Source organism: Haliotis asinina, chromosome 7 (genome assembly GCF_037392515.1).
Source record: "Haliotis asinina isolate JCU_RB_2024 chromosome 7, JCU_Hal_asi_v2, whole genome shotgun sequence".
Taxonomy (NCBI): domain Eukaryota; kingdom Metazoa; phylum Mollusca; class Gastropoda; order Lepetellida; family Haliotidae; genus Haliotis; species Haliotis asinina.
Genome location: NC_090286.1, coordinates 57,866,763 through 58,010,941, shown reverse-complemented (window position 1 = coordinate 58,010,941; position 144,179 = coordinate 57,866,763). Strand labels below are relative to the sequence as shown.

The 144,179-nt window shown below is 41.9% G+C and overlaps 1 protein-coding gene across 1 annotated transcript; it reads left to right on the top strand.

Moving 5' to 3' along the window:
- Positions 1-22,767: 22,767 nt before the first annotated feature.
- Positions 22,768-139,152, top strand: LOC137290798 (glutamate receptor ionotropic, NMDA 3A-like). The gene is made up of 9 exons (XM_067821928.1): positions 22,768-23,769; positions 87,468-88,066; positions 100,834-101,875; positions 122,474-122,607; positions 123,166-123,316; positions 123,857-124,147; positions 129,912-130,031; positions 134,594-134,670; positions 138,242-139,152. The coding sequence occupies exons 1-9, from the start codon at positions 23,398-23,400 to the stop codon at positions 139,074-139,076; spliced, it is 3,621 nt and encodes a 1,206-aa protein (XP_067678029.1). The 5' UTR covers positions 22,768-23,397; the 3' UTR covers positions 139,077-139,152.
- The last annotated feature ends 5,027 nt before the right edge of the window (positions 139,153-144,179 follow it).

The window sequence follows — 144,179 nt, the reverse complement described above, 5'->3', positions numbered from 1 at the left end:
ACCTGAAAGGGTTTGTGTAGATGGGACGAGGGATATGTATGTTCATACCTGAATGGGTGTGTGGAGATGGCATGAGGGATGTGTATGTACATACCTAAATGGGTGTGTGTAGATGGCATGAGGGATGTGCATGTACATACCTGAATGGGTGTGTGTAGATTGGACGAGGGATATGTATGTTCATACCTGAATGGGTGTGTGTAGATGGCATGAGGGATGTGTATGTACATACCTAAATGGGTGTGTGTAGATGGCACGAGGGATATGTATGTTCATACCTGAATGGGTGTGTGTAGATGGCATGAGGGATGTGTATGTACATACCTGAATGGGTATGTGTAGAAGGCATGAGGGATGTGTATGTACATACCTGAAAGGGTGTGTGTAGATGGGACGAGGGATATGTATGTTCATACCTGAATGGGTGTGTGGAGATGGCATGAGGGATGTGTATGTACATACCTGAATGGGTGTGTGTAGATGGCACGAGGGATGTGTATGTACATACCTGAATGTGTGTGTAGATGGCATGAGGGATGTGTATGTTCATACCTGAATGGGTGTGTGTAGATGGCACGAGGGATGTGTATGTACATACCTGGATGGGTGTGTGTAGATGGGACGAGGGATATGTATGTTCATACCTGGATGTGTGTGTGTAGATGGCATGAGGGATGTGTATGTACATACCTGAATGGGTGTGTGTAGATGGGACGAGGGATGTGTATGCACATTGCTGAAAGGGTGTGTGTAGATGGCACGAGGGATGTGTATGTACATGGTTGAATGTGTGTGTAGATGGCATGAGGGATGTGTATGTACATACCTGAATGGGTGTGTGTAGATGGCACGAGGGATGTGTATGTACATGGCTGAATGGGTGTGTGTAGATGGCATGAGGGATGTGTATGTACATACCTGAAAGGGTGTGTGTAGATGGCATGAGGGATGTGTATGTACCTGGCTGAATGGGTGTGTGTAGATGGGACGAGGGATGTGTATGTACATGCCTGAATGTGTGTGTAGATGGCTTGAGGGATGTGTATGTACATACCTGAATGGGTGTGTGTAGATGGGACGAGGGATGTGTATGTACCTGGCTGAATGGGTGTGTGTAGATGGGACGAGGGATGTGTATGTACATACCTGAATGGGTGTATGTAGATGGGACGAGGGATGTGCATGTACATACCTGAAAGGGTGTGTGTAGATGGGACGAGGGATATGTATGTACATGCCTGAATGGGTGTGCGTAGATGGCACGAGGGATGTGTATGTACCTGGCTGAATGGGTGTGTGTAGATGGCATGAGGGATGTGTATGTTCATACCTGAATGGGTGTGTGTAGATGGGACGAGGGATGTGTATGTACCTGGCTGAATGGGTGTGTGTAGATGGCATGAGGGATGTGTATGTACATACCGGAATGGGTGTGTGTAGATGGCATGAGGAATGTGTATGTACATACCTGAATGGGTGTGTGTAGATGGGACGAGGGATATGTATGTTCATACCTAAATGGGTGTGTGTAGATGGCATGAGGGATGTGTATGTACATACCTGAATGGGTGTGTGTAGATTGGACGAGGGATATGTATGTTCATACCTGAATGGGTGTGTGTAGATGGCATGAGGGATGTGTATGTACATACCTGAATGGGTGTGTGTAGATGGCACGAGGGATATGTATGTTCATACCTGAATGGGTGTGTGTAGATGGCATGAGGGATGTGTATGTACATACCTGAATGGGTGTGTGTAGAAGGCATGAGGGATGTGTATGTACATACCTGAAAGGGTGTGTGTAGATGGGACGAGGGATATGTATGTTCATACCTGAATGGGTGTGTGGAGATGGCATGAGGGATGTGTATGTACATACCTGAATGGGTGTGTGTAGATGGCACGAGGGATGTGTATGTACATACCTGAATGTGTGTGTAGATGGCACGAGGGATATGTATGTTCATTCCTGAATGGGTGTGTGTAGATGGCACGAGGGATGTGTATGTACATACCTGAATGGGTGTGTGTAGATGGGACGAGGGATGTGTATGTTCATACCTAAATGGGTGTGTGTAGATGGCATGACGGATGTGTATGTACATACCTGAATGGGTGTGTGTAGATGGGACGAGGGATGTGTATGCACATTGCTGAAAGGGTGTGTGTAGATGGCACGAGGGATGTGTATGTACATGGTTGAATGTGTGTGTAGATGGCATGAGGGATGTGTATGTACATACCTGAATGGGTGTGTGTAGATGGCACGAGGGATGTGTATGTACATGGCTGAATGGGTGTGTGTAGATGGCATGAGGGATGTGTATGTACATACCTGAAAGGGTGTGTGTAGATGGGACGAGGGATGTGTATGTACCTGGCTGAATGGGTGTGTGTAGATGGGACGAGGGATGTGTATGTACATACCTGAATGTGTGTGTAGATGGCTTGAGGGATGTGTATGTACATACCTGAATGGGTGTGTGTAGATGGGACGAGGGATGTGTATGTACATGCCTGAATGGGTGTGTGTAGATGGGACGAGGGATGTGTATGTACATACCTGAATGGGTGTGTGTAGATGGCCTGAGGGATGTGTATGTACATACCTGAATGGGTGTGTGTAGATGGGACGAGGGATGTGTATGTACCTGGCTGAATGGGTGTGTGTAGATGGGACGAGGGATGTGTATGTACATACCTGAATGGGTGTGTGTAGATGGGACGAGGGATGTGCATGTACATACCTGAAAGGGTGTGTGTAGATGGGACGAGGGATATGTATGTACATGCCTGAATGGGTGTGCGTAGATGGCACGAGGGATGTGTATGTACCTGGCTGAATGGGTGTGTGTAGATGGCATGAGGGATGTGTATGTTCATACCTGAATGGGTGTGTGTAGATGGGACGAGGGATGTGTATGTACCTGGCTGAATGGGTGTGTGTAGATGGCATGAGGGATGTGTATGTACATACCGGAATGGGTGTGTGTAGATGGCATGAGGAATGTGTATGTACATACCTGAATGGGTGTGTGTAGATGGGACGAGGGATATGTATGTTCATACCTAAATGGGTGTGTGTAGATGGCATGAGGGATGTGTTTGTACATACCTGAATGGGTGTGTGTAGATTGGACGAGGGATATGTATGTTCATACCTGAATGGGTGTGTGTAGATGGCATGAGGGATGTGTATGTACATACCTGAATGGGTGTGTGTAGATGGCACGAGGGATATGTATGTTCATACCTGAATGGGTGTGTGTAGATGGCATGAGGGATGTGTATGTACATACCTGAATGTGTGTGTAGATGGCTTGAGGGATGTGTATGTACATACCTGAATGGGTGTGTGTAGATGGGACGAGGGATGTGTATGTACCTGGCTGAATGGGTGTGTGTAGATGGGACGAGGGATGTGTATGTACATACCTGAATGGGTGTGTGTAGATGGCACGAGGGATGTGTATGTACATACCTGAATGTGTGTGTAGATGGCATGAGGGATGTGTATGTTCATACCTGAATGGGTGTGTGTAGATGGCACGAGGGATGTGTATGTACATACCTGAATGGGTGTGTGTAGATGGGACGAGGGATATGTATGTTCACACCTAAATGGCTGTGTGTAGATGGCATGAGGGATGTGTATGTACATACCTGAATGGGTGTGTGTAGATGGGACGAGGGATGTGTATGCACATTGCTGAAAGGGTGTGTGTAGATGGCACGAGGGATGTGTATGTACATGGTTGAATGTGTGTGTAGATGGCATGAAGGATGTGTATGTACATACCTGAAAGGGTGTGTGTAGATGGCACGAGGGATGTGTATGTACATACCTGGATGGGTGTGTGTAGATGGCATGAGGGATGTGTATGTACATACCTGAAAGGGTGTGTGTAGATGGGACGAGGGATGTGTATGTACCTGGCTGAATGGGTGTGTGTAGATGGGACGAGGGATGTGTATGTACATACCTGAATGTGTGTGTAGATGGCATGAGGGATGTGTATGTACATACCTGAATGGGTGTGTGTAGATGGGACGAGGGATGTGTATGTACATGCCTGAGTGGGTGTGTGTAGATGGGACGAGGGATGTGTATGTACATACCTGAATGGGTGTGTGTAGATGGGACGAGGGATGTGTATGCACATTGCTGAAAGGGTGTGTGTAGATGGCACGAGGGATGTGTATGTACATGGTTGAATGTGTGTGTAGATGGCATGAGGGATGTGTATGTACATACCTGAAAGGGTTGTGTGTAGATGGGACGAGGGATGTGCATCTACATACCTGAATGGGTGTGTGTAGATGGGACGAGGGATATGTATGTACATGCCTGAATGGGTGTGCTTAGATGGCACGAGGGATGTGTATGTACCTGGCTGAATGGGTGTGTGTAGATGGCATGAGGGATGTGTATGTACATACCTGAATGGGTGTGTGTAGATGGGACGAGGGATGTGTATGTACATACCTGAATGGGTGTGCGTAGATGGCACGAGGGATGTGTATGTACATACCTGAATGGGTGTGTGTAGATGGGACGAGGGATATGTATGTACATGCCTGAATGGGTGTGCGTAGATGGGACGAGGGATATGTATGTTCATACCTAAATGGGTGTGTGTAGATGGCATGAGGGATGTGTATGTACATACCTGAATGGGTGTGTGTAGATTGGACGAGGGATATGTATGTTCATACCTGAATGGGTGTGTGTAGATGGCATGAGGGATGTGTATGTACATACCTGAATGGGTGTGTGTAGATGGCACGAGGGACATGTATGTTCATACCTGAATGGGTGTGTGTAGATGGCATGAGGGATGTGTATGTACATACCTGAATGGGTGTGTGTAGAAGGCATGAGGGATGTATATGTACATACCTGAAAGGGTGTGTGTATTTGGGACGAGGGATATGTATGTTCATACCTGAATGGGTGTGTGGAGATGGCATGAGGGATGTGTATGTACATACCTGAATGGGTGTGTGTAGATGGCACGAGGGATGTGTATGTACATACCTGAATGTGTGTGTAGATGGCATGAGGGATGTGTATGTTCATACCTGAATGGGTGTGTGTAGATGGCATGAGGGATGTGTATGTACATACCTGAATGGGTGTGTGTAGATGGGACGAGGGATATGTATGTTCATACCTAAATGGGTGTGTGTAGATGGCATGAGGGATGTGTATGTACATACCTGAATGGGTGTGTGTAGATGGGACGAGGGATGTGTATGCACATTGCTGAAAGGGTGTGTGTAGATGGCACGAGGGATGTGTATGTACATGGTTGAATGTGTGTGTAGATGGCATGAGGGATGTGTATGTACATACCTGAATGGGTGTGTGTAGATGGCACGAGGGATGTGTATGTACATGGCTGAATGGGTGTGTGTAGATGGCATGAGGGATGTGTATGTACATACCTGAATGGGTGTGTGTAGATGGGACGAGGGATGTGTATGTACCTGGCTGAATGGGTGTGTGTAGATGGGACGAGGGATGTGTATGTACATACCTGAATGTGTGTGTAGATGGCTTGAGGGATGTGTATGTACATACCTGAATGGGTGTGTGTAGATGGCACGAGGGATGTGTATGTACATTCCTGAATGGGTGTGTGTAGATGGGACGAGGGATGTGTATGTACATACCTGAATGGGTGTGTGTAGATGGGACGAGGGGTGTGTATGCACATTGCTGAAAGGGTGTGTGTAGATGGCACGAGGGATGTGTATGTACATGGTTGAATGTGTGTGTAGATGGCATGAGGGATGTGTATGTACATACCTGAATGGGTGTGTGTAGATGGGACGAGGGATGTGTATGTACATGGCTGAATGGGTGTGTGTAGATGGCATGAGGGATGTGTATGTACATACCTGAAAGGGTGTGTGTAGATGGGACGAGGGATGTGTATGTATATACCTGAATGGGTGTGTGTAGATGGGACGAGGGATGTGTATGTACATGCCTGAATGGGTGTGTGTAGATGGCACGAGGGATGTGTATGTACATACCTGAATGGGTGTGTGTAGATGGGACGAGGGGTGTGTATGCACATTGCTGAAAGGGTGTGTGTAGATGGCACGAGGGATGTGTATGTACATGGTTGAATGTGTGTGTAGATGGCATGAGGGATGTGTATGTACATACCTGAAAGTGTTGTGTGTAGATGGGACGAGGGATGTGCATGTACATACCTGAATGGGTGTGTGTAGATGGGACGAGGGATATGTATGTACATGCCTGAATGGGTGTGCTTAGATGGGACGAGGGATGTGTATGTACCTGGCTGAGTGGGTGTGTGTAGATGGCATGAGGGATGTGTATGTACATACCTGAATGGGTGTGTGTAGATGGGACGAGGGATGTGTATGTACATACCTGAATGGGTGTGCGTAGATGGCACGAGGGATGTGTATGTACATACCTGAATGGGTGTGTGTAGATGGGACGAGGGATATGTATGTACATGCCTGAATGGGTGTGCGTAGATGGGACGAGGGATATGTATGTTCATACCTAAATGGGTGTGTGTAGATGGCATGAGGGATGTGTATGTACATACCTGAATGGGTGTGTGTAGATTGTACGAGGGATATGTATGTTCATACCTGAATGGGTGTGTGTAGATGGCATGAGGGATGTGTATGTACATACCTGAATGGGTGTGTGTAGATGGCACGAGGGATATGTATGTTCATACTTGAATGGGTGTGTGTAGATGGCATGAGGGATGTGTATGTACATACCTGAATGGGTGTGTGTAGATGGCACGAGGGATGTGTATGTACATACCTGAATGTGTGTGTAGATGGCATGAGGGATGTGTATGTTCATACCTGAATGGGTGTGTGTAGATGGCACGAGGGATGTGTATGTACATACCTGAATGGGTGTGTGTAGATGGGACGAGGGATATGTATGTTCATACCTAAATGGGTGTGTGTAGATAGCATGAGGGATGTGTATGTACATACCTGAATGGGTGTGTGTAGATGGGACGAGGGATGTGTATGCACATTGCTGAAAGGGTGTGTGTAGATGGCACGAGGGATGTGTATGTACATGGTTGAATGTATGTGTAGATGGCATGAGGAATGTTTATGTACATACCTGAATGGGTGTGTGTAGATGGCACGAGGGATGTGTATGTACATGGCTGAATGGGTGTGTGTAGATGGCATGAGGGATGTGTATGTACATACCTGAATGGGTGTGTGTAGATGGGACGAGGGATGTGTATGTACCTGGCTGAATGGGTGTGTGTAGATGGGACGAGGGATGTGTATGTACATACCTGAATGTGTGTGTAGATGGCTTGAGGGATGTGTATGTACATACCTGAATGGGTGTGTGTAGATGGCACGAGGGATGTGTATGTACATTCCTGAATGGGTGTGTGTAGATGGGACGAGGGATGTGTATGTACATACCTGAAAGGGTGTGTGTAGATGGGACGAGGGGTGTGTATGCACATTGCTGAAAGGGTGTGTGTAGATGGCACGAGGGATGTGTATGTACATGGTTGAATGTGTGTGTAGATGGCATGAGGGATGTGTATGTACATACCTGAATGGGTGTGTGTAGATGGGACGAGGGATGTGTATGTACATGGCTGAATGGGTGTGTGTAGATGGCATGAGGGATGTGTATGTACATACCTGAAAGGGTGTGTGTAGATGGGACGAGGGATGTGTATGTACATACCTGAATGGGTGTGTGTAGATGGGACGAGGGATGTGTATGTACATGCCTGAATGGGTGTGTGTAGATGGGACGAGGGATGTGTATGTACATACCTGAATGGGTGTGTGTAGATGGGACGAGGGGTGTGTATGCACATTGCTGAAAGGGTGTGTGTAGATGGCACGAGGGATGTGTATGTACATGGTTGAATGTGTGTGTAGATGGCATGAGGGATGTGTATGTACATACCTGAAAGTGTTGTGTGTAGATGGGACGAGGGATGTGCATCTACATACCTGAATGGGTGTGTGTAGATGGGATGAGGGATATGTATGTACATGCCTGAATGGGTGTGCTTAGATGGCACGAGGGATGTGTATGTACCTGGCTGAATGGGTGTGTGTAGATGGCATGAGGGATGTGTATGTACATACCTGAATGGGTGTGTGTAGATGGGACGAGGGATGTGTATGTACATACCTGAATGAGTGTGCGTAGATGGCACGAGGGATGTGTATGTACATACCTGAATGGGTGTGTGTAGATTGGACGAGGGATATGTATGTTCATACCTGAATGGGTGTGTGTAGATGGCATGAGGGATGTGTATGTACATACCTGAATGGGTGTGTGTAGATGGCACGAGGGATATGTATGTTCATACTTGAATGGGTGTGTGTAGATGGCATGAGGGATGTGTATGTACATACCTGAATGGGTGTGTGTAGAAGACATGAGGGATGTATATGTACATACCTGAAAGGGTGTGTGTAGTTGGGACGAGGGATATGTATGTTCATACCTGAATGGGTGTGTGGAGATGGCATGAGGGATGTGTATGTACATACCTGAATGGGTGTGTGTAGATGGCACGAGGGATGTGTATGTACATACCTGAATGTGTGTGTAGATGGCATGAGGGATGTGTATGTTCATACCTGAATGGGTGTGTGTAGATGGCACGAGGGATGTGTATGTACATACCTGAATGGGTGTGTGTAGATGGGACGAGGGATATGTATGTTCATACCTAAATGGGTGTGTGTAGATGGCATGAGGGATGTGTATGTACATACCTGAATGGGTGTGTGTAGATGGCATGAGGGATGTGTATGCACATTGCTGAAAGGGTGTGTGTAGATGGCACGAGGGATGTGTATGTACATGGTTGAATGTGTGTGTAGATGGCATGAGGGATGTGTATGTACATACCTGAATGGGTGTGTGTAGATGGCACGAGGGATGTGTATGTACATGGCTGAATGGGTGTGTGTAGATGGCATGAGGGATGTGTATGTACATACCTGAATGGGTGTGTGTAGATGGGACGAGGGATGTGTATGTACCTGGCTGAATGGGTGTGTGTAGATGGGACGAGGGATGTGTATGTACATACCTGAATGTGTGTGTAGATGGCTTGAGGGATGTGTATGTACATACCTGAATGGGTGTGTGTAGATGGCACGAGTGATGTGTATGTACATTCCTGAATGGGTGTGTGTAGATGGGACGAGGGATGTGTATGTACATACCTGAATGGGTGTGTGTAGATGGGACGAGGGGTGTGTATGCACATTGCTGAAAGGGTGTGTGTAGATGGCACGAGGGATGTGTATGTACATGGTTGAATGTGTGTGTAGATGGCATGAGGGATGTGTATGTACATACCTGAATGGGTGTGTGTAGATGGGACGAGGGATGTGTATGTACATGGCTGAATGGGTGTGTGTAGATGGCATGAGGGATGTGTATGTACATACCTGAAAGGGTGTGTGTAGATGGGACGAGGGATGTGTATGTACCTGGCTGAATGGGTGTGTGTAGATGGCATGAGGGATGTGTATGTACATACCTGAATGGGTGTGTGTAGATGGGACGAGGGATGTGCATGTACATACCTGAATGGGTGTGTGTAGATGGCACGAGGGATGTGTATGTACATGCCTGAATGGGTGTGCGTAGATGGCACGAGGGATGTGTATGTACCTGGCTGAATGGGTGTGTGTAGATGGCATGAGGGATGTGTATGTACATACCTGAATGGGTGTGTGTAGATGGGACGAGGGATGTGTATGTACCTGGCTGAATGGGTGTGTGTAGATGGCATGAGGGATGTGTATGTACATACCTGAAAGGGTGTGTGTAGATGGCATGAGGGATGTGTATGTACCTGGCTGAATGGGTGTGTGTAGATGGGACGAGGGATGTGTATGTACATACCTGAATGTGTGTGTAGATGGCTTGAGGGATGTGTATGTACATACCTGAATGGGTGTGTGTAGATGGGACGAGGGATGTGTATGTACCTGGCTGAATGGGTGTGTGTAGATGGGACGAGGGTTGTGTATGTACATACCTGAATGGGTGTGTGTAGATGGCATGAGGGATGTGTATGTACATACCTGAATGGGTGTGTGTAGATTGGACGAGGGATATGTATGTTCATACCTGAATGGGTGTGTGTAGATGGCATGAGGGATGTGTATGTACATACCTGAATGGGTGTGTGTAGATGGCACGAGGGATATGTATGTTCATACCTGAATGGGTGTGTGTAGATGGCATGAGGGATGTGTATGTACATACCTGAATGGGTGTGTGTAGAAGGCATGAGGGATGTGTATGTACATACCTGAAAGGGTGTGTGTAGATGGGACGAGGGATATGTATGTTCATACCTGAATGGGTGTGTGGAGATGGCATGAGGGATGTGTATGTACATACCTGAATGGGTGTGTGTAGATGGCACGAGGGATGTGTATGTACATACCTGAATGTGTGTGTAGATGGCATGAGGGATGTGTATGTTCATACCTGAATGGGTGTGTGTAGATGGCACGAGGGATGTGTATGTACATACCTGAATGGGTGTGTGTAGATGGGACGAGGGATATGTATGTTCATACCTAAATGGGTGTGTGTAGATGGCATGAGGGATGTGTATGTACATACCTGAATGGGTGTGTGTAGATGGGACGAGGGATGTGTATGCACATTGCTGAAAGGGTGTGTGTAGATGGCACGAGGGATGTGTATGTACATGGTTGAATGTGTGTGTAGATGGCATGAGGGATGTGTATGTACATACCTGAATGGGTGTGTGTAGATGGCACGAGGGATGTGTATGTACATGGCTGAATGGGTGTGTGTAGATGGCATGAGGGATGTGTATGTACATACCTGAAAGGGTGTGTGTAGATGGGATGAGGGATGTGTATGTACCTGGCTGAATGGGTGTGTGTAGATGGGACGAGGGATGTGTATGTACATACCTGAATGTGTGTGTAGATGGCTTGAGGGATGTGTATGTACATACCTGAATGGGTGTGTGTAGATGGCACGAGGGATGTGTATGTACCTGGCTGAATGGGTGTGTGTAGATGGCACGAGGGATGTGTATGTACATTGTTGAATGGGTGTGTGTTGATGGCATGAGGGATGTGTATGTACCTGGCTGAAAGGGTGTGTGTAGATGGCATGAGGGATGTGTATGTACCTGGCTGAAAGGGTGTGTGCACATGGCATGAGGGATGTGTATGTACCTGGCTGAAAGGGTGTGTGTACATGGCATGAGGGATGTGTATGTATATGTCTGATGGAGTGTGTTGTTGAATGTACCTGTACCCGTTCGAATAAATTGTTGGATTGATGTGAGCCTGTGAATGTTCATAGCTAAGGGTGTCTTATCAAAGCCACCTCATTGACTGAGTGGTTAACATGGGTTTAACGCCCCCTTCACTCTCAACTTGTATTGGTGAACAGTCAGATCTTGTGTAATTACCTCCTGTGGTCGTCACTGGGTAACGAGTGTCACCTAAAATAAAGGTTAAATACACATGCTGTTCCTTTAACACGTCCTATGTCATGAAACCGGTTTCGTGTTGAACCTACGTATTCATCGAAGACTGTAGGCTGTAAGTTCATGCGATGAAAAATAACGTTAACGTGAAAAGGGTCATAGATAGTCAGAAATACCACAATGGTCATGCATTTACGTTTGAAATCAACATATATGCCATGATTTTCATTGACTAGTGTACACTGACGGACAAACACACGCATTCCTAGCACAAATTGATACATAGTGTTTTGGCTCAGTTCAGCTTTTAATCATTATATTATTTGAGTTTGTGTCGTGTCTGTCCCGGAATCAGATTTAACTATACCGGACAGACCCAGTCATGGGCCTTAATCAATCACCAATTACTGTAAATAATAGAACACGGTTATGAGATATTGACATTCAGTTCAGTTTTTCGTGTTCACGGCCTCGAGTCCTTATACAAATCAACATAATGACGTACATATAGACATTGGTAATAGAAATGTAACACATGTGACATTAATGGTTTACATTTCGTCTTCCAATTTTTCGTGTATTATAGACATGGCGTGTTACAAAAGTTTGCACAAATTTCACACAATTTTGTTATTAGTCAGATATAAAAATACCAAACATTTCGCAACTACAATTCGAATATGTTTCTATGGAATATATTGTTGCCTAATTGTTTCACACAATATTCATTTTGATATAACATGGAAGTCATCTTCTGTAGTATCTAAGTTGCACAGTTTACAAATACTACCTAATTCGGCATAGTATTTCTACGTCTATAGGTAACTGAACGCCTCCAGAGCTATGTATCGTCTAAATTTTGTTGAAAGTTGAAATTTTGTTACACATATTCTTCTGGACAACTATTGTATTTATTATATAAAGAATTGTTGTCGTATCTGGTACTGGTTGTTGTTTATGGGCACAAGGCACAACAGTGAAGGGCACCGGGAACAGTTGAGATATAGGGCCAAGAGTACATATATAGGACACCAGGAACAGTCCCTGTGTATGTCATCGGGTACAGTTGAGATATAGTGCCAAGAGTACATATATAGGACACCAGGAACAGTTCCTGTGTATGTCATCTCGTACAGTTGAGATATAGGGCCAAGAGTACATATATAGGACACCAGGAACAGTCCCTGTGTATGTCATCGGGTACAGTTGAGATATAGGACAGAGAGTACATATATAGGACACCAGGAACAGTCCGTGTGTATGTCATCGGGTACGGTTGGCGTAGTAGGGCACCGGGAACAATTGACGTGTTGGGCATCGGGAATATCTGGCGTGTAGGGCACAGGGAACAGTTGGGAACAATTGGCGTGTAGGGCATCAGGAATTATTGGAGTTTGGGGCACAGTACCTGTATATAATCGCTAACAGTAAATTTAGTTTATAGTTTATATAGACTAATGGTATATGTTCAATTATTCACGATAGCTACTCAGCTAGTGTGGATTCACGGGTACTAAATGCAGTTATAATCAACAAGGCAAACACACATATTGAGAGATAAACAAATTTCAGCTCTCTTTTGTAATCGTTTCATATTTAATTACCTGAAAAAATCAGCATGGTGAGAGCGAATTCTCTCACAGTTCTAATGAGTAACCGTGTCACTATTTACAATCACAATTATGCTTTCAGTTGCCATAGTGACGTCGGCACATAGTCAATATATATACAAGAACTGACTTCTCTTTAACAGCTGACATTGGTATGTTGTCTGAAGTTGCTTTTTATCTTGTAAATGATGTGAAATAATTCATGTGTGGTTGTTGCGCGTCAACACAGATATGACAAAGACAACCGACTGGCATTGTCTCTACTGCTAATAGTCATAGTACAAACATATGGGTAGTGCTTAGACGCTCATCAAACGAAAATGCATTTCATAATTGCCTAACTACCTTTGAAGTGAAATTGGTACACACGGAAGACGCCCACAGATAATTATGAAACACAAGGATGTGGATGGGTGAGTTCATTCGTCAGGATCAGAAGACAGTGGGTTCGAATCTCATATTGGTCCGGATTACGGTTGTGTTCCTAACCTTCTACCAGCTGCACTGCATCGTTCCGCCACCTCGCATGCTGACTCATTGTGACAGGTGTACAAAATTCCAAATAATTCTTGCATAATCCATGGAAAGAGACCAAAAAGTTGTTCTGTAAACCTCAGGAGATGATGTCCCAACGAGGACGATGTAACGTACCTGGTGTCATCGAAGATAGCTGCGTGAACATCAATGCTATTTAGATTATCGTAACACAAAAATATTGTTTGAAAGCTATATGTAGCAAACAACGAAACGAGCACTGACACTGATCTGATATGCTATGACTACCACAGCATAACGTTCCGAAAACAAACATATGAATGCTTCATATGGAAGTAAGTGAGTAAGTATGGCTTTATGCCGCATTCCAGAAATATCACGGAGGGGACACCAGAAATGTGCTTCATACATTGTACTTATGTTGGGAATCGAACCCAAACATTAGGATTAGCGATTCAATGTTTAACCACAGAGCTATCCCAGCGTACCACTACCTATAGAAACATCCACCATTTGAATTATTCTTCCGCGAGAATTTGTAATGTGGCTGGTGCCTTGTGTTCAAAGATGGGTGAAAAGGAATCAGGAATCTTACATTCATGGCACGTAGAAAAGTTCACTTTGTTGGGAATAAACCCCAGGATGTCTGTGCGATGAACAAACCTGACGAACGTCTCATTTCCCAATGGGCATAGTTACTACATCAGGAGCAAATCATGTAGAGTCTCACTGACTAAATGCATGTCACAACACCCTTGCACTGGGAGTGTTCTTCGCACTACACACGTGTCGTCGGGTCGTCCTCAACACAGTCCACTATTCCGTCGATGTCGCCCTACTTTATAAGTAAACGCTGTGTACAACATCACCTGGCCATTATCGTGTCTAGTCTCAGTGTCAGGCAAAATAAAACCAAACATCACTGTATAGATCATTAATGGTCTGCCATAACGCCAGCGGTGCATTAAACCGATATCACCACTGCGGTTTGCAGTTGTTCAGTCTCATGTCTTGTTTCATGGACAGAATGTTTCAAATGGTTGGACGTCATCTCTAACAATGGTTGCAGACGCGGCACGTTCAGGGAGTCGGATGCTCTTGTCACTTCTCCAGATTGCCCATTGTCTGAAATAATGGCTCCAGACACTGCATGTCAACTGGAGGCTCCTCTAATTCATAATCCAGATTGTCTATTATCTGGAATAATGGCTCCAGACACTGCATGTGCATGGAGTTTGAACCTCCTAATCTTCTTCCACATTGTCCGTCATGTGGAATAATGGCTCCAGACACTGCATGTGCATGGAGTTTGAACCTCCTAATCTTCTTCCACATTGTCCGCCATGTGGAATAATGGCTCCAGACACTGCATGTGCATGGAGTTTGAACCTCCTAATCTTCTTCCACATTGTCCGTCATGTGGAATAATGGCTCCAGACACTGCATGTGCATGGAGTTTGAACCTCCTAATCTTCTTCCACATTGTCCGCCATGTGGAATAATGGCTCCAGACACTGCATGTGCATGGAGTTTGAACCTCCTAATCTTCTTCCACATTGTCCGCCATGTGTGGAATAATGGCTCCAGACACTGCATGTGCATGGAGTTTGAACCTCCTAATCTTCTTCCACATTGTCCGTCATGTGGAATAATGGCTCCAGACACTGCATGTGCATGGAGTTTGAACCTCCTAATCTTCTTCCACATTGTCCGCCATGTGGAATAATGGCTCCAGACACTGCATGTGCATGGAGTTTGAACCTCCTAATCTTCTTCCACATTGTCCGCCATGTGGAATAATGGCTCCAGACACTGCATGTGCATGGAGTTTGAACCTCCTAATCTTCTTCCACATTGTCCGTCATGTGGAATAATGGCTCCAGACACAGACTGTTAAAAGACCCTCTATGCCTGGAGACATTTGCACCTGGACTCACGGTGCCGGGAAGGACTTTCGCCTGGATCCTCGGCTGTCCAGAAACATACAATTTCGACTCCCGGAAGTCTGTGTCCATTCCAGTGTACACACCTGAATCCAATCGACATATGAATTACTGTCCTTGCAAGACATTGGTTTAAACAACAGAGACAAAGGGTAAACAGTCCAGACATTCCCACTGGCGTTTCTTATTATATACAGGCTTTTTAAAATGAAACAACAGATACTCTTGCTACATAGAAATTGCTAAAAGACGAGGGTGATAATTTCAGGCCTTGGTAAAGAAATTTTAACGTGATATTGTGTGGTCGGTCTCAACTAAATGGCATCACGTGTGGGATGTGGAATCAACTGTGAGACACACTGGCAGACACTTCAGAAGAGCAAAATTGTAGGATTTATCGTCGTAAGAGAAGTGATGAAGTTGATTTAATTAGTCTTGTACACTGTACACTAAATGCTTACACTGTACTGACAACACGCTTGAAACAGTTAAACTATATCACGAATATATGACACGTTTTATAGATAACAGCTTCTTAGTATTCTTAACATGACGCTTCAGAGCTAGGTCTTGCTCCGTCATCAAGTGAATGCTGAGTCAGATCAGTTCGAGTGTCCTCGTTGTGTTACACAAGGCGGCCTTAGAAGTGACCTGCTCGAGAAAGACATTACCTTTTCCCCTGCTGCTATATTGAGACCCAACATCCGACACCTTGCAGATCAGGGTGCGATACTGAAGGACGTGGCTGCATCAGGATACAATCTACGTATGGTACGTCCATGAATCATTAAACGAAATATGTGTTGTCTTTAAATCGTTGAAATTAAATTTCTTTTCCTTTTCGATTTTCTGCTTTTTTCAACATCACTTAATGTGTTGGTCGCAAATACACTGATTTTCTGGTCCAGTGTAAGTCAGGTCTAATCTGTTTAATCATTTTGATTTGCGTGATAGCCATGTTGCATATTCAACGTAAGGTTTAGTGAAGCTTCTCGTCAAGAGCATGTTCGGGAGGGTTTACGAAATAATATTCAGATAAGTGGGTTTGGCGTGACTTAACTTGCATTTCTGGTGTAAGTAGAGTGACCCAGGTCCTAGATTTTCGAAGCAATCTTAGCGCTAAGATAGTCGTAAAGTACCGCCAGGGAAACTCTAACAGATTGTTGTAGATTATTCCTCGTACCTTACATCAGCATTAACTTACGACTGTCTTAGCGCTAAGGGAGCTTCGAAAATCCAGGCCCTAGTAGCTACATCGTGATGGATTTCGGCAGCGTTATATCACTGTAACTAAGGGATTACAAGATCAAGAGTAAAAAGTGTTTTCAATCAGTTTTACAGCAAGGAAGATAAAGGTCTAGTTCGACCATACGTGCACGTACTCACTGATGAAGGACGTGTCGAAACCTGCCTGATCAGTGTGCATGGTTTAGTTGTGCATGTGCGTATATGGTGCACATGCTGATACTGTGGTCAAATGTTTGATGCTTTTGATCTGCTCCTTGATGCATGGTTCATTAAGGGGTATATATTTTATTTGTTTTCCTTGACAGGATTTGTACATGAAATAATATGTGACACTTCTTATCGTGTCTGAATGACTACTGTTGTGATTTAGAATTATGCCTGACTCACTCACACTTATTGCTGTATTGCTCGAACATAAATCATCGGGATGTGCACGCGTTTACGATTATATGGCCGCTTCGAATATCCCTTGGAGCCGCCGAGAGGATATTTCATTCGAAGGGCTGTGCACAATCCCAGTATTAAACATCACTGGAATGGAGTTCAAATAGCTCATCTCAGAGGTGATTTTCTGAGTGAAAAAGTAGTTTAGGAGCTGGTGAGCAAATCGCATAAACCAGCCCATTACGAACGTCTGAAGGTAAAGCTACTTAACCGTGGAGGGAGCCTTCTCCGAAATAGTCTCTTTGTCATATTATTTGACTGAAAGAAAACTGACGACGCCAGCTGATGAGTTATTGCCATAGTGCTGAATGATCTGGTCCCCACATCTCTGTGTAGTATTTCAATATGCCTCCATACGACTGGAGAGAGAGTCTTCAATTCTCTGGGTCGATAGGAATTAACGCTGTGGAGGGTGTTACTTAAAGGTTTGATTTCCTTGATAATTACACATTATATTTGTTCAAATTGGTGCTTTTTGAGGTCACTTACAGATCGATTATCCCGGTAATATTGCCGGGAATATGAGACTTGCCTGTTTCGAGGATTACTTTGGAATGTATGTGTGAAATTGTAAGTGAGTGGGTATGATGTAATGCTGCTGTGAACAGTCACTTTGCGACGTGGACATATTTAAACCTGTTCTATAGTCAAGGAACCTGTGGCACTTGAACCTGTTAAACTGTACAAACACATTGATACCTAAATTTTGAACCGGTTAAACTAAACATAAAGACTGATACCTAAATAGATAAAAAGACACTGATACTTAATCAGGTCTACTGTTAATCGACAGATGCCTGTAGATTAGTATCTAAACAGGTTCAAATTAAAGAAATCCTGTACTTTAAAAAGGCCCACTGTACACACATCTGACAAACACACACACACGAAAACCCCAAACATGTCCACTGCAGATATTATTTATTCTAAAGCATGCCCACGACTGAAATAATTGATATTACTAAAACATGTTCACTGTTGATATTACTTATTCGTAAATATACCCACGACTAAAATGTTGACTAAAATGATATTTCTAAAATATGTACACTGTTGAAATTAATTATTCCAAAGCATGCAGAAATAGGTACTAAATATGTTCACTGTTGCTATTATGTATTCGTAAACATACCCATGGGTGAAACAATTGATACTACTAAACTATGTCCACTGTTGAAATTATTCATTCCTAAATTTGCCCACCACAGAAATAATTGATGTTAGTAAAATATGTACATTGTTGAAGCCATTGATACTTGGAACTGTGCTGAAGTAATTGAAGGTGAAAAGTCTCACTTTACTCTTCATACCAACAGGTGCTTCCCTGTGACAACTCGGTCCTCGCACTCTCTGATCGCGCTCTGTGATCGCACTCTGTGATCTCTGGTGGAGCTTGCTTGAAGCAGGCTCATGCTTCTAATGAGGTAGATGTAACGTAATTAAAGTGAAGTTGCAGGGCTGTTGCACATACCCACTGATGCATTCGGGTTGCATTGATTAATGGAAATTGGATATTGTGGTATATACATGCATGATGCCATAAAAGAACTGAATAGTGTTCAGTATGCAGGGATTGTGCAAGAGCATGTTCTTTTTGTAAATTGCTTAACGTTTTAAAATTCTTGAATTTTCGAGCGAATAAAACCAATTTTGCAATCTTTTTGAGGCCTCCATAAAAACATGAACTTATAAGATTCGAAGTTTTAGTACCAACATTTGATTAGTTGCATTGGCAATGCTCAGCTTTGACAACTTATATATTCAAGCGACAAAACCATTAAATTCTTCAAAGGCATGTAGAAGTTGGCGAAGTAATGCAAGGCAAATATATTGATCTTCAGGTAGGCACGGGCTGGTCCAGGATAGTCGTTTGAAACAAACAAAGAAGTTGTTTTCTATACATATGACCAAATCATGTCCGTACAAACTCCCTGCTAACGTCCATTGTACTAGTCTTATTGTGTCACTGGCATAGAGTTTTAACATTTTCACAATCACTATCAAATAGCGATTACATCAGGTGTACAATAAGGTTACATGCAAAACAGGGTGTTTACCATCTTGGATTACCTGCACAGCTGTGGTGAAGACATAGGCGTTCATGTCATAAAAAGATACACATACAAACAAAATGCTTTTTATGTCATGCTTGAATATATCTGTCAATCACTAACAAAACTGTGGTGTGGGTATGTTAGTAATGCTATTAATGCTATTAAGCCTTAGGAAAGCTTTCAAACGTTTGAGATATGTGGAAGACATTTCCTAATGTGACACATCAATGCCACAACTGATGTTTGATGCGTTTACCTACATGACATTATGGAGAGGCCCAGTATCTCTGCGCTGTTGGCCTGTCAATACGACCGACAGATACCAACCGCGGTCATTTCGAACGGTCAGTTTCACTAATGCTGTGTAATGGAATACCCTCCAGATAACAGCTAAACATCCAATGCTAATGTCCACTATAGAACGTAATTAAGTCGCGTCAAGCACCAACCTCTGTCAGTCAGATTGAATATCACTCTGACCACCCTAGTGTATGCATCAATTTCCACTGTTATAGTTTCATTACAAACGGCATATATGTCACTTAGGCGTGATGTGTCTCAGCTTCGCTATGGAATGTCGGCATCATACACGTGTGCGGCTACAAGAGCATTCATATCACAAGTAATCAGACTCGTCAATGACCCTGCGGCTACTGAGGTGATACCTGTTCCAACACTGTGCTTATCTTTTACCTGTCATATACATGAGTGTAAAGTTCACGAGTGTGGGCACAGGCCTCGGAACAACACTGCGCAGTTCTCAAAGAGTACGTCACTTCTTTTACTGAATTAATAGAATAGAATAATTTACTCTGGAACACATTTATCTCAGTTCGAAAATCGTTTGCAAGATATTTAAATATTTTTCTCTGCTAATATGCACTGTTCGGAGATGCATCTCGAGGTGACATAACGCGCAGGCCAGTTTGTTAAGTGTTTACCATTTGTGCGGCAAATCTGAGTAGCTTGCCTAGGTCTGCCATACAGGTACTTTGAGTTTTTTATTCACCAAGGTTCTAATTATTCTCCCAGAACAGGAAAGTTCCATGGTGTAATATATATGAAATGGATATGGAATCGTTTCGTCGCTTATATACTCATGGACACTTTCGTGTGTTCCTTTGTGAGTTTCACGAGGATATTTATTGCATATGTTATCTGGTTGCATTACTGAGGTACATTAGGACGGGTGATGTATCAGATGTTTAACCTGGAAGTGTTGTGAGCTTCATTCTGCTGACACGTTCGATGTTGAAAGCGATGTGTCGTGCATCTACCGATGCAGCAGTTGGTCTAACTCTTAAAAATAATCCCCAATTTCGTTACTCAGTCTTGATAAGTGCATTCAAGCATTCAAGGTGTCTCAAACCTAGCATGGAAACATTTAGACGTGTAACGTGATTATTTTTTATAAATCCCATTTCATCCAGTGGGGCAAAATGGAGAAGCGTGGAGCAAGGGCTGTAACTCTGATAAAGAGGATTTGAGACTTCATTTAAGTTAGTGACCCTTAGCATGTGTGTCTGTGCATTCACTTTGTTCACTTTGTACACTTTTTTATGATATTTGTTCACAACCGTACGATGGACCAACACCATTCTAAAATCTACGAGGCGCATTGTAATAGGTAAACTTAATGTGTGATATTAATTGTTCACCTGACACTCGCAATCTACTTTCTGAGACAGTCTGGGTTAACTCAATAAACTGGCCCATATTTCGCTTGTGCACAATGCATGGGGCATTCATGTGAATCGCATCCACACAGACCAACCAGTCAGTCGTTGCCCAGCTCAAGGCGGGGTACCTACAAGTGCCATCTTGTTTGGGAGTTACATGGTCTGGAGTTTCATCTCACGCGCTTCATTTCATCATAGTATATAGGCCAATACAATGAACACATCCGTTACAAGCACTTAAAGCATAAATCCTTGTATTCACCGATTATCCATTGTGTCAACCAACCGAGAGGGTTCTGTACATGGAACCTATACCCGTTTAATAGTTTGTACAATCGAGAGTGTTCTGTACATGGAGCTATACGGAATCAATAGGTTGTATAACTTGCACTAGGATAACATATATTAAATTTCACGATCTGTTACAGAAATACATGCTTATGTCATTACACATGCCGCAGGCCATCACTATTGTTAATGTATCATAATCACCCATACATCAAAGCTATTCTAGGCAAGCATATGCATCAATGTTTATGATACACCATAGGTTCGACGGGGCTGGCAATATTCAAATCGATAACATGGGAGGTAGCCAGGCGTGACCCGCGAGTGAATCAACAACACCAAGCAATACAGCAGATGTATACCGCACAGTTCCACAGAATACTAACTGTTTGAACGGTGGAGACGAGATGGAATTGAATATTCTACAGCTGATTGAGTTGCTCCATCACTGGCAGCCTCAACCATTAAGGATGTGTACATGATGTGTAGCCCTGTCAGTGCAAGTACACGTGTTTTATGTGCGATGGTTGACGAGCTCGACAAATGCAACATTGCAGATGAAAAATACTATGTAAGATAAAACATATTGTGAATTGTATCCACCTTATGCGTGACATATTGGTATAATCTGATATGGTGGTGAGTGCAAATGATCAGTAAATCTGATGAATGGGTTCACCAATCACAATGCGCTTACCATGTTTTACGTTTTTAACTATGCATATAGCAAGGTCATTAGAGGGTGGCAAGAGCACACCTGTCGCTGGACCACGTGCTGCCTGCTCCACTGGATCCGCTATCTGGTCACGACTGACATTAGTCCCTTTAAAGTGATTACCCATGATACCTTGCGCGGTCCCTTTTGCAGTGGATGGCGGGAGATTAATGGCGACAGACGAAACACTAAATGTTTAAATAGTTCCCGCTACATTCTCGTATCTGCGGATGAACTTACCATGAAGCGCGGCAGATTTGGGCGGACGTCATTGTGAGACGTTTTGAGATTATCTCCCAACTCAGGCTGTGGAGTAAAGCATTGATTTGCCATCTAGCAAGGAGAACGGCGGTCGCTGATCGGGGAGTTCTCGCTAGTGTTGCTCCGTTGTCGGCGCTAGATGGAGCCACTGCTGCAACCAGTCAGACGGAGGGACGGCGGGTAATAGATTGCCGTTTCCGTTGTGAGAGCCACCGATACCACTGGACATCTTAAATTAACTCCAACACACATCGGATCAGCTATGAAACCAGAGATGCCATCGTACCACCAATAGATGCGGGAAATGACAAAAAAGATCGGAATAGTCACACATCGCAATTAGAGCCAATGGAAAAACTAGCTTAACGTGTGGATTTGTTCACAAGATCAGTTGTGAACGTGCGGGGGAGCGATTTTATTGGCTGCTTGATGGGGGTAAACTGAAGAGCGTGTGATGGAAGTTTTACCTCTGTGTGGTTACTGTAGCTAAGTGTTCCAATAATGCATTCCGTTGTATACAGGAGAGGCAGTGCGACTCGGTGGGGAACCGTTGGTCAGACGGCAGCCACAGTGATGACGTAGAAAGCCCGGGGGAGTAGAGGGACAAGACGAACCTCCAGGGAAACAACCTGTACCTAGGGAGCGTGTCACAACATCTCAGCACACTCTAGGATGGAATGATGGGGCCTAGATTTCCTGAAGGATATTGCCTCCTCTCTTTCTGGATATGGGAACGCTGAAGGCTGTCTTGCTAGTCTTGACATTTCTCAAGCAACGATACCACTGTCCACGCGATAGTGCGGAGAGGTCTTTGCAATTTGCCACTATCAGCTACATGTGTATGAAATGGCAAGTGGACGCGAGAAGTTACAATGGATAGATGTATCTACGGATTATCAGCTTTTTACCTCCTGTTTTGTGTATTGTGAGCTATCGTGATGTGATTGCCACCGCTCCGAATCACCGAATATGCATGCCCTATCGAGGCAGCAGCCCTTCTCATGAATAGACGGTGCAGTTGTACAATGAAGTAGTTGCATGTCGTCCACCCGGTTGTAGACATCAGGGGGCACGCCGTGGGGTGTAAGAGGAACGTGCAATCAAGACAAGCTATGCTTACGTGTTTCCATCAGTTTGGAGGACAATGCATTGGATCATAGTGTGCAGCATCTGGTCGGTCACCTCAGCGTTCAGTGGGCCACAGTTACCAGTCATCAACATAGGTGCCGTCTTCGATACGGTTGAGTACGACAACTTCAAGAAGGTGTTTTATTCAGCCGTCGACGACTTCAATAACTCCAGTAAAAAGATCCACATATTCGGTGACGCTGTGACCGCCCAGATGGGTCTGCGTGACACCATTAGTCTGACCTGCAGTATGCTGGAACAGAAAAGCATCCATTTGTTCTTGGTGTTTGGCAATGCGAGTACAATTCACTCCATTAATAACATCGCCGAGTACCTGGGGATACCCGTCATGGGATACATGACGGACATGCGGGAGAAACACGTGAAGGTAAGACCAATGTTTCATATTTCATCCTGTGCACTGGTCGGGTTCGAATCTTGATCGATGGTATCCTTTCACATGTTGATCTGACGGCTTGAAATCAACTGATATTTTGTTTAAACATCCTTGATCGTCCACACTGGATTTTTGTTTGACTTATTTTTGACAGATCGTTTCACTAAGGTTTGAAATTGTTGAACGTATGTTGAACTGATGTTGGTCAAACTGATAAAGCCATGATTTGATGACTGACAGATGTTGTAAGATGACAGCGTGATGTTTGTCTCATGCATATTTTTCTGATGTGAACCGGATACTGGATGTTGGTTCATATGTGTGTGATGTTTGATGCTTGTCTGATGTTAACAGATGTTGAAGTGCTGTTGAATTGATATTGAATGAGTGCTGACCTGCTGTGTGTCTGATGTTGGCTGGCGTTACATGTGTCTGATGTTGGCTGGTGTCACATGTATCTGATGTTGGCTGGCGTTACATGTGTCTGATGCTGGCTGGCGGTGTGTGTACTAGGTGTTGGTTGTCGTTATGTGTGTCTGATGTTGGTTGGCCTTATGTGTGTCTCTGATGTCGACTGGTTTTATGTGTGTTTGATGTTGGCTGGCCATATGTGTGTCTGACGTTAGCCGACCTTAGGTATATCTGATGTTGGCTGTCCTTATATGTGTGCGCGTCTCTCTCTCTCCCTCTCTCTTCCCCCCTCCTCTCTCTTTCTCTGTGTGAGTGTGATACTGGCTGGCCATATGTGTGCCTAATGTTGGCTGACCGTACGTGTGGATGTATGATGTTGGTTGGCCTTGTGTGTCTTATGTTGGCTGGCCTTATGTGTGTCTGAAGTTGGCTGGCCGTGTGTGTGATGTTGGTTAGCCTAATGTGTGTCTGATGTTGGCTGGCCACATGTGTGTATGTTGCCTGGTCGTGTGTCTGTCTCTACGTCGCTGGCTTTGTGGGTGTCTGATTTTGGCTGGCTTTGTGGGTGTCTGATATTGACTGACTTTGTGGGTGACTGATGCTGGTTGGCCTTAGGTGTGCTCGATGTTGGCAGGTATATGTGTGTATGATGTTTGATGGCCTTGTGGATGTCTGATATTGACTGACTTTGTGGGTGACTGATGCTGGTTGGCCTTAGGTGTGCTCGATGTTGGCAGGTATATGTGTGTATGATGTTTGATGGTCTTGTGGATGTCTGATGTTGGCTGGCTTTGTGGGCGTCTAATGTTTGCTGGCTTTGGGGGTTTCTAATGTCGACCTTTTGTGTGTTTGATGTTGCCTTGCCATTTATGTGTCTGATGATTGCCGTTGATGTTATGTATATCAAATATTTCTATGATGTTTCTGTTGTGTTTTGTCTGATATTGACCTGATGTTTATATCGTGATGTGCGTCTGGCGTGTGTCCGATGGCTTGCTATCTGTGGCCATGGTCATCATCACTTTAAATCGTTATAACTCTATTTCGTTCTGATGTGAGACATCTTGACTGCCCTGTGTGTCCTACCTGCTGAGACAATGATATTAGGTTTGTGCACTTCATGCAAACTATTTATATGTAATGTAATGAAATGTTCGTGAATGAAGGACAAGGACTGGTGTCACCTATATTAACTGAAACAGCGACATTTATGTAATGTGAATTAGATGGAAACGTCAGCACTGACTATCATGGACTGTTCAAGGCCACGGTCAAGGTCAGACCCATGTCCAACGAATACTGTAAACAACAGTCAGTTGTATGTCACAAACGGTGGGTTTCAACCCTTCACAGTCAGACTATTGAACATGCCGATTTGACATCATAGCTATCACCATACCATGTTGCATACTGACAAGTAGACAACATTTTACCTCATAATCATATAGTTTTTCAAAACAAAACCTCACCAAACACTGTAGCACTTAATGAAAATATGATTAGGAATATATACACTGGCAACTAGACAATACATGAACACTGTGTTGTATCAGTAACATGTATTGTAAAACAACTCGATTCAACGTTGTGCCTGAACATATACAACCTCATCGAAATATCTACACCTTAAACAGCGCAATATGAAAGCAAAACCCTAGAACATGTATACCTTAAACCATGCAATATAAAACAACACTCTAGAACATGCACACCTTAAATCATGAAATGTAAAACACCACCCTGGAACATCTGTACTATAAACCATGCAATATACAACAACACCACAGGACATGTATACCTTAAACCATGCAATATAAAACAACACCCTAGAACATGTACACTTTAAACTGCACAATATAAAACAACACCCTAGAACATGTGCATCTTAAACCATGCAATATAAAACAACACCCTAGAACATGTACACCTTAAACAGCGCAATATAAAACAACACCCTAGAACATGTACACTTTAAACTGCACAATATAAAACAACACCCTAGAACATGTGCATCTTAAACAGCGCAATATAAAACAACACCCTAGAACATGTACACTTTAAACTGCACAATATAAAACAACACCCTAGAACATGTACACCTTAAACAGCGCAATATAAAACAACACCCTAGAACATGTGCATCTTAAACCATGCAATATAAAACAACACCCTAGAACATGTACACTTTAAACTGCACAATATAAAACAACACCCTAGAACATGTGCATCTTAAACCATGCAATATAAAACAACACCCTAGAACATGTACACTTTAAACTGCACAATATATAAAAAAAACACCCTAGAACATGTACATCATAAACCATGCAATATTAAACAACACCCTAGAACATGTACACTTTAAACTGCACAATATAAAACAACACCCTAGAACATGTGCATCTTAAACAGCGCAATATAAAACAACACCCTAGAACATGTACACTTTAAACTGCACAATATAAAACAACACCCTAGAACATGTACACCTTAAACAGCGCAATATAAAACAACACCCTAGAACATGTGCATCTTAAACCATGCAATATAAAACAACACCCTAGAACATGTACACTTTAAACTGCACAATATAAAACAACACCCTAGAACATGTGCATCTTAAACCATGCAATATAAAACAACACCCTAGAACATGTACACTTTAAACTGCACAATATATAAAAAAAACACCCTAGAACATGTACATCATAAACCATGCAATATTAAACAACACCCTAGAACATGTACACTTTAAACTGCACAATATAAAACAACACCTTAGAACATGTGCATCATAAACCATGCAATATTAAACAACACCATAGGACATGTACACTTTAAACAGCGCAATATAAAACAACACCTTAGAACATGTGCATCTTAAACCATGCAATATAAAACAACACCCTAGAACATGTACACTTTAAACTGCACAATATAAAACAACACCCTAGAACATGTGCATCTTAAACCATGCAATATAAAACAACACCCTAGAACATGTACACTTTAAACTGCACAATATATAAAAAAAACACCCTAGAACATGTACATCATAAACCATGCAATATTAAACAACACCCTAGAACATGTACACTTTAAACTGCACAATATAAAACAACACCCTAGAACATGTGCATCTTAAACAGCGCAATATAAAACAACACCCTAGAACATGTACACTTTAAACTGCACAATATAAAACAACACCCTAGAACATGTACACCTTAAACAGCGCAATATAAAACAACACCCTAGAACATGTGCATCTTAAACCATGCAATATAAAACAACACCCTAGAACATGTACACTTTAAACTGCACAATATAAAACAACACCCTAGAACATGTGCATCTTAAACCATGCAATATAAAACAACACCCTAGAACATGTACACTTTAAACTGCACAATATATAAAAAAAACACCCTAGAACATGTACATCATAAACCATGCAATATTAAACAACACCCTAGAACATGTACACTTTAAACTGCACAATATAAAACAACACCTTAGAACATGTGCATCATAAACCATGCAATATTAAACAACACCATAGGACATGTACACTTTAAACAGCGCAATATAAAACAACACCCTAGAACATGTGCATCATAAACCATGCAATATTAAACAACACCATAGGACATGTACACTTTAAACAGCGCAATATAAAACAACACCTTAGAACATGTACATCATAAACCATGCAATATTAAACAACACCCTAGAACATGTACACTTTAAACTGCACAATATAAAACAACACCTTAGAACATGTGCATCATAAACCATGCAATATAAAACAACACCCTAGAACATGTACACCTTAAACAGCGCAATATAAAACAACACCTTAGAACATGTAAACCTTAAAGAACACAATATAAAACAACACCCTAGAACATGTACACCGTAAATACCAGAATGTTAAACAACACCCTAGAACATGTACACCTTAAGGAACACAATGTAAAACAACACCCTAGAACATGTACACCTTAAACAGCGCAATATAAAACAACACCCTAGACAATGTACAACTTAAAGAACACAATATTAAACAACACCATAGACCATGTACACTATACATACCACAATGTTAAAGAACACCCTAGAACATGTACACCTTAAACAGCGCAATATAAAACAACACCCTAGAACATGTACACCTTAAAGAACACAATATAAACCAACACCCTAGAACATGTTCACCATAAATACCACAATATTAAACAACACCCTAGACCATGTACACCGTAAATACCAGAATGTTAAACAACACCCTAGAACATGTACATCTTAAAGAACACAATATAAAAGAACACCCTAGAACATGTACACCTTAATGAACACAATATAAAACAACACCCTAAAACATGTACACCATAAATACCACAATATCAAGCAACACCCTAGAACATGTACACATTAAACAGCGCAATATAAAACAACACCCTAGAACATGTGCATCTTAAACCATGCAATATAAAACAACACCTTAGGACATGTACACCATAAACCATGCAATATAGAACAACACCCTAGGACATGTACACCGTAAACCATGCAATATAAAACAACACCCTAGGACATGTACACCGTAAACCATGCAATATAGAACAACACCCTAGGACATGTACACCGTAAACCATGCAATATAAAACAACACCCTAGGACATGTACACCGTAAACCATCTAGGATAAAGCAAAACTCAGCAGCACATACACCCTATATCAAACGGCGTAATATAACATATATTCAGAATATTACCTCAAAACCAAACACTGTGCACGAATGCACTATATGACAAAACTCTGACACATCTAAACATAACGTTATGAAATAGCATCTTCCATTGCGTAAATCCTGAATAACTGACCATCACTCTTGAATACATATACAATTCATAGTAAAACATTGCTGTACAAACATGTAAGCAATAAACCGATTCGTACGAAATTAAATCAACACTCCTGAAATAGACTCTACGCCATAGTAAAACATGCGCTCTTAAACTTGCCACATTAAAACTGGACACAATACAGCATCAGGCAGCCCCCCCCCAAAAAAAAAACAAAAAAACAAACAAACCCAAACAAACAAACAAACAAAAAAAAAACAAAAAAAACAAACAAAACAAACAAAAACAAAACAACAAACAAACAAACAAAAAAAACCCAACAAAAAACATTTAAAAAAATACAACAATAACACACACACACACACACACACACACACACACACACACACACACACACACACACACACACACACACACACACACACACAAGATTTGAAACTTAAACCATTCATAAACCTGGAACCTATAACCCCATAACCACGCATGTCACAACATCCGGGAACGTATACACCTAAAACAATGCATAAGTGATCAATACTCTGGAAAGCATAAATCGTAAAACATCCACTATCACAAGGCATGCTACATTTTAAACCATGCATGATAAAATATGAAAATAAACTTTGAGATAAAATACTTTCTATCAAATAATCCTCATCTTTCAATAGTGAAATATCCAATAAATAATTCGCAGTGTAACGGCTTGTAAACCAAAAGCACAAATAATGCCACCACGCTCTGGAAAAGACAAAACTTGAAAACATTCATAATAAAAGCATCAGGCTTTAGCATATATCCTAAAGTATGAATAAACAATAATGGCAAACTTCCTAAACGGTTACTCTGTGGTACATATAGCCTAACTCCTGGATATTAAACGGCCAGTTTTCGCATAACCCGAGCATATGAATAATGCACTTTCTTAGGATATTCTTTAATAAACCAGATATATAAAACAGACATATCCTCAGAATATTGCACAATAAATCTATCAAGGGAAACCACACACGGTGTTGCACAACAATGAAATAACAACACTGCTTATCATTAGCCTGGGGCGATACTAATACCGTTATTTGAAGTAAACATGAAAACATCATCCATATTTGGTTCATGCTTACATCAAGGATGCTAATATTGCAGAAGTGAAACCTGTCCGTGTTTACAGTGTCTCTATCATATCGTTCAAATAGATTTCCTATACCACAATATCACCATAACAGTATACCCTAAGAAAGAGGATACGGCCAAGATGAACTTCAGTCGGACTGAGTATGTGAATAGCAACTGTCATTAAAGCCTTGGTGAATGAAGATGTACGTACATAGCGGTGTATTCTAGTTTCTGGTCTTCAGTTCCGACAGAAAATAAATCATGGTTGCACACAAACCCATGTAAGGTGTCATCGACACCCCATGTCTGTGGTGGAATCTTAAACAGACGGAACAATGGTGACATTGTACTCAGAGAGAGAGTCAGTATGCTAGTTTACTGCCATACCCAAATATGGCCTAAATCCACATGGTTTTTAGGTGACGTGGATACCAGCAGGCAGAGCACTGTATTTTACTCATACATATATGGTGGAATCAGTTCAGGGAAATGAAGAAATATCAGTGATCAGCACATGATACAAATGCTTCTTGTTGACTTCATTAACACATGAAGCATATTGTTTCTAAAGGGTGTTTCAAGCACATGAAATATGTTGTTTTTCTTGGCTGTGTGTGGCACATGAAGCATATTGTTTCTAAACGGGTGTTTCCAGTACATGAAGCATATTGTTTCTAAAGGGTGTTCATGAACATAAGACATATTGTATCTGAAGGGTGTCTCGAGCACATGAAGCCATAGAGTATTTCTAGAACATGAAGCATATGGGATGTGAAAAATAATTCCAATACCTTAAATCATATGATGAATATTTCTTGCACGTGAAACATATGGCCAGTAAAGAGTATCTGTGGCACATATATCAACTTGAGTCCTCTTGATGAGTGCTTTCAGCGTCATGTTCAGAATTATATAACGACGAATTGCCGTGTGTGTGTGTGTGTGTGTGTGTGTGTGTGTGTATGTGTGTGTGTGTGTGTGTGTAGTTCTGACCGATTCTGGTTTCATACTGCTTAACCTACTGAAAGATTGTGCAGCAGTGCACCATGGGCATCTAAATCAAACACAGAGTGCTTAATCCTAACCGACTTTCCCTTATTACCGAGAACCAGACAGGGAAACATGAAGCGTCATTTTCCAATGCTTTTTGTTATGACACGATCGGGAATGGAACTATCGACCTATATCCACCAGATCACCCAATGAAGTCGTTAACGCACAGGACAATATAAGATATAATACATAAAATTACGTGTTCCAGTTCACAAAATTTTCTTAGCTCATGATAAAAAGATGAATGCCCATATTCATCTGAACCGCTGAAGAGCTAATGAGTGTTTTTTTGCGCCCAAATATGTCACAAATTACACAAGTATCTACATCTTAAGTGTCCCGAGCCTGAAATCGCCATTTGCGAAAATACATACTGTAGATGCATTAGATTCCTGATACATTATACCGGTGAACTGGATACTTTTTGTACCAGACCATAGGGGAAACAGATGGAAAACGATGATTCGACGCAAAGAGGTTCATATTTGTGCATAGCAACAGCAAGGAGATACACTACTGTGTGATCCAAGGAAAACCTCATTGTTATTCTCTGATTCATTTTAACGAGACACTTAGTCATTTAACGCTGTCCAAATGTATCGCCTACTGTTGACCTACCATGCTGCATCATGAACCATCCATTACATTAAGCCAAACCTTTGGCACCAAGGTTATATTACTTTTATGAATGTTCTGCAAAAGCTAGTTACAAACACCATATAAGACAATTAAAGTCCTTTTCAATTTTATGATATCTTTCACCGAAGGCAGATATGAATCACGTCACATCACAAGGTGGGCAGTGACGTTTACCATATTCACACAGAGCTTTGAAACTTCTACTATTTGACAAATGATTATTCTTGATGATATACAGAACGAAATGTCAGGAGTCAGATGAGAATCTTGGCCGAGGTTTGGACATTAGCAGAGCGCAGGAGGGGGTGTTGCTTAGGAGGCCGAGGGTTTATTTGAGGGGGTTAAGTGGTGATCGAGTGGGTGAGGTACTGTACGGGTGGGTGAGGTAGTATATGAGGGACTGTAGTGGTATGGTATGTGAGTGAGTGAGTGAGTGAGTGTGTGTGTGTGTGTGTGTGTGTGTGTGTGTGTGTGTGTGTGTGTGTGTGTGTGTGTGAGGGGGTGCGGGGGGGGGGGGAGGGTAGTACATGAGTGTTGGTGGGTAGTGGTGACGGTGGTGGCTGTAGGGTATATGAGGTGAGGTGGTTTATGAGTCAGTAGGGTAGTATAAGAATAGGTGAGGTGGTATATGAGTGGGTGAAGTAGTAATTAAGTGGGTGAGGTAGCGCATGATTAGGTAAGATGGTATATGAGGAGGTGATGCGGTACATAAGGGTCGAGGTGCTATATGAGGGAATGAAATGGTATGTGATTTGATGAAGTAGAAGGGAATGGATCATGACTGGGTGAGGTAGTATATTTGCAGAGAATAATGTACACGAGTAAGATCTGTTCAGGATCTGATGAGTACAACATGAATGGGTGAGATGGTATACATTTGGGTGAGATGGTATATATTTAAGGGTGATGGTATATATTTAAATGAAATGGTATATATGGAATGAGATGGTATATATTTGGAGGAGATGGTATATGGGTGGAATATATATATATATATATATATATGACTTAGCACATGATGAAATGGTGTGGCACAAGAATTGCTAATATCATATATAGGTGGTTAAAGTGGTGTATGAATGGGCAGGTTTTTATGTATGGGGAAGTAGACAAAGACTAGTAATTGTTCTATGTCCTGTATATGCCATGTTAAACTCTATACCAAGTAAATATAAACCATCAATGCCACCCTTGATTATCAGAGGAGAAGACATTACGAAAACCTGAATTCATCCCCGTCTTCCAGACAGCCCAGCAAGATAAACCCAAATTACATTTGAAACTGACATAGGAGGACTATTTGCTGGAGATGCGTACAACGCACTCGGTATGAATACTGTCTCAAGACGGGACCAACTGCTTCTATGAATGCCGGCTCTCCCAATGACACACATCTGCTCAAGCAACAAGAAGCTTTCACTGTCGCCCACATCGGTCACGTGGACTATCAACAAGATACTCTTACAATTTATTCGCCCTTTTCGTGGCATATTTTGATATTTGAATGCACATTATGCAAAAACAGCACTGGAAAGGTCATGAGTGAGTGCAGAACAAGGGGCAAAGATACCCGAAGACAATCGAGACACGGCTCAAGACGCATCTGCTGTTGTAAACCAGGCCTCATAGCTAATGTGAAATCCTGCCTTGACAGTATTCTGATAGTTACTCTCACTGCTCGGAACACTCTGCTCACGGAGTTGATTTGCTTATATGGATGTTCTCGGGAGCTGGTCAGCGTGTCATCGCCATTGTTGTCACGTGACCTGTTACAGTCAGCTGATGTGCACAGAAAGGCGAGCCTGTCAGTCCGTATACTGCACTTGCTCTCTCTCTCACCATCATGGCGGCGTCAGCTGCCTCCCTGCCTGGGAAGCAGACTGCTGACAATGTACATGCGTAGATTTAGATTATAATTAACAATGCCGTGCTTTCAGGAGATGTCAGTGTTTGTTTAAATAAGTTTCTTTCAAAGCAGGGATGTTTGTTACAATTTGTGACTCTTCTCTGAGTTCAGTTCTTTAACGTATATACTATGATGTATGGCCAGTTGAAGTGAATGCATAAACATCAATAGGAAGTCTAATGTAGCGAGTCAGTGATTGGGTTAACGGATCTCAGTCAAAATAGGCTGTCCTACTGGGCTTGTGAAGGGGACATAACAACGTAAACAAGTACTTGATTTTCAGTTTGTTTACATGAACACATCCGATCAGGTTATAATTAAGAATTAATTATGAACTAAAAAAAATGTATTCTTTAATTTTCAATTTGGGTTATGTATACAAAATATACTTGTGAAATGATCGATAGTGAAAGTTGTAAAATACGTTCTATGTGTGTTGTTTTGCTTTTCGTAATTGTTTTGAAGAATGTTCAGTCCGTCAGTGTGTTATCGCAGGTACCAGGTAAGACTTAGTTTATATGTTAGTGTCTTATTTCACTCGTATTGACAGGTATAATGGAGGTAATATGCAGACAACAGCTCGTATTGATGTTTTCTTTATTACACACGAGCGCTGCAGTGCTTGCCCTCATTGTCTAAATTGTCAGTCTCACGTGAACAATGCCACCACGTGCGTCGCGATGTGGATTTATGCTGACTGGAATTGATTTGCGGTAATTAGGCTTTAGCTAATTTAACTTTCTCCAAGGTGGCTTCATTTTCCTGATGAAGATGTTTAGTATCCCGTCCTCCATACTTTGTAGCTCCACGGCCATGTTCTTAAATCAGCTGTATCGAGCCCTGCCTTCAAACACGAACAATTAATACACAAAGTAATTGCTCGGCCGACAACCAACCGAGAGAAGATTTTTTAGAATCTTTCAAAATCGAAGAGTCAATTTACTTCCAATGAACCATTATAAATGTAAACACAAGTATTTCATGTGGCGTGATGTATTTCTATATATCGTGATAAATATTTACTGTGTGATGTATCGACGCGGGCATTCCTTCATCGGAGCTCGCTTTGCTGCACATAGCATACCCCAGCTCGCACACGGAAAACAATCAACTGGGAAAATTCCAGTAGTATTCCCGACATATAATGAGGCTAAAATCAATTAAGTGTTTCTCGAGGGCCCTCACGGATCCGTGGTGCATGCCTTTGACGACAGATTACAAGCCCATTTTATTGCCTGGTATTTGGTTTTTATCAGCCAACTGAGCAATATCATCGACATATTTAAATTGGGAGTGTGAAAAGAATCCTAATGTCGAAGGATATTGTGACTTTGATGAAGTTAATCACTTAAGCCTGAGTAATTAGTAAATAAAGCCACAAGTACGTGTCTTGCAGAATTTCTGCTGAATGCTTCTGTGAAAATTAAACATAGTATAATAAAGAAGATGTTTAGTACAGATGTACTTTAGCCGATAATTCAATAGCTTGAGATTTGAATCACGTGAGATATTTCATTTTTATAGAAATAGGTGTGATTATTTAGTTGAAGGTTTGTACTTCTGTTTATATGATGTGTGCGTGTTTACGTGTATGTGTGTGTATGTGTATGTGTATGTATGTATGTATGCATGATGTGTGTGTGCGTGCATGTGTGTGTATGTATGTATGATGTATGTGTGTGAGCGTGCATGCAACTTGACACATATAGTTACTGAGGTGGAAAAATACAAAATTTGAAATTTTGTAGTCAGTGAACATTATCATTAAACATTCGATGCAACACAACCAAACCTCTTCACTAAATATCTTTATTTACGTGCACATTGAAAAACATGGAAAAACACAAACATTGTTGTTATCCCGGCAAATGTGCAAAAAGTCATGTGCGGCTGAAGGTGATTGTTTCATGCAGGAAAACACTTTAAAATTGGAATAAACTGAAACCTATTGAAATGCCAAGACTCAAATTAGAACCGGGAGCGCACCATTCATGTATGCCGGACAGTCTGTCACGGATGTTGCACGCGCCTTTTGGATGCAGTAGACAGACAATTCTTAACCTCCGGGCAATTCTAAACCTCCGGACACGCCTGCTCCAAACAGGATCAACAGCTGATCGCCAACGGCCAGGGGCTCCCCGTGTGACGTCACAATGAGATGACGTTGCTGCGTCATCTGCGTAATCGTTTTGTGACCGCTACTTCCACTAGTAGGGAAATGTTCAATAGTTGAGTGACACCACAGACAATACGCAATCGTTTACGACGTACATTCGTTAGAGCCCGCAGACTATACGCTGGACCCATTTTGACACCTGTCCATCGACGACAACGTCACAGACAATGATAATGGAACAGGGTAATCTTTAGTGACGAATCACGTTTCACATTACGTTTTGCCGACGGAAGGGTGAGGGTATGGCGTCGGATAGGGGAATGACATGATCGGTGCTGCGTCAGGGAAATTGATCGGTTCATGGGTGGAAGCATCATGGTGTGAGGTGCCTTCATGGCAAATGGACGTACTCAACTCATGATTGTTCAAGGCAACCTAACGGCCAGAGAATACAGTGATCAGATTCTCAGTCCCGTTCTTCTTCCTTTCTACACACTGCATGGCCCAGGTGTTACGTTTCAGCACGATAACGCTACATCTCACACCGCGTTTTTAACCAGAGCCTTTCTACAAGATGCTGGTGTTGACGTCATGGAGTGGCCATTTCGCTCACCTGACCTCAGCCCAGTCGAATACATCTGGAATGGACTGGGCACGCGATTACGCATGCAAAGGATTCATCGACAGACGTTCAAGTCGTTCAAGTCTTGAGGTCAATGAGGTGACGTTGTGCAGGGGTACTAGCGTCTAACGAGGATCACACACGATCCTGACTTACTTGGATTGCCTTTGATAACAATGTGATTCGCTTCCCTGACAGTCACAGTACATTTACACTTTTCATCGATTAAAATTGCTGTAGAGAACAATAGGGTGTGTCTTTTTCTGAGTAAATGTTGTTTTAAGCTCAATTTGGTGAAATTATCTATTTCTAGAAGGCGTGTTTATGGTGTCGATTTGTGCCCGTGTTATGTTTCTAATTGTGTTGAGTACATTTTGCTCACGCATAACAAAGATGGTCAACCATCAGAAGACGTGATCATCTCATAACGGATTTGAATGAAATTTTGTGAAAGCTTCATGTAACTAACAAAAACACATTGTGAATGTTATTTACAGAAATAACAATTCCCGCCCAGCCACGAATGACAACAAACACTTGAGAATAATGAGATAGGACAGCTACAGTTTATGTTTCATACTAGATGTGTTTAGAGATGTTGTATCATTCTACTGCAAAATAATCCTTTTGTTGAGATGGAAAGTCTTAAACATAATCTTGTGTGATGTACTGGTGTGATGAGTGCATGTGTATGTGTGTTCTCCCTACAAGCAGACCTCCGACGCAGAGGTCATTAGATTGCCTAAGAGTTGTTCTAAATTCCAAACGACCCTGTGTCGCATGCCTTTAGTGTAATGCATGGATATCCCTTTACATCTTAAAAGTATTTTTGTCCCTAAATGTGCATTTTTCTACGTACCATTTCCGCTGCTCAAGATGTAATTGAGTTAAGTAGTTTCATATTACGCCTTGCCTGCCTCTTTCAAATACTATTCTCGTTACTTCTTTATGCACTTAAATTCATCAATAGCAATGACAGAGAAATCAAATGTTCGCTTCACAAACACGGAACCTCTGCAGGGAGGCATGGACCTTTCGGAGGAGATATAAGCAGCCAGCTAACAATGTCTGCATGGGCGTCATGTTTCGATCACTGCAACTGATCTAGGTCCCCAAAAGATCTCATTTGTCCTTGAAAGAACCGGTCTCCAGTATATCATCCTTCTTGTCCCAGGACGGGTTCGCATACAATTTCGATTGTCCCGTGACAGAACATATCCACAGTACACCATGCTTGTCTGGGGACACAACAGGTCCCCAGTACATCATACCTGTCTTGGGACAGAACAGGTACCCAGTGCATCATACTTGTCTTGGGACAGAACAGGTAACTAGTACATCATGCTTGTCTTGGGGCAGAACAGGTCCTCAGTACATCAGGCTTGTCTTGGGACAGAACAGGTCCCCAGTGCATCATGTTCATCCACGGACAGAGTTGATCCCGGGTACAACGAGCTTAACACATCAGATCCAGAAACACGTCAGGTCGTCCCTGGTACGCCATCTTTGTCCGAAGACAGCAGTTCCCTCGAGCATAATGCCTCCCTCTCTCTTAACATTCAGTTGCCAAGACTGGGTCATCTCATCCGTAGCTGGTTTGCCCTATCTGCGTGACTAGTGGCCGTCTACAAACCTATTTGTTTGAAGCATTGTTACACAAGTTCAGGTTTACCGGAGTACTCCTTTTAAGTTACATTTCACTAGCTGTATTGATTGGTTCGTGTATAATTAAACACTTTAAGCAAAGAAAATCAGAATGCTGTTCCATGGAGCGCCATACAATGCAGGATATATCAATGTCCTCAAGATATTGAACTTGTAGATGTTTTATTAGCGTCCCTACATACAAGGCACTGAAGTGGGTCGTTTATACACGGTAACCACTTTTCCTTTTTTGACGTCTCTATGTCCTACGATATAGAGTTGCTTGCCGATCCCGTCTTTCCTGGTGTTCCGCATGAACGACACGTGTTGCGAGCAGTACATGACACACCAGGACGACTAGGACACAGGCCATGTCACAGGTTGTCAGTCTCGCGGCGTGTCACACAGATCAATATTGTGTATTTATGCAGGTTCACTAGAATAATTATCATTCGTATCTTGAATGTTAGACCCACTGGGTAAAATCGATCAATTATCTCGAAACAATTGCCATTGAATATATGTTTTACAACAACACAACGTCAATAATCCGGGACGTCGGTCGCGCTGGCACGCCATTGTTGGAGAAGAGACTTAAACTGTGAGTCTGATTGCACCACGGTCCGCATACACCCAGCAAGCCTGTATGTGTCATGTATATGGAAAACCTAGAGCGAGTTAATGTGTGAAAGAGCCTGAGTATGTGAGTTTGATGGGGGTCGGGATGAGGTGGGGCTGGAAAATCCAACAGTTGTGCATTTCTTAGACATTAAGAACTTCCACGGAGCAGGGGCGTTTCTTAAGCCTGACACGCCCAAAGCAAGGAAACATCGCCACATCTCGCTCGGTTATTTCATGAAAATAAATTCCAATATAGTAGCAACATGGTTTTGAAGCAGTCAGTCGCCAACCTCAAGACTCCTGTTTTCTCAAAATGAGCACATTTTGGAATGTCTCAAATGTTCGTTTTGGTGCAGGAGTCATTTATCCAAATACAAATGAACCTCGTTATACAAAATATGCTCGAACAGCACACAGCTGTTCAACGTAAAAGGTCACAAGAAAATGTGTTGAATGACTATGTAATGATGTTTACGTCATTGCCCCTGAGTCTTGTCTGTCTCTCTGTACACATCCTCATATACTTCATATATATTCTGGTTCATGTATATTCGATCCTCCTTGATACATCCCTGTGTTTGTTTACCGAATATATTCAGCTGCGTAGACACTCTTTTATCCATATTTGGAAAAATTACGAACTGGTTCAAAGATCAGTGAATGCTGCACATATTACTCTCCTAAACGAGTATACTTGTTACCTATTGCCATTAAAATCTGTTACGAGAGTAATTACAATGTTGTGCTGTTCGGCAATGTAACAGTTCTTATTTTTCCTTAATCGTGCTCCAGGTTGCAGCTGTTGTTGAGGTGACTGTTGTTGATGTCCGGATAAGTTCCTTCCGATGGTGATAACAACGTCTTCTTAGGCATCAGATGACGTGCACAATACCTTCAAAGGCAGATAATATCGTATCATCCAGCTTTATCGGTTCAAGAGGGGTTCACATTGAGTTGGTTGTCGACGAGGTTTTCATTGACGTAATCGGAACGTCAACAACGACATCTAGGTCTGTTGCAGTGGTACCTCCGGGGCACTCGGAATGAATTAGTGGGTTCGGTTATATATCGATGTGTATTATATGAACGACTGATATTTCATCCCCCTTCGAGGCAGTGTCCCCAGCAGCAACATCAATGCAAATGAGAGCATATTCGTGCAGTTGATTCTGCCTCAAACCATTGTGTTTTTCGCTGAGACCGTCATCAGAGGTGTGTGGTTTGTGTGTTTGTGGTTGTGTGATTGTGTGCTGTATGTGTGTATAGTGTGTGTGTGTGTGTGCGTGATTGTGATTGTGTGTGTGTGATAAGAATATGCATAAGGGAGGAATCTCTGCGCGTGTATAGATTGATGTGTGTGTGGTATGTATGTATTTGTGTGTGAGTGTGTGTGAGTGAGTGTGTGAGTGTGTGAGAGAGTGAATGAGTGTGTGTGTGTGTGTGAGAGAGAGAGAGAGAGAGAGAGAGAGAGAGAAAGAGAGATCGGTATGCACATGAGGGATGAGGGAGAGGAATGTGTGTGTATGTATGGCGGCGGACTGACAGGACTTTCAGGCCCTCAAGCGAAGCAGTTGGGAAGTGAAGGAACCCACCCCTACCCTACCCTCCACATCGCCATATCGGCGTGCTTTAGGCTGCGTTGTATCCTGTCAGAGTGCTATTCGCTCCATCATCTTGTCCTGCAAAACGCAGATAAAAATGCTTAATCGTACACAACAGCACGTGCCAACATTTGATAAAGTTTTAACATAGAGGCCAAGTGGTAAACCGAAGTGAGGTTTTGCTAATATATACCTATGGCAATCCTGTCCGTCAGTTCCTCAAGGAGCGGCCAACAAGAGCCACGATTTCTTCCTAACTTATATAATTTATTTCTACAATCGTCCACGGTGGCCTGTAAATGGCTACTGCGGTGAGATGGTCAGTGAGAGAACAGAATCAGGCGTAATGGGGATCTAATTTTCCACCAGGAGAATCAAGGACGCAAAAAGCATGAGAAACGGGTCTTTTCCTGCTTAATGGAATTCGTCCTTCAATTGGCGGTCGGTAATGGACTGGAGAAGAGCTCATGCAAATAAGATACAAGAAATTTCGATCGATACATGTAAATTGCATGCAGCTCCTGTCCCTGAGCAGTAGATCCCGTGCTGCTGATCCAGGGAGACAGACTCTGTTTCATGGACGGGGCTGGAATATACGCCCCTGTGACGTCGGGTAAGGAAGTGTTCACGAGAAGACGTGAGACCTGTTAACCTGAGATACTGACACGGCTACTGGCGGTTGACTTCTCAACACTGTCGGCGGGCGTGAAGAAACAGACGTACAGGAGGGTTAGGGTAGATGAAGACCATTCGGTCTTTGGACAGCAGTATCTGTGTTTGGGGTGGATATCGGGTGTCTTGGGGAGTGGGAGCGAGGTATGGTCCACACGAAGGGACGGCATTTCACCTTTTTGTAATTTGACTTGCATGGGATGGCGTGCGTAGTTACTGGAACACGTCTTCATTAGTATATAACAATTCTCTAAGTGATCGGAATGAACAGTCAGTACGTAGTAAATACTATGTCTAAATACATCCTGTAGGAATTTTGTCTGGTATTCAGGTTTTAGAGAATCGGTAATTTGAGTCCTGGAAAACGTTCTGTTGAGTGGAGTGTAATATTTCGTTACACGATTGTCAGCGAATAATTTCCAGTAATATTTCCCATATGTTAATATGCTCAAAAAGGTCGCTGAACTGAACTGAGAACAGCTGGTCGTGTTACCATGTATCCGGCCTCATTAGAAGGCACCGCGGTCCCAAGTGAGTTACCTCCCCCTAGGATATCAGGGAGTGTGTCTTACTCGAGGTTAATTCGACTCTGGTGATATAATCCTCCTGCTGGAAGGAGGTTGGGTGTCTGTAGAATCACAGGGGACCAGCAAATGACCCTTCACATATGTAGATAAGAAACACTTACGCTTCTGTACACATAAATAAAAGATGGCGCTCAGTATTAATTTCCTAGATGGCGTCTTCTGAGCAAGCAACGTTTAATGTTTGTTTCTTTGGTTTTTCATTTCGAGTGATTTTTCAGTTATATAGAATTTAATTTCAGGACATACCTGAATGTTGTCGCTACGCTTAAATTTGGCTTCCAATAGTTCCAAAAGTTTGAAACGTCGGTATTTGCTATGCATTGAACAGTAAGCTATTATTCACGATGACGTAGATTAAGAGAAACAATCCACCTTGTGTTGAGCTTTTCTATGATTATCTCATATGACGTTATTATGTAAGGTCATTTCTACTGTTAAAGTACATTTGAATAATATCGTGATCATTGATCATTGATTCCTAATAAGATACATCGTGTGTTGTTCTGGTAAATAAGTGACAGATGTGTAGGCACGTGATAACGTGATGGCCGTTGTCCAGCACCTCGGCATCTCTCTCTCTCTATACATATATGAAATGTCGCTAGTGATATAGTGTTAAATAATTTTCACTAATTAAATCCTTCAAATATATTACTGGAGAGGGAGTGTTGTCACGGTTCCCTGCTCACTGAAAATATCGCGACACTTCTCTCTGATTCTGATGGATATTTAGTGGGGCGTGGTAGTTATTTCTGACTTAATTAAAACAAGGAAACATTGGGTGAATTGTGTTTATTCACCCACCGCGAAAAATATTGATTTTGAAGTGTTATTTTTATTTGCACGGGTAAACTATCGAACAAAGCATGCAATTACACTGCTAAACCGTCCCACACATATAACCACGTTATATTCCATAGTTTTCTAAATGGCACAAAGTTACTCTTGATTGTACTGTTGACTTGAACTATTTAATCAAGATCCCGGTTACATTTTCATAGTCTAAATTACAAAAGATTTGCTCATCTTTATTTTATTTCGTCAATGTATTTTCACTTAATCTAATGTTTGACTGAATGGGGCAGTTACATGTATAACACCTGTTTCAAACTTGGGCGCCTTGGCATTTCAACAAAATGGCTTTAAGGAGAAATATTAACATTGATTTTATCTAATGCAACGAAGTTGGTTTCTATATCTGTTTATTCCTTGAAGCGACTCCTCGTCATCTTCCGCTGTAGTGGCTACAGAGTGTTTGATGTGGTCAACAAACAAGCACGTCAGAAGGGCAGGTACAGCCCGGCTTCCTTACCATGTACGCCAGTTTTAGATCAATGGCGATATATATACTTTGATGTAAGTTTGCTTTGTCTAATTATTACTTTAGATGTAGTTAGGCCGGATGACATTGGGACTATCATCCCCGTTAATTGAATGCCGCCCTTAGAGAGGGGTTTGATGGGTCCTCGTAGACAATCTGTTCTTTGAGCTACGATCCTTCATGCCACGACTTTAGGAGCTAGCTAAAGTGTCTTGATGACGATGTAGTAGCCGACGGTTCAGACGTCTTCGGACAGTAGTACCTACTGAGGCTCGTTTGGTGTTGAAACTCACTGAATCACGTGACTGCTTTGCCAGTAGTTCGTTGATCCATTTTTCATTATTCGCTGATAATTACTTGTATTCGCATTAATATTCATTTTATATTATGACCGTATTATTCAGACTGAAACCATGTGGTCATTTGCCAATATTTCATAATTACAATGTTCATGAGATTATTGTTGGAAGATCCATTATGCATGAATGAGAGAAAAGACAAAAACATGTGAAGATTATCACCCTCAGTGAAATCTCCACCTCACCCCGCCTCTAAGCTTCATCCTAAATCCCTCCCATGCAGACTGATTGTCGGTAGATGAGTGAGTGAGTTTAGCTTTACGCCGCACTCAGCAACACTCCAGCTATATGGCGAAGGTCTGTAAATAATCGAGACAATTCAGTGATCAACAGCATGAGCATCGATCTGCGCAACTGGGAACCGATGACCTGTGTCAGTGAGCCTGACCACCCGATCCTGTTAGTCGCCTCTTACGACAAGCATTGTCGCCTTTTGTGACAAGCATGGGATGCTGAAGGCCTCTTCCATCCCAGATCTTCACGAGACTGACGGCTGATGATGTTGTTGACAGCTGTTGTTGTGTTGAACCTTCGGGTGTGATCAGCTTCAGCCATATCGATGTGTAGATGTGTGCCAGATGTTGCATCGAAAGGTACAAGATAAACGATAATGCTCATTACATCAATAGATTATCAAAGTGTGTTAGCATCTTGATGATGCCATTGTAATACCCGAAGTTGTAATGATCCGTCTGATGTTATAGCTTCAAAACTTGTGACGGTCTCTGTGGTGTTATGGCCTGAACTTCTGCTGACCCCTATGGCATTATAACCTCTATTTATGATGTTCCCTCTGAGGTTATAACCTCTATTTATGATCATCCTTTTGATGTCATCACCTATATTTTTGATGACCCCTCTGATGTTATAACCCCCAGTTATGATGCTTCCTATGATCCTATGACCTTGAACTTGCGATGACCCCTCTGATGGTACAGATCCATTTATGATGATCCCTCTGATATTGTAGGTTGGCGTTATGATGATGTCCAGAATGTCCTAGAGGGGGTTTTGTTGATACTTTGTGATAACCCCTTTTCTCAGCACTGCATCGATGCCCATGATATTTTACCTTATTAATCCCTTTGACGTTATAACCTCCATTCATGACGATACCTCCGATGTTATAACCCCTAGCTATGATGCGCCATATGATGTTGTAACTAGTATTTATAATGATCCCTCTGATGTTATAACCCCTTTTTATGATGATCCCTCTGAGGTTATAATATCTGTTTATGATGATCCCTCTGGTGTTATAACATCTAGTTGTGATGATCCCTCAGATGTTATAACCTTTAGTTATGATGATCCCCCTGATGTTATTGGTTGGAGTTATAATGATGTCATTCCAAGTGGTTGTGCTGATCCATCAGGGTTATACTGGGATGTTTCCTTTGATCTCCGACCTCCATGTTTTACCTCGACTCGGATTGGTGACTGATTCGTCTGATGTTTTATCCTGGAGTTGTGATGATCCTTCTGATGTTACATCCACGAGTCTGAAACTAACTAACCACTATTGCACGGCGTGTGTTACAGACAAATTTGCTCAGAGCTTGTGAAGTGTGAAGTGAAATTGTGTAACTCCATAATACAAACACATATAGGCCTGCTAAAACATGACCCATAAACAGGCTTGAAAAGAACAAGGTGTCCTCTTAATTATATCAGCTTAGATAAAAATGCCAAGCTGTGTATTTTTATCAAATTTGGATCATTCTTGGTAAAGCTGATTGCTAGCAGACATTGTTGTTATCCGATTTTGCCCAATAACATTGTTAGATGAGGCAAGTAAGAACGAATAATTCCCATTAAGTCTTGCGGCCCTGTCCATCCTCGCTGACACTGTTATTGTTGGTGTACCGGTCAGAGCTCTTCTTTCTCGGCTGACATTGCTATTGTTGGTGCACAGTTCAGAGTTCGCCTCTCTCTGCTGACATTGTTATTATTGGTGTACCGGTTAGAGTTCGCCTCTCTCTGCTGCCACTGTCATTGTTGGTAGACTCTTCAGAGGTCGTCTTTCTCTGCTGACATTGTTATTGTTGGTGGACTGTTCAGAGTTCATCTTTCTCTGCTGACATTGTTATTGTTGGTGGACTGTTCAGAGTTCGTCTTTCTCTGCTGACATTGTTATTGTTGGTGGACTGTTCAGAGTTCGTCTTTCTCTGCTGACATTGTTATTGTTGGTAAATAGTTCAGAGTAAAATATAGTGACGTTTAAACTCCAACTGTATCATTTACCCATGTAACATGTCATCTACTTTATACCCCCACTAGAGCATACACTCATGTAACATGTTATCTACTTTATACCCCCACTGTAGCATACACTCATGTAACATGTCATCTACTTTATACCCCCACTGTAGCATACACTCTTGTAACATGTCATCTACTTTATACTCCCACTGTAGCATACACTCATGTAACATGTCATCTACTTTATACTCCCACTGTAGCATACACTCATGTAACATGTCATCTACTTTATACCCCCACTAGAGCATACACTCATGTAACATGTCATCTACTTTATACCCCCACTAGAGCATACACTCATGTAACATGTCATCTACCTTATACCCCCACTAGAGCATACACTCATGTAACATTTCATATACCTTATACCCCCACTAGAGCATACACTCTTGTAACATGTCATCTACTTTATACTCCCACTGTAGCATACACTCATGTAACATGTCATCTACTTTATACTCCCACTGTAGCATACACTCATGTAACATGTCATCTACTTTATACTCCCACTGTAGCATACACTCTTGTAACATGTCATCTACTTTATACTCCCACTGTAGCATACACTCATGTAACATGTCATCTACTTTATACTCCCACTGTAGCATACACTCATGTGACATGTTATCTACTTTATACTCCCACTAGAGCATACACTCATGTAACATGTCATCTACTTTATACTCCCACTGTAGCATACACTCTTGTAACATGTCATCTACTTTATACTCCCACTGTAGCATACACTCATGTAACATGTCATCTACTTTATACTCCCACTGTAGCATACACTCATGTGACATGTTATCTACTTTATACTCCCACTAGAGCATACACTCATGTAACATGTCATCTACTTTATACTCCCACTGTAGCATACACTCATGTGACATGTTATCTACTTTATACTCCCACTAGAGCATACACTCATGTAACATGTCATCTACTTTATACCCCCACTGTAGCATACACTCATGTAACATGTTATCTACTTTATACCCCCACTGTAGCATACACTCATGTAACATGTCATCTACTTTATACTCCCACTGTAGCATACACTCATGTAACATGTCATCTACCTTATACCCCCACTAGAGCATACACTCATGTAACATGTCATCTACTTTATACTCCCACTGTAGCATACACTCATGTAACATGTCATCTACTTTATACCCCCACTAGAGCTTACACTCATGTAACATGTCATCTACTTTATACTCCCACTGTAGCATACACTCATGTAACATGTCATCTACTTTATACTCCCACTGTAGCATACACTCATGTAACATATCATCTACTTTATACTCCCACTAGAGCATACACTCATGTAACATGTCATCTACCTTATACCCCCACTAGAGCATACACTCATGTAACATGTCATCTACTTTATACTCCCACTGTAGCATACACTCATGTAACATGTCATCTACTTTATACCCCCACTAGAGCTTACACTCATGTAACATGTCATCTACTTTATACTCCCACTGTAGCATACACTCATGTAACATGTCATCTACTTTATACTCCCACTGTAGCATACACTCATGTAACATGTCATCTACTTTATACTCCCACTGTAGCATACACTCATGTAACATATCATCTACTTTATACTCCCACTAGAGCATACACTCATGTAACATGTCATCTACCTTATACCCCCACTAGAGCATACACTCATGTAACATGTCATCTACTTTATACTCCCACTGTAGCATACACTCATGTAACATGTCATCTACTTTATACCCCCACTAGAGCATACACTCATGTAACATGTCATCTACTTTATACCCCCACTAGAGCATACACTCATCTAACATTTCATATACCTTATACCCCCACTGTAGCATACACTCATGTAACATATCATCTACTTTATACTCCCACTGTAGCATACACTCTTGTAACATGTCATCTACTTTATACTCCCACTGTAGCATACACTCATGTAACATGTCATCTACTTTATACCCCCACTAGAGCTTACACTCATGTAACATGTCATCTACTTTATACCCCCACTAGAGCATACACTCATGTAACATGTCATCTACTTTATACTCCCACTGTAGCATACACTCTTGTAACATGTCATCTACTTTATACTCCCACTGTAGCATACACTCATGTAACATGTCATCTACTTTATACTCCCACTGTAGCATACACTCATGTGACATGTCATCTACTTTATACTTCCACTAGAGCATACACTCATGTAACATGTCATCTACTTTATACTCCCACTGTAGCATACACTCATGTAACATGTCATCTACTTTATACTCCCACTGTAGCATACACTCATGTAACATGTTATCTACTTTATACTCCCACTAGAGCATACACTCATGTAACATGTCATCTACTTTATACTCTTACTGTAGCATACACTCCTGTAACATGTCATCTACTTTATACTCCCACTGTAGCATACACTCATGTAACATGTCATCTACTTTATACTCCCACTGTAGCATACACTCATGTAACATGTCATCTACTTTATACTCCCACTGTAGCATACACTCCTGTAACATGTCATCTACTTTATACCCCCACTAGAGCATACACTCATGTAACATGTCATCTACTTTATACTCCCACTGTAGCATACACTCATGTAACATGTCATCTACTTTATACTCCTACTGTAGCATACACTCATGTAACATGTCATCTACTTTATACTTCCACTGTAGCATACACTCATTCTAACATTATGTTCCATTCCTACTGTAGAATACACCCATGTAACATTATGTTACACTCGTAATGTAGCATACACTCAGTGTTTATAGAATATTGACGCTGTCAACTCTGCACATAGATTGTCAGGGAGCCTATTTGATTGTCATCGAGTTGCGTCTCAGAACACAATAATTATATGTTTGACATTTGAAGATGAGACTAAGTATATATGAGTTACCTTGCCGTGTGGAGGCGATGCTGGACGCCGTCATGTAAAGGCCGCTACATCATTGCTCGTCTCCAGCAAGAGATTGGAGATTTGCAAGATATGTTGAAATACGTGCAGTAGAAATGAAATACCTGACGACGTCTCATGATGGCTTTGTTTTAGGATCTGTGGTGTTCTAGTCGATGAAGGGAGTACAGTTTTAGGTGGAAAATTATGGCGTGTGTCGTTACAGAAATGAAAAACAAACAATTCGTTACGTCAGTGCGACGTGAGTGAGTGGTTTGAGTTTGATGCCCATTCTAACTTTGTATATGTGACATCTTTTGCTGTCCCTTAATTGTCGGATGTAAACATAATGACGCAAGTTGACATTTAAATCTTTAGTGAAATAACTAGTACAACAAACTTTATAACCATAGATAGCATTGGATGGGGGCGACCTCTGTGACAGAAGCTACAAGTGATAGCATTGGATGGGGGCGACCTCTGTGACAGAAGCTACAAGTGATAGCATTGGATGGGGGCGACCTCTGTGACAGAAGCTACAAGTGATAGCATTGGATGGGGGCGACCTCTGTGACAGAAGCTACAAGTGATAGCATTGGATGGGGGCGACCTCTGTGACAGAAGCTACAAGTGATAGCATTGGATGGGGGCGACCTCTGTGACAGAAGCTACAAGTGATAGCATTGGATGGGGGCGACCTCTGTGACAGAAGCTACAAGTGATAGCATTGGATGGGGGCGACCTCTGTGACAGAAGCTACAAGTGATAGCATTGGATGGGGGCGACCTCTGTGACAGAAGCTACAAGTGACGCTGCTTCCTCGAGTGAACTGTTGAGATTTCCTAACGTTCCAGGATCATATAAACCTTCATATCAAGTATGTGTAGTTATTTAACTGACATCTTGAGAGGTATATCTTTCTTTGTTCATACTGACAAAGTCTTGTTTGATTGTCACTAGCATCAGGATCCAGAGACCGACAGCGTATTTCAACATTCCAAATAACAGTGTAGCATTACATTATGTGTTCCACAAAGTGATAATGATATAAGAATTGTGAAAGCCGATTAATTTAGACATTAAGTCGCATTAAGTCTAGTGTGGATAATCTCCCCGAACCTAGTGTAATTGTCATTATTTTGGGAAAATGATGACCTGTCATTGACTCCAGTATAGATCTAACTAGTTATAATGCAGGGGCATTATCTGTCATGACCTTCATAGAACATACTACAGAGGATATAATTAAACAATACACTTTAACAAAGGGCGCTCGAGTACAGTTGCAAAGGTACACAAAAATTAAGTCTGAATTATGGAATGGTCAATAGGCAAAACCTAACCCGTACACTATGACTTTGAAAACTCCAACGCTACATTTAAAAAAATAGAATTTTCGGATAATCTAATCTATTCACAGCTACACAACAACAACAGCAGCAGCAGCAACAAGAAGAACAACTCCCCCCCCCCCCCCCCCCCAGAAAAAAAATCCAACGACCTCACAACAAACATACAACAACAGAATTAACAACAATAAAAAACAACACAAGAAACACTCCATTGTACACTGCATACGATTATTGATGAAATCTGCTCAGTCATATCTCTCATTATGGGATCCTTCTGGGGTCTGACTGTACATTCAGGTATTTGACTGTGGTAGGTAGATCACTTAGGTGTCTGACCGTGGTGGTGGTGGTGATGTGTGTGTGTGTGTGCGCGCGCGCGCGTGCGTGCGTGTGTGTGTATGTATGTGTGAGAGAGAAGGGGGGAATGCCTGTGGGGTCTATCTGACAAGGAGATCATTTTGGTGGTAGGTAGGTCTGGTAGTTAAACATAGTATTGTCACCGAGACAAATGTGACATTCCAGTTTAATAAGAATCATGTTGTTCAGCAGAGATTGTTCAGCGCGGATCGTTCAACACTCATTGCTAAATTCTTTCTAAAAGCATAGTTATTTGTACTGATGTCTCCATTTCCAATGTTCTCTGACATATCACCAACTATTAAATTTGATGAACAAAGCGCTCACCGTCTACTTTCGGCTGTTTTCCAAGAAATTCACTCCGTGTTTGAGAGACTCTTCCTGATATTTTCTGAACTATCTACTTGTGTTTACTGACAACCTTGCAATGTTTACTGAAATATTTCTAAATGTTTACACAGATCTGTCCTTATGTTTAACTGATTATCAACTTCATTTTTTTCTGCAGGCAGTATTGATTCACTGCCGTAATCTTACAAACATATTGACCTATGTTCACTTCAATATTTATTTATGCGGAGATATTTACGGCGACATGCTGTCATATTTGTGAACTGTTTCCTAGTGGTCGTGGATGTAGTGATCGAGGTCTACTGGGGTGTTGCTGACGAAGACGTTGAAGGAGATTCTGGAGATTAGTATGGGCTGTGTGTCATCAGCAATCTAATATGTTTGTAGTGCTGACAGAGACTGATATCTGGACGTTCCGGCATCAGTTTGCATAGCATATGTCTACGCATAACGCCACTGTACACCACTGTACTCTTCTGTACAGGACTTTTGCGACGGTACACCACCGTCCTCTACGACTAACAGACACACACACACACAGACACACAGATATATATATATATATATATATATATATATATATATATATATATATATATATATATATATATATATATATATATATATATATGGGTCATATGTCTATGAGGACGGGGGATACTGATGGAACTACTGCCTTCGTGGGGTATCAGCCCTGCCAACACCAATACCATCCTGTGATCATGTCTACCACATGAATACGGGGTCTAAACGCGAGGAAAATAGACTAGATATCGATCTCATTCCCCAGTTCCCCTCTCAGAGGCAAGACCGACGTATTTACACTGGTTGGGGGAGGTCACTCATCGGGGGAGGGAGGGGGAGCACGGCTAGGGGGAGGGGCTCCATCATCATCTGCTCTCCCCACGTCTCAACCTCATCCCATGCTTCTCCACCAGCGACTGTTCACGTCCACGACTGCTCGATGTGCCCAGGTTGTTATTTTTAAAGTCGCTGGTTATCTGGCTTATGGTACAAACAGTACCGGCATTACTAAGAGCTGAGCAATTAGGACAAACGGCATCGGGGACGGCAGGGGCTTCATCAACATCGTGGACGTGAACGTCAGCTGACCAGATCAACATTGCCAGAATTGATTCCATAACTCATTCAACTCTACCTTGTTTGCAGAGCAGGACACAAGTTTGACGTATAAACATGATATCACAGAGAAGAAATCGGGATGAATAACGTTGACTATGATAAATGTGTTTGTGGTTGGAGGTCATGACTTTCTTTATGTAGAAATGATTGCAGAAGTAAACAGAAAGTGAATATCGGTGATTATATGAGTGTAACTCATCAGTGCATACGGGCTTCATGCCCACACGGTCCACTTAGCTGTAACAGTTTTGGACCAAAACATGTAACTTGACATATTTTTTTCTCAGAATATTTTTGGATGGGCGGATGGTGGGATGGGGTAGGGTATACGTCCATTGTCCTGATGGTATAATTTAATTGAATATTAACTGGGATTTGGAATCAGTGGTTGAAGTCTAACTGTTGACAGTTCATTGAAACCATAATGAAATACAGACCTGAAGTAGCCGTCACGCTTGAAGCGGTCTCACAAACAGAAATAGTTACCTAGTGTTTAGATCATGATCGGCTATAATTCTTTTTGGACATGCCTAAAGTACTCCGGTCTCTGTTTTCGGGTGTTTTTATTACTTTTAAAATGTTTGGGTAAACTCCATCGTAAAAGTGTATGTGTTGCATACTTTGTGAAGCGGTTTAGTACAACTTTCATAAACAATAAATATGTAATTATTTGATAGATTCTGTGTTTTAAGACTTTACATGATGCCCACTTAGTGATATGTCCAAGCAAAATTACACAACTCGGCGAACTGAAGACAGTGCAAGTGAGTCAGATACCCTTGCACGTGACTCAAGGCACTTTGTACGGACCGCATCGCACAGGTCAACGACAGCAAGAGAAACTTATGACGCACAATCGATTCGTGTAGATTGCACTCTAGATTTCTGTAGCCTGCAGTAATGGCAGTCGATGGAGTTATGTATTATTCACACTCTTTGTCGTATTATGATGCTGAATACATTAAAGCTATTTCCCTTACGACAAGTGTTGAAGTGGATGAGATAATGATGTCCGCACAACTAGTGTCACTTTTATCTTTTATCTACGCGGATATTTGCCCAGATGCTAAGCCGGAAGCCTCTGATTGGCCAGTGAAGCCAGATGTCTGGACAAACAAAAATCCTGTCTTTCTATTGGTCGACAAGCCAAGTCCATAATGGTCATCTAACAAGTCCGAATCATCGCCAGTATTGATTGGTAGGACGTTCTTATTTACAGGCACAACAGACATAAGCACTCGTTGTATTGCAGCCTTCTTTCGAGATTATGGTGGCGATATTATTATTCAATATATTATTTATCTGCTCAATTGGTTTACTCGCCATGCTTATTGACAGTGTAAGCCAAGATAGATCCTTCTCACTTAGTTCTTCGTCAAGGCAAATATACCCACCGTTGATCAAATACCTAAATAAGATTAGCGTGCAGCTGGGGTGATGTGCAGCAAATCAGAGGCGGTTTGGCGTGGCTTCCATACACGGCTCCACGCACCGCCGACTTACTGTTCTCCTTCAGTGACCAGACTTAATCAGGCAAGTTAGCAAATCGGGACAATTGGGGCGTGAATTGTCATCTTTTGAATTAACTCGTGATGAACGAGCTAGCTGAAAAGGAAGATGGATGTATAATTGTTATCGTGAATTAATGTGGCTTTGGATACGAGGAATTCTACGAAAAAATATCCTTCGGTTAAACAGCATCTTAACCATTATGCAAGCTCCATGCAATGTTCCTTCATATGCCCATTCAAACAAATCCCTTCAGAATATTCCTCTGGCTGTGAATGGCTACAGAATGGTTGATCTGGCGTCAGTCAGTTTTCATTCAGTCACGATGTTTCATACATTCTCGTGAGAAAGTTTGAGCTGGAGCAAAATGCAGAAATGTAGAAAACTAGTCGTACAACTTATTGGAAAATAATTACTTAGATTTTTGGAAATAAACCGAATGCATATTGATTTTTTTCTTTCTCTTTCGGCCCACTCACCCACTCACTCACTCTAGTAGAAGCCCGCTAACCTCATCATCACTTATTCACCCACTCTAGTAGAAGCCCGTCTACCTCATCATCACTTACTCACCCACTCTAGTAGAAGCCCGTCTACCTCATCATCACTTACTCACCCACTCTAGTAGAAGCCCGCTAACCTCATCATCACTTACTCACCCACTCTAGTAGAAGCCCGCTAACCTCATCATCATTTACTCACCCACTCTAGTAGAAGCCCGTCTACCTCATCACCACTTACTCACCCACTCTAGTAGAAGCCCGCTAACCTCATCATCACTTACTCACCCACTCTAGTAGAAGCCCGCTAACCTCATCATCACTTACACACCCACCCACTCCAGAAGCCCGTCTACCATTCACTCGCTCAGTCACTCACTCTCTCAGTCACTCAGTCACTCACTCACTTTAGAAGGCCTGTCTGTCCAATCATCAATCACACATGTAATCATATAGGTCATGTATATAGTCATTCATGGTGCTCTCCACGTGCAGTAGTTCAAATAGCGTATCCCCGACGAGGCTCACTGTGTGTGGAACCTCAATCAGAGTAAACGTAAATAACAGTCAAGCTCATGTGTCAGTCGTAATACATGTGAACATATCTTGAAATTGCCCTTTAACAGTTCCTCGTCCCTGTAGAGGAGTGGATCTAGCATCTGCTAGGAGAGTCTAATGTCGCTTGTACGATTCCCTGGCCGCTTCGTAGAAACTACGTTTGAAGCTGTTGAAAACGACCCGGAATCAATGTTTCTGTGTCCTCTTCGCAACCCTGAACGCGACGCTAAGCACTGTACGTCCTCTTGTCACCTCACCTGACCTCAAACAGATGGAACAAATGCAAGTCCGGATGTGACACAACATTTCTCTTCCTGAAAAGCAACATCGTTGATTAGGTGTCTTTGTCGGTGTCCATTAACAGCAACGGCCGAGGCAACCGATATACAGCCAGGGAGACTACTGTATATTATCCCTGATGCAGCCAATAAGGGTTATAGTAATATGATTCTACTCTCTCATGCCACACCCAATTGCCATCATTTATGTGTAGACATCATGTACTCTACTGTGCCCGTCGTCCACGACGCAGGACATGACGGTAAGGACAACGACCAGAGTCGTGCTTACGACAACGCCGACAAGAGACGACGCTCAGCATCTACAAATGTACATTTTCTGATAAGACCGCTCAGCCCAGATACACTCCCATACAAGGAGGCAAAACCAACACTAGACCCGCATTTGTATACATGGACCAAGAGGGCAGTGATAATAAGCAATTTTCACTGAACCGTACATGCTAGATTTACTGACAGCAAGGTCGCCATTACATGAGAATACAGAGGTGCACTGACGATACCGCGTCCTCTTGTTTTCTTGCTATGCTGTAATTGATATAGGGGACAATGTTGTACATGTAATCCATCTAAGTACTGCTGATACACTATGAAGAATAAATCACAGGACCACAATCTATACTGTCAGTTTATGTTGATGGAGGTGCCTTGTATACGGCCAGTCGAGTCGTTCTTTCTTCTAAGGCGCGATCGAATTCACAAATCCTTGAAGAGGTCAATTTCAAAGGTTGCCTGTGCTCTCCTAATCGAGCGGTAGTGTTGCCAAGGAAATGTTTATGCATGCTATGGGTGGTGTTTTCCGGGTCTGCTTGAAGTGAATATGTCTCAACTGGGCTCCCGTATATTTTCCCGAAGGCGCCTCGTTTACAAGCGTCACCAATTTTATAGCTTACCTATGTGATGGCTACGAACCTGCGCCGTATTTCCTTTTAAATGTAATGCACGTGTTCGTTCTCAGTATTTTGATAGATACCACAATCATCTCGTTAGTGCAGAGAGGTTTCTAACAAGTACTGCAATCATCTGGTTAGTATTTATTCTTTGAAAATGTGCCACTATCATCTTGTTTGTTCATGACTTCTTTAAAAACGTTCCACTATCATCTTGTTAGTTCTAGAATTCTTTAAAAAATGCCACTATCGTATTTCTTGGTTCAAGAGTTCTTTGATAAGTGTCAGTATAATTTTGTTCCTGTACTGATAAGTCCCCCAATGAGTAAGTACCATGATCACCGTATCAGTTCAAGAGTTCTTCAATTAGTGCTGCTATCATTTTGTTCGTTCAAGAGTTCTTCAATAACTGCCAATAATCTTTTGTTCCTTCACTGAGTTCTCCAAATGGAATTATAATGTTGCTCGTTCTTTGATTATACATCCTCGAATAAGTGTCATTATCATTATGTACCGTCACTAAGTTCTGTAATAGATGGAGAGGTTCCTGGTATACACAACCGTCTTCCATATATTCTGCCGTGATTTGGTCATGCAGAGGGGTTTCGTCGCTAATATGGTTTGGTTGTTGCAGGTATCATGGTCTTAGATCTATTCTGGAGCTATTGGTATGTGTATACGGTTCTCTCATTTTTGTTTGTGTGGCTGGATCACGCATACTGGTCTACAATTAATGCTAGAGTGATCGATTTGTGTGTAAGAGGCCCTTATCTACGCTTGTGTGATATGCTTGCGCTACCATGTACACTTGTGTGATACATTCTTGCACCTACTATATACGCTAGTGTGTTATGCTCGTGTGTAAGGTGCTACCATCTATGCTAGAGTGATATGCTCGCATGTAACGCTACCATCTACGCCGGTGTGATGAGCTCGTATGATAGGTGCTACCGTGTATGCTAGCGTGATACATTCTTTTATATCGGGCTGCCATCTATTCTGTGCGATACGTTTCCCTGTTTTTGCCTGTCTATTCTGATATGGTTCGTTCGTGTATAAGGGTCTCCCATCTTTTCTTGATGCACATTGTAGTGGGTCTGCGCTTTATGCTGGTCTGATGCGTTCATGTATGAGGGTTTGGAGTCAATGCTTTGTGTATAAGGATATCCCATATTTTCTGGTGTGATTGGTTCCCGGTTTCCCATCATTACTGGGGTGATTTGTTCGCCAGTAATTGGATTCGGCACGAGGTATACAGGCGCCATGTCCTGAATTTGAAAACGGTGAGCTAGATCTTGACCTTGCCTGTTGGTATCTGTCAACACGCGACTCTTTCATTTCCCTCCGCACACGCCCACGGCTGTGTCGCCGCTGCAGTCGCAGAACCAAACATAAGAAGTCAATTATCAACACTGGGGCAGCTCCTAAAATGAAAGCCTTGTGTCGCGTGTTTTCACAGCAAAGCTCTGAAACAGGGATGTTATACTGATGTTCCTTGACTTCCGACAACAGTGTCGAACCTCCTGACGCAGGGAGGAGCTGGACTGGGCATGCGCACTTTCCGCTTCCTTTGACTGAACGTGGTAGTCCGGAATCCGTCAACATGGCCTCAAGGCTCGATGGCGACACGGCCCTTCCTTCCTGATGCCGCTCGCATAACGATGTGTATCAGTCTCTCCCACTGGGCAGCCAGCCACATCGCGACTAGGATCTACAAATCTTTCCTTTCCAAGCAGCAAGGAAATATATGAAGCAATCATGAAATCATATGGTTTAGTTTAAATTAAGTATCCCCTTCTGTCTGCTTGACCGTGAGATGGGTTATCGTCACCGAAGACGCCAGTATGTATTGAGTCATTTAGAATTCTTCGCTTGACATTGATCTTATGGGGCAACGCTTAACGCGGTGTCAAGCCGGCAGAAATTTGGTGGCAGCAAATCAAGCCGGCAGTAATAAAAACTAACCTTATCTGTGCGGAGGACGGCCGGGATCGCCGGGTCACAGCTAACTGTCTAAATTAAATCTTCGCGATCACGATCTAGTCCTTCCCAAACCTTCATCGGAATAAGACGTTATGACGGATTAACATCGAGACAGCGGAGGGGCTAGTCTCTAATGACAATATGTGGAGAACGCGAGCTGTCTGTTCTCCTTACAATATCGTTGATTGAATAGCCAGGATGTGGAAATATGGCTGTGCAGTTACAGAAAATGTAATAGCCACCTAGATCTTGGAAATATAATGACCTCTAGCTGTTGAAAAATAATAATGGCCACCTTGTTATTGCAAAACAGTATGCATAGCTGTGGGAAAAAGAAACGTTACTACATGTATAGGAAATAGTAACCACTGAATGTGAGATAGTAGTAGTGTCTGTGGTCTCATGATTGCCACATGTTGAAGAAAAGACAGTAGACTTTGGGAGTAGGGAAAATGATAGCCACTGGGTGGAGGAAAGTTTCAGCTATTGGATGTATGGAAACAGTGGAACTCTGGTAAAAGACACCTGGCAGTACTGAATAAATGACGTATAGCTAAAGCAGTCGTAGTTTATAGATGCATTGCAGCTAGTAAATATGCAGTATTAAATGAAAGTATTTGATGAAAAGCAGTTAGTATACCAGCATGGTAAGCAATTGCGCATTTGTGGTTGGTAGTAGAACATTTGTACATAGTGCTGTAGAACATCTGTCCCACTTACTAAAACATTTTCCTTGGCGTTATACATAAACCCCTTTGATGTTCTACATCGCTATATATAGCCCCAGGTATTACACATAATCTCTTCCTGACATAGCTATATATAGTCCCTCGCTTTACCCGTGCTTGAGATGTCCCACAATGCTGTATATAGTCACAAGCATTAAACATACTAATCAACACTTGTAATCAACACTGTATTCAATGCCTGAGATATCACTCATAGCTATATATAGTCCCTGGTTTTACCCGAGCTTGAGAGGTCCCACAATGTTGTTTATAGTCACAAGCATTAAACATACTTGTAAACAACATTGTATTCAATGCCTGAGATATCACTCATAGCTGTATATAGTCCCTGGCTTTACCCGTGCTTGAGATGTCCCACAATGCTGTATATAGTCACAAGCATTAAACATACTTGTAATCAACACTGTATTCAATGCCTGAGATATCACTCATAGCTATACATAGTCCCTGGCTTTACCCGTGCTTGAGAGGTCCCACAATGCTGTATATAGTCACAAGCATTAAACATACTAATCAACACTGTATTCAATGCCTGAGATATTACTCATAGCTATATATAGTCCCTGGTTTTACCCGAGCTTGAGAGGTCCCACAATGTTGTTTATAGTCACAAGCATTAAACATACTTGTAAACAACATTGTATTCACTGCCTGAGATATCACTCATAACTATATATAGTCCCTGGCTTTACCCGTGGTTCAGATATCCCACGATGTTATACATATTCTATGACTCAGATGCAGTCAGCATATATATATATGTGTGTCAGATATACTGTATATAAAACATGATATTATACCAACACCCTGAAAGAGATGCCACACTCTCTGGGACTTTTTTCATAATATTTTACTGATCTGTCGGCAGACTATTTTACACATATATGTATTCAGTATATACGTAATATCAAATACAAAATCTCATTTGGAAGCAGGTTTCCCCACAAGAAGCTATGACGCATGGACTAACAAGATGTCTATTATATGCTACTGATGTGATGATATCCTAATGGTATCCTGTCGGGTAGAATGAATGATAAATCCACTTCGCCCCAAAATTAAGGGCCATATATAATAGAACCCATTCACACACCTTACCCAGCTATTACCTAATTCAAAGGAGTCCCAACTATTTACACAACTTGGACATCAATAATTCTCTATTGGACCAACACTAAAAGAAAAATTCGATTTTTGATGAATAATTTTTATGATGCTGGATTTCGTTTCCGCTGATATTCGTCATTGTTTCGGGATAAAAAGGAAGTCTTTGGAACCAGCTGCTGGATCCAGGCGCCCTCGGTGGACTTCCGCATCCGTTGGAGTGTATTGAGTAGGAATTACCATAGCTGAACTTGATTAATCTGTCGAATCGAGCCGAAGGTTACGGAATAATGCATAATAGTTTCACGTTATTGAGTTGGTTTGAAGTCTTAGCTTTGGTTTGTGATTCCCAGATCGTATGTGCGGTGTGTCATACCTGGTCGTTACGATGTAACGCGTTTTGCGTTGAAGGACGAGATTTTACACCCGCCTTTGACGTCAACGACCGGGGAAGATAATGGGTGTTGGGCCTTGCTTACTGGTTCAAATGGGATATTGATTCTGTATCCACGATTAACATTACGTGTCCTGGCAAACTTGATTGGTATGGAAGAGGTGTGATGCTGACTTCCATGATGAACAAAGCAACAGGTAGCATGTCGTATCTGTCCCACACGCGACTCCCTATAATGAATATATTAATGATATAAGGTTTCAAAAGGAGTTACTTGCAGGGGTGGATCGATCGGAAGAAATTAGTCTCCACATTGCGGCCATTCCGAACACGCTGCATTGGATTTTATCGTGGAATAACAATGCAATATGCATATTGAGACAGGGGTGCTCGACGAGCCATGGGTCGCACTATCGTGTAGAGGACGGTTCGTTACCTGATGTCAACCGTTGGGCAATGAAGCCGATATACCTGCTGTAGAGACAAGAACTGATGCAGCTTGGAGGGTTGATGAGGGGTAGGAGACGGGACCTGGCGGAGTAGGGGGCAAGGGGGCCGATGGAATTGTTGAGGGAAGGGTGTTGTATGGCGTGGGGGACTGACGTTTAATGAGGATGGGATAGAAGAAACGGAAGGGGAGGGAAAGTAGGGGATGAACCTTGAAGGACGTTGACAAATGGAACTAGGGTGGATTTTGACAAGAATGGATCTCAAGGAGGGGAGGGAGGCACACGTTGATGTTTTGGGGATTGGTCAGATTATTACTTATCAGTATTGCCTTCTTTAGAATCATATGCTACTATTGAGTCTGACGAAATAAATACATAGATAAGGCAATTCTAGTGTGATTGTAGTCCTTTAGTAGAGATTTGAATTTGTTATCAAAATAACGCTTCTCTGCGTACACTTCCGGTAGTAGAATGGTCGAGTTACTGTTGCACACGACCCGAAACCGCTTTTCCCGGTATCAATATACTTCATTTAATTTGTAAGTCGCAGAGAACATCTAAAGATGGCAATTTTATATCATTATGTTATGTTGGATTGTTAGCAAGGTCAGAACAGAAACAGAAACCAGAGAAATGAGTTCCATTGTTGCTGAACAATGGCAGTATGACGCTCCTCAGTTCCGCTGTTTGTATCTGTCGTATCCACTGAACCTAAATCATATCTCTTATCAAAACAATGCCATGAATTATGATCTGCCACGTGCTCGCCCCGAACACAGCAGCCAGCTCTGTTTGTAGAAACTGACCCTTTTATCCTGACTCCACACGGTGCGTGTTAATTAACGACCCTGTACGGAAGCTGAGTCGACGTTTTGCGGTGGATCTTTCCATTCAGCTAGTTAATTACCCCCATGCTACATGCCCGACCGACTTGTCATTACTATACAAGTTTCCCCTCACCTCGTTTAGCTAGGGTTGAGTTATACCACAAATATTCCGACTTCATCGAACTAGAGGAGGTTGGATTATTCAATTTGTATTGTGAAGCTGCACAGGTCAATATCTTTTGAAGTGTGGCCGTTGTTAAGCACTGTTCTGACTTGTCTGTTGGTTTGTGAAGAGAAGACCCTAATCCATGAGTCGTTTCCCGAGTAACAGACAGGTGCTAATCCACAAGTCAGAGTTACGTCAATTCCTACGTGACAAATAAAACCAGAAACAGAGGTCTTTTCCTTTCTATGTCATGGTGCATGTGGATGTTATATCCTAGCTTATTGGTTCATTAATGGGTGTTATATACTAGCTTTCTGGTTCATAAGTGGGTGTAATATCCTAGCTTACTGGTTCATAAGTGGGTGTAATATCCTAGCTTACTGGTTCATAAGTGGGTGTAATATCCTAGCTTACTGGTTCATAAGTGGGTTTTACATCATAGATCACTTGTTCATCAGTGAGTGTTATATCATAGATCACTTCACATATGCGGGTGAATATCCTAGTCCAATCCGTGAAGATCCCTTTAAACTGATCTCCAATAACCCATGCCTTGAAGTCGACTAACGGGATCGGGTCAGGTTCGTTGTTTGGTTGACGCATGCCATCGTATCCTAATTCCGTAGATCGATGCTCATGCTGTTGATCACTGAATTGTCTGGTCCAGACTCGGTTATTTACAGACAGCCGCCATACAGTTGGAATACTGCTCAGTGTGGCCTAATACTAACTCACTCGCCAATACTGTTAGAACACATTTTCATGTGTGTGTGTTATGTCATCGATCACTGTTCGTGTGTGGATTTTATATCCAAGCTTACATGTTCATTTGTTAATGTTTCCTACTCGCTCACTGATATGTAATATCCTACGTTACTAGTGCCTGTGTAATTGTTACATCCTTGGTTACTGGTTCACGTATTTATTACCGGATTTCATGTGGGTGTTTATATTTCCTTAATATATTTGTTCACATGTCACAGGAATATATAAGGATATCACTGTTTTATAGACGACCACCTACGTCTTTATTCATTGGCTCATATGTGGCTGTTTGTGTAACATCTCGCTTTTTCTTTGACTCAATCACATGATCATTTACTTCAGCTGAGGAAAATGGGAGCTCACTAAATGTGAATCGTTTTCTCGGTGATCCTTTATTAACTAGAAATATCTCATCATCTATTTTCGAACTCTAGAAATTACGTTTGCTGTGGCAGTATATCAAAGATTGTAATATTTGTTTGTAGAGTTTGGTCATTTATTTGAATTGTGATAAATGACAGCGACCATTAGTCAAACTGATCTAGGGACAAGACGGATTTTGATTGACTGAATGTACAGCAATGTGCACCTTTTGCAATTATTACATCGGTGATGACGTCTAATAATATTTTATGTCACCTTAGCAAGCGAGGAAATTTCTCCATGTTTTCTGTTCCATACCAAATAGGATGGTGGGTTGGCTAATCTGTAATACGCATCTGACAGGAGTAACTGTTACTGGGTTGCTGTGGTTACGACCACTCATACCTTGACAAACATCAGGAAGCGTGCTGGACCGGGGGCAGCCAGGCAATCTGCTTGTCAATCAAATTAAATGGAGATCACTCCATTCAATGACTTTAATTAACCCTTTTACGCTTATAAGAAAAATATCGCTGCTGTTATGCAATGAAGATCTGAATAACATTTTCATTCACGACAACATCAATATCCATTATTGAGTTATAGGGCTAGAGTTACTGGGGGCTTATTTGTGCACAAACAAATATGTCTTTCGTAACAGCAACGTTCAAGTACCTTGAGTCGTGTAATGACAGAGTTCTTATTGGAATTGATTGACCAAGTTCCGTACACCGTCTTCAATTTATGATCCTATCTAACATGAAAGCAAAATGTTCTATGTTAATTTGATTATATGCTTGTAGAGTCATTTGAATAAAGATCAAGACAGGGATCTCCGATTGGTCACCCGCGTAAATGACTTTGACCCACATAATTAATATGCATGCTTATGGGTGCGTGGTACATACATTTCCATGTGTATTGGTGGTGGGGTTTAGGAGGATTGCTTGGCTTAACAGCCTACGTTTCTCGTTTCACTATTTACCAACTTCTACCCCTCGCTCTTCATCACAGCGTTACGAGCATGTTAAGAAGAAGTTAATATGTGAGACTTCATGCAGTCGTAACATTAAGTCTTCCTTGAGGAACAAGATGGTGGTCTTGACGTCATTTCTTCTTCATGAATATCTCGATGTCTTAATTCAAAATCCTAAAACCTGTGTACATGAAGGCGAATTAGTAATCTATACATCTCAGCTCTAGTGGAATTAAAGACAGTGAAAAGACAGGGATGCAGAGCTAATTTCCAAGTTTGAGTTACAGGCATTCTCTGATCTCGAGTTGAAGTCATTGCGAACGAGGCTCCACGTTGGCAACACAACAGCCTTGCTGTAATAGAACGGGCGGTGTTCAAGTGGACAAACAGTCTTGGCGTAATTTCCGACTCCCTTATTTCGAAAATAGCTTTCTTTTATTTCACGTTCTCCTTGCCAGCGTGACTAGTAGGTAATGAAGCGAGATCTCTGCTCGGAGACCTGCCCTGGTCTGTCCCGGAGACCAGTCAAAGGCCTCGGCCTTGAGACGCTACCGATAATCAGCACTTTATAACAGCCAATAAAACGAGCATATAATTGTAGTTTCCATGCATCTATTTTTACATTCTCTTCAGTTGTATACCAGCCAGTGCCACTTCACATATTCATACACTGCAAACTTCGCCCAGCGCTCTACTCCTCATACATCTTTGTAAATATGTTCCCAAGCTCCCAGCAGCGCCTAGCGGCACCCCATTCATCAAATACCGTTTACTGATGGCAATGATGGAATGGAATTGCCAACGTCTCTCTGCCGTCCCAGCCGTCCGTTACAACGCTGATCCTTCTTGCAGACAGAAGTAACAGGGCAACTGCATCGCGTCTTCATTTCATAACTCGCTGGGTCCACCTGCTCAGCCCTAACGTACCGCATCTTACATGGAACATTACCTCCTTCCTAATTTGTCCGCTTCTTTGCACTCTCCCCAAGAGGCAAACATTTGAAAAATTGAAGGAATGCAGATTCCAATGTCCAAACTCATTTGGATATGGATTGTGAGACGTTTCGCATTAATCACCAGAGGCTAGGTTTATTCCCACAGCTGTTGGTGTTCGTCAAGTACAGTAAACGAGGACGGTCACATGATGAGGCTGGCCAACAGCAAGGGTTCTGTTTCTCTTCTATATCAGAAGTCTGACATTAGTCTAGGGAAGCAGGACAAAGAGTTGCAGCAGTTGATGCTGAAGTGGTCAGTATGTTGATAGTAGCAGCAGTTGACAATTACAGTGATTGGTCTGTTGATGGTAGCAGCGACTGTCATTCATACTGAATATTACAGAATGTCTGTTGACAGAAGTCGACAGAAGTCGACAGTTGCAATTGCAATTTTGATGGCGTCAACAGCTGCATAGGTTGGTGTGTTGACGGTGGCAGAAGCTGACGAGTAAAGAAGTTGGTCTGTTGCAGTGGTTGGTCTGCTGACCGTACCAGCAGTTGACAGTTGCAGTTTTTGGCTTGTTCATTGTGGAAGCAGTTGACAGTTGCAGCGGTTCGTCTGTTGATGGTTTGCATTAGTTGACGGTGGCAGTGGTTGGATTGTTCATGGTTGCAACATTTGACATTTGAAGTGGTTAGTCTGTTGATGTAAGCACTGGTTGACAGTTGCAGTGGTTGGTCTGTTGATAGTAGCAGCAGTTGACAGTTGAAGTTATTGGTCAGTAGATAATGGCTGCAACTGATATGTGCAGTAGTAGGTATGTATATCATTGTAGCGGTTGCCGTTTTCATTTGATGGTATCTTTATTACAGCGGATTGTATGCTGCTAATCTCCAAAGCCCGCATGCTGCATTTGTGTAGTGACTTAAACACAGATAGGAATATTTGGTGAGAAATTACGAGGGTACATTAATGGTGTACTGTAGTAAGACTAGATGATAAAAAGACCAAACGATTACCGCTTTGATTCATTTAATCCATATGTACGCCTTGAAGGGCAATGTAACCATGCCATCCTTCTGTCTGTTCCGTTAAACTATATGCTTCAAGAACTAAGGCTTGTTCCATAAATAACGCTGACCTTGACATTGCATAAACAGCTCATCATGTCGCCATGATTGACAAACTCCATGGATGTTTTTTCTGTAGATCGTTTTTCTCCTCGGGCTCTTTCTTTAAATGTAATTCATCAAAGTTAATTGGCATTGCTCTTATGGCTGCATGGTAACTTGCTCTAGTTTGATTGGAATAAGACAAAGAGAGAAAATAAATTCCACCTATTTTGACGTGTGTTCTTTAAGGTGTTTACTTTTCAGACAGTTTCTTCAATAAATTTGAATTAGGCCTTCTCCATCTTGTAAATCTCTGAATAAAATATTCAAGGCCTCTCTAAACGTTCACCGTCGTTCAGTTTTATCAGAGTGTGCATCTCGGTGTTAAATGATTTAACGTTCTGTCCGATGCTTGTCGTTGGAGAGGGGGGTTACGGCTGACCCAGTCATACAATAGAACCGAAAAAAATCAGAACTGTGCGTCTTAGAGACTCTGCTGGGTACCTCGTAAATGGTTTACCTCCTCCTTTCTTGGTATAAGTGTATGTTTGGTAGCAGTGTCTTTATCAAAGACGATCTCCCTCTTCGCCTGCTCCACCCCGATCCTCCCAGCCCCCGTCAGAGTGCTTAGAACCGGTACGGTAAACGTCTTTCCACTCTGACCGGACTAAATGGTGGATATGAAACCGAGCCACGTGAACACGAAGAGCATTATTTTCTTTCTTAGTTAAATATAAGTGAGCTTAATAATTGAAATAGTAATCATAAAGATGTTCTAAACTTAAGTCCAGTGTAAAATGCCATAGGTATGATTTTATGAATCACCATGAAATAGTGAAGGATTGGCGAAAAGATGATATGGATGAAGCCTATTCCACCGAAGTCTGAATTATTGTGTGGGTGTCCTTCATTTGAGTGAAGGTCTGCACGGGGTCACTGATAGGTTTCAATTTCAGTTCATGTTTGTTTGCAGGTGTTGCAAATGGATCACAGGTGGCCGCTGTACGGTGTACGCTGTACAGAGTTGCGTTTCATTCTGGGTTCAGAAACTTGTTATCGTGGTTCGAATCCATGTTAGGTTTATGAGTTTGTGCCAGGCTTGTACTCGTGGATTTTTAAACAAAATGAAGAACGCTTAAGACCTGCATGACATCGGTCTCACTGTGACACGAAGCACGTGACGTGATACAACTGGAATGCCTTTCACAGCGGAATTCAAACTCCGTCATATCTATGTAACATGACTAGCCCAAACATTGAATTATGTTGTCATTCTCAGCTGCATTGCTGAATCCGTGGCTGACCGAAGGAATGCGGATGGAAGACGTCTGTCACCTTGGTGATGCTCCGACCACATGGGATGACGCTCTTGAACCTTGGATCTTAACCACTGCATCTCATCAGTGTAAGAAGAGCGTTGTACTGTGTAGTTTTCATTGTTGACTATCCCGTTATAATGGCGTTGACTCATTCCGATTTCATTACTTAATCCGGTTTTTTAAATAACTTTGCTCCCAACACAATTAATCCTTGTGAACACTCCTTTTCGCTTTGTTCCCAACGACACATTGGAGCGCTGAAATAACAATTTACGCTCAACAAACGCTGCAGTGGAACGTTGTCATAATACTTTGCCTTCAATCCAGCGGTGATGTCGGGTCCTGTTGTTACGCTGTATTCTTTAGTGGAAACATGGAGTTGTGTATACACCGCACAGGCCGATGGTGCAGTAGTTATGATGGAATTGCTAGAGCTTCAGTGAGTCGTAACTTCTCCTGTCAATACACCGATAGATAGGCAGACAAAATTAGTTTATCTACGTGAGCGGGTGAGGTTAGTTTTACGCCGCACTCAGCAATATTCCAGCCATATGTCGGCGGTCGGTCTGCAATCAGACAATCCAGTGATCACACCATAAGCATCGATCTGCGCAATTGGGAACCGATGACATGTGTCAGCGAGTCTGACCACCCGATCCTGTTAGTCGCCTCTCACGACAAACATGGGTTTACCAGTCACACACTAGACATCAAAAGACATTTATTTACAAAGTGACACAACACAATGCCCAAATAGGCCCGGGAGACACTATTGCTTATGCAAAATATGAACCTGAAATAATTATATAACGATGAAATACGAGTTACAGTGCAAGTAAACGATTCTGACGATGTCATGAATTTCGACAATATTATAACTTACAGATTATTTTGTGATATATCATCAACGGAAGAATAGTTGCATTTCGTTGTCAGTTTCACTGTCAGCATTTCGAGTGTGTTGCCTTGTCCGCCCCCTTTCAGTGAGATGCAGTCTTGTGACTACACTCTCTATACATGTTGCCATAAGTATTTAACAGTTACTCTTCACACCACGAAATTGCTGCCTTGTACTTCTCTACTAACGGCACAAGATGCCACTAAGTAATTCTTAACTGTCACCCGACCCCGAGTTTCCGTGCAGTTCTCTATTCTCAACACTACAAGTGTTGCCTTGAACTCTTTACTCTTAGCACAACAAGGGTGTTGCCATGTAATTCTTTACTCAATGTGAGAGCGGCTTGAGACTGGCAGTAGTCAATAGCTCAGCTCTGCGTGTTTACACAGCGGCCTGATAACACTGAAGAGGTCAGGCTTTATGTGCTGTTGTCTGTCATAATCCCGCTGATTACACGAGTCGACAGAGTCGGTAGTGCGCGCCTGGTATCCATCACGCGAAACATTCCAGCAGATTACCGTCAACGTCATCATGCCATTAAAACGTCATAACAACAAAACCACATGAAGACTACTACTACTACTACTACTACTACTACTACTACTGCCGCCGCCGCCGCCGCCGCCACCACCACTACCACCACTACTACTACTACCACTACTAGCACTACCACTGCTACGATTACTACCACTGCTACGACTACTTCCACTGCTACGACTACTACCACTCCGACTACTATTACTACTACCACTACTATTAAATTCATTGTGTGTCGTGCCTCAGAGCTGTACGTGTCTATCGCTATATTCGTTTATCTATAGGCGGCAGGATATTATGCAATAATGATGACTGTGGCATAGCTCAAGAGCCAGTCCTTCAAACTGTCGCTTTAAAAGAAGTAACAGACATAAATTATCACACGAATACCTATACGAGTTACTTGATGTATGTTCCTTCAAATATTGAAAGGCATGCTTAGATATTATTGCAAATTTTCCTTTTACACCAAACATATATATCTTGTTCAACGCTTTGTATTTTGGGTTTAGTCCAACTTCCTATCGTATTAAACCCCATGTGGATTACCTTGTTGCGTGTTCTCTACTGCTCCGAGCCCTCATAACGATGATGCTCGTTGTGTGATGTCATTGTGATGGTGGACAATCTTATTACACCAAACTCGTCTCTCGACTTACCAACTGTTATTGAAGTTCATGTGTTGTTTTAAGAGCGAATGCTGAGTGCGGAGATGTAAGATAGTGCTGTTGGTTTGGGGAAACTAACTGAAACATGAACTCATAACCAGTGAGATCCTTGGACACCCGGTAGAGTTACATTCCTTGGACTTAGGTAGATGTACTTACCTTGGATGCTCGGTAGATCCACCTTCCTTGGACTCTGGAAATGGGTAGATGTACCCACAGCTGGACACTCGGTGGAGGTACATTCCCTGGACATTCGGTAGATGAATCTACCTTGGACGCTCGATAGAAGTAGCTTCCCTGCACGCTGGGTAGATGTACCTTCCTTGGACGCTGGGTAGATGTACCTTCCTTGGACGCTGGGTAGATGTACCTTCCTTGGACGCTGGGTAGATGTACCTTCCTTGGACGCTAGGTATATGTACATACCTTGGACGCTGGGTAGATGTACCTTCCTTGGACGCTGGGTAGATGTACCTTCCTTGGACGCTTGGTAGATGTACCTTCCTTGGACGCTCGGTAGATGCACCTTCCGAAACAGGTCCTTTCCCGAACACCTGGTGTTCTCAGTGATTGTCAGTGATCTATTCAGACAATCCTCACCACTATTTTGACCAGTGGACTGTGTTGCAGTGAATGATTAGAGAGATTAGTCTCGAGCTAAGACTCTCTCATATTACTCAGATGCTGAGCATTGGAACATTGTCTGCACGGTAAACAGAGATTAGAGACTATTGTGTTTTGGTAATGTCATGTGTCAGGAATCACATCTGTGTTGTGCCAACCTTTGGCTAACGGCTTGCATGATGCATTTGAATATGTAGTCATCTACAATAAGTGCATATCATTGGTGACTGCATATTCATCATAATACAAGTTTACCAGACTGGTTTCTCGAGGAAACACATTCATTTAATGCCTGTTTCTTTCAAGCGGATAGAAGTGAACAAAAGTGTAACAAAGATAAAATCTCCATCAGTTTCAACATGTCCATTATGAACGTAGAAATATATAAAGGTTTCCTCTAACTGCAAACAATCAAAACATGGAAAACTCATCCTATGGTATATAACACGAGGGTAGATAAAAGCAATAAGCTTTGATGCGAAAATATAATTTTCTGAATAATTACTTCAAACACTAAATTTGCAACAACCAGTGAAGTGGAAGCTTCAGATAACACTAAAAACATCAATGTGAATGGTGTTTCATGAATATTAATATCAACGCTCGCTATCTTTAGCTCATATTTACACTTTGCTAACAATACATGACACTAAATGGTCGTTTATATATGTAGATTGAAATACTGATCATTTTCAGACAACACGGTTGAATGTCACACTTAACCTGCAACATATTATTTGTTGTGTCCAAATCATTAGAGTTAACTATCCATTAGAGGCGCAACAACAACCCTGTAGAGGTTCGAGGGCTATGGTTAATACCGTCTCACCTATCACACCGGATGTTGCAGGGCGTCTAACGTTTCTTGTGTACGTTGCGAGACACGTGACAGCACAGCGGAAGTGATTCGCAAGGGACAGACACCTTTGAGGGAAAAGTTGTTTGTAGGAAGTCGGTCAGATGCGAGAGGCGCTGGAGGGAGGGAGGAGAGGAGAGGGGGGAGGGAGGGAGGGAAGGAAGTACAGCAGAGTGACACATGGTCCACATCGATCGATATTCCTGAGTGCGGAATATACAGAACCACAAAAGGGCCGCAGCGCTTTGCAGTGCGTTTGTCTGTTATTGATAACACACTCTAAAGTGCGGTATATATCGTGTGCCATGTCTGGTGCCGACTACGACGTCGAGATCAGGGAGACGGAAACTCACGACTTTGACTTTCTTTCTCCACTCTCATTGGTTTTTAAACAAAAATTGTTATGTAAACATGGGCATAATCTGATACTTCTGTTGCTTTGTTGTGATTCTTAACGTTTTCAGTAAGCTCTTCACTGGCACTGTGGTACCACAAGATCGGCAGAATCAAGGTTTTTACCTTCCACGATCATTCAACGAGTCACTACGCTGTGCAAGAAGTGCTGGCATTTAATCCCTGATCCTTGTTTTATTATGTCATGGAAAAGACGTATATGAAAAGTCCTACAAAAAGACTAAACTTGTGTATCTTTTACACAGACGCTTCAGGTGTAGGTTTGTAAATTCTGTATACCCACGAGTGAGTTCTAGCTATAGCCCGACAAAACCTTGGGGAACACCTTGTGTGCATGTAAGGAAGCGAACCCGGGTGAAGTGGGAACCTTTTAAATACTAGGCTCCTGATACCATGATCACTAGCAAACATGTGAAATAATGAATTTAAACCAAACACACTCAAATTTCTTCAGGTTAACATGCTCATCGTTTGGAATAACAACCGAGTTAGACATCATTATATGTCATACTGTCTGTGTTGTGGTATGTTACCATGGAAACGCATTCTGTCTAAAGCCCTTTGGTTTGGTATTCAAAGAAGTAATTAATAGTAAATGGCAGGTATACGGAGCTTGTTCGTGTTTATAGTCCGGTAGGAACAATCCACAGCTAAATTAGACTCGTCATACACCCTGTCCCGGTGCTTGTGGGCGATCTAATTGATATCTCTCCCGATGTAATTGCTTCACAAATATGTCATGACGACGTGCTCGTGTCCCGTTTCCTGCCTAATTGTTCACATCATTGATTATTTTCAAATTTGACAACATACATCAAGTTTATACAAACAGATTTCGTCCAATAACGATCTGAACAGCTTATGAGATAATATGTTACAGTGATTCAGGCGGTAGCAGATAGACTACAGTAATTCCAGGATTGTAGAACCACTCTGTCATGTACTAAATCAACCTGTATTCAACCCAGCCGTAGGCTCATTACACTGACTAAAAAGTCTGGATGAAATGTTTCATAAAGAATAGTGTTTTGGTAATAACATGGTTGCATTCGAAGTCGTCTACTTTCAGCAACTTACTGTGTGAGTCGACTCTGGTGTTATAAAACGTTTGCTTTCAATGTACCCAACGGTTTCACGATAAATAGATGTGTAGTGTTTATTATAGGTTTATAAACATATGTCTGCGTTTGCATTTTTAGTTCTGGTAAATTCATTTGCAGTACAGTATGCCTTCAGTGCGAAATTCCTGTGGTAATTGATATACTTTCGCTACAAGCAGTTGCTGGTTCCGAGGCGATAATACTTTGATAGTTGCTATGAACAAGTAGGCTCATGGTCCTATCCAATATTCCCGTCATATCCTCATACACATGAGTGTATAAACCGTGGTCAGTATTCTTACACTGTACTCCACCTGACCCTGGCTTGTGTCCTATGTTCATGTTGTAGGGCCCAACCAGTATTCCTGTTGTTGATATATGAAGCCCAATCAATATTCCGATTGTAGTTGATATGTGAGGTCAAACCACTGTTCCCGTTGTGATATATGAGGTCCAACCAATAGTCCTCTTCTAGTTGATATATGAGGTCCAACCAATATTCCTGCTATTGTTTATATATGAAACCCAACCAATATTCCTGTTGTAGTTGATATATGAGGCCCAACCAATATCCCTGCTGTAGTTGATATATGAAACCCAACCAATATTCCTGTTGTAGTTGATATATGAGGCCCAACCAATATCCCTGCTGTAGTTGATATATGAAACCCAACCAATATTCCTGTTGTAGTTGATATATGAGGCCCAACCAATATCCCTGCTGTTGTTGATATATGAAACCCAACCAATATTCCTGTTGTAGTTGATATATGAGGCCCAACCAATATCCCTGCTGTTGTTGATATATGAAACCCAACCAATATTCCTGTTGTAGTTGATATATGAGGCCCAACCAATATCCCTGCTGTTGTTGATATATGAAACCCAACCAATATTCTTGTTGTTGATATGTAAAGCCTATTGTAGGACTAAGGGGGCGTCCGTTAGAGGTATTTTGTCTACGAACAGCCGTCTGGGTGTAAGTGGTTCAAAGGACATTCCAATTCCGTCACTTCGTGTTTTGATCATGTAACATTCTTCTGTCGGCGTTTCAACGCAATGGGTTGGGAAAAACTCTGTAGCCTGTACTGAAGTCATAGTGCAGTTCATTTGTGTGCCAAAAAATGAGTCCTCAGCGGACAGACTACACGTAAGGGAAATGCATGCCATAGCAAACATACTTTGTCCACAACAATCTACAACAATACATGACATACAGACACAGAAGCTCACAATGCTACATGAGCAGATTTACACACTTAAACACATACACACACATGCATACACACAAGCACTTTCTTGGCACACTACTGCGAGCCTATTACTTAGTCTAGCTGTGAGCAGGTCAACATTTTGATTCAGCTACTGCATATTATCTTCAGAAAAGAATGTACAAAAGAGAAAACTCCACACCACAACATGCTGAGAAGTAAATCTAGTTCAAGTTGACTGAACTGATTTCTTCCAGGGGGTAACTCGACAATTATAGGGCACACGACGACCCAGCCTTGCCACTAAACCAAGACTGAATAATTCCAGAGGTAGATAACCCAATCAGGCAGCTATAGTCAAGAGGCCTTTTCTTGGGTAATGCATTTATCACTTCAGTGGGTTCTCCCTAAACTGTAAGGTACAAACTGCACACCGACGCTTAGGGGGCAATGAAGCAGCACAAACATACCCCACTACTTCGGTGAGATATAACGTACTTCTGTGTGAAGTGTGATGAGGTCAGTGGGGGCATACTCGTCACGTAATAATATACTACACATGGCTTGTATTTAGCATGGTGCATCACACATCACTGTGCACACATTACATACTATATACTACTGTCGTATATGCTATACGAGCACACTTTAGATGTTAATGTCAGTTATTACACACCTATCTGTTCGTATCACTTCTCGCTTGTTTCATCTCATATATAAGACCCTTTAAAATTCCTTTATGGAAATAGGGAAATTATATTTTGTCCAACAGAAAACAAGTGTTTGTGATAACAAACTGTTCGTCCATTCTCAGACTTTAATAATTTCGGATTCCAGTATTTGACATGATTTCAGAGAATTGAGAAGATTGAAGAAAGGGTTATTGTTTTTATGTTCAGACGCAGTGATCGAAAGGAAGCCCCAGAACCTAGAGAATGGTGGGTGGCTTAGGGATGACAAGGATCTCAGACGGCTGAGAAAATTAAATGTTAGTATAGCAAAGTATGTATATACTTCAAACTGTTGAAACAAGGAAATTGTCTTCCACAAAATACAATTGTGGATCATTGCTTTTGTTTAAATATGTATTTACGATCATAGTTTTAATCAAAACATAAATATCCTGCATACATAATACCAGCCCTCATCATCACCCGTGAAGGTCCCGGGGTAGAATAGGCCTTCGGCAACTCATGCTTGCCACAAAAGGCGACTATGCTTGTGGCGAGACGCGACTAACGGGATCGGATGATCAGACTCGCCAACATGGTTGACACACGTCATCGGTTCCCAAATGCGCTGATCGATGCTCATGTTGTTGATCACTGGATTGACTCGATTACTTACAGACCGCCGCCATATGGCTGGGATATTGCCGAGTGCGGTGCAAAGCTCAACTCTCTCACTCCCTCACTCACCATGAGCGATGCTGTGTCCAAAGTGTATTTAGAAAAAGGTCAGTCGAAAGGTTAACCAATAACTTCCACATGATTAACCATTAACGTCTTGTGATTGTGATTAGAGTCACCTGTGTTTACAGGTAACCAACACAGGCACATTGTAACTAGCACATTGTTTCCTTTCCGTGTATGTGTGATAACCTGTCCGGACTAATTGAATGTTGGTGGATAGAAACTGACAGTTTGACATATTCAAAACATTTTCACCGAAAATACATGGACGAATAGTTTTTGCAAAAGGTGCGTGATGTGGAAAAAATGACAGGAAATATATCTGTAACAGCGAAATCGCCCTTCTACCAATTCAAAACACCATCCATCCAAGAAGGAATGGAAATTTAAAAACAAATTCAATACAGTAAATAGTAAAAAAGGTAAATGAGAGAAATATGTATAGACACATATCAGTAATCGAGCTATAGTAAATGCACAGGCGTATATTTTGTGCTTGTCAGAGTAGAGAGCGACCTGGGAACAACGAATGTCGCTTGTTTAGGATTACACAACTCTTAAGTAGACGTAACACGTACACATGCATTGAAACATTCACTTGCAAGAAAGAGAGATTGCTCCTCTAAGGATTGGTGTCTGGAAGTAGACTTTAGAGTGGTCGTGTTGAAATGTAATGTGAGCACAAAATCGATTATGTATGAAGGGCAAAGCTGAGGTGAAATTAATCTGGAAATCAGTAATGACACCAGGTGTTCGCTAAAGGGTAAACATGTCATTTCCTACACGCTATACACAAGATAAGAGCAGCTAGACCTAAAATGACTGATACTGACACTCTATAGTTGATTCTCCCACCTACGTCCTCACACAGACATCAGGATCCCACCCACGCACACAATCAGCAGGATCCCTTCCACGCATTCAACCAGCAGGATCCCTTCCACGCACACAACCAGTAGGATCCCATCTCTGTCCTCACAGTCAGCAGAATCCCATATCCGTCCTTACACGCAGCAAGTAGGATCAGATCTCCGTCCTCACACACAACAAGCAGAACCCCACCTCTTTCTTCGCACAGCCAGTAGGATTTAAACAGACTGTCCTCTTCTCACTAAAATATCACAAAACTGCTACATACATTGTTCTACCATTGTCATGGATACGAATTTGTGTTTATTCTGTCAGCGGGATATGTAATGGATGTTTTGGTGTTGACCAAGGTCACCCACTTGAAGCAGGGGCTATAATTCCGGCCATGAAGAGGGGAATCGGTTAATGAATTGTCACACAGAGAAATTTTGTGTTATTATTCCATGAATTATTCATGGTTCTCATGTCAATATTACCATCACCCTATCAGCGACTAAGACTTAATCACATGCTTACGGATCAAGACGGTGTAGGGAATGCTCTTGGGAATATTCCCAGGCAAGGCAGATATGACATGTTGTGGTTGTACTGATCTCAGCCCATCTACACTGCTGTATCTATGGACGGCAGTAGGCAGATTCACGTCAGATGACTGAATCCAATTACGCTTTCAATAAGAGTTACATCGAGTGATGCTGCGAAACATGAGATGACATCCATTCAATATACTTATTTTCGAATTTCACGTTTCTTTCTCTGCAATTGCTCCAAGTGTAGAAGTATGTGCTGAAGCTCTACGTACTTGCTGTGTCGCTCGGGTATGTTTCAGGAGGGTAGGACAAAATCCCACCCAGACAAATCCCATACGACCCCATAGGATAAAATGCCTGCACACTGCGGACAATATCCCAACAGTGTGAAAAATGACAATATCATTTATTTTTTTAGATATTTTGATTTTTATGATCTGCTTACCTCACTGGATTTTACCCTGAAAATATACTTATTATAGCAGGTGAAAAGGGTAGCAATAACATATGAAAATGAGATTTTGTCCTCTGTTGGTAATTTTGGTGTGGGATTTTGTTCAAAGAAATTTTGTCCTATGGGATTTTGTCCGTCATCCTATTTTAGAACCACCAATTGAAATGTATTTGTATGGATTTGTACAACATGCTATATTTACAACACTATATTTACAATGCTGTATGTTTACCTCAGCATTTTATCATTTTATTTCACTATTTCACACGTATAACGATGTTGTTAATATATTGTGTACGAATGTCAACGTAATGAACTTATGTCATGGTATTTTGTACAGTTACCCATCTAGTTTAGCAATGTATAAAACAATGTATGTTGTATAGCGGGTTCCCGACCTATGTGACAACATCCCATATCGACCACAGGCCTACGTCACTACTCTTTCAACAATCATAGACGGTCTATGCGCATGCTCAGTCCCTTCAACTTGATGTGTTTGAGACGTAATTGCTTTTTCCAATTGGATCATTTCAGTGGTTTGCAGCACAGGCCTAGCTGAGACAATTCTTAAGCAAACCCTGGGTTACTCTGGAATTTCTATACCCCTTTATCGCTGACGCAGCGATCTGGCAAACGTACGAGGCCATCCTCTTAACCATGTTTTGAACGCCTAGAATCACGTTTGAAAAAGTTCTAATTCACTTTGGCAAGATTTCTGTTTGCCTCTCAGATATCTAAAAAGCATATTCATGCTGCTGCTTCCCGTAGCCTGCCTGCACCAGTAATGGCAACCTACTGCCTTCAGGCATACATCACACAGTAGGAACAATGCCTTCAGAATAATTGTGAATATGTGAAAGATACTTAGTAGGTCAACATTAGCGACACGCAGAGCGAATACATTTGCCGTTACGCGGAATCAAAATCAACAACATCGGACACATACCAACAGTCATCTGACAAAGGACACCTGCCAAAGACAAACTGTCCATTGTCAAATGACACCTGTCAAATATCATCTGACAAGTGGCAAATGACACCTGTGTCAAATAGAACCCGTCAACTGGCAAATGACACCCATTAAAGACAAACGGTCAACTGGCATATTACACCCTTCAAAAACAAACTGTCAAAACTGTCAAATACATACTGTCAACTGACAAATGATATGGGTCAAATATAAATTATACAACTGGCAAACGACTCCTGACTAAGACAAAATGTCCAACTGACAAATGAAACCTGTCAAATACCAACTGACAGCTGTCAAGTACTGACTGACAACTGACGTACTGCCGAATACCAACTGTAAAGGGACACCGGGCATGCACCAACTGGAAACTGTCAACTGTGAATTGTCAAATACGAACTGTCAACTTAGCAGATACCAACTGCTGATTGACAAAACAGCAACCTTTTCAACTGTCGACCACTGGCAAATGCTGGCAAAATTGTTAGGTGTCAGTTGTCAACAGTTAACCTTTAACTGACTATTACCAGCTATTAAAGTTCAACTGACAACAGACTATGTTAACTGTCAGTTGTCAGCTGGCAGATACGCACTGCCAACTGACATCTAAACTGTCAAATATGGACAGCATGGGTTTCTTATCACTTAATCAAAAACAGTTGATATATGTGTGAAAACCATTTTGGTGTAAAGTAGCAATATCTCCATTTATAGAACACTTGTAGGGAATGAGTATAAATAATAATCATTACATGATATAACGGCTACGGAATAACAGTAAATGACGTGAATGTGTGAGGCATGTAGTATTTTCATGGAAATGCGATGTTATAGCATCTGACCATAGCCGTTTTTTTTCAGGTCAATGTAATTGCAAAATACTCTGTTTTCTTAACAAGAAACTTTTCTTTGACTGCATTCATCAGAACTCAGGAAATGTGCATTTATTGGAAAACCTGAATTCACGGTAACTATTCTGTTGCTATGGAAACACCAGAAATACCGAATTAAGGAATGGTTTTGAAGATTGACTTTGTAACAAACCGTGACGTGAACATCCGAGCTTTATTCCTGACAGTGCCAGTCTCGTGACCAGAGATTCAGCAAACGGTCTACCTTCTTATTTATTATGCGGAAGATTCTATCCATTATGCATTAGTCGACCAAACTTAATGTTCAGTTGAGTCAGGGACAACGGTCTTTATCATCTAGATGGTGGTTTTAAACAAAAGTCGGCAGTATTTGAATAAGTACAACGAACATCGTTAAATGATGTGGTATATTCTTAGGAAAATCGTATAGATGGACATATTTCTGGATTAACGAATCATAAAGAATCATTCGAAATCATTGAAAAATTGGCCTTTTGCATTTCTCTTTATATACACGCATCAAAAAAGCTTGCATGCACGCATGCAGGGATTCCATTTGAATTTAATTCGTCAAAGCTAGAGAATAACAAATGTCGATTACTAGTGCTGGCGGTAAGAGGAGATCAGGGCGACTAAATGGATCTGAAGGTCAGCTTTGTTTCACAGCTCCGCAGTGGCATTGGACGATGCCCTTGCTATCAGTCACAGGATTCTCTGACCCACTGTTACATTTGTACGGACCGTGGTCACATAGGTGGTATACTAATGAGCATATATTAAGGAACGAAAATCCATATGCAACATATGTCATATTTGGGATTTCACTTTCTTAGTAAAGTACAAATTCTAGTACTTTTTTCGGTTGAGTCCCATCCGGGATTCGAACCCGCACCCTCAGAGTCAGGTACCTAATCGCCAGCACATAAAGTCAGCCGCCTAGCCTGCTCAGCCACCGCGACTTCCAATTATGACATATGTTGCATTTGACCACTTTCTAAATGGCATCGTGTAATCGAAAATCCATATATTCAGGATCTGGGTTATTGAGTCTAACTGTGTTATTTTGGGTGTTGTTCGTGAACAAAGGCACTCATTATCGACGACAACGAATATACATATATTCAGAACCCATGGCTACTCCTGAGATTCATGATCTGCCAATAATCTAAACATTTTTTATTGTATCCATGTCCGCACAGAGTGAATATGGCACTCATTATTATGACACCTGACCTTACCACTCTGATGTACAGAATAATGACAATTTGAAATTACTGGAGAATATATTGAAGTAATATTTCCGAAGATTGCTTTAAACCGGATCAAAACTGAAAGTCTTTGCGCCCACAGCCGGAAATGGATATACAAGAACAGAAACAATGACAGCTATGGCAGTTAAACTGGGGTTAAACCCTTCCGGTGGTGTGAAAATAGCCAGGATATGTTAAGTGGTTGAGGCTGATCGGGCAAAGCAAATCCCATCAGAGCGATACCTTCAGATCTTGCCTCTTATCGACGTGGACAATACTCGCGGCCTGTTATGGTGGCGGTGAAGGCAAAACAGTGGATCTCTATCTCTTGAGCTCCTCGTAACGTCACGGCTCTTCGTCCTTGCCAGAGAGAGGACAGTCGCGCGTGTGACAACGAAGGGAATCTCGGTTTCCGGTAGTGGTTTAATTATACTGTTTGCCGTAACATATTGATCGAACATATGACAGACTAACCTGGTCCCAAGCAGAGAACAGATTGAACTTTCTGTTTCGAGAGATTTGCTCTCCCATCAGATGACGATTAAAGAAAGTGTATTTGTGCTTCTATTAGGAAGTCAGTTTAATCTGTTGTGGTGCAATGGCGGAAATGCTAGGCTCTCCACCACCATTTGAAAACTTGTCCGTCCTATAGATTGGGCTCATCTTAGAACCCACGCATCAATATTTCATTTCGCAAACTATTGAAAACGCTCATTTCATGAAAAACTCAAATGTTACGTCTTGCTGAAAGCTGCTCAAGGTCGAGTGTATCGATTTCACCACTTCATGGGCTAACAGTTAGTGATCAGGTTATCCAAACTGATACCATATTTACGAAACTATCCGGTCAGTCTTTCTACAGGGCTAGTCTTCTACACTGGCTATTATCCCAAACGTCACTAGTCTCCATACGCACGTTCATCTATAAAAACTACAGCCTACATCTAGTCTTCTGCTTCTGTTCCGGTCTACTGGTCACCTATAGGGCAAGCCCTTTGTATCACTACTCCCCTTTACGCTTAGACCATCCAGTTATTATTCATATACATCCTCTTTATTACTAATTCTCTAACATATCTTCCTTATGCTCCATTGTAACGATATGGCTGAAATATTGCCGATGTGACGTTAAATATTAACTCACTCACTCACTCATTATGGTCCTCTAACAGACTAGTCTATGTATTACGTGGCTTCTGTATAGAGATCTATAGATTGAGAGCCCTCTTCATTTATGAGTAATTCTTAACCGCCGCCAGTCTCGTGTCACAGTTCACCTTTTTTATGTACGGTAGCTGTTCTCTCCACAGATTCTAACTATGACATGACTTCTCCTTCTACGGTACTGGGTCTTCATCCACAAGACATTCTTAAGCCTACGGTAATCCATTGAGTTACAACAGCCCGCAACATTACGAAATCTTTGTTGATCGGGAACCTGGTCTTTTATACTTTTTTTATTATTATTAGTATTCCTTGTATTGTAATTTGTTCATCCTACATCCTTTTCAAGCGATCTCCGCCGATGTTGATTGCTATATATCGCCCGACGTCATATCGACTGCCTTTGAAGTTGAAGGTCGGCTGTTCAAATCTTGACGTTAAAAAAGACCGAACCCTGCCTGGTGCGAGCGTAGGAGAATAGATGGACCGTTCGGTTCGGACCCAGTATGGCGACGTTAATGAACACTAAGGCAAGCGAACACTCATAGCAATTCTAAGTAAACTTAGTCTCAGTGTATTTCGTTACACTCCACCACCGAGTCTAACAAAACCTAGTAGAAGGTCGCGTCAGGTAACCTTTGAGCGACTTATAACCGTCCAATCAAACGCGGGACGGTTAAATAGATTTAACCAATCAAACAACGGCTACTACTTAGGGATCGGAAGGACTTCCAAAATATTCAGGTTACTGACACAGATCTCTCCACAAACAAAATCCGTATAAACACAGACAGTTATTTCACCAGCGGTATATGCGCTTTGGGGATTCTGTTGACATGGTTACCATTAGCCATATTCCTTGAATATTGCTAAAAAACACCATTTTCAGCGACTGTTTACTTCATCGTTGTCATGGATGTAACGTGCGCCGTGTGCATCACCCGGAAGAGAGCGTACGCTAAATAGCATTCGGAATCCTTCGGGTACGAACCTTTTCGAGATAAAAAGTTCAAAAGGTATGTGCGAATGTCCACTTTCGCGATTTGGTAAGCTGTGTTCTGATTGGTTAATCTCAAAGGTTACCTGACGCGACCTCCCTTAAGGTTTCGTTAGACTCAGTAGTGGAGTGTAACGAAAAGTACTGAGGATAAGTTTACTTAGACTGCACTCATAGCTCACGTCACCTGTACCTTGATAAAGTACAAGGTAATGAACATGATCCCATAAGCTTAGCTCACACCTTGATGGGCTTCCATTTTCCAAAGTCGCACATGGTTTAATTGATATAGAGTAAGTGCAGTGACGCTACCTGTGTATGTACGATGCACTAACGGAACAGAGTGGTCAGGCTGTTGATTTGGTAGACTCATGTTAATGAAGCCCCGTTGCGTAGATTAATGCTCATGCTATCAGTCACTAGACTCGAAGACGGAGTGCCTTTATACAACTTGAGATGATTTCGGCGTTAAATACAAACGTACAAACGAAGACAAGATAAAAACAATACAAACTGACCGCTGTAATGTAACTGGGATAGTGCTGACTGCTGGGTAAACCAAGAAATAAATACTGTACCCGGATGTCAACATTATTTGTAAACACATTCTCTCATTACGGAGAAAGATGTAAGATGAACGCTTCAACAACGTAACAACGGCATGTAGTTAGAGGAATCAACGATAAGCCCAAGTGTTCTTGAATGACGAGGGCACCCTCCTTTAATGCCGCTGTCAGTGGCGGATGACAGAGCTGCAGCGTCTACAATGACTGCAGTGATATGATCCCCTGTCATTAAGCTCCTCAACAAGTATTGACGAGCTGGTAACACTCGGCACTGTCATCGATTGTTACGGTAAACCATGTCATCAGCCGCTTCCTACCTGGCATTGGCGCCACCTAGTGTCGAGCTGTTGCGTTGTGACTGTGCTGGAGCTCCCTCTATCCCATATCACAGCTTCTGGGAATCTACGACACACTTGTTCCTATAGAATATTGATGTTATTCACTGCATGGTGTAAATCTGCCATTAGCTCCACGCACACATAACCGCAGTTAATACATAGCATGTGTTGTGATGCAGAGCTGATGTTAAGCGTGGTACATGCACTATGCTGCTTTCACGGCCTAAAGGCTATCATTGCACGGCTGTTGGGAATACACGTCACAACAAAGGAAATGGACATAGCTGATAGGGTGATTTTTGTACGTATTTCAAGAAACCATACCGGTGATGAGTCAGATGAATAAGATTGATGAACACGGGTGTTTTACAGTGTTAAGCTATCGTGCCATGGCAGCATTGCGTAAGTGACAAGGAGATGAAACATATTGGGGGCTTGTGTGGGATGAGAGGGTATTGATTCAACTGTGATGGCTGACAAGGTTCAGAGAACAGGGGCTTTGTGTTGAGTGTGTTTACAGCAGTGCAGGCATGAACTGTGTCTGTTGACGGTGTGAACATGGTTTTCGTTGTGTCTGTTGTGTCTGTTAACGCAATGTCTTCTGTTAGACATTTAGTTAACGTGATTTTTTATGAGTTTGTACAAGAGTGCGTGTCTTTGTTGAGTAAAGAATATATTAGAGCTAAGCGTGTCAGTGAAATGAAGAGACAAGTACATTTATCTCTCTCACTCTCTCTCTGCCTCATAACACAATAAACACAATACATCGCTCTCTCTCTCTCTCTCTCTCTCTCTCTCTTAACACGTCTCGATTGGTGTGGTAGCCTAATGGTTAAAGTGTCCACACGTCACGCTGACGACCCTGGTACCCACTCACCCACTTACGGCGTCTGTATGCATGGACGTGATCTATGTCCACGTCTGTGTGTATGGCCGTAATCACATCTGTCTGTGAGTCTGTGTATGGCCATGATTCTGATTGTATTGACCATGGACACGCGTTAAAGATAAATAGATAAAATGGATTTGAAATGTCATCAACGTCGGTGTTTCGACTCGGTTGATCGATGATATATAGTACAACAGCTTGTGTATGGTATTTGATGTGTATAATTCTCTTGCTGCCAGAAAACCTTCGTTTCCGTATGACGACACTTCCTCAGATAATTCGTCACCAAAATCATTCTATATACCATATGAAGTGTACACTGGGTCGTACCTTCTTGTAGGATCGTGCGTTTGGTTCCATACTTCGTTTCATGCTGTCTAAGGGTAGCCTAGTGACTAAAGTGATCACCCGTGCTGAAGCCCCCCTCGTTCGATTCCCCACATGGGCACAATGTGTGAAGTCCATTTCTGGTATCCCTCGCCTTGATATTGCTGGAATATTGTTAATAGCGGCTTAAAAGCACACTCAGTTAGCCAGCCATGCTGTCTAGTCATGTGTGTTCCTCATCTTAGGTAGAATGAAGGACACACCATACCCTACCCTTGGCATTTGCTTTTGAAATACTTGTGTTGGGTAATCTCTGAGCTGCTTCTGTAAGATACTCCTTCCCTAATCACATACCCCGTGTATTCTAAATTAGCAGTGTCAGATACACACTTTGTAATATTGTCATGTTGGTAGATTACCATCAGTAGTTAAATAGTTGATGCTCGCAAGTAGTGGACGACGTGATGTTTGGACGAGTCCCAGTCCAAGCGGCCTACGTTCAGCTGTGCGCATTTTGCAAGTATGATTTGGAACGTGAGGCTTGATTGGCGACGTCAGATGACTGGCGGTAACTAACAACATCTTCTCATTGTCTGGTGGTTGGTATTGATCGCTTTTTAAGCCAGTATTTACGGCATGTGGCAGTATTGATTTACCAGGTCTCCCTTGAAGGTTCTATGTAGTGACTACTTTCCAAATTAATTCTTTTTATATCTTCCCTGAAGAAGGTTTGATTGTAAAGATAATAATCTCCTTCGGGGTTATTTGTGCCAGCTTATTTAGATTCATTCCTTTCTTTCTCATCTGTGAAATACGATACCTATAAAAATACGAACTTTCCACTGTGAAAAGAGCTTAAGCTTAGACAAGAGCCTAAACGAAACAAATAAACACACAAATTAAGTGATAAATCATTTACAGCTGCCAAACACACATCAGTTACAGTCAGTGTTCAGATTGTCACAGTTATACTTGCCAGATGTTACTAAACGTCCACACTTCATATATACTTGGACGTCGAGACACTGTAACACGTATTATAGCAGTTGCGAACATTATCACATATGCGTGCTGAAACATTGTGATGTAAATGCTTACTTCTTTATATGGTGTCACAGATATACTTGTAAGTTCCACATTTTCACAGATATACATTCAAGTTCAACGTTGTGACAGATACATACAAGCACAACATTGTCACAGATATACATGCAATTGTAACACTGTCACGGATATACATAGAAGTGCAACATTGTTACAGCTATACATGCAAGTACAATAGTGTCACAGGTAAACATGTAAGCACAACATCGTCTCATGATTACACGATACCATTTAGAAAGTGGTCAAATGCATGTCACAAAGTCAGCAGCCTAGCCCGCTCAGCCACCATGACTTCCAGGCGGCTGACTTTGTTTGCTGGCGATTAGGTGCCTGACTCGGAGGGTGCGCGTTCGAATCCCGGATGGGACTCAACCAAAAAAGTACTAGAATTTACCCTTTACTAAGAAAGTGAAATTCCAAATATGACATATGTTGTAACATTGTCACAGGTATACATACAAGCACAACACTGTCCGAGATATACATACAAGCGCAACATTGTCACAGATATACATACAAGTGCAACACTGTCCGAGATATACATACAAGCGCAACATTGTCACAGGTATACATACAAGTACAACACTGTCCGAGATATACATACAAGCACAACATTGTCACAGATATACATACAAGTGTAACACTGTCACAGGTATATGCAGGTTGCGTCTGCTGAGGGTAGAGTGTGTAGTTGTCTCAGGGTCTCCTTTGTGTCCCAACTAACCTTGCTGGCTTCTGGTTACTGACAATGATTTGCTTTTCATTTGTAATTTACCACCATAACTTTTATCCTTGTACAATTGAGACACATAATCGGACACTTTCTCCACTACAACGGCCACTGTGTGTCTAATCAATTTTAAATGGGGGAAACTGATAGCTGCGCGGTGGTCTTTCTAGATTTTACACGCTGTACAACTGATCTGCCTTTTCAATCGAACTCGGTATAATGATTCCCCCGGTCTGACATTCGTTTGCGATTAATCTGAATGAACCCAGCGTGATATATAAATATTTGATACACGAAAACCACTATCGTTTGTTGACACATTGAGGGGAGAAGATTAGGACAAATCTCTAACAGGATGGTCGGTGTGCAGCTGGTGATGGGGATTATTTTGCAATGTAAAAATGTCTGGAAACAACTGGCAGCGGAGAAATGGGTTAACGGGCCAATGGCGGGGTAAGGGTGAACAGATCACTCCTTTGAGGCTGGCGAGAGTAAGAGATTTTACGTTAGAGAGGTCGTGAACAACAGACTATGATAGTTGTAGGATTGGGTTAGAGAGTACTGTCGCTGTAGGCGGGGTTAGAGACTATTGTAAATTTAGATATACGATTGAGAACATTGTCAGTGTAGGTGTAGGTTTGAGACAATTGTCAGTGTAGGTGTAGGTTTGAGACAATTGTCAGTGTGGGTGTAGGTTACAGAAAATTGTCAGTGCGGGTTAAGAGACATTTGTCAGTGTAGGTTAGAGACAATTGTCGGAGTAGGTGTCGGTTAGAGACAATTGTCGGAGTAGGCATCGGTTAGAGAATATCGGCACTGTGGGTAGCAGCAATATGAGGCATTGATTATATTTTAGGGGCTGTTCAAAGACATTGAGCATTACTTTTAAATAGATGTGCTTACTGTGTAAACTCACACACATGCATCTTCGACAGTTTGTCACATATGAATACTCCACTTCACTTTGAAAGAGTAATAACGGGTTTGCTTTACAAGAGGACTGTCGATGTCGATGTATGTTTCTTTTACACAGACTCTTACGATGTTTTGGATTCCAGTGTGATATGAAAGAATGGATATGCCCTGTGATTTAGGATTCAAGCAAAATGTCCATCCCGCTGAATAATGTTTTACGTCCTTGTCTTTGGGAAAAACTACATACGTTTCATGCATTGCCGCCAGCCTTTTGATGGCACCTGTCGGGGACAGACGGGTTCCTGTTGTATTTTTCTACAGTTTGTGTGGTTATGGTATACGCTGCGAATATATCCATAATGGTTTGATTGACGGAATGTAGTGATCTCAATATTGTGAGCAACATTGAAATAACTGACAAAGGTAATATTGTCAACAATACAGCTGGAGTTTGTGTAACGAGCAGTCTGATGTAGTTGGTAGATTCTTGGCAGCCAGGTTTCAACCGCATTTGCTCTGTTTATTTGCAAGCTTTATATTATGATCGATATGCGAGAAGCACGTGTTATGATCTACTTGGTGTGTGAGCAGCACTTGTTATTGTCTAGTTGGTGTGTGAGAAGGAAGCGTTATGTTATGATCGACGAGCAAGAAGCACGTGTTATGGTCTACTAGACGTGTCAGCAACACCTGTTATGATCTACTTAATGTATGAGAAGCACATGTTAAATTATGACTGACGTGCAAGAAGCGTGTGGTGTGAGAAGCAAGCGTTATATTGTGATTGGCATGCCAAAAAACACGCGTTGTGAACTACAAGACGTATGAGCAGCACTTGTTATTGTTTCAGAGATATTGCTGTTTGTGTGTAAGTAGCTGGTCTACTTAATGTGTGAGAAACTTGAGACATTGTAGTGTACTAGACATTTGAAAGTCGGTTTATTCTCATGAAGTGGCAAAGGCATTATGTGTTGTCTAAGGAAAGATTCTATATATGCAAGAAACGAGTGTTACTATAGCCTGCTTAATCTATAGGAAACGCATGTTATAATCTTGTAGTGTTTCAGAAATAGTGTTGTGGGTGTGTACACAAATCTTGGTACTGTTTATCGTGAACCACGTACTACGCTATCATGTTCAATGTTGCAGATTCACAGCAGTCTCTACCTGAACCTGCTGCCGTCCAAGACCCACCTGGCCTCTGGCCTGGTCAAGATGATGCAGGTGAACTATTGGTACCGGTTCACATTCCTCCTGGAATCAGACCTCGCCGACGACGGCTTCTATACTGTGCTTAGGGAGAAGACTCAAGCAAAGAAGTGGAATGTGGAGGTATATAGGATGTCACCAGCGATGAACACAAGCAAGAGTATAGAAAAGTTCTTGTCTTCACTTCGTGGCAATACGTCAAGGATATTTGTGCTACACACGGGCATTGTGCTTGCCGGAAGGATATTTCGAGCAGCTAGAAAGCTGTCGCTAGGAGAGCAAGAATTCGCATGGATTATTACTGAGAATGCGTACACACTGGATGATGACATCATTAGGGGTTACCCGCCCGGAGCTTTAGCTTTCCTCATGAACAACGAGTTCTGCATGAGCGAACTCCTACAGGATAGCATCTCATTCATCGGCACGTCGTTCGAGGAACATACCCATGTTATTAGGGAACACACTCAGAGACAGAAACATGGATGTTATCCTGAGCGTATTACTAAGGAAAGATTTCACCATAACCCTGTATATAGGTAAGTATATTTATGTTTCAAAGTTGAAAATATGTTTTCTGTGGTGTCTTTATAATACCAAGGAACAGTGGAGGGCCTGTCGCCAAAGCGCAGATCAGACACACCCGAAATTAGAGTCGCAATGATTCTATTGCTGATACTGTTCTTCCCTTCTTTTCCCTGCTTTTCACTAAAGATTTAACCATCTGAGACCTGCATCACTTCGGGGAGCGCTCCCACATTGAGCTGATACACCATGCTACGTAACTGGAATGTTAATTCACCCCTTGTCTTGTAAATAAACATGGTGTATCTCCACGCATAGTTAATCGGGTTCAACTGGAACCATGGAAGGAATTAATCATGCCAAAGCTAGTGATTTCATAATTTGGTGACAATAAAATCAGCAATGACGTTTGTTTTGAAAAGATATTGGTAGAGGAGACAGTAGCTGGTCCTGTTGTGCGTCTCACTGTGCATGGTTGTTGCCTCTTTACGCTCCAGTATCCGCTGACCATAGGTTCTAAGATGACTGCCTGTGAAATGGTACAAGACGTACCATTCCACATTAACTAACATTCTGAACAAGAACGGATAAAATGTTTTCGGTGTACTATTGTGTATCTTGTCTGTACACGGGTTTGTGATGTTGATAACCTTTATGTAGTTCATGCAATTGCCACCAGTGTAGTATTTGGATTAAGGTCCAAGTCATTTTCTAAAATCTCGAAGGTGCCGTGGGGGTGTTGATTGGTTTAGATGAATGAATGATTGAAAATGGCCTCCTCACGTCGACCTAGTCAAACTAACATAGCGTGCGACACCAGCAGATGCATTGTGTTCTATCAGAGGGTCTGCTAATTGCTATGCCCAACTACACTGACCCAAAAAAGAAACACATAGCTGAAATCTCATTTTTAAAATAGATTTTTTCGGAAAATATGGAATGGAATGACAATTAATGTAAATATTAAGTGTTTTTATAGTCAATACAACCAAAACAGACAAACAAACACAACCTCTGGTGATTATTCGCCACAACACAGCACCTTGAAAACGCTTTGTATAATCTGCACGTGGGAAAATCTGAAAGCATTATGCACGTGCAAATGCAGGATCTCAATCTTGATTATGATGGCTATAAAAGGGGACAGGTCCTGTTGCGATTCATTCTTCGAATTTCTTTCTATGCGACGCGAAAAATGCCAAGGTTAAATGAAGAAAACAGAAATAGAGCCATTGGACGTCTGGAAGCTGGGGAAAGTCAGTCATCAGTTGCCAGACGTCTGAATGTGAGGCAGAGCACGATTTCCCGTCTCTGGCAACGATATACGCAACACAACTCGACCAGAGACCGTCCAAGGAGTGGGAGACCAAGGGTGACAACTCCAGCACAAGACCGCTACATCCGGGTGCTTCATCTGCGTAATCGGGCCGTCACTGCTACGTATACCGCTGATCACGTTCCTGGGCTGCGTAGAGTCTCTCCACAAACCATCAGGAATCGCCTAAGAGAGCATGGAATTCGACCTATGCGACCTCATGCAGGACCTGTTCTGCATCCCCATCACCGTCGTGCACGTCTTCAGTGGTGCAGGAACGTTCGGGCATGGAACCTCTTGAATTGGAGGAGGATCTGGTTCAGCGATGAGTCACGTTTTCTGCTGTACAGACATGATGGAAGGATGCGTGTTTACAGACGTCGAAATGAGAGATATGCTCGACAGTGCGTTCGTGAGGTCAACAGACACGGTGGTGGAGGTGTAATGATGTGGGGAGGCATATCTATGAACGGCAGGACACAGTTGGTGCATGTGCAAGGGAATCTCAATGCTGTACGCTACCGGGATGAAATTCTGAACCGTCATGTTGTTCCTACAATTGACGCTAGAAGGGAAATTTTCCAGCACGACAATGCAAGACCGCACACAGCACGCATTACCACGGATTTCCTTGCCAACAACAACATTACAGTTCTTCCATGGCCCTCAAAATCGCCGGATTTGAACCCAATTGAACATTTATGGGACCAATTGGGTAAACGGTTACGACGTCGACAGCCGCAGCCACAGACACGTCTACAGTTGGTGAATGCGTTGCGAGATGAGTGGAGAAGAATCCCACAAAGGCGGATACGACGTCTTATACAGTCAATGCCCAGGCGATGCAGAGCAGTGATTGATGCCCGTGGTGGTCACACCAGATACTGACTTTCTCACTATGCCATGGAAAATAGAGACGCTTAATACCACTGTGAATGATTGTATATGTCTTGACACACATTTGTTAATACCCGTGTGAATTATCATTGCTCAAGTTCCATTACTTTTTGTGCAATTTAAGTTAATAAATCATCTCTCATAACATTGGATTTTCACCTATGCGTTTCTTTTTTGGGCCAGTGTATTTGTAATCGACTTTAGCAGTACTGTAACCGAGGCTCGGCAATATGGTATGCCGAGAGTCCAGTCTGACAGCTTGTAATCATCTGTATGTAGTACTAAAATGAGTTGATGTATTCTACCATATCTGGTAATGTATGGTAGGACTCGCTGTGCCAAATATTGGTCCTGAACAATGCACGTAGGTGTTGATATTGAATCTGAAGGTTTTCTTTTTTACTGCGTCTTGTATTGTATCTGAAGGTTCTGTCATCTACTATACGTTATTCTCAGGGCTAAATTAGTATGGAAGGTATCAAATCTGAAGGTTCTGTCATCTACTATACGTTATTCTCAGTCCTAAATTAGTATGGAAGGTATCAAATCTGAAGGTTCTGTCATCTACTATACGTTATTCTCAGGGCTAAATTAGTATGGAAGGTATCAAATCTGAAGGTTCTGGCACCTGCTATACGTTATTCTCAGGGCTAAATTAGTATGGAAGGTATCAAATCTGAAGGTTCTGTCACCTGCTATACGTTATTCTCAGGGCTAAATTAGTATGGAAGGTATCAAATCTGAAGGTTTGTGATGTATGATGGCAAGCATTAATCACGGAGTTGGTAATTTACTTGGTAGGTATCAGATCTGAAGATGTGTGATGTATTATGACAAATATTTAATCACAGGGCTTCTAATTTACTATTCCCTAGTACTGAAACATCTGGAATATAATCTATCGAGTTATAATTCTGAGGGTTTGTAAATTACAATGCCACATATTGTGTAATCTGACGGTTTGCAATCTACTATTGTTCAGAGTTGAGTCACAAAAGGAAACGCGAAGGTTAGCCCAGGAATCGATACGTAGAGAACTTAACTGTGAAATGACTAAATGGCCTCACACGATCAATGACAAATCAAGAAATTCTCTGGATACGGTCTTTAACCACACGTGCATAATACAATGGGTTAAATTATGTGGCAAAAGCAATTGACAGTAACAATTCATGTTGTAAGTCAATGTACTCAGCACATGTCACAGTTGAATGTCTTCAATGTGATAGATGCTCCGTTCTAGGGTCTAAGGAAGACAGGCGCTGTGTGATCCTTCCCGCACTTGTACACAGACACAGATGATGTTCTAAAACACTGCCTGGAAGGGTCGTGAATAGCTTTGCTTCTGTCGAAGGTATACATATCTATAATGTGTTATATTTTAGGTGCATGCAGATAGGTCATTGTTGATTGATATGACGTGATGACGAGTTCCGTACTCCGATACTATGTTACCTGTATGTTAGAGTGAAAGAGTTTAGTAAACGCCGGGTTTTTTTTGCAATATTTCCGTAATATGACGGCTGTGGAACTGAAGGCGGGATTCCAGTGTGAAGAACTAACATTTTAATCACAACGCTACTCACCCCACCGGCGTTTAAGAAGAAATAGCGCTCACGTAGTGGAAATCTGTGACAGTTTACGTAATATTCATCATCAGAGTAAATGTAGTTCGGGGTCTCTACGGAACTCATTTTGATCTCAAGCCATCAGACGACAATCAAATTTGAGGGCAATTATTTTTACGTTTTCTTAAAGTAGTCTTTTTCCATACCGCCAAAATAACGTTGCCATGTGGGTGTTGATATTGATGAGACGTCTGCAAGATGGACAGTTAGTCAATAACTATTTAGAACGTCATTTCTTAACTCCAAATAGCAGGAGGATAAGTTGACGTAAACGAATAACAGCCCGATATTATCTGTGTACGTTCAACGATCGATGGCTTTAATACAGTTTGTTGCATTTTATTAAAGTGCCACGTTGGACCATTCTATCGATTTTGACGGAAAAAAGGCATGTGACAGGAATTCTGTGGCAGAACTGTCGAGAGTCGTTGTACATATTGCGTTTGGGATATTTCCTTTTGATGTGGTTGAATGGTATCGTGGATCCGTTAATACAAAAGAAAATTAAATTTGTTTTAGTGAAAAATCAATGCGTGGTTACATGAGTTTAGTTTTAAGGCTTTTAACATGTTTTTTGAGTAATGAAATTGTGAAATATTGCAGACGAAAACCGTCGTGATTGGTATATATTGACTTGGTTGCATGTTCCATTCCACCCGACGGTGAAGCTTTGGCGTTATGTTACATATTCTTCCCACGACAAGTCATGGCAAACAATGTCACGTGCAGTCAGGTCACTAAGTCCCAGTCACTCCAAGTCACACTTCCTCAGGTCATCTTATGTCATGACACTGTAATTCAGTGTCATAAAAATGCATGCCAGTTCACACATTCCAGGGTTGTTCGTGTGATGTCAAAGGATGCTCAGAGCACGTGTCATTTAGTATGGTATCTTTTCGACACAGCCAGCAATATTCATCTAGCGATTAATTTGGCTTAGTTGATGCGTCTCATCGATTCTAAAGTGAATACGAGGCTCATGATTTCAACGACTGGATCACCTTATTTACAGTCGATTAATGTCCTAAATGTAATACGGGAGTCATGATAATAAGCTTGTCCCTTGGTCCTTCTAATCTCAGTTTTCGTCTGGATTACGTCTCTAAAACGGTGAGTTATTCTTCACGATTAAGAAACAGGCTGTAAAGTGGTGCCTTTCGTTGTTTAGGGATGATAAAATGCATCATTCTTTCCCTTTCCTCGCTACATGTTTCATTTTGACGCTGATGACATTGGTGTGTTTGTTCGAGCAATAACTCCGAAACGTTTTAGTACTTTTTCATTCAAACATGGTTTACAAAGATATTTTGATCAGCAGGTGACTTTTACTATTTGGGAATTTCCAGGAGTTTTACTTTTCCTGTTTTCATGGCAACAAGCTTGACTCTGACTCAGTTCACAGCAGTGTTTTTATCCAGAGGTTATCCCCATAACTATCTCTTTACCATAAGATCATTAAGAATGACAAAACTGAAAAACTGTACGTCTATTTATAAGACATCCAAAACATTGTGCATTATAATCAGAAGTACCGTTTCTTTACGGAAGAAGACGACATGGATAATATGTTGTCTTACTATAAAAAGTTCCCTTTCTTTAAAGGAGAAATTGATATCCGTAATATGTTGTCTTACTATAAGAAGTACCCTTTCTTTAAAGGAGAAATTGATATCCATAATATGTTGTCTTATAATTATAAGTACCGCCACTATGAAGTAGAAGTTGACATCCACACTATGTTGACTTAGAATGAGAAGTGCTGCTTCTTTAGGAAGACATTGATATCCATAATGTGATGTATTATACTTGAATACCAACTGCAATATGCCTCCCAAGAACCGCTACTTGTATTACGGGACAAAATCCCGAATATTTGTTTCATATCGGTTACTGTTTAATTGAGCATACATGTTTTCTCGGATGGCTATTGACTTATATTTGATACAGTCTATTCATTGTTTTGCCAACATTTACACCATGCGAAGGTCAGGTTGCAAATACGTATGCCACCCTCATCTTTATTTAGCCAATCTCTTAAACATGAAATATCTTGGTTACTTTTGGGGGCAGGAAAACAATTCCAAAGCAACCAATGTGATCAAACTCTTCCACATATATATACTCGACATACCTTCTCTTTTTCCAATGTGGAAGTGGGTTGGGACATCTAGATACACACAGACACACAGACAGACACAGACACACACATAGACAGACGGACAGACAGATAGACACAGATACACACACATACGGGGGGTTGCAGGCATATGTCGAAGGTATGCATATCTATTGGTATGAAAATGTATTTCGATGTTAAGAAATGTTAAATATACTTTTCCAACGCCACGTCAGTGTCAGCTATTGCCATGTTAACTTGTTATCGATATACCGACAACAGGACATTAGATAATTACACTGCATCGACCTTTCTCCCCAACGTTCCACCCTTAACTGCGGAACAGGATTGTTGAGTCGCTGAGCACGCAGCCGACTGGTAATTTACAGTTATAAGTTATTCATGGCACAGACTGTATCAGTAAATGACAGGTATATTTGTGGTCTAGGACAGGTGAAGTGGAATTGATTCTCCAAGAAGAGACTGCGCTCTAATTCACCCCTGAAACAAAGCGTGACATTGACGACCCTAAACCTTAGGGATCCCAGGGTTACTAGTAGTGTGTAGTACTATTTCTACAAAGACATTGATGACCCTGAACCCTAGGGTTCCAAGCGTTACTAGTAGTATGTAGTACTATTTCTACAAAGACACTGATGACCCTGAACCTCAGGGTTCCAACATTACTAGTAGTGTGTAGTACTATTTCTACAAAGACATTGATGACCCTGAACCTTGGGGTTCCAAGCGTTGCTAGTAGTGTGTAGTACTATTTCTACAACGACACTGATGACCCTGAACCTTAGGGTTCCAACATTACTAGTAGTGTGTAGTACTGTTTCTACAAAGACATTGATGACCCTGAACCTCGGGGTTCCAAGCGTTACTAGTAGTGTGTAGTACTATTTCTACAAAGACATTGATGACATTGAACCTCAGGGTTCCAAGCGTTACTAGTGTGTAGTACTATTTCAACCATGACACCGATGATCGTAAGCCTCTAGAAGTAGTGCCAGCATCCCAGGTGGTCAGTTGTACGATTTCTAACATGACATCGATAATGACATTGATGATTGTAAGCCTCTAGCCGCGGTCCTACCATAACACACACTCAGTAGTACTATTTTCACCGTGACATTCATTGTAAGCCGCTAGACAGCGTTACTGGTAGTATTTAGTACTATTTCTACGATGATATTGAAGATATTGATGATCGTGAACCGCTATCAGTAATCCTATGATAACTGACGGTCAGTAGTGGTATTTCTACCATGCTATTAATGATTCTAAGCCTCTAGCAGTAACCCCAGCCTTACTGGCGGTCAGTAGTGGTATTGCTACCATGACATTGATGATTCTAAGCCTCTAGCAGTAACCCCAGCCTTACTGGCGGTCAGTAGTGGTATTTCTACCATGACATTGATGATTCTAAGCCTCTAGCAGTAACCCCAGCCTTACTGGCGGTCAGTAGTGGTATTTCTACCATGACATTGATGATTCTAAGCCTCTAGCAGTAACCCCAGCCTTACTGGTAGTCAGTAGTGGTATTTCTACCATGACATTGATGATTCTAAGCCTCTAGCAGTAACCCCAGCCTTACTGGCGGTCAGTAGTGGTATTTCTACCATGACATTGATGATTCTAAGCCTCTAGCAGTAATCCCAGCCTTACTGGTAGTCAGTAGTGGTATTTCTACCATGACATTGATGATTCTAAGCCTCTAGCAGTAACCCCAGCCTTACTGGCGGTCAGTAGTGGTATTTCTACCATGACATTGATGATTCTAAGCCTCTAGCAGTAACCCCAGTCTTACTGGTAGTCAGTAGTGGTATTTCTACCATGACATTGATGATTCTAAGCCTCTAGCAGTAACCCCAGCCTTACTGGCGGTCAGTAGTGGTATTTCTACCATGACATTGATGATTCTAAGCCTCTAGCAGTAACCCCAGCCTTACTGGTGGTCAGAGATTCCAGTTCTACCATGACACAATGATTGCTGGTTAAAAGGATCTCAGGAATCTCCAAGGAAGGAATTGTACGATTCCGATGATTGGTGGGTAGATACTATGGTTTGGGAATATTTGATATTTGTTGCATCAAATATTTATCTACGTATGATTCGACGAATAAAGACTGTGAGAATTGTAGTATTGAAAGACGCACAGGACATTTTGACAGATTAAATTCTGTAATTAAAAAATCCGTGAAGTTCTACACTTTTCTTGAATAGTATGTATATTAAATGTGTACACCTTTTAGTCTGACAGATGACATATGTACCGTTCATGTTATCTTTCCCGACAAAGCGGACTATGTCTGTCTGTCTATAGAAAGGAAAGGCATATGGGCACACCGGACTATGACTGTGTATGGAGAGGAAAGGCATGGAGGCACAACGTATCCTCACTATAGACAGACATCTGTGCAAAAACCCTGCCAAAGATCCTATGGGTAGAACCCTACCACATACACCAAGTCACGGAGTGGCCATGTTGTTTTGTTTTGGCTGGAGAAGCTCTCCATCTTCACCCAGGCTGGTACGTGTTGTTTGTACGAGCGGAATATCCACCTATCTGAACTGATGAAAGTTATAGATTTCTATTCCAAATCACGCTGAATGTACGCACAGCAGCCGTTGTCTCTGCAGCCAAAAACCTGGCCTCTGCCCAAGTGTGTTTCTGGAAGCACATCCTGTCTCCCATCCCTGGCGTCCTCCAGCAGAAATAGCCTCCACACTCCGCAAGTTGACGTGACTTTCTGTGATTCATATGACCTTGATCCTGCCGCCTAGACGTCACAGTCAAGCACCATTGTAGCGGCTCCGAGGTTTTGACAACATCTCCCACAGGAGTTTCATAATCAATACTTTCTCGGAGAATATGAATGAAAAACGGGGTACACAAAGATAAGCTCAAACAATCAGTGAGAGAAAACAAACGGCAGCCAGGCTAACAAGTAATGGTACATAGAACACCAAAGTTTTGAAGTGGTGTGTTAAGATACAGAGTAGCACGGTTCTAAGTTGTGGATATTTTTTTATAATGACTTGCAAGGCCTTTAGAAGAGGAGTATTGTCGATATTGAACAACAAGGCAAGGCATTTGTGTAAACTCTTAAGGTACAGAGAATAGTCTGTTTGTCTCAAATGCGGACCGATGAATTGCAATACTCCAAAACTATAATATAACCATATAATACTCAATGAAACATCAGAGATTCTGCAAAAACCTCACGGAGCTGGTCTGATGTTTTGATTATGATCAGCGTCTATTTGAGTATTCTATAGTTTTTAGTTTTGATAGTTAATTAGTTAGAGTTAGTTTGCAATTCATGGATCCGCTCTTGCGGCAAACACACTATTTAAGGCTAAGAACTATGAATTGGCTAACCAGGTTACATAGTTAACACGGAAACACAGAAACACGGCTAACTATATAACGAGTAAGAAGGCTGTGCAATGGCTGTTGCAGAGAAAATACGAATGTGACGAGGTGTATGGAAGACGGTAAAATAATGAGTGGCTGAGTGAATGATCCTTTGAACTTACCGATTTTTTGGTAACAAATACTAATGTGAGAGTCATATCTTTCAATTCGAGTGTAAGCCCAGTCAAGACGTGTCAAGAAATATGAAACACGTTAAGACCGAACAATCTGACAGTGGCGATACTATCTGAACTAGAACTCAGCTAGTCAATGCTTTATTCGGCATCAAGGTCATTGTTCCATATACCAATTCTAAATTTACAGTTATGGTTTTGGTAATATATTACAGTGAACTTTGAAAAGTCCGTTCGTGTCAGATCATGCAAAACAACGTTTAGCCAAACTGTTTGAAGAAACGATGACGTGAACTTTAAAAAAGTATGACACGCAGTATTCCAGCTACTCAGGTCTGCAGTGTCTGCACTTTGAGGTGCACCCGAGCATGCCCTATTCAAAGGGCGTCATGCGAGGCTTTGCTAAAAATACATCATTCACGGTTTCTGTAAATCTTTGGCTGGGTTTCATGGCTGACATTTTGAGGACATTTCCAAACTTGACTCATCTGTGATAAAAATGATGCATTGGGGTTTTAAACCTGACAACTGACTTGCCTTTCTATGCGTGTGTGCGGGTGCCATAAGTAGGATGGATACTTTCACCTTTTTACAAATCCCTGGCAGTATCACTGTTCGATGGTCATTAACACAGGATCGTGAAAGAAAAGGAATAGGAAAATTTCTTTTGAATACGGAAAGGTATGAAATTCACAATGTCACTTAGACAGAGATCAAATGTAACACGTTATATTTTTATGACACTCTCTGGAAAAGGGTTTTGTCGCTTATATTTCTGAACAGACTCATCATCATTTTTGCAGCAGCAGTTTACGTTGTCAGATGTAGTACTTCTCATTGTCAGATGCAGTACTTTACGTTGCCAGACGCACAACTTTATGTTGTCAGATTCAGTACTTTACATTGTCAGAAACAGTACCTTACATTGTCAGAAACAGAATTTTATGCATAATATATCCTCCCAGAGACTTAACACATAGGTGTTTGTCTTTGCCCCAGAAATCTGTAATAACATGACAGCGTTGTAGGAGGATAACAACACCTGTTAATCATGTAGTTATACCGACGGGATTTTACTTATTTTGTTGTATGTGGCTGCTATAACAATCACGAAAACCCAACGTGCTTTTGGGTCAGCGTTAGGGGAACTATCAAAACAAGCCAGTGTTTGTAGTTAATCAAGCATCTTTATCCCCTGTACTGAATGGCCGACGGAGATCAGGACACTGGTCACTAAATCCCCCTGTAATTAGTGGACGTGGCTGAAGTACCTGCTTCACACCGAGTGCAGCTAATCCTTCGTGTCATGCTTGTCCTTTAGTGTGCAGTGAGTGTTGAAGATGTCCTTTGTGTAGCGGTATTCTGTTGTTGATGCCGTATCTCTTACCGCAAAAGGTTTACAATGGACATGGGCACCTTCAGTACTAAAGCGTTACAAGACCTAATACCTTAATGCACATGGCCATACAAGTAAAAGCGACAAAACCTTTTCTGCATCCGAAAACTCCCTCGGTTTTACGATTTGAATTGTTATGACTATATGATTCACTATGAAATAGTGACACCAGGCGTTCGCGCATTCTGCCTTTCCAGCACACACCCCATAGACACATGCACTAACGTTCTGTGACTCAGGGTGATTGTCATATAGCCTTTGGAGAGGACGTTCCTAAGTTGGATAACTTGTGCCCAATATATTTCATTTTCGAATAAATATGTTTAAAACAGAGATGTTGCAGTACAGGCACAGTCTCACACTCGAATGTACTCTTTAACTCTGTAACTTTTGACATAACTTTAAATGTTTCATTATCATACCTGCATCACGAAACAGGATTTAGTAAGATCGTAACTGGGGTGATACCTTTTTACACCTCGTATCAGCCAATGCTTAAATATGACACGATCCTTGTGATACGATATCATCCCCTTCTGTTGTTCAATGTTTAGATGCAATAGGGCTGTGTTGATAGGATATGATTCCCCTTCTGTCAGTCCATGTTTAGTTATGCCACTTCTGTGGTGATACGATAATATCTTCCTGTGCCAGTTTTGTTTAGCTGTGGTAACGTTGCGTTGAAACGATAATATCTCCTTGTGTCAGTCCATGTTCAGCTGTGTTGATACGATAATATCTCCTTGTGTCAGTCCATGTTCAGCTGTGTTGATACGATAATTCCTCCTGTCAGTCCATGTTCAGCTGTGTTGATACGATAATTCCTCCTTCTGTCAGTCCATGTTTCGTAAGTCTGGTGACATATACTTCAAATTGGATCAGGTTTCATATATTTAATTTAGCTCAGATGAGACTGGCACACCTAATGAAAACTGTGCAAGTCTAGCAAAGGTACTGTTGTTCATTGTGATGAGAAGGTGTAACGTGTCAATCCCACGTAGAAAGACGCCGGATTGCAAGCTGTCCTTTGTAGATTTCAATCGTGTTTTCGGCACATCCTTTGAATATTGTATTACACAAAACGTACGGTCAGTAACCTGTATTTTCATATATGTATACTGATTTAAATATTAGCATCGACAATAAATAAAAGAAGTATTTACCTCTGAATATTAGTTTCACGATGATGCAGTGAGGCGACCGTCATATCAGTTGTCTGTCAGAGGAAGTGTAATGTGATTTGAGACTGACAAATCCAAATTCCAAAATTACGGTAGAGCTTATTATTAATTCTTGTAGTCTCGCCATTCCTCAAACAAAAATTGTAACATGCTCTGGGTTACCATTGTTACATGGTGTATTAACATTGGGAAGCTTATTTTCTAACCTTGTCGCAGTGACTCAAATTAAAGGCCGCTCATTGGGCTGCCACACCCCCACATGCGAACTTAAGATCCAACACTAAGACGCACGCATCCATTACATCACCATAATAGAAAAAAATAGTTCCTGTTTGTTTCAATAGAAACCACCACCCAACAAGTAACGGGAGTAGATTTTCCTTTGCCACTGACCAGGGAAGATGAGGGTTAAGTTGATCTTCAGTAACCCTGCCAGTCGTAAGAGGCGACTAAAGAGATCGGGTGGTCAGGCACTCTGATTTGGTTGACACATACCATCGTATTCCAATTGCGTAGAACGATGCTCATGATGTTGATCAGTGGATTGTCTGGTCCAGAGTCGCCGATCGCCGCCATATAGCCGAAATATTATCACGGCGGCGTTAAGTAACAATAAATAAATTCTTGGTATGGCGTATTGATTGATAAATATTCTTATAACACTTACTTACTGTTCTTATATGTTTCAGAGCGCTGCATGAAACTGCAATATATGGTAAGACGGGTGCCCTCCAGTTCGACATGGATGGCAATTTAAAGACTATCAAATTACGTGTGAGGAATCTTGTGTTCGATGGGAAGAACAACGTGTGGCGGGATATTGGGTGTGTTCAAGGTGACGACATCCGCCCTTTTGGGATCATCTGGCCAGGGGAGGCAAATCTCATCAGTTCCCAGCCACCGGGGAAAAAGAAGTATCGGGTGGTGACCAATCCCGTACAACCTTTCGTTATGCAAGAGAAGCCCCACGTAGACTACAGCGTATGTTTGACAGACACAACATGTCTGAATATCACCACCAAAAATAAGTCTATGGCCATGGCTGCGATTGAGGATTATGAAAGGGGGGTCATGAATGAAAATAACACCTACACTGTCCACTGTTGTAGAGGACTGACCATTGACCTCCTCAACAAACTGGCCAGTGATTTGGACTTCGATTTTACCTTGTATATCGTCCAGGACGAGACATACGGGACAATGACGAACGGTACCTGGAGTGGCATGATGTGGGATCTTATTGAGGGCACGGCTCATTTCGCTGTTGGGGCTTTCAGTATTACAAAACAAAGAACAAAAGCCATTGACTTCACGGATCCATACTTCTTCTCGGGGTTTTCCATCTTGTACTCTGAGAGGACGCGTGAAACAAACATGGATGCGTTTCTCGAACCCTTTTCCATTGATGTGTGGTTTGCTATTTTTGTTAGTGCGACATTGACTGCCATAGCTATGGGTATTTTTGAGTGGAATAGTCCGTTTGGGTTGAACCCTTGGGGGAGGAAGAGGAAGGCCAACTACACCTTGGCCTCTGGCCTGACCATGGTGTACTCTGTTTTGTTTGGGCACACGGTGAAGACAAAGTCCCCGAAGGCGTGGCCTAGTAAGGTGATGCAGAATTTCTGGGCATTTGCAGCTATCTTCATCATTGCCAGCTACACTGCCAACCTCGCCGCCTTTATCGCAGGCAAACACGCGGGGATACACTACAACGATATCAGCGACGTCAGGGTAAGTTGTCTCCCTTTAGTCAATGCCGTACCATGATAGATTTGTGACACCCTGCCAGATTCCTTTGTTTTCATTCATCGGGTGTACAAATGTATCACATCCGATTAAAAACTTTAAGTGTTCGTGAGAACCACTTATGACTGGGAAAATTAGCTTATACATGCATACATAGTGTAGCTGTCATAGATGAGTGTATAAGACAACATGTTTGATGTTTTGTCGATACCCATCACATCATATCTGAGTACGTGCGCAGTAATGAAATCACGTAAAGGGTAAAAGTACACGCTAGGCGATCAGTGTCACTCAGTTATAAGTCCCCAAGTTGTTTCTCCACGACACACAGGGAGACAAAGACAAGATGTCAACGTGTGTTTTGTGTAACATGGAACTCCGACCGATTGTCACGTCGTCTGTGCTTGATTGTCCTTAACACCACTGACTTAAATACCACTTTTTTCATAATTTGTAAGAACGAGCGAGACCATGTTCACGCGAACAAGTTCTAGGTCCGCTATTGTCTGATCCTTGGTGAAGGTCAAAGATCAGATTATTACATGCTACATACAGGGTTGTATTCATGGACAGGTTTCCTTTGTTCCGGTAGAAATCATCTCCGCCCGTGTCGAAAATGTATGAGTTCACACAGTTGATATACGTGTTTGATGATATCTAGGTCCAATTTTCAAATCGACATTTTGGGGAACTCTTTTGTCGAAGGTTACACCAAGCGTCAGTGGTAAGCAGGAAGACGGACGTTGTCATTAATGAACTTTGCATTATGTATTGATGCGCCACTGCGATCTTTAGACAGACAAATAATCTTTGTGTTTATACTAAAATGGTTTAACTGTGGTATGGAATTATCCACCATATTACAGTCGTCATGTTTGTCATATACCATTTATCTTTTACCCGATAAACTATTTTGAAACTGATCGTTGTAAGCTAAATGAAATCTAACACTCACACACGTAGTAATCTTTGTATGCATACTGATGTGGAATTGAACAGGTATACTCCCTAAGGAGCTGAGAATGAAAATGGAGGACAGACAGATCCACTGACGGGGGTTATAATAATGTAGCACTTTACGCATGTCTCTGTGCAGACCGCGATTTCAGTGGCCAGACTGACAATATGTATTTCAAAAGGTCTGGGTTTCACTTGACAACAATTTTCTACCCTAGCTACTTGTGTAAATATCCCTAGTCCCAGTTTCTAGGCACAGGCAGAACCCATAACAAACATGGAGAGTGATTGTGGTAAAACGTTTTATTTCCAGACAGATGAATATATCTGTCATTACAACCAAAAGCTGGTGAAGTCAGTTGTCTTCATTTCAACAACTTACTGCAGTGAGACATGTCACACATGGCGGTGGTCCCAGGTCTACCAGACTGCTGAAGCACTTGACGGAAATAAACCACCGTTAGTGGTCCTGTACAATCTGTCTCCACAAACAGATCTATCGGTAGTAATGCGATTGGGATCGAGCTCAGGACAGCCTGGATAAAACCCAGTCCTGATTTACGTGTGTAAATGCATTACCGAAGGCTCCGAATTCGGTATCTTGTCACGCACTACCGGTGGGTGTCGGCGAAGTCGTTTGAGGGAGTACGGAAGGCATGGTATGACGTAGCCAGGATACTTGACTGCGAGGTCGGCGTGCCTTTGTGATGTGTGTGACATGAAGTAGTGCTGATTAAAGGTATATTGTTATTCTTGAGAGTCTTGGGCGATTCATGTTTAAATGATCCTGATTATCATCAATGACTTCGTTACACCGAAATGATGGAAGCTGATGACACTCTCGCGAGGGTACATGTAGTCTAGGTTTCCACATTAGATGGTTGTGTTCAACAAGAGGATGGTGCCAAAGTTAAAAATCGGAAGCTGATTTACAAATAGGCGACATGGGGCTTAAAAGAGGGACGACATTATTTAAGTCGACATTGGGTAATTCAGACTAATGAAATTTCTCAAGTCAGCAAATAAAAATTCCGTCCACACAGTAGAGAATCCCTTAACACGACGGCGGAAAAGTCCAATCCCAGTGTGTCAAACGTAGTCTTAAGAAACTGAGCTGAAATCGGCAGCGTTCCGTGTGAATGCCGCCAGTTAAATAACAGAACTGACACAATTAGACAATGATAACCTTGCACATAACCCTGAATGATGGCTTACGGTTACTCTGTAGAATTGGATGTAAAGTGATACGGAAAATGACCGTTATTGAGCATTAGGCCCCTTATCCGTCGGTCCCATGGCACAGATATCCTGGAACAGGATCCCACAAGTGTCATTCCATAAGTAGCATATATGACAAAGCCCTCTGCATAATGCTGGAACTAAGCCCACGGTACATCATATTTCCCGTCCACTAATCCCATTCGTACTTACAAATCACTCTCGCAGCCCGTGAGAGGAAACTGCTCTGGATTGGACCGTGGAAGTAACTGGAGAGGGTGTTGTGTACGATACAGCGTACTCTGGGATGCTGCACACATCAGCTGTCCATGACCCCGTCAACAGATAGATGCTTATCCCACCGGACACAGGGCTTACCCTTGTCGTTGTTTGGTTTGAAGCATATCAAACAGCCTGTGAGGTTTACTTTCAGCGAGAAATGGAAATAAATGGTTAAGGTTGCGTACTTCCTGACACCTCCAGAACGTAACCACACCATTTTGTATCTTGTGTTTTCTAATCTGGTTAACTTGGACTGCACTGTGTTCGATGAACTGAAACATTTGGTTGCCGATATGCCTGACGTTTCAGTATTTATATCACAAATCAAAATTGCCACGATGATATAACAAGTCTCCCGTTTCTTAGGTCGAAATAGGTTGTGTGTAGTGTTGAGATTTTGCCACGACTGCCTTGAGAAGCTGTTTCAGCCAAGCAAAGGATATATGAAAAAACGCACTTGACCCAGTGACCTACATCTACGGCAAAAGCCCCTACGCTCCTAAAACATTCTCTCTTGCACAAATGGAATTGTCGATCGTGCCTTATTCTGACTTGATTCGCATTTTTCTTGCAATGGCGTTCTTAAGGATCTAGCAAATAAGTTTTGATGTTGTCTACGGATGTGGTCTGTCATGTAAATTCGGTTAAACGTGATTTCATGTCTGCGCTTAACATATAGGTGGTTTCAAAACCAAGATTGCGTAACAGTTAACCGATTTGGGGATCTTGTAGTGATGGAATCAGTGGATTTTACATCTGGTAATGTTTACGTCTGGTCATTTTGATGTCAAATTCACTGAAATCGTCAGTGTTGCTATGGCAACATGTATTTATTTGAGACTGACTGTACACGAGAGGGGCAGGTTGGCCCCAGTCTGACGGCGTCTGTTGTGAGGACAAATCCTATTCATCGCTCCACATGTTCTCCAGGGAAATACATAGGGAAGTTAGCTGAACGGACAGAAATTAATGTCGATGCTTGTGGAAGCGTCGGAGGAATGGCGTGTCCAGGATGTACGCCTTTGACTGATCTTGTGTCAGTGTGATTTTGAAACCTATATTTCAGTATCATAGCTGAAAATACTGATGATTTAGATACCAGTGCGTTTGTTTGTTCGGAACGCCGAACATCCGGGTCTGTTCCTGCAAACCGTCTGAGGACTTCATCAGAAGCTTCATTCCGTACCATCTTTCGGACTTTGATATTGTCAAACCTTCCATTCCCTTAGTTGAAGGGGTCTGGGTTCGATTCTGTCTTTAAAATATTTTGAAGCTTTGTGTACCGTGTTTGGTATTTTAGAAGGCGGTTTATAAACACTTCATGTTATGTGTTGGATAATCCCAAAGTGAATGACAACCCTTTTGTAAGCGGCAACACTGACAACATTGATCGTCACCTGCCCGTGCTAATATACAACTATGCCTGTAGCAAAATACTTCATCTTCTTTTGACATCAAACGAATGGATGACAGTTGACAAGCATTTATCATCGTGTACGGAATGCATCTGAAGGAACTGAAGTAGTTTCATCATGCATGAGCAGAGGAATGACGAGGGGTTACGCCGTCAGGGAATACATCCGCTTTCATCCGACCTTGACCTCGACACCTGACATTGTGTGTCTCTACATGCCTTGGTTTGCCCTTTGTAGGAGGAAGCATAATTAATACGCTTCTACATCTTATGCGATCGCATAGTGTGAGATGAAAGGGTTTATGTGAAACCATAGGTTAGAAATGAGATGATGGGATGACATTTTCGATTGTATCTGGGTCGCGGCATTATCAGCGTCTTACGCTAACCCAGAAACCTGACAGGAGAACTAATTCCCTTTGTCAGGGTCTGTTCCGACAGCGTCTTGTGTAACTATCTGATCAATAACAGGACTGCACTCCACTTCGCTCATCTGCAGATCATCTTGTAAATACGGTTAACATTGAATATTTCTCTCCTGGTTCAAACCACAATAAAATGGAAATGACCACTGTTTCTCTTCAGATAGACTTCAAATAATGTACACAGCAAACCCGATTGTTATTCTTGTCCACAGGCTGCGTCTAGTTACTGTTCGGCCATCGCACCCTCGCTGCTGACCCGGCTGCTAATTATATTAACGTTGTCGTGTGGTCGCCGAGGTCGCCGGTGTCGCCTCGGGTCGCCCGTAGTCCTCACTTAACGCTGTCGGTATTCAGGGACCGTATAAAGGTCTCTGAATCCCGTTTCATCACAGATAGGATGACCCTTCATCCGGGAACCTGTGTAGCTTTAATGCAATGAGGTCATGACATATTGACGTTAGCGTCGCAGTGTGGTATGACGGATCTCCTTTATTTATGGTTTGTTACGATTTATCAAATTTGATGCAAAGTTCTTGAGATTTACTTGAAAGGAACATCGGTAATTGGCTGTGTTCTTGTTCAGTGCCTTCGGGTTTCCTCTCCCCGCCATGTCAAACAGTACCTCATAACAATGTTGTAATAAACAAGAGCACCAGTTCACCTTTACATTTTCATGCCAAACAGTACACCATAACAATGTTTATAAACAAGTGAACCAGTTCACCTTCACATTTCCACGTCTATCAGTACATCGTAAGAATGTTTACAAGGGAACCAGTTTACCTTCACGACATTTTCTTCGCTAAAAAGTATGGTTTTCATTCTCGATTTTTTAAACTTGTTAATCTCCACAATGTATTCTCGTCAGGTACCACTTATGGACAAGCACAAGTATGTTGACATGGTATTCATTCAGAACACCAAACCTCTTCAGACCGTGTTTGTTTTTAAAACTTGTCAACGAACGTGTAATGAACGTCAGTCAGAGGAGAATTAGTTTCTATCTCTGCCTCTGTGCCTGGGAACACGGAATCAGACTACATTAGAAGCCGGCTCAGACTGCTGTTGTGGAGGACATGCGTCCGACTAAAGGAGAAGTCGGCTCAGACTGCTGTTGTGGAGGACATGCGTCCGACTACAGGAGAAGTCGGCTCAGACTGCTGTTGTGTAGGACATGTCTCCGACTACACGAGAAGCCGACTCAGACTGCTGTTGTGTAGGACATGTGTCCGACTAAAGGAGAAGTCGGCTCAGACTGTTGTTGTGTAGGACATGTCTCCGACTACACGAGAAGCCGACTCAGAATGCTGTTGTGGAGGACATGTCTCCGACTACACGAGAAGTCGGCTCAGACTGCTGTTGTGTAGGACATGTGTCCGACTACAGGAGAAGTCGGCTCAGACTGCTGTTGTGTAGGACATGTCTCCGACTACACGAGAAGCCGACTCAGACTGCTGTTGTGAAGGACATGTGTCCGACTAAAGGAGAAGTCAGCTCAGACTGCTGTTGTGTAGGACATGTCTCCGACTACACGAGAAGCCGACTCAGACTGCTGTTGTGGAGGACATGTGTCCGACTGCACGAGAAGCCGGCTCAGACTGCTGTTGTGTAGGACATGTGTCCGACTAAAGGAGAAGTCGGCTCAGACTGCTGTTGTGTAGGACATGTGTCCGACTAAAGGAGAAGTCGGCTCAGACTGCTGTTGTATAGGACATGTCTCCGACTAAAGGAGAAGTCGGCACAGACTGCTGTTGTGTAGGACATGTGTCCGACTAAAGGAGAAGTCGGCTCAGATTGCTGCTGTGTAGGACATGTGTCCGACTAAAGGAGAAGTCGGCTCAGACTGTTGTTGTATAGGACATGTCTCCGACTACACGAGAAGCCGACTCAGACTGCTGTTGTGGAGGACATGTCTCCGACTACACGAGAAGTCGGCACAGACTGCTGTTGTGTAGGACATGTGTCCGACTAAAGGAGAAGTCGGCTCAGACTGCTGTTGTGTAGGACATGTGTCCGACTAAAGGAGAAGTCGGCTCAGACTGCTGTTGTGTAGGACATGTGTCCGACTAAAGGAGATGTCGGCTCAGACTGCTGTTGTGTAGGACATGCGTCCGACTACAGGAGAAGTCGGCTCAGACTGCTGTTGTGTAGGACACGTATTCGACTACACGAGAAGCCGGCTCAGACTGTTGTTGTATAGGACATGTGTCCGACTAAAGGAGAAGTCGGCTCAGACTGCTGTTGTGGAGGACATGTCTCCGACTAAAGGAGAAGTCGGCTCAGACTGCTGTTGTGTAGGACATGTGTCCGACTAAAGGAGAAGTCGGCTCAGACTGCTGTTGTGTAGGACATGTGTCCGACTACAGGAAAAGCTGGCTCAAACTGCTGTTGTGTAGGACACGTATTCGACTACACGAGAAGTCGGCTCAGACTGCTGTTGTATAGGACATGTGTCCGACTAAAGGAGAAGTCGGCTCAGACTGCTGTTGTGGAGGACATGTCTCCGACTAAAGGAGAAGTCGGCTCAGACTGCTGTTGTGTAGGACATGTCTCCGACTAAAGGAGAAGTCAGCGCAGACTGCTGTTGTGGAGGACATGTGTCCGACTAAAGGAGAAGTCGGCTCAGACTGCTGTTGTGTAGGACATGTGTCCGACTGCACGAGAAGCCGGCTCAGACTGCTGTTGTGTAGGACATGTGTCCGACTAAAGGAGATGTCGGCTCAGACTGCTGTTGTGAAGGACATGCGTCCGACTACAGGAGAAGTCAGCGCAGACTGCTGTTGTGTAGGACACGTATTCGACTACACGAGAAGTCGGATCAGACTGCTGTTGTATAGGACATGTGTCCGACTACAGGAGAAGTCGGCTCAGACTGCTGTTGTGGAGGACATGTCTCCGACTAAAGGAGAAGTCGGCTCAGACTGCTGTTGTGTAGGACATGTCTCCGACTAAAGGAGAAGTCAGCGCAGACTGCTGTTGTGTAGGACATGTGTCCGACTAAAGGAGAAGTCGGCTCAGACTGCTGTTGTGTAGGACATGTGTCCGACTGCACGAGAAGTCGGCTCAGACTGCTGTTGTATAGGACATGTGTCCGACTAAAGGAGAAGTCGGCTCAGACTGCTGTTGTGGAGGACATGTCTCCGACTAAAGGAGAAGTCGGCTCAGACTGCTGTTGTGTAGGACATGTCTCCGACTAAAGGAGAAGTCAGCGCAGACTGCTGTTGTGTAGGACATGTGTCCGACTAAAGGAGAAGTCGGCTCAGACTGCTGTTGTGTAGGACATGTGTCCGACTGCACGAGAAGTCGGCTCAGACTGCTGTTGTATAGGACATGTGTCCGACTAAAGGAGAAGTCGGCTCAGACTGCTGTTGTGGAGGACATGTCTCCGACTAAAGGAGAAGTCGGCTCAGACTGCTGTTGTGGAGGACATGTATTCGACTACACGAGAAGACGACTCAGACTGCTGTTGTGTAGGGTATGCGTCCGACTAAAGGAGAAGTCGGCTCAGACTGCTGTTGTGTAGGGCATGTGTCCGACTAAAGGAGAAGTCGGCTCAGACTGCTGTTGTGTAGGACATGTGTCCGACTACAGGAAAAGCTGGCTCAAACTGCTGTTGTGTAGGACACGTATTCGACTACACGAGAAGCCGGCTCAGACTGCTGTTGTATAGGACATGTGTCCGACTAAAGGAGAAGTCGGCTCAGACTGCTGTTGTGTAGGACATGTCTCCGACTAAAGGAGAAGTCGGCTCAGACTGCTGTTGTGGAGGACATGTCTCCGACTACACGAGAAGTCGGCTCAGACTGCTGTTGTGTAGGATATGCGTCCGACTAAAGGAGAAGTCGGCTCAGACTGCTGTTGTGGAGGACATGTCTCCGACTAAAGGAGAAGTCGGCTCAGACTGCTGTTGTGGAGGACATGTCTCCGACTACACGAGAAGTCGGCTCAAACTGCTGTTGTGTAGGACACGTATTCGACTACACGAGAAGCCGGCTCAAACTGCTGTTGTATAGGACACGTATTCGACCACATCAGAAGCCAGGTCAACATGCAGCTGTAGAGGATATGTGTCAACGAGAAGGAGAAGCCAACATATTTTTCTGTTGTGGAGGACAAAGTGTACGAATGTAGACCTGGCTCGGTCGTAGTTGTTTAGATAGTTACAGTTGTCATACACACTAGTTTTAGTACACTCATTTGGGTTTTCATGCTAAAACTACCCACACAAAATGTGTTTACTCCACGCTGATATCGTTAACTGTGGTCATGTCTTCTCGCTCTGAAACTGGGTCGTGGACATGGTAGTATTCGCTAACTGGCAGAACCTGATTGATAGAGCCTGAAATTGACAAAAACAATCTGATTTAGGAATATGAACCTGAAATATTGATTAAATATCGAATGTTCAGCTTCTTGTACCGGTTACAACACTATAGAGCGGGCGCTTGATCCCGTTCCCTGTTGTCTCGGCACGTTTTGCCAGACAGGAATTGTACTGGATCCATTGACTATCCAACAACATGCACAATATAGTAAACTTGTATAACCAAACAGAAAATGTTGTACATGTATATAAAATACATGAAGGGGAGAAAATTGTTCATTATCTAATGTGTTTTTTTTTGTTTTAAACTATATATTAAGTATGTTATATTTACAAAATATAATCTGTGGTAACAAAACTGTTAATCAACACTCAGTGAATGTTTCTCGGTGGTTTAGGGTTTTTAAACAAAATTTAATTTAATTTTTAAAAAAATTATGACAAAGAGTCATCATACACCAGATATCATATCTTAGGAATCAATACGTTCTTTTGTCACACATTAACAACATGTAAAACATGGTAGACGTCACGTGGTTAGAAATGCATATTTGTCCAAGTATTTCGTTGAACCAGTGTATTCTAACACAAAGTATAAAACAAAACTTTCCTTTCCGTGACATTAAACAAAGCAGAACAGTTTCTGTTACTAATCAGTTATGTAACAAATATTGAACATTGATGACGTCATCTTGAATAAAATGAGACAATCTGTAAAATGACGTCAGGTTGACTAAACTCACTCACATGCTAACAATGGGTGGTTTGGATATGTGCAGACTGTGCCCATAATGCCTCTCCCCTGCCACACTGAGAGGGCTGGACACATGCCCCTCAGCCCCTTTACCCATCGTGGTCCGTGTGAACTGGACTGTTTAAAACCTGGGTGGGCTAGATGTCCGCTAATTGTCAGGCGGGTCGTGTTGTTGTAACACAACACGGTTTGGGAGTTGTACAGACAGGTTTTTTTTCGCCGGTCTTGACAGTCGGAGGTGGCCACCACTACGGTCTGCCTGGCACCGGAAGATGGCGATTATTTTAGGACTGGAATCGATGTCGGAGGAGTTAATGTTGGAAGCAGAGTCCCGCTTGCCGTTAAATCATTGTATTGATGAAATCATGGAAACCTAAGTTCTACGTTCACTGCACAGGCGTAATGGATAGTGTACTACCAACACAACTTGTAGAAATTGTCGACTTTTTATCAGTCATTTAAATCTATTTCTTGCATTTGGCAAGAATTCAATCGAAATGTTAACAAACGGAACCATGTTTCTGTGTACCTTCTGTAATCTGACGACAAGGGAGTTTGTAGAAAGAAGAATCACTGAATCAAAAAGATGTCATCATGTCTTGTTTAAGGCAGGAACAATAAGGATAAGTCCAGTGTGTCTCATGCATCTTGGGTGACAATCCTGTTCAGAGAAACTGGTAATTCATGCCACACACTGTTCTGTGTGATCTGATCTTTGGATGTTTGAATACAACTGGGCAAAACAAGTATTCTTTTCTAAAAATGTGCACACAACGAAAACACAAACAGTAACTTTCTTGTTTCTATGCGCTTCTTTTATAACTTCCTTAACATAGACACAACCCATTCAACCTCCCCGCCAAATTTTACATCTCTCATTTTTGTCCTGTCCCGTCCGAAGTTCACGTCTACCGTTGTCCAGTGTATTGGATATTCTCTGCTATGGTCCGAGATGTTGAGGTGGTGCGTGGGTGATGAGTTGATATAACGCTAACAAGCTTGTTGAGATGGATAACCTGGAGCGGAGGTATTTGCTGGGGCCGAGGTATGCGATTCTGTGAAACTGCAATATTGAAGAGTAATGAAAAACTGAGAGTGATATTGAATTCAGGCTGATAACATGCTGTTTGTAGAATCATTGTGGTAGTGATTTATAGTTATTATGTTCGGATTATCAGATTGTAGATGCTTGTCTGTGTATGTGTTAGAGGACGGAGAAATTTGTTTACTGGACTAGGCGTGTCGAAGCTGATCACGGCTATTTGTCAAGAATAGACAGACAGATAGCAGTATGCGCTCTTGGTGTGATTAAATGTCTTCAGTATGTTACCAGCTCTTGTCATTCAAATTTTTCCTCCGCACATCAACTCGGGGTGATGGAACAAATAAGGTTGATTTATAGTTCAAACGAGTGGTCAGATTGGATGCAGAATATTTTAGGCAGTCTGCAACCGTGAGGGGCATGACGTATCTTGTGTACACTGGCTGGACATTCTTTCTTCATTGACAGAGGAAACGTTCGTTGGAATTTGGCGCCGCATATACACACCACGCACCATAGTGCCCACCCCATCCGCTCCCACCCTTGAAACACTTCTAAGCTCCTTGCCCGCGCCTTTTCGTCAATGAAAGCATCATTGATTAATATACATACTTCAGACATGTGGAAGAATACCTTTCGATACTGGTTCTTGCATTCTTTTTTTTCAAGAATAATTCTTGTACAAGAACTTTTATCGAAAGGTCGTGCGCTAGAATTAAAGAAATTGTCATCCATATATATCTACTTTCAACTTTTGAAAATGCCACTCAGAGAAACCGTTGTTTTTAGTTAGCGTTAGCAGCAGTTGGTGTTAGGCGGCAACATGCACACTTTCACACAACTCTCTCCCCTCACCCCCCCTCACCCTCCCTTCCCCCTCAATCCCACCACCCAACCCCCAACCTCTTCAGTATATTTTTACACGTCTCCACCTGCCTCTCCCATCCAGAGAAAGCGCCAGGTAGCGTATGACGGGTTTCAGTATATTTTACACGTCTTCACCTGCCTTTCCCTGCCGATAAAGCGGCAATGAGCGTGAGGGCGGTAATATGTATATTTTGACACACCGATTTCCCTTTGCCTCCCGTCCCAGAAAGCGGCAGTGAGCGAAGGACGATAGATTGTAATCGATCGCAGTGCCCAGTGTATATAGACTATCGTGGAACCAGTAGGCACTAACGGTGTTAAGTGTTGCCGATGTCGCTGCTCTCCGACATCGTCCTCAAACGACATACTGCTCAAGACGTATTAAGGAACTGTGGAAATTAGATTTCGGTTTTCGACACATGGCATGAAGGAAATTACACAATAAATGATTTACCGACTACTGGGGATGGGTATTTTCAGTGCACGAGGCGACGAGAAATGATTAACTATTTAGGGAACATTGTTGATTATTGCTCACGTAGACGATTTTCTTTGTGCGACTTCTTATCCTGGTACATGTAGAAAAAAACTTGTGTTTGCTTTTCAACACGTGAAACTGTCTGGTTGCCTCATAGGTCACGGTGTGAGTGTGTTGTGTACAAACAGCTGGACATACACACGCGCGTGCACACTCACGCAGGCACACACATACACACTCTCTCTCTCCCTCACTCCCCCCCCCCCTCTCTCATGCACACACACACTCACACACATGCCTGTCAAACATTTAACATAAATCAGCAATCTTAGGCATTGAAGCTTTGTCACATACACTCTACATACGGAAACCTCTGCACCTCATTTACACATGTCATGCTTTCTACCACATTTACACATGACAATCTTTCTTATACTTTCACCTATATCAAGGTCGCTACCACATGCACACAAATCAAACTTTCTTTCATATTCACACCTTGTCAACTTCAAACTTACGCTAAGTGCAAGCGTACAATAATATAGAACATGAATCAACAGCTGCCATTCTGCCTGCTGACATATCGATGTGTTGACCAAATGATAAATGTAAAAATAAAATAGTTAGTTGATCCACAATCTCCAATAATGTTATTGAAAAACGGCTTCATATTTTGCTTGTCTGTCGTGGAAACCTTCCTGCACGCATCTGTTACACAGCAGTCCTGGGCTCCGTGGGCATGTTAGTACTATTAGTAACAATATATATACTCGCAGTACGTGTGTGCGTGCACTGACTGTAATTTTCGCATATTTTCCATGTTAGCCAAGATGCAGATTTATCAATATCAGTGCGCCAGGTGTTATACGAGGACTGGAAAAGATAACGACAAAATAAAGTATTTCGGATGTATACAACATCGATCTCAACCCGTAATTTTATGTATACCATGTATAGATACGGTCACATTGACACTGAAAGCTTTGTGAGATTCAAACTTTGTGTAATGAATAATGGCTCTGAACAATGGAACACCTGTAAGTTTACAGATAGGTAATTCTCATGCCAGGATAGTGCGAAAGAACTCACGCCAAGTTCTGCTGCCACCTCATATAAACAAGGGTTGCGCTGGTGTGGGCTTCCAGGTCATTCAGAAGATTTTTCGGTCTAAGTACAATGGAATATGTTTGGACAAATACTGCCAGTTGATAGCTGATGATACACCACTCAAAATAAGTTAAAGCATATCCATTTGTCTTATAGTATCGAACGTTATGTGCCATATCATGACAGAGCACTTATTGATATTATCAAGATAGGAATGTGTAAGGTTCCAGGTGTCGGAGCAAGAATTTACGTGTGAATCAGACATATTCCGGAAATGATTCATGCGTAACCACTGTGATCTTTGACCATTGTACAGGAGAACCAATGTACTCGGTGACCATTGTACAGGTGAACCAATGTACTCGGTGACCATTGTACAGGTGAACCAATGTACTCGGTGACCATTGTACAGGAGAACCAGTGTACTCGGTGACCATTGTACAGGAGAATCAATGTACTCGGTGACCATTGTGCAGGTGAACCAATGTACTCGGTGACCACTGTACAGGAGAACCAATGTACTCGGTGACCATTGTACAGGAGAACCAATGCACTCGGTGACCATTGTACAGGTGAACCAATGTACTCGGTGACCATTGTACAGGTGAACCAATGTACTCGGTGACCATTGTACAGGTGAACCAATGTACTCGGTGACCATTGTACAGGTGAACCAATGTACTCGGTGACCATTGTACAGGAGAACCAATGTACTCGGTGACCATTGTACAGGTGAACCAATGTACTCGGTGACCATTGTACAGGAGAACCAATGTACTCGGTGACCATTGTACAGGAGAACCAATGTACTCGGTGACCATTGTACAGGAGAACCAATGTACTCGGTGACCACTGTACAGGTGAACCAATGTACTCGGTGACCATTGTACAGGAGAACCAATGTACTCGGTGACCATTGTACAGGAGAATCAATGTACTCGGTGACCATTGTACAGGTGAACCAATGTACTCGGTGACCATTGTACAGGAGAACCAATGTACTCGGTGACCATTGTACAGGTGAACCAATGTACTCGGTGACCATTGTACAGGTGAACCAATGTACTCGGTGACCATTGTACAGGTGAACTACGTACTGTACCCCTTGACGAATGTACAGGTGAGCCACTGTCCTTCATGACCAAAGTGCTCGGTGACCAATGTACAAGTGAACTACTATATTTGGTGAATATACAGGTGAACCAATCTAGTCTGTGTTATTGTAAGGTGAACAGGTCTTATTCTGAGGGACAGGTATAGTATGCATAATACGCAAGGTGTGATACTATGGCACTGTAGTTGACGGGTTTCTGGTATTGTTGACAGTTAACTATGAAGGTAACTAAACAATATTGATGAAGTATTGCTAAAAGACAACATTTTGCTGAATACCTTCCAGAAACCCACTGGACATATTCCTGACTTATTCAACAGTATGTGGGTTTGGTCTGCAAAAAGACAATCCAGCGGTTTAAACATTGTGTATAAATGGATATTTCCTTTAAGAGAAAACCTGAAATTTGTACGGTTAATGTTTCTGGCATGTGACGGAGTTCTGTCGTGTTTGTATCTATACGTGTATGTAGAATTCACTATGCCGTTGTGTCGTTCATGATTTAAATGAATTACTGATTGACTGATTGATAAGTGTTGCCATAGTGACGTGTTGAGTGAAGTGTTCTATGACAGGTGTTACAGGAAGTGATATGACAGATGTGGTGTGTCTGTGCTATACACGGACGCCTCTGCGATCGTCATTGTACCATTGAGTTCAATGTGATTCTCTTGGAACAAAGAGTGTCTGTATGCATACCTGGAAATACCTCTGTAGAGGACTAGTTCACAGAAGTAACGTGCTACACGTGACTGCTCCTTTAAAGCGTTAGAATAAACTGGATCCTGTCTACTATGTCTACTAAGTTCATGCGCGCATTTCGAACCATGAGCCAGTTTAAGCATTACAGTATCACTAAGTATGACAGTTGACTACGCCATATATTTCTGTCAGACACTCGCAGTAAGTTCATTTTCGTACGTCAGTATAAATAGAACAATTTATCATCTGTCCGATAGCATGGCAAACAGGTGTTAAAGTTAAAAGTGCCGAAGCTCTCGGCCCGCGGCAGGGCTCAGTTTCTACTAGCGGCAAAGTCCGGTTAATGACGTCACAGGAGACTCCTCTCCTGACCATCAGGTCCACGTCGTCTATTCTTCAACACTGGGTTGGGATATTTTGAATACATCAAAGGAGGGAACAGACCACACTTTAGGAGAATTGTCACTTATTTGAAAATCAATATTTTTTCTTATGATGTCGGCAGTCCCTCTTAACCTCTAGACCCAATTACGGCGTTCCTCCGGCACAATTGAATTTGGTGGGAATTCTAACGATATAAAGGGATAGGAATAGACAGTGGACTGACACAACTAGATTTACATGTCCGCAAAACAAAACTCAAGAAGCACTCAGAAGGTGGACCCTAAATGATATAATTGGGATATTTTGCATGTGAACCTTAGTATTCCAGTCTCATGGTAGCGTTCCTGTTTATATTACATGTACACCTAGTGATGGTTTTATTGGGAGCGATTACAGGTATGGTTCATCAGGTCTGTAGTCAGGTCCTTTAAAGGATCTGTAGTCAGGTAGTTTACCGGGTCTGTTGTCAGGCCGTGTAACGGGTATATTCAGGTCTGAGGTCAGGTAGTTTATCGGGTCTGTCTGCTGGTCCTTTGCCGGGTTTGTAGTCAGGAAGTTTATCAGATCTGTAAATCGCTATCGGATCTCTAATCTGGTCCATTTGTCTTTAGGCAAGTCCGTTTTCAGTTCTGTAGTCAAGACTTTCATTCGTTCTTTCCACGAGTCCTTTAACAGTAAAGTAGTGATCAAACGTGAAAATGTTTTTACTATCTTTTTTATTGCAGTAGCAATATTGAAATGTTTGATTCTATTACAGATATTTAATTAAATTAGAAATATGAAGTGTTTTATGTGAGTTCACTGAGGTTTACTCGATCTCTTTTAATGTTGCGAAACATCACATTGAATAATAACATGTTACCATATCCCTTCACAGACGTCTCTCTGTGGAGGGGTATTTAACTGGAACAGTAAAGGAATTGGAATTGAAAGTCACATCTCTATAGATTGGGGAAATAAATACCACTACTAACAGGGCCCCGGAGAGGCAGGCAGCGCTCACTATACAACCCAGGATGCGCGTGACCTTCACGCGAATATAACCGAAAAAATATCAAAGTTGCGTTTGAAAGCAAAATGTCTGTGAATCTCGCGAGGCCTCTGTTAGCGACAGAGTGACAAATTACCTCACTAAGCAGTGCGTAGAAGAATGGGGGAAGAATCGGACAGGGTAGGGAGAGAATACTAAACAGTCAGTAAGCCACGTCAGCCAAAACCCCCAGATAACGTAAGCTATCTGGCTTCTCGCGAGACTTCCTCCTCAATCTAAAACCCCGATCACGCTTGCGAGTTGTCGCTAGTTTTGTGATTGTAGCTGTGCCAAGTAGTGTTTAGGACTAGGGGCTCTATTGAACTCAGCTATTTATTTTGTTTACCGGCTCCCACGGGAATATTAATCAGAGGCCATGTAACTAAAAAAACCTTTTTGACGACTGGTGCAGATGAAACGCTACAGGTTCGATCAACATCATAAAAGCCGGAATGCAGATGTGTTTCAATATGACTTTTTATGACGGTTTAACATGCATGATGTTAAAGAACACCCAACAGCAGTTCACCTGAGGGATTAAGTTTTATTGTGAGGAACAATCACGTATCGGTATAAACAGGAATGTTGAGAGGTTGATGAAGGTGGTATTGAGCGGATGATGAAGGTGCTGTTGAGAGGCTGATGAAGGTGCTGTTGAGAGATTGATGAAGATGCTGTTGAGTGGTTGATGAAGATGCTGTTGAGAGGCTGATGGAGGTGCTGTTGAGAGATTGATGAAGATGCTGTTGAGTGGTTGATAAAGATGCTGTTGAGAGGCTGATGGAGGTGCTGCTGAGAGATTGATGGAGGTGCTGTTGAGTGGTTGATGGAAGTACTGTTGAGAGATTGATGTAAGTGCTGTTGAGAGGGGTTGATGGAAGTGCATTTGAGTGGTTGATGAAGATGCTGTTGAAAGATTGATGTTAAAGAACACCCAACAGCAGTTCACCTGAGAGATTAAGTTTTATTGTGAGAAACAATCGCGTATCGGTATAAACAGAAATGTTGAGAGATTGATGAAGGTGGTGTTGAGAGGCTGATGGAGGTGCTGTTGAGAGATTGATAAAGTTGAGTGGTTGATGAAGATGCTGTTGAGAGGCTGATGGAGGTGCTGCTGAGAGATTGATGGAGGTGCTGTTGAGTGGTTGATGGAAGTGCTGTTGAGAGATTGATGTAAGTGCTGTTGAGAGGGGTTGATGGAAGTGCATTTGAGTGGTTGATGAAGATGCTGTTGAGAGATTGATGTTAAAGAACACCCAACAGCAGTTCACCTGAGGGATTAAGTTTTATTGTGAGAAACAATCACGCCTCTGTATAAACAGGAATGTTGAGAGGTTGATGAAGGTGGCGTTGAGCTGTTGATGGAAGTGCAGTTGAGAGGTTGATGGAGGTGCTGTTGAGAGATAGAAGGAGGTGCTGTTGAGAGATGGATGAATGAGTATCTATATTGCCACTCGCAAAATTGTACAAATGTAGAACCTTTTACGTCAAGTTTTGGAAAGGGTAAGTCTTCAACAAATATATCGACTATAACAGCGTAATAAACAGCGTGAGTACTCGTGGTATATCATGTTAGTAGGTGTGTGCGGATCCTGCAGATTGGTATGTCCACGTGGCGTCATGTTGGTAGGTTTGTGCGGATCCTGCAGATTGGTATGTCCATGTGGTGTCATGTTAGTAGGTTTGTGCGGATTCTGCAGATTGGTATATCCACGTGGCGTCATGTTAGTAGGTTTGTGCGGATCCTGCAGATTGGCATGTCCATGTGGTGTCATGTTAGTAGGTGTGTGCGGATCCTGCAGATTGGTATGTCCATGTGGTGTCATGTTAGTAGGTTTGTGCGGATTCTGCAGATTGGTATATCCACGTGGCGTCATGTTAGTAGGTTTGTGCGGATTCTGCAGATTGGTATATCCACGTGGCGTCATGTTAGTAGGTTTGTGCGGATCCTGCAGATTGGTATGTCCATGTGGTGTCATGTTGGTAGGTGTGTGCGGATCCTGCAGACTGGTATATCCATGTGGCGTCATGTTGGTAAGTTTGTGCGGATCCTGCAGATTGGTATGTCCACGTGGTGTGATGTAGGTAGGTTTGTGCGGATCTTGCAGATTGGTATGTCCACGTGGTGTCATGTTGGTAGGTGTGTGCGGATCCTGCAGACTGGTATATCCATGTGGCGTCATGTTGGTAAGTTTGTGCGGATCCTGCAGATTGGTATGTCCACGTGGTGTGATGTAGGTAGGTTTGTGCGGATCTTGCAGATTGGTATATCCATGTGGTTTCATGTTGGTAGAATTGTTTAGATCCTGCATAATTGTAGACGATGCCATGCTCATCTACACGTGTATGAGGCCATATGTCTTGTACAGCTTGATAGAAATATTCCGTATTTAAAGACTTGAAGACGTCTGGGGAAAAACTAGGAACGATGCATTGTTGTCCTAGATCGATAGGTTCCAGCTAGCTAGTCTCAACACAAGTTTGTCGGATTACTGTGTGTTTCAAGTCCACTTTTTACCTCCCTGCCTCGTCCTCATTGAGTTGTATCGCTAAATGTAGAATTCGTAAAACTTAGTCACTGATGTTTTGCGTTCTTTCCACTGTATTTTAGACCTGCGTTTAGCCTACCGAATTCTCTCCTATCCACGCAGAACCTCTCCTAATAACCTAAGAACTGGGTTATTATGTAAATTGGTTTAGACTGCTGTCCCTTTTTAACAATATGTTGTCAACAAAAACTGAATCAAATTTACAGGTGTTGACATCGAGTTTATTTCTTACACATTGATCAGTTTACGTGCACTGGTCGGCTTACATCAAGCATAATTCCATTGCCGGCTGTGTATGATTCTCAAGAGACGATGTTCATTCAGGTATAGAGGTGTATGCTTGTACGTCCAGGACATGTTGCACACTTAGTTCCCATTGGTTCATGTCATAACTCATCAGAGTTGTTTCAACTAGTAAGAGATATGCTCCCAGACACCCAATAGTCAGACAGATTAAAACAGCAAACCATCTGGTTAAGTGCACAGCTGCCGTTTTCCTCTTAATGAAATATGACGGGCCCATAAATGACCAAAAATACAAATGATAATACATAATATTATGGCGACATAGTAGATAGCCGGCAGATTTTTCAGTCTGCGTGATACATATAATTTACTGACTCAGAGATTTTTCATGACTGATATGTTTTTACACGTAAAGGTTGATTTAAATTTTAACATACATGTATTTGGTCTTTTTGTAAAGGAAGCTGGTATGTACGTTGATCTTTCTTTTTTAAAATATAAAGAGATCTAAAAATAAGATGAAATTCGTCGCCAACATCATCCATACAACATTATTTACAGTTTCTGCTCTCTTTTCCTATTGCATCTTCCGTTTTCAACTAGTACATGAAGGCATGAAATACGAAAATGGAGTAAGGATATAACTTTGTAATGGGTATGGATTTAGAGTTCAAAAGAAGTTTTATCTAAAATTTTCACCACTGAGCTCCAGATTTCAGTAGCATTGATATTTAAAATTCAGTGAACTGTATTTTTGAAATCCCTGTATACACACACCAACAAATACATTTATGTCCAGGGCACATCACTTACACCTAACAAGGGTCTAGAAGTGACATCCTAATCAATGGGCTGTCCTGGTTATAAGCACAAACTGATATCTGTCGTATACTGGGAAGAGGGCACCGAAGTTTGGCCAGCCATCCCCGTAGCGATGGGTATAGTCTGTACAGTAGATACACACGGTTATCGATTAAACCCGTCTACCATAATTAGTTACTGTACAAATATAGCGACTGATACCCTGATTGTCATCAATAGCTGGTCATATTCAGAATATGTCCACAAAAGCAGGTCACAGTCTGAATGTCATTAATAAAAGGTCATGATCTGAATGGCGCCAGGAGAAGGTCATATTCTGAATATCACCAAGGTCATGGCCTTAATATGTCCACAAATGTCGGTCACAGCCTGAATGTCCTTGATAAAATGTCATTGTCGGAATGTCGTCAACGAAAGATCATGATCTGAATGGTTCCAATACAAGGTCGTAGTCTGAATGTCACCAATACAAGGTCATAGTCTGAATGTCATCAATACAAAGTCATAGTCTATACAATTCGAATAAAGGGATCAAGAAGTCAGGCTAGCTGACATGGTTGACACATGTCATCGGTTCCCAATTGCACAGATCGATGTTCACGCAGTTGATCACTGGATTATCTGGTCCAGACACGATTATTATAGCTGGAATATTGCAGGGTGCGGCGTAAAACTAAACTTACTCACTCAGTCGAGGGGAAGAGTTTGGGGAAGGGAGTTTGTGGGTGTTTGTACCCTGACGCATATGCTTTCTATATATGCAGCCTATACGGGTGGGTGTTCGTACTTGACATATATGCTATCTATTTACAGCTGCAGTCTATACGGGTGGTTGTTCGTACTTGACATATATGCTATCTATTTACAGCTGCAGTCTATACGGGTGGGTGTGTTACCGGGCAGTGCTGTGGAGCAGTTCCTCAAGAAGATCCAAAACAAGCTATATGAGGTGTCCAGTAATTACCCAGTGTCCAAGACCGATCGGGGGATTGAGGAGGTGCTGTAAGTACATATACTGCTGTACATCTAATGGCAGGACTGTCAAAGATCATCAATACAGGTTCCTCATTGTATATTGTTGAAAGTTGCGCATATGTCTATGCGATTATATTGTAGCGACGTGAGCATGCACAAGTGCGTGAATACAGGTCCATTATAAATGTCTGTTATCATTGTCATTATTATTTGGTACCGCTCGACCAGCGCGTACGGAAAGTTTTTTTTCCTTATTTCCTAGAATATTCGGTTATTTCATTTACGCACATGGCCTTTTCAAACATGACTGGTTACCGAGTACCCATGATTTATGCAATAATGACCCATGAGTGAGTGAATTGAGTTTACACCGCTTTTAGCAATATTCCACCGGTATCACGGCGGGCGACACCAGATCACATACTGTATCAATGTCGGGAATCCAACCCAGGTCTTCGGCGTAACTTTAACCACTAGGCTACACCACCGCCGTAAAAGTCTTGGTGTTTCAACATGGGAAAAACATGATTATTATATAAAATGTTTTGATTTTAGGATAGCATTAAGTATTGCTTTTGTTTTCAGTGAGGGGAAACTGGATGCCTATTTAGGGGACTACCCAATACTTGACTATGCAAGGGCTCATCTGGCCCCTAACTGTGAGTTGAAGCTCCTATCGCAAATCTTCGGAGATGACCGATATGGAATAGGACTTCCGAAGGGTTCTCCGCTGAAGGTAGGTCTAGTCTAGTTAAGTTCAAAATACTTTACACGATTTTCATATATATAAACTTGTACTCATTTCGAATAAAGAACACTGATGACTGTTGGAGCGGTATAACAAACTGACGTGACATCTGGCAAACATAAAGAATATAAATTTCGATAAAACTCTTCACTTCATCGGAGCCATTAGGAGCCTTAGCAGCCAGTTTAACTACTGGATAACATTTGAATTGAACCTGGATTGAATCAGATCAGAATTTGTTATCTTGCCGAAATCCGTCTCAGCGAATCACCGCATTACTAAGGGACGCAACTCCATAACATGCTTCCTCCTTTTATTCGAGTCACTATGGTATGTTTATAACAGAAAAGCAGGGATCCTACGGGCATAGTGGCTGACACTACCTCTGTGGATGTAACACAATGAGTGGTTAGGGGGGAATCCCACAAAACAGACAATGGTAATTGGGGGTTTTCTATAACAACTATGTCTACAGAAAAAATGTTGTGTTGTGTTATCACATCTAACTTACCTTGTAATTCTCTCTAGGTGGCGCTGTCAAGAAAAATTATGGAGTACCATCAGAGTGGCTATATCGACGACCTCATCGACGTTCACTTCGCTGACGCTCAGTGTTTCAAACAGCGAATAACGCAGGAGGAATCTCGTCTGGAGGTGCAACATCACGCGGGACTTTTCGTGATGATGAGTGTTGGGATTATCATTGGGATTATTGTGTGTGTTGTGGAACATGCTGTGTACAAATGGCTAGTACCTCGTTTTCGAGCATCACCAGGCGACAGTCAGTGGAAGAGTTCGCATATGTTGTTCTTTAGTCAGGTAAGAACTGACGATGTCATCTGTAAATATTAATTAAATCGACCTTTGATTTACACAACATTAAGCTACAATGAAGTTACTCTTTGACAGTAAGTTAGGTCGGTGGGGCAGCCTTGTGAGTGCAGTGTTCACTCGTCAAGGCGATGTCCAAGTTTGAATTCCACATAAACACAACGTCTGAAGCCCATTTCTGGCGTGCGTGTTTTTTTTGACGTTACCCGAATATTTCTTCAAACAGCGTAGAATGCAACTCACTCACCCGTTGTGCTTCTTGATTCGTGCGCTTTACATGAGGCGCTGACGAAAATGTTATTATTTTCCCCTCGTGTTGCCAAAAAAGCACGAAGCTTGGTACAGTCGTTATCGGGGTTCTAGGAACCGGGGTTCGAGGCTACAGCGATATGAGAAGCAGCATGGGGTCTGAGGCTACATGCACATGAGAAATATCGCTTAGAAGGGTCAAAGGACACAGGACTAAATCATACAGGATATGAAATTTGTTCTCAGACACGTACCAAACATGCTAGAATAATGTGGTTCAGTGGTTCGCTGATTATATGCATTTACGATAAATGAGGGTATACAAGTGCAAGGGTATAGGATTTCAGGAATGGGGAATGCTACATTTAATGAGTACTAGAACACGGCAACATCTCATTCGTGTTGCGGTGCATTCATTCAATGTTAGTGCTTTGTTTCACCACGACATGAGTCCTTTTTATACTTGACGAGATCACTCATCGTTAACTGTGTGTTTGCACTCCAGTCAATGTCAGTGTAGTAAGTGAAAGCCTGGCACACAGAAAGACGTAAGATATTCAGAGTTCGCCTATGATCAGTGATACTGTTTTTAAGCCACAAACATACACCCTCGCTTTACTCCTGATTGCAACGTCAAGGACTCCCCATACGGAGTGTTACCTGTAAGGGACAGCAAGCTGCAGACACATGGGAACCTGTAGAATGGGAAAGCCACAGACAAAGAAGAACCTACAGAGGGGAAAATCTACAGATACGGGGGAAGCTAAAGAGGGTGTTAAGTCACAGATAAAAAAATCCACAAATAGAGGGGAACATATAAAGGTAGACGTTACAGACAGAGAGGAAAATATACAGACTGAGGAGAACCTATAGTCACAAACATAGGTGAAACAAAAGGATTAGGGGCAGCAACAGCGGTAGGGAACTTGTAGAGGAGCTAATGTCAGAGTAGAACATATTGAGTGAGGACAGCTACAGGCAGTGGTTGTTCCTGTAGGGGGTTAAAGTCACAGATGTTGGGACGGTGAGAGAGCCTACAGACGGGTTTTCATGTTTGGGTGGACACTAATCATATGGTTTAGCTGGGAATGTGAAAAACACTTTAATCAATACATAGTACAGAATCGGAATTCTTTGTGCTCTCTCCACATTGATTTATGATAGAACTTCTTGAAGAACATCATTGCTACTAACTCTCCCATTTGTCTGGTTATTGGTTGCCAGATTAACTGACATTTTGATATTACTAGTATTACGGGATGTAAAATATTGCCAGTGCAAATGCATGCATCGATTTCCAGGGAAAGGAGATACATTCCGTCACTGAGGTTATTTGAGCAGCTTACACGGGAAAGCGATCTATCCTGGTGTTGTACTGAAGTTTTTGCATGCTAACACGTAAAATTCAATTCCATATTTCCGCTAGGGAGTTTGCATCAACGGCAGCGGGAACAACGCGTCCTTGGTTTTAATTATGATTGAATGAAACTTTCACGTCCGCGGAGTCTCGGCAAGCGAGTACATTCAGCGGTGCCCAAGGACGAAGCCAGCATGTACTGCAAATCAAATTAATATCAGGAGCGATACTATGATTTGATTGAACGTGTCTATAGTTTAGCAGCATACCGAGAACCGCATCTACGCCCTCGTGCGTCCGCGCTGATTCTATATACAATGATAATGGTTACTTGTACCCGCGACCGATCGGCATTAATCGCCATATTGGACTGTTACAGTCAAATCAAACCTGTCTCTCGTAATACGGCCTCGGGTAATGGCTCCCTTTCAAATTAACAAAGTAATGTGAGATTTTATCAAGAATAAAGTGTAGGAGATATTTTACAAGGAAATAAGTAGGGGTATTTAACGAGATATGGGAAGTCGGATATTTTGACGAAAGTCGGCAGAATGGCTCTTGTGATGAGACACACACTGAAGAAACTTTTCTAAATGCCCAACAAATGAGGAAGTTTGAGGAAATTATGGGGTCGTCACAAAGCGAGAAGCAATGTTGTTAGCAAGCGTTGGGGGGAAGGGGGGGGGGGGGAATTTACAAAGATTTTGAGAGTTTTGCGAGAGCGAAACTCTATATTTTCATCAACAGAAGAACAGTTGTTTTGCAACTGTGATTAAGAAAGAATTTCGAGTGTTTTTTTTTGCAAGTGGTAGGAATGAAAAATGTATACGAATACAGAGGCGTGATGTTTTACAAAGGTGAAAGTGGGTTTTTTAAACGTATTAAGGATTAAAAAGATGTTACACAGATGATAGAGCTGTTGTTTTAGGAGGATGGTAAGATGTTTACTATGAGGACAGCTGATGTTTTGAGGGATGTTAAGATGCTACACAGATGATAGAGCTATTTCAGAAGGGTGGTAAGATGTTTACTATGAGGACAGTTGATGTTTTGAGGGATTTTAAGATATTGCTCAGATGATAGAGCTATTTCAGAAGGATGATAAGATGTTTACTATGAGGACAGCTGATGTTTTAAGGGATTTTGAGATGTTACAAAGATGGTAAAATGTTAGTGGGATTGTTTTTAAGTGAGTAGGCAACGAGAACCTCGTCTCAAGAAAAAAAAAGACGTTGAGAAATGGTGCAAAGAATGAACAGGTCTAGAGATTTTGGGGTAGGGAATGAGGGGTTATGCCGATCCTTCAGAGGTCTAGTTGCATGGCTGTCGAGATGCGGCGATAGTGTTGAGGAAGTGCATATATCACAAGGTAGGGCTGAGAAGGTGGTCAGACCTGGTTAAGATGCTGGTGGATCTGTTGGGCGCAGCTCATTTGATTTGGTTGGATTCCCCCACTTAGTTTGGAGTTCGGACTGGTATTGCTATGGTTTTGGGTAGTGTTTGTAATTAAGTGAGGGAAAAGGAGCTATTTAACGACTGGACAAGTAAAAACCGATACCGAACCGCGCTGTAAGCGGTTGCCATGGTGATGGACGACCTGCTGTCACACTGAGTTTCGTGGTGAAATATGTCTGTTGTATGTATTGTCTAGCGTCACCTGTTTCGGACAGCCTAATTCTAGAGTCGGCCAAGGGGCATCTCACTCTCAACAACCAGCTCAAAATGAGTTATATGAAAACCATTTTTGGAATGAAAAAAAAATATAATCGCGAAATGAAATGTTTCAATAGCCTATTCACACTAACTGTGATTGAAGTCAATACAATCAAGGAAAATAATAGTCTAGTAAAACGTATAATATTTCCTCGACTTCACTGATACAGCTTTATGCTAGTACTTATATTTTGTTATTGTTGACTCGAATGATGATAAAAGTATCCAAATACATCTCTATTGCCATTGATATTTTCATGTTCAACTGAAAATACCTCAATTCAGGGCGTTATCAGGACGTTAAAAATCAGTACGTTATCGGGACGTTAAGTCAGTACGTTTTTTTTATCAGAACGTTCAGTCAGTACGTTATCGGAACGTTAAGTCAGTACGGTATCATAATGTCAAGTCAGTACGTTATCAGAACGTTAATTCAGTACGTTATCAGAACGTTAAGTCAGTATGTTATCCAACATAAACGTATGACGAAACCATCTCTACATCCATAAGACACAAACTGGCGATTGTCAAAGTATGACTGTATGGTTACATATTGTATTGTGAAATATGAATTTATTTAAAGGCTAAAAATAGTAAAAAGTTGCTGAAACAAACCTTAGTTACTGAAGACGTCGTATCTGTTACTGCGTCACAACCAATTAGATATTTTCACATCTCAGTAAAACATTTCTACTCTTTGCATTTATTATCCTGTCGCTTTTTACGAAATGTTGACGTAACTATTAATGGTTGAATAGACATAATAAAATATAATAACACTTTTTAAATTCTTAATTGCATAAAATACCTTTTCTGTTGCTCTAAAGTACTGGTTTATGGAGCAATCTGGAATATAAGAATGCCCTTGTTGTATAAGGATTATACCTTTTAGTAACATGAATGACAATATAAGTAGTATATAACATGATTGTTAGGTTGAGTGAGTGTGTGAGTTGGGTTTACGCCCCTTCGGGCAAACTTCGAGCAATATCACGACAGGGGACAACATAAATGGGCTTCACAGTGTACGCCCACGTAGTCCAACCCGCTCAGCCTCCGCGACTTCCTCTAGTTTGGGTATTTTGAAGTTTTGACTGAGTGGGTAGTTCTTTGCATCTCCACCAATAAGACTGAAATGGGATTATATGCACTGTGTAGCAATATAATATGACGTGCTTCTTGCATCGATGAGCAGGAACAGAATCTCCAGAATCTTGTAAACCTACCAACGTCCCAACAGCCAACACTGACATCCGATACGAAATCCTTCGTTTACATTTCTATGTTGGTTTTAACAACTGTAAATCTTTTTGTCCCTGTCTTTTTAATTACCCTAATTTATTAGGAAAACTCTTTTCTGTTTTCACTGCCAAAATCCCATATAAGCCCAAAAAATATTTTTGTAAAATTTTACGTAGCTTTACGTGCGTATTTTGTTAACTATAGGGACGTAATGTTACATTTAGAAGACGAGACACTTACAAAGGACTCAACGAGTAACTGTTTTAATTATGATGAATGCAGCTTTACTGCATATGAACTCTATGTAATTCTATGACCACTTGTTCCTTAACTGATTATCTCTCGTCTCCTATAACCTCCTGGGTTCTCAGCAGTAGAGTAAACGGGTCGCACGAGGATTTGTGGCCTGACTTGTTGTCTCGGCTGATCGGTATTTTGTGAAACCAGTGTGTCTATGGTCCCGAGCTGTCCAATGTATCGCAATTCGCTGTGTGTCTCTTTGGTCGTTCCTGAAACTTGTGATGATGGGTTTCGAATCCAACCCCCAAGTCCCCCATCCCACCCTTCTGCCATATGACACTGACACACATTGATATAACTGGATTACTGTTGGATTACTGTTCGAAGCGGCTTTAAACCCGACTTACGGATGAAGCCAGAGTTACGGGGAGGGGGTTAGCCTCACGGTCGGGCTCAGCTCCGACAAGGAAACACATTACAGGGCACCATGTCTGTTGTCCCCCACCATGCTTTTATGGTGTTCTGTTACCTGACATTCTGGAAAGGAAGGTTCACCTGTTCTGGTAACCCGGTCAGTTGGCTGTCTTTGCAAGGTGGCTTGGTTGTACCCTCATATCAGTGATTCGTTGGTCGCTATCCATGACAGCTGATGATGTTCTCAGTCAGACAACGTTAACAAACATAATCTGTCATTACTATATTATTCCATAAGCTTATCGTTATTCCGTGATCTTCCTTTTTCACCGTAGGTCATGTCTTCACTTCTGTCCTCAATGCTCACTTTCATTTTCCATCATCTCCTTTATCTCTTCAGTAGCGACTCTCGTATTCCATACTCGTCCTCTTTCTCTGCATTCTAATCCATCAGTCTCTCTCTCTCTCTCTCTCTCTCTCTCTCTCTTGTTCCATAACTTCCTAATATTCTATAACCTGTATGTCCTCTCATTTCAGCGTCTCCACAGAGCAGTGACAAGTGCGGAGCTAATTTCTGCTCATGATTCGGCTAAGGAGATGATCTGCATTGTGCGGAATCGGGAGTTTGCCCGACTCTTTCAGAAAAGTACCATTCGGGTAAGACATGACAAGTAGAGAGTGGTGGACTGACAAAGCAGGTTAGCGGGGAAACGATAGCCTAACAATGTCATCTTATAGGAATTCAGTGGGACATCTACATGTACACCGTGACTACTGCGTCACTGACAAACATGACAATGACTGTGTGTCTTATTCCAGGGAAGTATCTGTAGAGTATGATGTAAGTGTAGTGTACGATGTAAGTGCAGTGTACGATGTAAATGTAGTGTATGATGCTATAAGTGTAGTGTATGATATTGTAAGTGTAGTGTATGCTGCTGTAAGTGTAGTGTATGATATTGTAAGTGTAGTTTATGATGTAAGTGTAGTGTATAATGTTGTATGATGCTGTAAGTGCAGTGTATGATGTAAGTGTAGTGTATGACGTAGGTGTAGTTTATGATGTAAGTGTAGTGTATAATGTTGCATGATGCTGTAAGTGCAGTGTATGCTGCTGTAAGTGCAGTGTATGATGCCATAAGTGTAGTTTATGATGTAAGAGTAGTGTATAATGTTGTATGATGCTGTAAGTGCAGTGTATGCTGTAAGTGTAGTGTATGATGTAAGTGTAGTATATGATGCTATAAGTGTAGTGTATGATACTGTAAGTGTAGTGTATGCTGCTGTAAGTGTAGTGTATGATATTGTAAGTGTAGTTTATGATGTAAGAGTAGTGTATAATGTTGCATGATGCTGTAAGTGCAGTGTATGATGTAAGTGTAGTATATGATGTAAGTCTTGTATATGATGCTGTAAGTGTAGTGTATGATATTGTAAGTGTAGTTTATGATGTACGTGTAGTGTATAATGTTGTATGATGCTGTAAGTGCAGTGTATGATGTAAGTGTAGTGTATGACGTAGGTGTAGTTTATGATGTAAGTGTAGTGTATAATGTTGTATGATACTGTAAGTGTAGTGTATGATGTAAGTGTAGTATATGATGTAAGTCTTGTATATGATGCTGTAAGTATAGTGTATGATACTGTAAGTGTAGTGTATGATGTAAGTGTAGTGTATGATGTAAGTGTAGTGTATGATGAAAGTGTAGTGTATGATGTAAGTGCTGTGAATGGTGCTGTAAGTGTAGTATATAATGTTGTAAGTGTAGTTTATGATGTAAGTGTAGTGTATGATGTAAGTGTAGTGTATGATGCTATAAGTGTAGTGTATGATACTGTAAGTGTAGTGTATGCTGCTGTAAGTGTAGTGTATGATGCTATAAGTGTAGTTTATGATGTAAGAGTAGTGTATAATGTTGTATGATGCTGTAAGTGCAGTGTATGACGTAGGTGTAGTTTATGATGTAAGTGTAGTGTATAATGTTGCATGATGCTGTAAGTGCAGTGTATGCTGTAAGTGTAGTGTATGACGTAGGTGTAGTTTATGATGTAAGTGTAGTGTATAATGTTGCATGATGCTGTAAGTGCAGTGTATGCTGTAAGTGTAGTGTATGACGTAGGTGTAGTTTATGATGTAAGTGTAGTGTATAATGTTGCATGATGCTGTAAGTGCAGTGTATGCTGTAAGTGTAGTGTATGACGTAGGTGTAGTTTATGATGTAAGTGTAGTGTATAATGTTGCATGATGCTATAAGTGTAGTGTATGATACTGTAAGTGTAGTGTATGCTGCTGTAAGTGTAGTGTATGATGTAGGTGTAGTTTATGATGTAAGAGTAGTGTATAATGTTGTATGATGCTGTAAGTGTAGTGTATGATGTAGGTGTAGTTTATGATGTAAGAGTAGTGCATAATGTTGTATGATGCTGTAAGTGCAGTGTATGACGTAGGTGTAGTTTATGATGTAAGTGTAGTGTATAATGTTGCATGATGCTGTAAGTGCAGTGTATGCTGTAAGTGTAGTGTATGACGTAGGTGTAGTATATGATGTAAGTGTAGTGTATAATGTTGCATGATGCTGTAAGTGTAGTGTATGCTGTAAGTGTAGTGTATGACGTAGGTGTAGTTTATGATGTACGTGTAGTGTATAATGTTGCATGATGCTATAAGTGTAGTGTATGATACTGTAAGTGTAGTGTATGCTGCTGTAAGTGTAGTGTATGCTGCTGTGAGTGTAGTTTATGATGTAAGTGTAGTGTATAATGTTGCATGATGCTGTAAGTGTAGTGTATGACGTAGGTGTAGTTTATGATGTAAGTGTAGTGTATAATGTTGCATGATGCTATAAGTGTAGTGTATGATACTGTAAGTGTAGTGTATGCTGCTGTAAGTGTAGTGTATGCTGCTGTGAGTGTAGTTTATGATGTAAGTGTAGTGTATAATGTTGCATGATGCTGTAAGTGCAGTGTATGATGTAAGTATTGTGTACGATGCTGTGACTGTTGTGTATGATGCTATAAGTGTAGTCACTGTGTATGATGTACGTGTAGTGTATGCTGCTGAAAGTGTAGTGTATGCTGCTATAAATGCTGTGTATGGTGTTGTAAGTGTATTGTATGATGTTGTAAGCGTGGTGTATGAGGTTGCACTATTCAACACACCGTTAAAAGGGAATTATTGTGTCCAGTTGATGTTTGAAGATGGAAACACCGGTTAAGTAAAAGAAAAACCACCTCCTCCACCTTTAATGACCTTGACACGTGTAAGGCCTGTCCATACAATATTTCACGGGAATAAGAATTCACCACTAACTCGTCCGTTCACGTGTTGACTCAGTTTACCACAGGACAGGTTATAGGTAAAGGGCCATTGGCTTACTGACACAGGAAATAGTGGACCTCGCTCGTCTTTTAATCGTGAGATGTATTACATGCACTTTATCAAAAAAGGCAACAAAAGGTTTCTTAATCTATAGATCAGGTCTTATCTAATTTAATAACAGAACTGAAAGCCGAAGTGTATATTTGTGTAAATGTTCGTGACGTTGTTTTGTTTTCCTTAATTTGTAACAAACAACCTGTAATTCGTATATTTGTTTCTTCCTGTTGTGATAGCTATATCCTGAATGAATGCTGAATATCTGATCAATATATGTTGAATTTGTCCCAAATATGCGCTAAAGCATAACACAATCATCATTCGGGCTACATGCGGCGGTCTTTGTCGTTAGGCAAAACTGCTGAGGGCGCTATTCCTCGCCGCCACTGCCACAAGATAAAAGCCTGAAAAACAAAGTTAAGCCTATTTGGGAATAATGAGAATAATTCATTTTGTGTACGAGTACTTGGTACTGGTTGATGAATTGTGAAAATGGAGACAGCCAGCCTGCTGATGGTGATTAAAGTCCATCTTATTTCCTGCCCTGAAGAAGAAAGGCGTTACTTAAATCATCAAACGATTCTCGTCTATGTCCGTGAAATACGCGTTCTTGGCGTTTTCCATTTTCTGATTCCCGTCTCACAAAAGCCCTAACTAGGGCTAACCTTAACCACTAAGACTTAAGAATGTCTTTGTCTGAAGTTACATGGGTTTCTGCCTTGTCTCGATCTAACTCGATGCACCCGGATCATTATATGTCTCGATCCGATGAAACCATTACACTATATACAAATGGAAACAACAGTTCAGGGTCTTTTTCTGAGTTAAAGCTGTATTTAATTTATCCAAGAGGAACAATGTACTCCACAACACATTGTAAATCAATGCTACGTAAATGTGTTGCGAGTAGAAGTATGTAAAGCCTTCAGTGTTCGGAGTGTGTTCAGACCACGTGTAGCGAGTGAAAGTGTTACGTAATTCGCAAATGTTCGTGTGTATTACCAGTGAAATTATATGAATCCCCAAACTATAGTGTGTATTCGAGTCAAATGCCTTTATCCCTTAGATGTATGTGTGTATTCAAATCTAGCGTTCACCACAAGTGTTCACATCTTGTGTTCGCATCATCTGTTCGTATCTTTGAGACACAGCGACAGAACTGTGTAAATTCACATCAGTTGTTCCGAAACACACATTTGCTTCTTCACGCGTTTGAGTGTATCCGCCAAATACTGTCAGAAAGTTACATTTTGCGATCAGAATACTGTTTTCTTGTGTAACACACACCGATTTTTAGTCGGCAGCCGTTAAAGGAAATAACTAATTTTTTCCTGTATGCTGTTTTGCGAGAAGGTCCCCACCGCGGTGACCACGCTGGTTCAGTACGCTGAGACAAAACTGATGGAGACAGTGCTATAGACACTTTTTTAAATAAGAGAAGACGAAAATATACGGTATTCAATCATAGGCACGGAAGCGTTAGAGGCTTAGGATATGGAAACACATGACGCCGAGAGTATGAATTCCTTTCTTCGGGACAGTCATGGGGACATGGCAGTTGGATGACGGGACTGTTAATACTTGATAGATGTTGGTCAGATTGTTCCTGCCTCCCAGGGAACGTTCCATACATCGAGACTGTATTTTTTACTTGTTATTTTGTGTGTGTCGTGTCTTTTCATTAAGAAACTCTGTTTTTGACGAATTTAATGAATATAAGGTTCCGTGTAACGATTTTCGGCAAGGTCTATTTTTTGTTTGTATGTGTCGGCTGGCTAACAACATGTAATGAATGTATTTACATGCAATAGAGATCTGTAACATATGGGTATTGTTCTTGCAGAAAAACAAACTTGCTGACATGGCGAAAACGAAACGGATAAATCGGAACTTTTACGACATCGTTGCCAAGGCTAAATGGTAAGTGTCCCAGTGGAGATGTTCTCGGACATGTTAAGTGTGGATTATCAGTGTCTTCGCCGTGCAACATTATGTGCATGCGTTCGATGAAGTTAGTCCTGAGTCTAAACTGACATGGAATTCAAATACAAAACTGTAACATTATCATATAACTACATAATCAGTTCACAGACATTGTTCTACACACAGTCACCGAGAGCTTAATCCGACAGATTACACAAGTCTGAAAATATAAAAGGGAGGTGTATCATTTTGTATTATTTAAGTCAGATATTCAAGTCAGATAACATACAGGGAAGGTGTATCATTTCGTATCATTTAAGTCAGATACTTTAGTCAGATAACATAGAAGGAAGGTGTATCAGTTTGTATCATTTAAGTCAGATATTCAAGTCAGATAACATAGAAGGGGGGTGTATCATTTTGCATCATTTCAGTCAGATATTCAAGTCAGATACCACAGAAAGGAGGTGTAAGGTTTTGCATCTTTTCAGTGAGATATTCAAGTCAGATAACATAGAAAGGAAGAGTACCGTTTTGCATTATTTCAGTGAGATACAGGGTGCTCGTGGGATATATCCTACAATTAATATAAAGCATATCGGATTTATATCACACATGTAGGATGAACCATACAAGTTCATAGAGCACATAGTAGCGTATAGCATATAACATACACATTCGATAAACCTTACAAGTAGAGCCTGTCATACAAATTCGATATAACATACACGCGGGATAAACTATACAAGCATGGTCTGTCGTACAAGTTCGATATAGCATACATGTATTTCACGCAAGATGTATCTTACAAGTAAGATATAACCTTCACGCAAGATGTATCTTACAAGTCACACATAGCCTTGAGGACATATGAAACGTTGAGACGTTGAGACGTTGAGACGTTGATTTCAAGTAAGACATATACTAGTGTTTCACATCATGTAGATCTGCAAACCCTCTATGATAACGTCGTTTTTTTCTGTGTTGACAACGTCAGCGAAGAACGGACCAGGTATGACATTAGGAGAGGCTTTGTACACACCCACCTTTTCTTCTCTTCACTTGCTAACGATAGTTGTTGTCCGCCATGTTGCTATGCTACGAAGCAAATATCTGAATATGAGATACCTAAGCTAACGGCACTGCTTCAGCCTGTAGTTGACTGGCCCCATCCCGCCAGGACGAATATCTGCGTGCATGCGTGCGTGCGCGTGTGTGCCAGTCAGTTCTTAAAACAATACCACGAGCAGTTTATGAGTTTTTAACATGTAAAATCAAAATGCGACTATAATGTATAGCTGTATCCCAGTTGCGCGTCTGTGTGGAGAAATTATTATTAAAATTATCAAGAACTGAGTAGGAAAGTCTGTAACGTAGTTCCAGTATATCAGCGCGCATATACACTGTAAATATGTTTCTTCATCGCCATGCATCTATATCTGTATCATCACGCGTCTACACTTTCTTCTCACAGTTACCATCACAAACCTTTATCTTCATCACCCCACATTTATCCTCTCATCACCACACAGGTAGTTGTCATCACCGCACATCTACATCTTCACCCAAGTACCTTAACGTTCAAGAATATATTCCAACACTTGATCAACGAAGCTATGCCCTTATCAGCAGCTATATTTATCTTCATCAACTCAGATATTTACCATCACCGACTCACGCATATACTTTCACAGTTCTGTCTTCATCACCATCACTCATTATCTTCACACTCATGCGCCTCCATTGCAGGATATACACGCACATGCAACGTCACTACACGTCTTCCAACTTCACCTTCATCTTCAACTTCATCTCTTTCATTTCGACGTCACCACCACACATATTTCAAGAAGACGCTTTCCCATGTAAATAATAACACTGACACGAAACAAGACCGCAAGCTGAACGTCATTCTCTCATCTTTTGTACAATGATTTTCGGCAGTGAAAGTTCAAACCGCTTCTTCGGAGAATCACAAGCCTTAAAGCGAAGAACGATGATTAATTTGCCTTCTGTTTAGATGTGCCCAGTGATTGCACAATGATCACTACAGTGTGGGATGGGTATGCACGTGCCCATGTAGCATTACTTGGCAGAGGAAGCAAACTAAATTTGATAAAAAGTTATGTAATAAATATTAAATGAGGCAGGCGAATGTTTGAGCAGCGCAGGGAGACGAGACAGCCTCTTGCCTGATGTTGCTTCATATACAACAGCAAACTACAGCTTTCCGTCTTTCTTGGGAGATGATCAATAAACTGCTTATAGTATGTGTCCTTCCAGCCAGTGTAACAAATGTGATCCATTCTAAAAGCAATTCAAACTTAAGCCCGTTCTTTCCACCACGTGTCCCCTCTTACACGCTTTGATTCTGATAGATAGTTGTTTATTTTCCTCCAAAAAGATAAAGAGAAAGCCCGTGCTAATGTAAGCTGTGGTGTATGAGCCAGTGCTCGGAATGGTAACATAATATACAAGAAATGCTATGAACAGTGCTGACAGTTAATGTTTTGACGAAACTTATCAACAAGTCAGATTTAGAATTATGGGATTAATTATAAACTATTATGAGGTATTTTTGTTATCAGAAGTTGCCCGTGAATATATCAATCTAAGTGTAGATAATTTATCATTTTGCTGAATGCATCTGTAATAGTAATCTTTAAATGAAATAAAAAATACCATGTTACAGAAATTATGTTTTGTGTTTTGATGAATGATTAATTCATAATAAAGCATTGTTTTTATCTGGATGTGAACATGATATGATAATGTTACCCTATACGATAATGGTGCTCAGTTACACGGATGTTAGTAACTCATAATACATTTTTGCGACAGAGATAAACATTGATTTTAGCCGGATGTTTTCATCACCGATGTTGTAGAATCTTAACATTCGTTGTTTTCGTTGAGCGGGCACTTCTAAATAATAATGTTTTGAAAACTAGACTACATACGGGATAATGCATGGTTCTGGAATATGAAGAGCAATATAGTGATTCTCCACTCCTTCGTTAGTGGGGTACACACGTACGTATTTGTGGTTCTTATGTGGGACGTGTGTATGACATTGTTGTTAATATGGTGTTTACATGCCAAGATGTTATTGATGGGATGTTTGCATGTTTATATACTGGCAGAAAAAGGATGATTACATGATATGATATTTACTGATACTGTTATATACCATACTGTTATATACTGATATTGTTAGTAACGGGGTGTTTACATGTCATTGCTACAAACAGGGTGTTTACGTGACACTGTTACTAACGGGGTGTTTTCATGACGTTGCTACTAACGAGGTGTTTAAGTGGCATTGTTACTAACGGGGTGTTTACGTGACGTTGTTGCTAACGGGATGTCTATAAGTGACGTTGTTTCTAACGTGGTGTTTACGTTACATTGTTATTAACGGGGTGTTTACATGATATCGTTAATAATAGGGCATTTACATGCCATTATTACTCACGGAGCCTTTGCATGGGGTTGTTACTAACGGCGTGTTTACATGTCAAGTTGTTTTTGATAGGATGTTTACACACTCTAACATTGCTGTTAACAGGATGCAGGAGATGAAGGACAACAATTTGATGGATGACTCAGGCAACGCCGATTCCGAAATCATCGAGATCCCCCTGAAGGATCTCAGTATTAATATTGAGAGGCAGCCGCCCAAAGCTGAAGACCGACCTACTCCGCCCATCCCGTTGTCCGCGGGCAACCACGAGGAAGAGGAGGAGGAGGAAGAAGAAGACATGAGCCACTCTCAGGAGTGTCTGTTGTCCGAGGCCAGCAGGGACCGGTCGGAGCCCGGGTGTTCAGACTCATACTATAAAGGAACGGATGACACGAACTCGTCAATCCCTTCATTGGATGGAGCATTCTGTGATGACTCTTTATGTGATCCGAACGAACCCCCCAATAACAATAACACGCAGTCCTATGCCGCCTGTGCGGGGAGGAGTCCGCCATTGTTACCGAACTGCGTGCGGCTTGACTCGCTTCCTAACGGCCACCTGGTGTCAGGTGACGAAGACTCTCCCTCCACTGATAACTTTGCAAACAACCGACTAGAAAATCAAAGCAAACTGTTCAAAGCGTTGACTGATGATAGTCACAATTATTTGTCTTCCATGTATAGTAAGTCCCTCTTACCCAAGACAAACAACATGGTTCGATCCTTACTCCACAAAACCCATTCATACCAGGATCATCTATGTTCAGCGGACGACTCGCTACCCGGGATTTTCTGTATAGAGAAGATCTCCAAGGAGGAATTGCTAGTTATGTGGAAGACATCAGAGATAGAACTCAACAAACGCTTAGAACAAGCCTTGAAAGAAAAGGCAAGACTTGAAAGAAAGTTAGCACAATTGCAAAAACATTCACCAGTATGAAAGTTATTTATAATGTTTTTTGGCTCAAATTATCCGTTGGAGTGGTTGGTGAGACGCCTGGTCCTACAGGGGCTTATGAGGGGCTTTCATGACCGTGAGGGATCTGTGGTCAGTGGGATGTAAGATGTTTTGGCCACGTATTGGCTTGTGGGACACTTGTCCCATCCAAGTACGAGCTTACTAGGCTTTTGTCTGGGTCATGAACTGGTTTGTGAGGTGCCTCTCTGGGCCATGCACTGGTTTATCAGGTGTCTGTCTTAGCTGTAGGGCCCATGACCGTGTACTGGACACCCGGTTCTGTGTTGCCATCTGAGCCCACTCCCTGTGAGTGTTGCAGCAGTCACTAGACGAATCTCTTTCGATACTGCGTCAAACGCCGTTGCCACCTCATCTATTGTGGGTTAATCGGATCTGTGTAATTGGGAGCAGGTGCAAGGATAGACTGGCACTATATACGATTGAACTCAAAGCTTTCGGATATCTGTAAGAGGATCTGGCTAACAGAGAAATGTCCTCGTGTGTCATGTCGAACAAGAGTTATTTTGCTGATTTTTTGTGCGTAATCTCCAACACAGAGAAATACTTGCGGGTAGTGTGTAACCACTGTACATTATGTATTATATTTATTGACTACAAATTTACAGATATTCTTTTATAATTCCAATACATATAAGATTTATCACATGACAGACCCTGGAGAGTATCTTCACTATCATTTTGAGAATTTACGTGTATTTCAATTTTGCCTTGAGAGGTTGTAGGTATAGTATTCTAGTGTGACTTGCTTGCGATACACGTGTTTCCACTGTCGTTTCCATTGCACTATAGCCCCAACCTCCATGGACGGACGCACAAGTCTCCATACGGACGGACAAACCGACACATACAGTCCTTTCGCCTTCTGTTTCATACATGTGCTCTATATTCCAAGGTATTTGTTTGTACATAAAAGCTTGTGTACCCATTGTTCATTCAGACTGCTTTTGTGCTGCACGTGTTCCACGTGTTAGAAACGCTCCTCTACGACTGCTTCAATAAAGTGTAAATGTTGTGTAAATACCTCAGATTATTCACTGTAAAGTCCTGATGAATATCTGAATCTTAACATAAACCTCTCCTGTACAGATAGCCGCCTTCCAACTGGTCATGTATGTCATTCAGATGTCTTGTTATGTATCGAGGATGTTTTCTCCACTGTTAATCCCCTGTTCCCGTTCGTAAAAGATATTTATCATGCACAATAGAAAGAAATATGCCTCTTCATTCAACAGTTACACTTTGTGGAAGTGAACAATTCTTTAACCAGTGCCTGTTTCTCTACACATCTATAAATGTGCTATATTTGTCAGATTTACTACTCGACTAAATATTACATATATTGTATACATACCCGCTGTTGTATATCGTAAAGCAGATAGATAACATGTACTGGACTATCGTTTGTTACATACGTCTATCTACTGTTAGGCAAGTCTCACTCATTTCCTCACTCAAAGCAACAACGAATGTTACAGCAGCCGTGTCTGTTAAATACTGGCGCATGGAGGCATTGAGACCATCATTCATCGTTCCGACCTGTGTCAGCCTCGCTCCCGATCTGCGTCAGCCTCGTTCTGGTCTACATGTTTGTCTTCCTATTCTGTAGGTCCACCAAGTTGTGTTGCTTGTGACTACGGAGTTATCCCCCTTTTTTAATAAGACTGTTCTTGTAAGACTGTTTATTATTATCGATTTTACCAAGTGTATATTCCAGCTATATTTCTGCTGGCAATGTCAGGGCCAGTAGCCGGGTACTGTGTCCTCGTTAAGCGTAACCTGATGTTCATGGTTTTGTGAACAAAATGTTTTAAGTCAAAAATACGGGTCGCGTCAAGCAAAAACCACCTTTCACCAAACCGAATAGTCAGCTTACATCTCAACGATATCACTACAGCAATGCTCAATGGGAAATTCCCATCACTCGTAGGTATCAATCTTGTACTCGATTGTGGAACCGCAGTCCCCTCGGTGATGTGAGCCATCAATGATCACGTGAATCATATGTACATATATAATGACATGTTTCTTAGTATTTAACTATGACGTCCTTTCGCAACGTGTAGCCTCGTAGTGGAGGAGTGTCCCTACTGTTGAAGACAATTACGTAGGTTATGCGTGGTTAGTTAGGGCCGGCAGATACTAAACCTGGACCTAACTATGATTGATTAAAGTTCGACCAACAGTTACAACAACTGTTACGGGTACTTTCCCTGTGGCCGTTGTTAAGCAGATCAGAAGGTTCATGCTCAGGGTTAGTGAACGAGACAGCCTAGCCCTGACCATGGACAGTGAACCACGTTCAGAACTGAACACCGAGACAATCCAGCTCTGATCATGGTCAGCGAAAGAACATCCGTTCTTGGGGTTGGTTAATGAGACAGCCCAGCCCTAACAATGGACAAATACGAACACAATGGTGTCGGACTGCGACATTATATTGACGGTAATGGTGTGAAAGGCACCGCACATCATTGCTATCAGCTGAACATTCTGAGCTTTTTAGCCTTTGAACTTTGATACCATTTACGTTGGTATCCTTCCCACTTGACCTTGACCTATGGTTAGTGAGCATCACTGTGTGGTTTGTTTGAGACTATTCTCAGTAGATGCAAGGTTGGTTGTTGCCTGGCGTGTTGTTTCTTTCATTTTTGTTATTCGCATAATGCGAATTTACTTCAAAGGAACCCATATATTTTACCCCGTATTTTTCTCGACTGTGATGTTCCCTTCTGTTGCAAGTGTAGCTAGCAACATGGGTAGTAGACGCCCACAAGTGGAGGTTTTGTAGGATTTAGATGAGTTACCTCCCCTTATACCACGCGACCGCCCCACAGTGGCAGATTATACGTAAGGGCAGGTAACTCGGTATGTATGATTGTGATTTGACCTACTTTATTGCCAGACGTGTGGCTGAGTGGGGATACCGTCATTATGCAATATTTTATTGTTATCCATGACTGATTATCAACTACATCAATAAGAGTTCCACGTAAGCTTTCCATTTTCATCGCATTCAGTTAGAATAATATTCATTTATGAGATCATTGTTTCATTTGAGAGAAATAAATTTGTAAATACTAAATAAATAATTTTGCTGTATGTGGTCTTGTTGTTATACAGTCGCCAGACTTCTTGAGTTAATTGTGACGAGGTCTTCGTTGCATGGGGCCTTTCATATATTCACGTATGCAAAGGCTCCACAACCTTGTCGCTTGTGCTACTGCCGTGAACTACATTCATGTACATATATTACAATGTTGACAGCTCAGCTGAAACTGTTGACATGAAATAGCGGCAAGCTAATGTAAACAATGTGCAAGCTATTCTTATTATTCCCATTAGTTGCTCGACTGGAACTGCCGAGCATTAGATAACACGATACATTTGAACGCCTTTCTTTTCTACGTGTACACTGGCTCCGTTCATGTGTGTGATTCGAAGCGTGACTGTCTTTCCAGTTCACTAAACTAAGCACTTGGCTCCATCTCTGCATATCATAAATATGAGTCGCAACGTTAAAAAGACCAGGCACCACTCTAAATAGGCATAAATCCAGTCTGTTTGAAAAGGTTGGCTCCTTCTCTACATATCATGAATTTATGTCAGAGCGCAAAGAGAGTCGGGGACTAGTTGGACTGGGGATTTAATCTCTCTCCGGATTCTAGTCAAACTGTACGTTTAGTTCAAGGAATGATGACAGTTGAGGCATTAATGTAGATGGCTTTTTCTGTTTGATTGAGTAACATGTTATTTAGATGCTGACACAAAGCTTCCTCGCCCGGATGCTGTCAGTCTATTAGCGGTTAACTACCACGTATGCAGCGGCTATCTGATGGCATGACGGGGAACGGAATAGAAATACCCCCTCCACCGTTTCGGCCGTCGCTATTTAAACTGTGTCCATCCATGCAACTAAGCCGTCAGTAGTGTAACCTCACTATCATTCCACGTGCTGTGATCAGTCGTTTGCTGATTTAATGACACATAAAGTATAAATACAGTCGTTAATTTTCGCGTATGCATATTCATGGTCCGGCAGATGGCGTGATGAGACGACGTTTGGCGAACTGATACACGAACTATATGCAGGGAGAGTTGGGATGGGTTTGTGTGCATGTACATCTATCAGCGTTCTGGAAACGCAGCAATACTTTCCTGACATTCTTTCTGCAGTAATTGTGTGCAGAGGAACTAATGGACAACACGGTTATGTTTCCGAGACGATTCTACCTCGGGGGCCCATCCGAGATGACGTGGGAACCAACCCGCCATTGCAATTACTATTTATCTGTCTACATAAAACTTGGCGAGTGATAGAGCCACAAATCAAAGGTATTCAACATTGCAGGGAGGGACAGTTGTTCCGTGATAATAACGACATTGATCTGGAAGTTGAAGTCGCGTCCAAACTATTGGACGGAAATTTGGATAGGATAAAATAATATGCAATAAATAACAGCCATGAAATCGAATCACTCCTGTCGTGTAAACGGATTAGGGCAGAACGATTTATCTATTATGTAACTCTGTTGGTAAAGGATGTATTTTTTATTCAGCTCAGTTGGTGGAAAGTTACAATGTTCGGCGGGAAGCATATCAGTCACCTAACTTCTGGAACACTGCTGATGTTATACTTCATGACGCGAACCATACTCTTGAAAAATGTTGAACTTATACACGACAATATGATATAGGAAATCGCACTGAAGTTGAAAATAGGCAGGCTTCAGTTTATCATCCAAATTTTCAGCCAGTAACACGTAAACAGTTGTATCTTGCGTCATATGTGCAGTTGAGAAGCTTCCGTGGCCGTTAGATTAGAGGTGGTGTTTCACTGTGACGTCATTGCACGGGTTACACACAACTATGAAAAACAATGTGATTCATTTTCCTTGAATCAGTCTCCCCTGTGCCACTACATTGCACCAGTTCATTTGTACGGTATACAACAATGTTTAAGTTGGAACGGAGGCACCATGCACCCGTAATGGTAGAGTTGCTATGCTCTCAATTACACTATGCTTCTGCAGACTACAAATCTTAATAAAAGCACAAGTTCAGTTC

Bases quoted from the DNA above. Each gene is read 5' to 3' on its own strand.
- LOC137290798 (XM_067821928.1), top strand. From the start codon at position 23,398: ATGCATTGGATCATAGTGTGCAGCATCTGGTCGGTCACCTCAGCGTTC. The intron at 124,148-129,911 runs GTAAGAACTGAC...CTCTCATTTCAG, and splicing joins ATATGTTGTTCTTTAGTCAG to CGTCTCCACAGAGCAGTGAC. The intron at 130,032-134,593 runs GTAAGACATGAC...TTGTTCTTGCAG, and splicing joins TTCAGAAAAGTACCATTCGG to AAAAACAAACTTGCTGACAT.